Source organism: Parasteatoda tepidariorum, chromosome 4 (assembly GCF_982258835.1).
Source record: "Parasteatoda tepidariorum strain Cologne lab strain chromosome 4, Ptep-v5.0, whole genome shotgun sequence".
NCBI classification, from domain to species: domain Eukaryota; kingdom Metazoa; phylum Arthropoda; class Arachnida; order Araneae; family Theridiidae; genus Parasteatoda; species Parasteatoda tepidariorum.
The window spans coordinates 11,627,144-11,771,322 of NC_141758.1; the positions used below are offsets into that span (position 1 = coordinate 11,627,144).

The 144,179-nt window shown below is 30.2% G+C and overlaps 7 protein-coding genes and 1 long non-coding RNA gene across 14 annotated transcripts; 5 read left to right on the forward strand and 3 right to left on the reverse strand.

Annotated features, from left to right (window-relative positions):
• Positions 1 to 1,887: 1,887 nt before the first annotated feature.
• On the reverse strand, positions 1,888 to 3,337 carry LOC147810695 (uncharacterized). The gene is made up of 2 exons (XR_015432943.1): positions 3,054 to 3,337; positions 1,888 to 2,671 (listed from the first exon to the last, which is right to left on the reverse strand). It is a non-coding gene; the product is annotated as an uncharacterized LOC147810695 (long non-coding RNA).
• Positions 3,338 to 13,049: 9,712 nt separating this feature from the next.
• Positions 13,050 to 17,666, reverse strand: LOC107442384 (uncharacterized). Its single transcript, XM_043049727.3, has one exon. It carries the CDS (start codon positions 15,505 to 15,507, stop codon positions 14,074 to 14,076), a length of 1,434 nt encoding a protein of 477 aa, XP_042905661.2. The 5' UTR covers positions 15,508 to 17,666; the 3' UTR covers positions 13,050 to 14,073.
• Positions 17,667 to 19,952: 2,286 nt separating this feature from the next.
• Positions 19,953 to 47,228, forward strand: Usp14 (ubiquitin specific protease 14). Its single transcript, XM_087160672.1, has 17 exons — positions 19,953 to 20,151; positions 22,034 to 22,179; positions 23,752 to 23,784; positions 24,604 to 24,708; positions 27,660 to 27,763; positions 28,862 to 28,920; positions 31,091 to 31,221; positions 33,530 to 33,675; positions 35,041 to 35,123; positions 35,630 to 35,661; positions 35,767 to 35,832; positions 36,489 to 36,581; positions 38,342 to 38,467; positions 43,698 to 43,773; positions 44,992 to 45,099; positions 45,693 to 45,767; positions 46,856 to 47,228. Exons 1-17 carry the CDS (start codon positions 20,136 to 20,138, stop codon positions 46,933 to 46,935), a joined length of 1,479 nt encoding a protein of 492 aa, XP_087016798.1. The 5' UTR covers positions 19,953 to 20,135; the 3' UTR covers positions 46,936 to 47,228.
• Positions 47,229 to 55,251: 8,023 nt separating this feature from the next.
• Positions 55,252 to 78,309, forward strand: LOC139425877 (uncharacterized). 2 transcript variants are annotated; one of them, XM_087160679.1, is made up of 2 exons: positions 55,252 to 55,384; positions 75,777 to 78,309. In XM_087160679.1, exon 2 carries the CDS (start codon positions 76,441 to 76,443, stop codon positions 77,755 to 77,757), a length of 1,317 nt encoding a protein of 438 aa, XP_087016805.1. In that variant the 5' UTR covers positions 55,252 to 55,384; positions 75,777 to 76,440; the 3' UTR covers positions 77,758 to 78,309. The 2 variants fall into 2 exon arrangements, with proteins under 2 accessions (XP_087016805.1, XP_071038078.2); XM_071181977.2 differs by lacking the exon at positions 55,252 to 55,384 and adding an exon at positions 68,911 to 71,802.
• On the forward strand, positions 55,319 to 87,497 carry LOC107442383 (uncharacterized). Of its 2 annotated transcripts, XM_087160677.1 has the most exons (3): positions 55,319 to 55,460; positions 59,668 to 60,027; positions 83,050 to 87,497. In XM_087160677.1, exon 3 carries the CDS (start codon positions 83,380 to 83,382, stop codon positions 84,700 to 84,702), a length of 1,323 nt encoding a protein of 440 aa, XP_087016803.1. In that variant the 5' UTR covers positions 55,319 to 55,460; positions 59,668 to 60,027; positions 83,050 to 83,379; the 3' UTR covers positions 84,703 to 87,497. The 2 variants fall into 2 exon arrangements, with proteins under 2 accessions (XP_087016803.1, XP_087016804.1); XM_087160678.1 differs by lacking the exon at positions 59,668 to 60,027.
• Positions 73,530 to 74,396, reverse strand: LOC147810696 (uncharacterized). Its single transcript, XM_087160481.1, has one exon. It carries the CDS (start codon positions 74,394 to 74,396, stop codon positions 73,530 to 73,532), a length of 867 nt encoding a protein of 288 aa, XP_087016607.1.
• A 9,644-nt stretch (positions 87,498 to 97,141) lies between the features above and the next one.
• Positions 97,142 to 129,738, forward strand: LOC147810697 (uncharacterized). Of its 2 annotated transcripts, none has more exons than XM_087160681.1 (2): positions 97,142 to 97,564; positions 105,262 to 105,920. In XM_087160681.1, the coding sequence occupies exons 1-2, from the start codon at positions 97,173 to 97,175 to the stop codon at positions 105,701 to 105,703; spliced, it is 834 nt and encodes a 277-aa protein (XP_087016807.1). In that variant the 5' UTR covers positions 97,142 to 97,172; the 3' UTR covers positions 105,704 to 105,920. The 2 variants fall into 2 exon arrangements, with proteins under 2 accessions (XP_087016807.1, XP_087016806.1); XM_087160680.1 differs by lacking the exon at positions 105,262 to 105,920 and adding an exon at positions 126,682 to 129,738 and having other exon boundaries at positions 97,493 to 97,564.
• On the forward strand, positions 112,118 to 121,673 carry LOC107447171 (uncharacterized). 4 transcript variants are annotated; one of them, XM_087160674.1, is made up of 4 exons: positions 112,473 to 112,693; positions 113,686 to 113,786; positions 114,829 to 114,943; positions 120,056 to 121,673. In XM_087160674.1, exon 4 carries the CDS (start codon positions 120,156 to 120,158, stop codon positions 121,518 to 121,520), a length of 1,365 nt encoding a protein of 454 aa, XP_087016800.1. In that variant the 5' UTR covers positions 112,473 to 112,693; positions 113,686 to 113,786; positions 114,829 to 114,943; positions 120,056 to 120,155; the 3' UTR covers positions 121,521 to 121,673. The 4 variants fall into 4 exon arrangements, with proteins under 4 accessions (XP_087016802.1, XP_087016800.1, XP_087016801.1 ...); XM_087160676.1 differs by lacking the exons at positions 112,473 to 112,693; positions 113,686 to 113,786 and adding an exon at positions 112,118 to 112,456; XM_087160675.1 differs by lacking the exon at positions 113,686 to 113,786 and having other exon boundaries at positions 112,473 to 112,723.
• Positions 129,739 to 144,179: the final 14,441 nt, after the last annotated feature.

The window sequence follows — 144,179 nt, forward strand, 5'->3', positions numbered from 1 at the left end:
AATTCTTAATAGTCTATGGTGCATGCTGAACACTATTTTGAATTGCAAAGTTACACCATTTTCCCTCTTAGTTTAAAAAAATAATATCAATGTTTTAAAAAAAATATGCGTGTCTAAAATGAATATCCAATTTTTAAATTTCGCATACAACAAAAAATACTCTGAATAATTACTGATTGGAAAAACAGAAATTCGCTCTAATTTCTGCAAATAATTTTATGATAACCATATGTAAGATCTTTGATTTAAATATATCAGAGAGAAAAAAGAAGACATTGCACACATAATGATGTCAAGTATTTATTTGCATTAAAGATTTTAAAAAAAAGAGAGAGATTAGCTTGACAGACATTCAACTAACGTCAGAGAATCAACCGAAAAGTAAAGTATGGTTTGATTTTCATATAGATCTGTCTATCTGTTAGATAATAAAGTAGCACAGGTGCAGATAGATAATATATAAAAAGTCATTAGAGCTCCTTTATAATAAATAGCATCCACTTCCACTTAAGGCTTGATATCTTTGTAGAATTTTCGGGTCCTTCTAATAAATTATATATCAGAAAATTAGAAGATTCTGCAAAAATATGTGTGGTGATTTAAAAGACAAAATATCTGTGACCACCCAAATACTCAGTCTTATATTTCTCTCCTAATTTCTAAATTTTAATAAACCATCAAATTATATCAATATTAAGATTTTTGATAGAATAGTCTAACTCGTTTCCTCAAACACGAAAAGACCAATAAACTTGTTTAACTAGAAGGTCGAAATTATCAAATATAAAAGCTACGAAGAACAAAAAGTCACTTTTATATGTTCACAAGTAGAAGGAAACGTTTAAGCTCAGGTTTTGAAACCTAATCAAAATCTTTGTTTTCTCTCCCTCTAAGAAAAAAAAAATTCCCTTTTATTTACTTGTTATAAAGAACACCTTTTGTTTGCTATAAAATTCATGTGTTGATAAAACTTATACATAAATGCAATACTTAAAAAATTAACCAAATATGGGATTCACAAACATTTGTGAAGAAAATATGGGTTGGAATAAAAGATTAAAGAAAATAAAAAAAAATTTCAAAGCAAAGAAGATGTGTACATAACAACGGCCGCCATTTGCCAAAAAATTCATTTGCTATCGAACCAATACCTCCTAGATTGAAGAAAGCCAAAGGACGGAAAACGATGACTCATACAGTTAGGCCCAGATTTGCTGATCACTTCTGACGAAGCTTCTCTTTTTCCCTTCTGTTTCTCGACACTTTTTCGTTACTCTTCTACTAATTTTTTACTTTCTACAAATTATTATTATTATTTTTTTTGTCTAGATTAAATGTTCTTAAATTGTGTAAAAATGCTTAATATATTTATTTGTTTTCAGAAATGATTAACAATAAATCAATTCTAACAAAAATAACTGTTGTGTGAATGAAAAAAAATATATTTTTAAGCATTAAATATCAGTTTTATTTTATAAATTGGAAAATTTTATCTAACTTTTTGTTATAAAATGTATGGATTAAAAACAAAGAAATATATTTTTAAAGGGATTTTACACATTTATTATTATTATAGTTTTGACATAAAACTAAGAAAGGGGTCTAATTTTTATAATATGATACTTACATTTTTAGTAGATGATTATTTTGGATTTTAATGATTATGTTTTGCATGTTATTAGAACTAGAGCATACGAAATAAAATAGAAATTGTTTATAAACAATGACATAAAATGAGCTTAAAAAAATTTAGAAAATCAAATGCAGTCTTCAAACAAGGTTTAGATAGTAAAAAAAAACATATCAAAAGCATGATTATAATTTGTATTTTTTTCCTGTGGAAGTGTGATTGTTAGAAGTGATAAACTAAAATTAAAGTAAGCAACCTTAGATAACAAATATTTTATTAAATAGCAAATTCAAAAAACGATAAATAAAATGTAAACACAAATTTTACTGAAATATGTTAAAACTTTCAGTAACATTTAAAAAAGTATAATTTTTACCATCACACTGATAAACTAAAATAAAGTAAGCAACCGTAGATAACAAATATTTTATTAAATAGCAAATTCAAAAAACGATAAATAAAATGTAAACACAAATTTTACTGAAATATGTTAAAACTTTCAGTAACATTTAAAAAAGTATAATTTTTACCATCACACTGATAAACTAAAATAAAGTAAGCAACCGTAGATAACAAATATTTTATTAAATAGCAAATTCAAAAAACGATAAATAAAATGTAAACACAAATTTTACTGAAATATGTTAAAACTTTCAGTAACATTTAAAAAAGTATAATTTTTACCATCACACTGATAAACTAAAATAAAGTAAGCAACCTTAGATAACAAATATTTTATTAAATAGCAAATTCAAAAAACGATAAATAAAATGTAAACACAAATTTTACTGAAATATGTTAAACTTTCAGTAACATTTAAAAAAGTATAATTTTTACCCGTCACACTGATAAACTAAAATAAAGTAAGCAACCTTAGATAATAAATATTTTATTAAATAGCAAATTCAAAAAATGATAAATAAAATGTAAACATAAATTTTACTGATATATGTTTAACTTTCAGTAGCATTTAAAAATAATTCTAATGTCATTTAATATCTCTTTTCTAATGTCATTTTCCTTGAAATGCATCTCACATACCTATAACAAAATGAATACAATATTTAAATGTGCATTTAAAATAAATAGTACATACTATATTCATGTATGAAAAATTAATAGATTTTTGTAGAAAAATTAATAGATTTAAATTTCATAATCAAATAAATTACAATATATTATGGTCAAACAAAAATGTTTAAAGTTTGAGCAAAAATTTAATAAAATACTAAAATTATTAATATTTTTATAAAATAAAACTCTATAAAAATAACTATATATTACAATAGTTTGCGATATGATTGATAAGAACAACTTAATTATTATAAATAATTTATCCACAATTTAAAATAATTTACTCTTAGTAAAAATATAATAAAGAAGCATAATTAAATTTTTAAAAATAAGAACAAATATTACTCACTTTAGAATTCTTTGCAACTTCAAAATCTCTTGGCATGGCGGCAAGCCATTTCTTACGTATTGGGAAATCCAAAATTTAATGCTTTTGTACCATCAACTTTGTAAAATCCTCTGCAGTTTGGTACACAGCACTCATTGGCAATTATCCATAACACTAAGAATTAAATTAATGCTGACATTTACAACATTTGTTGAATAAATATAAATTTTACGAAGAACGTTGACACCAGAACACACACGGTTGTTTACAAATTCAAATCAAAAATATTCGCCAATTGGCTGAATGCCGACACAGGTTATAATACTTGAGAATATCGCCAATGGCTCGTTTGATCAGATTCGGAGTTTTTCGTAAAAATAGCTACCCTGACTGGTTTCCCTCTGGGCCTAACTCTACTACGTCATCATCGCCTATAGTAACCCGTCGTGAGGCTTGATTCCTTTCTAGGAGGTATTGATCGAACACGCATTATATTATACAGTTCTGCCGATAACAAGACAGTAGCCTGTAAGAAACTATTTAAAATAAAAACAGAAGGTGACTAACTCTTAGTCAACCCTGCGGAACCTTTTAAAATCAGATATCATCAACCGCAATCGAATTTCGCCAATTAATAATAGCAACTATCTCTCACTCCTTCTTCAGCAACAGTATTTTCACGCAATGTGATTGTTTTACCTAACCTTGATCGTCCAACTGAGTTTCGACTTAATTACATTCAAATATAAATGAGAAACGCAAAAAAGAGAAGAAAAAATAAATAAATAAAAACCACAACGGAAAAATTGATCATTTTTCCTTTAACAGCAGATTTGATCGGTTAACACAAAAAAGAGCTTGCATTTTAATAATTTCTTAACAGCAGTTTAACAGACATTGTAATGCTTAAGAGCTTATTCTACTTAGAAATAAATTGAATTGATTTATTTTCTAATTTTAAATAAACCATTGAATTAGAAATTTCAACTTTGAGTATGCAGAGCCAACAAGGGTTGAGAAAGTGGGCCTCTGCCCAAATGCTCTAAGAAGCTTTATGCTGGTGATATAAAAAAATTCAATTTTTAGCAGAATTGATAATTTAAAAACTTTTTTTTGTTTTATAATAACGATGAAGTGGAAAAGAAGGTAATAATATTCTGATGTCTAGGGAAAAAAAAACTTTGCAGGCTGGTCGTCACAGACATGTTTCGCGCTTTTCTTAAAATAGCAGAGCTTATAAATTTATTCAGCTGCCTCTTTTGGCGAAATGTTGGTGAAAAAGTACGCGTTGTAGTAGTTAGAGTTCTAAAATGATGACTCATTTAGAAAGACGCACCCCGGACAAGCCACTACTTTAAATTTTAAAATTTTCTACGTGTACAAAAATCATTTGATTCTTGGCGATGGTAATTGGTGTGAAGAGGTACAGATGTAGCTTAGAGAAATTTTAAGTTCATAATATTAATTGTCTTTGAGAATTAAGTATTTTTTTCTAGCATAGGAAACAATTTAATTTCGGATTCATTAATGGATGTATTAATTAATACAACCAACTGCCTTTGCGACGACACTTGGATCGAATATGTACCTGTACTGATGTAGCGCAGAACTATTTAAAGCTTTAATCGTCAGTTATCTTAGTGAATAAAGAATTTATGTCTTGCAAAATAACAATTTAATTTTGATCTTTTAATACATCAAACGTAAAAACTTAATATTTCATTAATAATTTATATAATAATTCATTACTAGTTTATTATTATTAATTAATAATGGTGCAATTTTTTTTATAAAAAAAATTTTCTTTCAGAAAAATAGATGTCCATCCCGGAAAAAATTAACTGAACCAAGGAGAAAATATGTAGCCATAAGGCCATATCACACATAGCGAAAATTCGTTCAATTCAACCATCAAATCAACCCCAACTTCAACTCCGAGGACAATTAGGTATTATTTACGAGAAATGGGTCTCAGTGTTAAGAAGATGTTGGGAAGATTCGAATATTTAAACTGTATTAGACACATAAATTTGAATTCTTTTACTCATGAAGAAAGCTCATGTCTTATTAAATTTAGATATATTCTAATAAAAGATATAGATACTTAAGTAGTTTATATAAATTATAGCAACAAATATTAGAGGGAAAAACTTATACCCTAATTAGAGATCGTTTCGAATGAAATTGCATTTTTATAGTCAGTTTTGACTATCATAAGTTGGTAATAAGAACTAGCATCATACAAATAATGCTGAATATTGTTAATCATTATTTTTAATGGCATGTGTACTTTTGAAAACGTATTTTGCTTAACCTATTAACGTAAAGGCAACGGGGAGGGCAATAAATGATAATTATAAGAAGTAAATGTAGAATTTGAAAATATTTATTATTAAAAACTAAGTTAAAAATAACAATTTACTACAAATCTAAAAATTTTATAAAATTTGTCGGTATTTTTGCATGAGTTCGTAGTATAATACCGATTTATTGTCTTAACTTTTTTTTTGTCCCATACGTAAAACGGGTATTTAGCACTTAGTTAAAAAGTGAAAGAATAGATAAATAAGTAATTGAATAAATTAATGAAAATGGATGGGAAAGTAAACGAATCAATGAATAAACGAATCGATAAATACCTTAATTAGTGAGTCGGTGTATCAGTGAACTGACTATTGAATCGGCTAATCTACCCGAAGCAAAATATTAGTTAATAGCCGAGTCAATGAATTGAACAGGTGAATCCGCGATTCAGAATATTACAAAATAGACGAATCAGTGAATAGACGATTTAGAGAACGCGTGAACTAGTTAAATAGCGAATAAATTTATAAATAAATAAAAATATTTTTTCATTTATAGTTTGCGGCATGGCAGTAAATTATCACAATTTTTTTGAAACACTATTTTGTGCTTGATTTCGTAACCTAATAGCTAATATTAATAAATTAACACAATCATTGTTGGTTCCACGCATTGAAATTATTATACGCAGGGGTTTAAAAATAAAATCAGAAGTTAGCGAGTTGGACTTGTCTTAATTTAGTAATTTTAGTAGCCTTTTAATAATAGAAGTACTCGTGTACTTATTAGCTTTAATTTTAATCATTAAAAAAACCTACATAATGTATTTTAACAGTCTAGTCCTAACTGTAACTTTATATATCTAATTAAAAGCGGTTCTTCTATAAATCAACATCCAATATTTATTAATACAATGAAGCACTCATGTCTATAAAGGAAAATTCTCTAACAGAATACAAATTGAGCCAAAAAGAATTTTGAAAATATAATTATACTGATTTTACGGAAGTCTATTTATAACAAGTTCAGTAATTTTGCTCTCATAATAGAGCATAAATTTTTCCCCGCTTCTTTCAAATGCTCATAAATAACAATTAAGATCATAGTTCAAATATTAAATGAGTTCAGGTTGGAACAAAATAAACGAATAAAATTTTCCAAGATCGCATGCGACCCTAACCTTGGCGTGTTTGTTGCCTAGGCATCCATTCATTCTTTTTGACGTCAAAATCGAATCATTGATTTGAATATACAACACGTCATCGTGTTTATTTTAGAATGAATTTTTTACACCTCCCAAAAGTGTGAGTGTCTCCAAAGTATTCTTTAGAATTAATTAGAGTGGATTCAGTTTCAGAAGCTCTTTAATTTCAAAGAATACTTCATCTCAACATAGTATGCGGAATACATATATCTTAACATTTAAAATCAGATTTCAGAAACGTTTCATTTAAAAATAAATAATTTTTTAAATTTATTTATTTAAGTTCTCGAATAACTTAATGTTTAAAATCTAAAAATTAGAAAGGTTAAATAATAACAATAGTATTACTAGTTAAAAAAAAACTATACCTCGTTGAAATTAATTAACGTTTTGCAATCTTGCTTGCAAAAAATGGAAAGACATAGTTTGAAACAATTAAAAAGTTAATGTTTTAATTAGATTTATAAAAACACATTTCAAATACGTAACTATAAGCACATGGTTCCAGACAGCTTTCAAAATACTAATTCTATTTTGTCTTCCTCGAATTCCATTCATGCCAACATTACTTGTGTGACGCAAAAATAAAAAAAATCTAAGATCAATGATTATTTAAGAACTTGCTATAAGCCTCACACTCTAACTCATCTTTGGATAAATAGAGCAGTAAGCTAGAAAATATTAATAATAATATTTTTTTAAATTTTTAGTAAGAAAAATTATCTGCAAAATAGCAACAATGTTAATCCTATGAAAAAAATTTACTGCTCACGGTTTCCCTCCCTAAGCCAACAACTTTTAAGGCTGGGGCTGAAATCGCCCCTTTCTAACACAGTCTAACTTTCAGGATTCTTACAAATTCTTCCTTTTGCTATTATATATAATTAATAGAATAGATTCAAAGTTTGTACAGATTACTACAAAATTATAGCCTCAGTACGCCACAGAAGGTTTTTAAAATTGTTAGGTTGTTCTCTGTTTTTGATATAGCTCAAAATGCGTATTCAAAAAAATAGACACAACTCAAAAGTCTTATTTAAGAAAATGGGAACAACTAAACAGGCGTATTTAAAAATTTAAGAAAATGGTCACAACTGAAAATGCGTGTTTGAAAATTTAAGAAAATGGTCACAACTGAAAATGCGTATTTAAAAATTTAAGAAAATGGTCGTAACTGAAAATGCGTATTTAAGAATTTAAGGAAATGGGCACAATTGAATATGCGTATTTAAGAAAATGGGCACAACTAAAATTGCTTTTTTAAGAAATTGGGCACAACCGAAAATTCGTATTTAGAAATTTAAGAAAATGGGCAGAACTAAAATTGCGCATTAATGAAAATGGACACCACTCTAAATTGAATCGTATTTGTGAAAATAAGATGGGCCTTTTCATTGTTAATCCAAATTTTTAACAACTTAACTAGGAATTTTGTTTTTAAATACTAAACTTAATCATTACGGAGCATTATCCTAAACTTCAAGGTCCGAGAGTCCAAGTATATTCAAAATGTAAATTTTCCGACAATGGCAATGAGTAACAAATTGAGAGACAATCAGGGTCCGTTTCAGAAAATATCTTTATTTTAAAAAAAATTCCGGTGTCTGAAAGATCATTCCCAAAGAAATGTAACAATCTCCAAGACATTAAAAAATTATTGCCTCACCAATACCACATATTTTACAAAAGCTCTTCCAGCGAAAAAAGAAATCTAAATTAGATCTTGCAAATTTTACAAAATGATGACAAAAATGGAACAAGCGTAGATATTTTAACATATTTTTGATCACTAACGCTTACTATTTGCGAAGGAAATATATCTGTATAAATGAGGGCTGGGTTCAATCCCATTGGTGGCTTTAATCCACTTAACTTCATATCGATGAGTACCAACTTGTCTGGGAATCAAATGCTGCACTATGCATCGTGCTGACCACATTGTCTTCAAAATTGTGGAGTCTTAATCTTCATGACATATCTGACAGTCAATGGGCTGTGGCGAGAAGGATTTAAATAATTTATATCTATAATATTCTTCATACTGCTATCTACAAACTATGAAATACTGTTTAAAAAATGAAATTTCTACATACCTTTATAGACCGCCCTACCCCTTTATAGGTCCATATTTTTCTCGTAATATTGTATTAAAATAGTTTTGAGAACGAAATCGATTAAAAAGAAATTCTTTTAGCTTATTAACGAATATAATTTTGATTGATGCGACCATTTTTTAAAATGGTTAGTAGACGAGTGTGATTTTAAAACCTTTTACCTTCTGTAAAGAATTGAATCTTAACTTGCACTCAATTATAACCGAATTTTTAAATTCCGTGTTTATGCCTACAAATAAACTCGATGAGAAGTGATCAAATGGATGAAAGCAAAAGACGAAAAAATATCCCCAGTGGTCTCGCAGTGGACTCATCCAGTGTTTTCATCATAGAAAAAAAATGGGTGAGAATTTCCCACCCTTTCTCAAAAACAGGGTGAGGTCTCAAAAAGTTAAGTGAGATTTCTAAAAACTAAAAAAACACAAACTCTTGAAAAAAAAATCATTTCTTTAATTATAATAGATTTTAACGTCTTCTATTTTTTAAAGCATTGAATATTTTTGGTGCATCATCATAGAAGATTTTGCCTTTACAAGGTATTTGTCCATCTTACATAAGTGCATAAAAAATTTGAACGTCTTACATGAAGAAACCTTACCTACGGTAAACACGTGGTTGCAGAGAAATGTGTTCTGAAAGGGGTTCCGTGGTTGTGTTCTGTTGTTCGAAAAGTTTCTGAACAATACTGGTAAATAGGGAGGCTAGATAATGGGGCAGATGTTGAAAATAATGTAAGATCCAGGAAGAAAAGTGAAACGGATTTTATTCTAAATGGCGTAATTCGAAGCTTTTTCCAAAATGCGAGAAATTGGCGAATTTTGAAATTGATTTATAGAATGCGCGAATTTCTCGCGGTAATAATTTTTCATTGCGAGAAAAGAAAAAAAATGCGAGATTCTCGCGTTCTCGCGCTGCAGTGAAAACACTGACTCATCGTTAAGACACGGTTCCCAGCAGGTCACCGAAGTCAAGCATCACTGGCTGCGGTCAGTGTGCGGGTGGGTGACCACTTGGATCAGTCTGCGTAGGGACCGAGGGTGTGCGGTATGGGTCCGCGTTAAGCTGTTCTACCGTAAAGTGCTCGACTTCGCGTGCAGATCGTCGGGCTATCAAAGCAGGGGAGCCACCCCCTCTGCAGAGGATCAAAATTGTGATGGCATGTCTTCGGATCATCCTGAGGGATGTTTCCCAGACCGTCGCCAATAGCCCACTGTGCAGCTCCAGTGCGACGTAAATGAACTACAACAAAAGATCCGCAGTGTTCGTAACTCTTCCTAACATCACGCAAACCGTTGCTGTCACCCACATTTATGTAAACAAAACCCTTTATTTTTTTTTACTGTGTTTTCTGAAAAATAGATTCCCAGAAACATTTAAAAATAAATGACGTTGGTGGGAAGTATGCTTACTACTACCTTATAAAGTGTTAACGTATATTTACCACCACAATCATAAAGATACAAACCCTGTGAAAAACGTAGATCTTTAAAGGCTGTCGAAGGCTAATATTTTAAAAATGTATTCAATGATTTATTAAAAAGGACAGATATACGTTACGAATTTATTTGGATTCACTCGTTAATTCTTTAAATTAAAAAGAAGTATTAAAACTACAAGAAGTTTCAAAAAACGAATGAAATGCTTCTTCATATGAAAGGAAACAAAGCAATCATGCAACCCGGACTCATGGTACAAGTGCAAAAGGCCAGTTGCTCTTTTCTGACAAACCGTAAAATCAGCATCCCAAAAGTATTTGTCCGAGGTATGTGACTTTTCGAAATCCACTCATGATATTTTAAAAATGTATTTAAAAAAATCTTCAATGCAGACAATCCGTAATTGTTGACTCTCATTACATCTTAAATCAGGGTACACAACACATATTTGATCCAAAACAGCAGACTGACTTTTTTGATAAATTTTATGCTAGACATCTGACCGAGAAATATATCCTGAATCACATGACTCCAGTTTAAATTCTCCTCTCTCTCTGAGATCACCTTCTCATTTGGCAATGTTAAAGTCGGCCATCAAACAGATCGAGTAAATATACCCTGGCCAGGATGAAATAAGCTCAAAAGTGCTTTAGAGGTGTTGAAGATAGGCCATATTTCGTATCTTACCCTTCCTTATGAATACATTGAGGTTGCTGGTCCAAATTACCTCTGAATGGAAAGCTGCATTGATCCTTTCATTAGTCAAACCTGAGAAGCCAAGATATCTTATTTTCTCATGTAGACCGATAGCACTAACTAGCGTACAACCATGGATGCAAAACCATGAAGAGAACGGGGTTTGGGCGATTAGCCTTACGCCAAGAACCTTCACGGTTTCTTATCTCGTCGGAGATGTGACATTCTGCTATCCATCATCTTCGGCTAACCGCCTTTTTACAGTAAGTGATCGACATCACCCAGGCATACACTGTTAAAAATTTCTTTCCAACATTACGGTAAAATGAACGGCAGCAGTCTGTCCATCCGATTAACCGTAAAGTTTACGGTTGAGAAAATTTCTTTACCTTTACGAATGTAAAACCGTTTACAACAAACACGGTTAAAATATCATGGTAACACTACTAAACGGTTGTCCTACTGTATACACCTAATACAGTTAATTAACCATGTCTAAAGAATTTAATTGCTTTATAACCGTATAGTTTAGTAACCGTAAATATAAAAGTCTATGGTTTGGAAACTATGTACAACATCTCGGGCTAAAGAGATAACAAGCATTTATAACAATAATATAGAATAATTGTCTCATATGGAATGTAACTGTAAACGTATGGAATCTTTACGATTTATTATCTAATTGGAACTAATACAGGTAAAAAAAAAGTAACATTATTAAGCTGATTTTAAATTTATGAGACTAAAACAATGAATTACGATCAGAAGATGCAAACAGCTTATTAAAACTGTTTAGTAAATTGTAAACTCTATAACATTTGTGGTCAAGATTTCAGAAAGCAGATTAGGCGCTAAAATAGGTTCAATTTTTAAAATAAATATGAAAATAGTTTGTAGCTGTAAAATTACACTGGTGGAGTAACTTAATAAATTTAATGGTAACCTAAGGCCTGTTGAGTGACCATTTTCTTAACAATGCTTGTCTACTTGAATAGGAACTATATAACAACAGGGTCCTTATTGCTCGTTTGGCATAAGGCCAGCAAGAATGAAATTTTCAACAGGTTAAATACTGAACTTCAAGATATATCATTTAATGTATAAGAAAACAGAATATAAATGATAATTAGAACAATTAATACCACAATTTTTGAAAATTAAGTTATTCTCAACATCTAAACTAGGTAATTCTAACACCATCTGTTCCAATTTTTTAAGTAACACAAAGTTTTTTATTAAAACTTCATAAACATGTTGATAAATTACAGATAATGAAAAGGAAACAATTTTACCATTCATAAGAGTTACCTATAATTTACAAATGCTTACTGGTTGTGAACCAAACACAAATTTTAAAAAATTAATATCAGTATGTTTTAATTTAGCCTGTGCACATCACATATCTATTTTTGCACATTAAGTCAACCTGTCCTTCTTTCATCATAAATAAACTTCAAAATGAGTAATTTTTTGAAGAAAAAAAAAACTCTAAAATTATCCTTTAACATGATTCAAAGTACTTTATTTTCAAATGAATACTATTTTAAATTGAACAAAAATCTCGAACTTAATTTAGTAAAAATATATATTTCCACATTTTAGTTGATTCCTCAAACGTGCTTCTGGCTTTTACAAATAACAAATAGACATAAGAAAACTTTTTATTTTCTAGATAAAAAATTTAAAATAACTATGAAAAAATATGAAAATAACAAATAAAAAAAAATGCCGTTTTGTCACTTTTTCGTAACAAAATATACTGGTTTTTGGAAATTTCGAACTTTTCTATACTCCTGTACTACATATAAGGTGTATTCAGTCGATTAACCATAATGTATGTTTATTTATTTAAAAAATGGTCATCATGACCTACTTCGAAGACGCCCGCTAGATAAAACTTTTCGTTTGTGTAAGAATTCATATTTCTTATATCCATGCTAGATGAGTGAACGTTCATTCTCTATTAAGTCGCATAAGTATCATTATTACTATCACGCTCTGTTACAGAAACTATTTAATAACTAGAAAATATGATGTTAATGTTTTAAAACTGTCAGTTCATTCCAAATTAAACACTTTAAAATATAAATCAAAATTTTTAAACTATTTCTTTGATGTAAATTCTCATCGGTACATTAAAACTCTATGAATAACTCTTATTTATGAAAAGACTATAACTCAATACTACTAATCATTATTCAGAAAAGTAAAATTTTTAACTAATTAAATCTATGAATAAATTTATTTTATTTTTGAGACTGGATTTTTGGTTTCGAATAAAATTGCATTTAACAGATATTTTGAAGTTAGTTAAACTTAGATGTAATCATATTATGAGAGACTTTGAATCAGTAGGTAAGTACTCAATAGATTTTAAAATTGGTTAAATATTATTGATCTTTTTTGTGAGAAATATGTATCCCGGTAGCATAAGTGTTATATACAAGTGTTTTCATGTATTGATCCAAATTGACTTGGAAATCATATTTAATAACTACTTTTCGCTAATCTGCAAAAATTTATTTTATTTTAAAAATACATTTACCCAACAATAAAAGACAGACAACTTCTGAATCTTATTTACCTAATATAACTTGAATTTTTTCTCAATTAGTGAAATTTTCTTTACAAATATTAATACCAAAAGTAATTTTAGATGTTAATTTGGGTTTTTCACCACTTGTCTTTTTTTTAAAGGAAAAAAAAAACATTTAGTAATAAAATTACAAGAGCTACTTTTATAGAAGTAATTATACAACATGTGTTAGAAAAGATTTATTAAATAAAGATGTTACAAATGATTTTAATTAAAAGTTGCCAGAAGTCTTTTTCTTTCTCATTGAAAAAAACATATTAACTTGAACTCAGGATTCTAATGCTAAGAAAATTAGTAACAATTTATATTTTAGTCAAACATAACTGGTTGCAAATAAAGTAATATAATCCAGTAATCAAGGTACATTAAAACCAATATGAACATGAATGCAAACCTTTCGATCCCTATTATTTAAAAAACTATTTTATCACATACTTCATAAATATGGTGTCACTAGTATCAACAATACTGCATTTAGTCAGATGACATTTCTGAGAAAAATTCTTTATTCCATTATTATACTACAACAAAAAGGGTTCTCACCAGCGAAAACACAAACAGTAAAGACAGCTTTTAAAAAATGAAAAACTCCTTTTTTTTAAAAAAATATATTAAAAGTATGAGATTTTTCACCAGTTTGAATAAAACTGCCATAAATTAGGTGGACTTAGGTGGAAAAAAAAGAAAACTTTTAACATAAACATTCTGATAAACTCTTATTACATATACTACAAGAATAAAACTTCTCACCAGTATGAACACGACTGTGTCTGATCAGACAACCTTTTTGTGAAAAACTTTTTTTACATATACTACAAAAATAAGGTTTCTCACCAGTATGAACACGACTGTGTTCATTCAGAATCCCTTTATCTGAAAAACTCTTATTACATATACTACAAGAATAAGGTTTCTCACCTGTATGAATACGACTGTGTTTTATCAGACTACATTTTTGTGAAAAACTTTTATTACATATACTACAAGAATAAGGTCTCTCACCAGAATGAACACGACTGTGTTTTTTTAGACAACCTTTTTGTGAAAAACTTTTATTACATATATTACAAGAATAAGGTTTCTCACCAGTATGAACACGACTGTGTTCATTCAGAATCCATTTATCTGAAAAAGTCTTATTACATATACTACAAGGATAAGGCTTCTCACCTGTATGAATACGACTGTGTTTTATGAGACTAAATTTCAGTGAAAAACTTTTATTACATATACTACAAGAATAAGGTTTCTCACCAGTATGAACACAACTGCGTTCATTCAGAGTCCCTTTATCTGAAAAACTCTTATTACATATACTACAAGAATAAGGCTTCTCCTCAGTATGAATACGGTAATGTTTATTTAGAGTCCCTTTGTCTGAGAAACTCTTATTACATATACTACAAGAATAAGGCTTCTCACCAGTATGAACATGACTGTGTCTGATAAGACTACTTTTGAGTGAAAAACTTTTATTACATATACTACAAGAATAAGGTTTCTCCCCAGTATGAACACGATGGTGCTTAATCAGAGTCCCGCTGGTTGAAAAACTCTTATTACATATACTACAAGAATAAGGCTTCTCCTCAGTATGAATACGGTAATGTTTATTTAGAGTCCCTTTGTCTGAGAAACTCTTATTACATATACTACAAGAATAAGGCTTCTCCTCAGTATGAATACGGTAATGTTTATTTAGAGTCCCTTTCTCTGAGAAACTCTTATTACATATACTACAAGAATAAGGCTTCTCACCAGTATGAACATGACTGTGTCTGATAAGACTACTTTTTAGTGAAAAACTTTTATTACATATACTACAAGAATAAGGTTTCTCCCCAGTATGAACACGACAGTGCTTAATCAGATTCCCTCTGGTTGAAAAACTCTTATTACATATACTACAAGAATAAGGTTTCTCACCAGTATGAATACAACTGTGTTCATTCAGAGTCCCTTTATCTGAAAAACTCTTATTACATATATTACAAGAATAAGGCGCTTCACCAGTATGAACACAAATGTGTGTAGTGAGATTACTGCTTTGTGAACAAATTTTATTACATATACTACAAGAATAAGGTTTCTCACTAGTATTCTGAGCACAACTGTGTGTAGTCATATTACTTTTTTCTGAAAAACTCTTATTACATATACTACAAGAAGAAGGTTTCTATCCAGTATGAACACAACTGTGATTATTCAGAAGCTCACTTTGAGAAAAACTTTTATTACATATATTACAAGAAAAAGGCTTCTCACCAGCATGAACAAGACATTGTTTTGTTTGATTACTTTTTTGTGAAAATCCCTTATTTTATATACTACAAGAATAAGAGTTTTCACCAGTGTGAATTTTAGTGTTTAATCGCACTTTTTCCTGAAAAACTCTTGTTAGAATAACGAGAATAAGGTTTACTTACAGAGTGATACTTATTCTGAATTAAATTAGGCCTTTAATAATATATGATACAAATAAAGAGCATGCTGAATCAAGTTACTTACTTTGACTAAATTTTTAATTAAGTAAAATATAATACTGAAGAAATATGATCACCTTACAGCAGGCATATGATTTATTTAATAGATGCAGCTGTGAAAACATTAATTTAAGTTATATTGAGATGTAAATATTTTCTATTTTTCACAAAACTACTTTAATAATATTTCTTTTTTGTTGAATATACCAAGATACAAATCTAAATTATTTCACTTTATGTTTTTTTTTATCACAAAAAAATCTGCAGAAACAATGTACAACTTCATGTATTGGATTTAATTGGATACATTAAGAATGAGTGCAGTTTTAGATATAATGTAAAATTGTTGTTATTTGTTATTAGGAAGACATATTATAAAAATGAACAGGAACAAACAATAATGATATTAACTGTTTTGAACATGAAATTATCAAATTTGATTTCATTAGTAATTTATTCACATAAACACTGCAGAAATATAGTTCATTATAAATTAAGAAAAGCAAAAAAAAAAAAAAAATTTTTTTTCACTATCACAAACTTATAAGGTTTAACATTATCTATTAAAATATTTAAAAAAAAACTTAATTGCCAATTTTTATATCAATGTTCTATCATGCACAAGAAAAGCAAGCTCCTATTCATTACCATAAATATGAGAATATCAAAAAAGTTTAATTTTATTTTTGAGTATTAAATTGCCCTAACAGAAAACATTTTCTCAGTGTGAACAAGAAAATCACTATTAAAATTTCTTGTGTATGAATATCAAATCATATGTGTTTTATGAAAGGGACAGACAGCTTAATTATCTGCAACTGTAATCAGTAATTTTAATCTATTTGTAACCTTTCAATACTACACTGCATCAAAAGTTCATTTAGAGTGTTATTTAAACCAAATTATTATTTTTTTCTTGATTAATCAATCACAATGACTGCTTAAATAAATTATTTCCATATTATGAACTCTAAAAAATTAAATGAAACTAATTCTTTTTGTACACTTTTTAGAACAGAAGTAAAATGTTTTACAGTAAAAAAGTATAATAATGAACTACACTTGGAAACTTATAAACAAACTACATGCATTAAATTTCTATATGTATAAATATTTTTCTGTCATTGCACAGATAGTATTTGCTGTTAGTATTGCAACATAGAATGTTACTGCCAACTTAGAATGAGATTGCCTTTAATAATAATGCTTCCTTTTGCCAGAAAGAAGTTACACACGCTTAATGAATAGTTTAATTATATAAATCATACAGAAAACACAATCTGCAAAAAAAAAAAAAAAAAATATGTACGCACAATATGAAATTTATTTACTGTCAGCAAGAAGATATTTTATCATTCGCATCGATTTTTTCTCCGTATAAAGAAGATAACATATGAATTAAGTCTGCAAGGAAATAACTTTTTAAAGCGCGATCTATATTGTTTCGATTACTGCGATGGTAATTCACTTTATATTTGTATGATTATGGATACGCAGGCTTATAAATTTAATCCAAGTAGGGGCAAATCAAAAACACAAATAGGGTTAGTTAAAGTCGTCTTCGGTATAAGTAAGAAAGTATGTTTTAACATAGTTTATCTCAGCAAAGAATTTTTCAACAATTAAGTACATATTAGCGGTGAGAGTTGGTTACGGGTTGCCTACTTCAACACACCTGATGTCCAGAATCTGGGACAGTTTTTAAAAAGTAGAGGAGGCTAGAATATCAGCTTATCCTTTTCTTAAAAGAGTATTCATACTGCATTGTAAAAAACCGCATATGCGATTCCAACGATACCATTGAGAGAATGATTGGGAGATTTATTGCGAGTAGGGTATTTCACTAATGAAGTCTCGTTTGCATCTCAGAATTCACACATGAGTTTTCAGCATGCACTATTTTTGAGTCTTTAAGACCCATTATCGTAGTTTACATTTAACACACCTCAGATTGAGGAAGAATGACAGCCTAAATTGACAATCCTTTTTTCACGACGATGATTGGAAGTGTGTTGGATTGTTCTGTGTCAACACTCCTTAAATTAGAACATATTTGTATATAAATTAGAATTTTTTATAGAATATTTTATTATATATTATTATATATTTTATTATTATATGTAGCTATAGAATATCTTTTTTATAGAATATTTTCTGTAGAATATTTTAAGATATCCATCTTTCATATGAAGTTAATTCTGATTCAGTAAAGTTAATTCTGATTTATCAATTTCGACGTAGGTGTTTAAGTTGAATTGAAACGATATTTCCCCCGTCTTACGACAGTCGATGTTGCAGTTGAATTCCACCCTTTTACACTTTATTTATGTTGTGATATTAATTTTCCTAAATTAATTAAATTTGTTTTAGACCTACTAGAATATGAAAATTACAGAAAACTCTTATGACTGGTAAAATTATGCTTAAATTTAAATAGGTAGGCTGGTCGGTACTTAAATTTACGTCTTACTAGAGCTGCTTAATGGGCTATTGGTGAAGGTTTGGGAAACATCCCTGAGGATGATCCGAAGACATGCCATCGCAATTTTGATATTCTGCAGAGGAAGTGGTTCCTCTACTTTAGAAATCCGATGACCTGCCGGTGAAGTCAAGTGCTTTACGATAGAAAAGTTTAACGAGGACCGATCCCGCACACCCTTGGTCCCTACGCAGGCTGAATCAAAATGGTCACCCACCTGCTTACTGACCACAACCAGTAAAGCTTGACATAGGTGTTCTACTGGGAACTGGGTCTTTACGGTCCTCTGCGGGACAAATTTAATTGCAAATCCCAATACTTAAACTTCCTAGAATATCAAGCCTGTTCACATATCGCCTCCAAAGCATAACATAAGCGGAGGGATGCAACGGAAGGTTTCTAATTTTTTTTCGGATTTAAAGGCTATGATTTAGGAAGCTTGTTATTGTTTGCATTTAGTCAATCCTTCATAAAATACCTACTTATAGTTTGTCTACGGAGAGAACCCCCCGGCCACAAAATCTGAGGCCATCTGCTGGCTGCTATGGAAATAAGAATAGCGAATTTTAGGCATGGTAGCTTCTCTTCATTCGAGGGCTATCACAATAGACAGAAGAAAAAGATTCCCTTTTCTCTAGCCAACCCGAGCAAAAACATATCTTAAATAGTAATCCCACACCCTAACTTTTTTATTTTTTTATTTCCAATGAGCTGCATTATCGGTCTTGCCGATGAGCAGAACTAGTGCGTTCTCCAGAGGTGGTATCCACTCTTTCAGGACCACCACAATGGGTGAGATACCGTTGGTCATGTTAATTTGGACGTCTAGTTTCTGCCACACTAGATGGCAGCACCGAGACTCTATTTGGATGCTAAAGTGCACTAGGCATTTAATTTTGCCGGAAATGCCAAGAGCCAATAAGGCACTCCAGGGATCTTTTACATGCCGCATAATCAAAAGACATGGCCGCTGAGGATCTTCTGCATCCCGAAAATCCGGTGTCTGGGCCGGGGATCGAACCCGCAGACTTGGGCTCAGAAGGCTGAAGTTAGGAGTTGAAGAAGTTAGGAGTTGAAGGCTGAAGTGAGGAGTTCTCCAATTTCGATCTCCAATTCCAGAAATGAAATTGGATCGATCTCAAATTCCGGAGGTAAAATTGGAAATTGGAGATCGAATGGTGATCTCCAGTTTTTTTATTTTTTATCTGTCCCGCAGTGGACTGATCGTTAAGACACGGTTCCCAGCAGATCACCGAAGTCAGGCATCACTGACTAAGGTCAGTGTGCGGGTGGGTGACCACTTGGATCAGTCTGCGTAGGGACCGAGGGTGTGCGGTATTGTTCCTCGCTAAACTGTGCTACCGTAAAGTGCTCGACTTTGCGCGCAGGTCGTCGGGCTACCGAAGCAGGGGTGCCATCCCCTCCGCAGAGGATCAAAATTGTGATGGCATGTCTTCGGATCATCCTCCGGGATGTTTCCCTGACCGTCGCCAATAGCCCATTGTGCAGCTCTAGTGCGACGCAAATTAACAACAGCAACAACAATGACTATTTTTATCTCTCTTAATCCATGAAAGCTACAAGCGTATTTATGAAGCACTATGCTCCAAAACGGATCGCCAGATTAAAAGATTACTACTGCTACTACTATTGCCGACGATGGAGTAGTTATGAATGTGTTGTAATTATTAAAAAATATTTATTTAACGAACAGTTTAATAAAGACATCTTTCTTAACTAAAACAAGTTTTGTATTATCTATTACATACATATTCGTAGTACCATATTAATATGCCTTCTTATAAAGGTAAAGAACTAGCCCTTTTTAAATATTGCAAGTCATTTCCTATTAAATGTTAATTTGTTATCCAAGTAATTAGTTTTTCTTAACATTTTAAACTTTTTAATTAATTTTCGTTAATAGTATATTTCCTATCACTATTCCGTATGTTTTAAAAGAAATATCTTACCTCGATACCGAATTTATTTTGAGTTTTAAAGCTAATCAACTGATTCTGTTGTTTACCTACTGAAGTAATAATTCGTTCATATTTAACCCATCAACTAGTATGTAAATTGTTGCTTTTTACTCTAAAATATAGAATTCAGATAATAGTAACTAGAATTTTCGATGTGGTATTCATAACAAAGGATTGCATTATATTTTTATTTGTGCTTTTATTAACTATTATTTGTAACATTTAATGATGCATAATCTCTTTGTCAGGATATTTTTTTATGAATTTCTAATTTGAAATATCTCATGAACCATTTGTCTAAATATTACTTTATTATTCATGCAATTTTAGCTTTCCTTACTAGGGCCATCTTTACTAACTTTAAAAATTCGAAAAACTAGCAGTAAAACTTTTTCATTTCTTTGAGAAGTAAATTATTTACAACTATAACTTCATTTTCTTAATTATGACATAGACATATTTCTTTGCAAAATTACCCAGGAATAAATAATTTTTATAAATTGAAATAAGTAACTTTCATAGAAGCAATGTAACTGTCAATAATTTGTTATAATCTTGTGTAATGTATTCTTTCATGAAAAAAAAGTTGGAAAAGCAATGGTTTTATTCTAATTTTTTTCTCTCATTGTTGGATAAGTTATAACTATATATTAGGGGCCGTTCAAAAAGTACGTACACAAAAATGGAGAAATTTTAAACCCCTCCCCCCCTTCGTACATTACTGTACATAAGGTCTTACTCCCCCCCCCCTTAGAGTACGTACATTTTATTAGTCTACCCCCCTTTTTCATAAAAATTAAAATAATTATGTTTTAAATAAAATTAAATATTTACTTAAGGAGGGTGTAGGATAAAGTCAAATTTAAATTTGGTGTATGTTTATAAAGTACGTACTTTGTATAATACCTCCCCCCCTCCCCATCGTACAAAACCGTACATAATAGCAAATCCCCTCCCTCCCTTCGGGTTTTTTGTACTTTTTGAACGGCCCCTTATATGTATATTCATAACACCTAGATGTAAATGAACAGTGTAAATTCTTAAATTACTTTTACAGCTCAGAGCTCAAACTCCAAAAAAAAAAAAAAAAACTGTTTTGTTTAAAAACCCTAGATGGAATTCAAAAGTGTGTTTTTTAAAAAAAGAAAAAATCACTTTAAATTCTAAACATTTTAAATGGCTCTTTCTTAAAGTCCCAGACATCAAAAACTGCCCATTCACAAAACTTATTTCTTATAATCATGAAAATAATGCATTATTAAACAAATAATTCAAAAACCCTTTGAACAAATCAGTCACTTGTCAGTTTTCCAACAACCAACAATAGAGGTTTTTTTTAACATTTAAATGTTTATATATTTTACATAAATGTGTATTTTTTGTAAAATTATATATTTTGTAGCAATTAGTGGTTAACTAATAATTTTCACAAAATACCAAAAACAGTATCTTGGCAGAAAAACCTGGTTCGACCCTGAGTTAATTTGGTTAATATGCTCATTTTTAAAATACATAATTGTATTTTAATATTTCATACTTCTTGGTTATATTCATTAACTGTGTTTTTCTAAATTAATATATCTTAAAAATTTACTAAAAAAAGTATTCATTTAATTTCTTTATTCGATTTTGTAAAAATAAATGCTTATTCATTATATTTATTGCTGCACTTTAAGATTATTTTTAACATTTATTAAATATATATTTTAGTTAAGGTGAAATGGGGTAAGGAGCTGTATGATGATGTGGAAGTTAACACTGATGATGATCCCATTGTTTTTAAAGCCCAGTTATTCACCATCACAGGAGTTCCACCTGATCGCCAAAAAGTTATGATAAAAGGAACCACATTGAAGGTTGTGTTATAGTTGGCTTATTAAAAATTCCTTTTTTAAATTTGATATTTAATGTGTCTTTTCAGATGATGTCTTGTGAAATTGGCAGATTATCTTATCTTACCATATTAATTCCAAAAGAAGAAAAAAATTTGTTCCATTGTATTTAATTATTGTGGCTCTTTATCATACATTAAAAAAACAAACTGTGAAGTAAGAAATATTTTAAAGAGTGATGCAGCTAAAGTATATAAAATGCACTGAAAAATATTAGAAAATTTTTTAATTGGATTTTTGTAGTGTAAAAAATATAGGTACTTTGGGATAATCCCGAATAACATATTCGTACTTTGGCATTTTCCCATGGACCATTTTCGCCAAACTCTATATTAGGTACAAAAAAATTCGACAAAAGGTAGCTTCTGCACCAATAACCACAAATTTTATCGTATTTACTTTGTAATCCTTGTACACAAGTTTTCTTTAGCATATTTAAATGAATTATGTGGCAGCAACTGCTCAAAAATAATGATTTGTTTGTTTGCGCTTTAAAAGCTATTGAGGATTTTTGGCCGCCAAAATAAATTATAATATATATAATCAAGAATAATTTAATGTGTAATTGTAAAAAATAGAGTTTTTACTTTGTCTTGATTCTTTTTATTACACTATTTTATTATGTATTTTTGCGCTTCCATTTTTTTGCCTTTATTATTTTAGTATTATTATTATTTGATAAATTTAATGTGTTTAGAATATTTATTTTAGAAAATGCTTTTTGTTATGATGGCGCCAAAGGATTTGTGCATTTTCACGAGTGTCAAGAGGATAATTCAATTGTACCAAAGTATATTCAGTTGTTGAATGTGACAACCATTGTAAAATGCTCCAGAACACATAAATATATATTCTTTATTATGTTTACTGTCTTTAACTTAAAATTTTAGTTTTTAAATTTATTAATATAACTGATAAAGTTCAACAATTCTAATTCATAATATTGGTTTTCGATAGTCATATGTTTTAAGTTGCAGCTTTTTTAAACCTTTTTTAAAAGATTAATTCTTTTAATTCTAAATTTTTTGAAAAAATATATAGAATTTATATTTTTGTGTTAGGTGTATATAGGATAAAATATCAAACTCTGAATTAATAGTGTTTAAAGTTGAAAGAAAGAGTAAAAAGTGGGCCAGAAATGTTTTGTCAGTCATTTATCAATCGAAATATGTATTGCCACTTTAGTAGTACATCATCATTTAAAGCTTGTTTTTAAACAAGCTTTGAATGGGAAAAATCATATGTAATATCTCAACATTTTTGATAACCTTCCTTATTTTTTTTTTTTTTTTTGAAACAAAATTTTTTATTTTTCCTAATACATTTATTAAAATTAAGTGTGTTAATTTATAGTTTTAAAATATTACAAAGTAAATTTAAGATTTTATTAGTATTTTGTGTTAATTTTATTCTAATAAAATATTGTAAAAGTTATTTATATATTATCTATTTGCTTTTTGAAATTTTTTTCAATATTTGTGTAATTCATTCTTAACTTCATTTACATTTACTAAGATAAATTTTCTTTTAATGCAGGATGAAGTTTGGGGAACAATAAAATTAAGAGATGTAAGTATACAATTCTTACTAAAATTTCAGTGATTTCAAAGTATTCTTAAATCTTCCAGTGATTTTAAAGTATTCGTAAGTATTCTTACTAAAATTTCAGTGATTTCAAAACTATTTAGGTTTTATAGCGTTTCTGGTTTAATCACTTGCGTAAGTTTTGTAATTTTTAAATTCTTAATGATACTCCAATAGTTGAAAAATTATTAATTTTTTGAATTTTTTAATTATTTATTTGTTTATAAATCCTCAAACTCTTTTGGTTGCTTTTCCAAATGATTTGATTAATATTCCTGTTAAGTAGCTACCTTTTGAAAATATGTGAATTTTTATATGATCTTCAGAGCAATTAAATGTAGCGTACTTTTCATTTTGACTCAAGCCAATGTACTCTTTCTATTCTGTTATTGAATTTGATGATATTAAAGTTTGTTTTTCTGAAAATATGTAATGTAATTTTCTATATATTTGCCGAATATTCTTTAAAAAATATGCTGCTGCTCTAAATCATGTTTTGTTCCAAAGTGAGCTGTTTATTGACAAAATGACCCTAGTAAATATGCTAAAGTTTGTATTTATTGTATCAATATTAGTGTACTGTATAATATTAGTGTACATCTCTTACTGTCTTGCTACCACAAGAGATGTAGACACCAGAATTGTATGGTGGCACTTAAAGTAATCTTTCTTACATTACACTCATAAACATTAACACTCATAAATTTATGAGATAGTATTATTTGGTCATTAATTTCAGAATTTAATTTCTTTTATTTTTTAATAATTGATTCTTAAAAAGCTTATTAATGAAATATATTATAGGGTGCTACTGTCCTTATGATGGGTACTAAAGAAGAACTTCCTAAGGAACCTGTTGAAAAAGTTCTTTTTATGGAGGATATGTCTGATAATGAATTAGCTACTGCGGTATGTTTCTTACAAATTACATTCTTTTCACATTGTTCTACTCTGTCATTTCAATGGAATGTGTTATTTTTGAAATGCATATAGGTTATACTCCTAAAATGTGATTTTACATTTCTAAATTTTCAACTTTTCACAAAGGGTTCCAGTTTTTCTTTTTGAAAGGCATATGCATATATATATATATATATATATATATATATATATATATATATATATATATATATATATATATATACACACACATTCATGTATGCATGAATATTTATATATATTTATACAGTCGAACCTGTTTATCTCAAATCTCACAGGAAAGGCGAAAAGTTCGAGATAAAGAGGTTTCAAGTTATACAGGTACTCTAAAAAAATCAAATTTAATTAAGAAATTCTCTTAAAAGTGCTTTAATTGTTTCAAGTAGAAAAATATAGACATTTCTTTAAATTAATTATACCAAATAAATCTATTTACATAGCAGTTTTTTAACATACATTTAACACTGAAAAAAATTTTTACAAGATTTTTGACGTAGAATTTTATTTATTTCGATTATTCTTTTTAGGTTAGAAAGATCGCAATTTTCTCATAGCCAACATTTTCCTGGGATTCCAGAGTAATTTATAAGAATTCTACAGCTTTTTTTACTTTTGCATTCACTTTGGATTCATCAATATGATCTTCAGCTTCTTCCTCTTCATCTGATATTCCTTTGACATTACCTATGATTTCCACATTTGTCAATGTTCCGCATGTTGCCAGGCAGTTGTTCACTTGTAAAAATTTTCAAAATTAAGGTCAACATTAAATCCAGATTTTACTGCATTCCATTCTGGCAAATCTGGCTATGCATTTTTTGGCAAATCTGGCAATGCATTTTCAGTGTTAATATTTTCTTCTTCTTTGCTGATGTCTTCAATCTCTTATTCATCATCTTCACAGCTATTCTTAAAACCAGCTTTTAAAACCATTTTGGATAGTTTTTAGAGAAACATTTCTCCAGGCAAAACTGTAATTCTGATAGCGTCTAACTTTTTTCATCTATGACATCTACAAGTTTGATACCAACTGTTTTTTATAGTTCACTTTAAAACTCTTAATTATCCATTGATCAATTGGTTGCAATTTTGAGGTCAAAATGAATTTCTATTCTTAGCTTTTTTATCTATGTTGAAAAGTTAACCCCTGATGGTCACTACTTATTAACCCCTCACTTACTGCCAGAATCATTGTATTCCTTTCCAGTTAAGGAAGTGCAGGGATAGTGATTGAAATTCCAAGAAAAAACCCCAACCTGTTCATCCCTACTTCCTGTGGATTCACGAAATTCATCTCTGTCTTCGAATTCTACTGATAAAAAAGTTTTGTCATTTGTGCTCTATTATTAGAAATTCGAGAAACGATGGTTTTGAAGAAAAAAATTTCGACATAAACATGGAAAATACATTGATTTTAGATAGTAAAAGTAGAGAATTTTAGAAATTTCGAGATAAAGAGGTTCGAGATAACCAGGTTCAACTGTATATATATATATATATATATATATATATATATATATATATATATATATATATATATATATATATATATATATATATATATATATATATACAGAGTTCTTCCTAGGAATAAAAAAGGGCATTATAATACCTGAAGCGGCATCTTTTTTTCTAGATTAATGGACGAGGTTACGCGGGGAACCAGAAGATTATTCTTCTGATTCAAATGAATATGCACCAATTGATGTGTTTTGGAAAAACTATTTTGTGAAGAAAGATAATTTGGGAAATGTCAAATATCCTCTTTTAACAAAGCTTTTTAAAGTTCTTTTGTGCATACCACATAGGAATGCTGATGTTGAAAGAGGTTTTAGTGTGAACAAAAAGCTACTTGATAATAGGGCAAGTTAAAATTCGCATAGTGTTAATGGTTTGAGACAAGTTGTGTCACATGTCAACAAAATAAGTGATTTAAATAACTTTGAAGTTAACAAAGATATGATTAAAGTGGCTCGTGCAGCATTTAAAAATTATTCTGCTCGATTAGAGGTTGAGAAAAAAGAAAGCGAAAAGAATGTGAAAACATTGAAACGGAGAAAAGCTGCTGAAATTGATTTGCAAAAAAAAAAAAAAAAAAAAAAAGAGAATTGATGGCTTCTCAAGATCTCTTAGCTACAGCTGAAAAAAAATATTAAAGATGGGTTAAATAATCATGTATAACAGCAATATTTAACATCATTGGAAGATACCGAAAAGAAACTTATTTTGTTTACCTTCAAATAAATGTAAAAAATAAGATATGTTATTAATGAACAAAATTAAAAATTCTTGTTATAATTCTTTTTATTAAATATGCTCCAAATCTTTGTTTTGCTGCTCCAAAATTGCTTTTTTGTTGCTCCAAAGCCATGTTTTGTCACTTGCACCACTGATAAAAGCACTAAGAAAGCAAGGAAAGAAACAGAAAAATTGGATTTTTAAAAGGAAGAAAAATTATTAAAATGAGAAAATTTGACCACAAAAGGATATCTTATCAGCTCACATGATTAAATCTATGAAAATAGTGCTTTCTAATATTGCATTAATAAAACTAAGCAAAATATTTGAATATTATAGTGTGTGGAGCATCAGAGAGAGACTGATATGTAAATAAAATTTTATCAAGAAAAAATATCAAAAAGATTAAAATAAATAAATAAATAAAACTCAAAGGGAACATATAAAGTGAGGCAAGAGGAAAGATGTCATTTACTTATGAATAAATTGCAAAAACAATATAAAAATATTTTTATTACTGTTTAGTGTTAATCTCCAGATTTTCCAGGTTTTCTATTAGGATCCTTAGATTTTAAAGCGCTCTTGTGTTCTTCAAACTCCATTTAGTGTCATCTATGATTAATGTGTATTTCAAGTTATTTAATTGGATATTTTCATTAAATTCTATTTTTTTCCATTTGTAGTTGGAACTGCCTCCTGGATTGACAAATCTAGGCAACACTTGCTATATGAATGCAACTATTCAGTGTCTTAAAACTGTGCCTGAGTTGAGAGAAGCCCTCAAAAAGTAATTTTTCAATAACTATACAATCAGGTTAAGCAAATTGATTTTAACTGCATTTTAGATTTATTCTACTTTATTCTAAAGTATGAATAACTATAATTTTTTTTAATAGATAAGGTATAATATGATTAGTTTTAGGAAAAAATTATAAGATATAAATTGTTTTAGAAAACAATTATTGGTTTTCTATTCAGTGAAAAGTGTAAAAAGATACAGAAGATTAACTGCAATTTTTGTTTGCTGTAGAAAATAAATAAAAGAAAATATTTTTATTTTATTTATTTATTAATTTTCTGTTTTAGAAAAAAATAACCAAACGATCGAATTAATATGTAGCCCATTATCGTAGAAGGTTAAATTTCGAAGTCAATGGGATATAAATTCTGAAAAACAATGCTAGACCATATTAATTGATCAAGAAATAAGTTAAGTCTTTAAATCTTTTTAAAGTGGCACCTCTGCTTATGCGTGATTTAAAGGATTTAGAACGCTTTTAATTTCCTCCCTTGATTCGATGTTTATTTGCTGTTTTTAATGTGTATATCCTCTTTTACTTCAGTTTTCACAAGAATTCTGAAAATGTATATTAATGACAGAAATTATGGAAGTGCACTTTTATTTGAATCTGATTATATATTTCAGTTAAAATTGATTTTTATATCTAATTTATGAAAAACTGAAATTGTATATGAATAACTGATTTAAAATATATAAGAGACAAAGTAAACAATTGACTCTCAGATCGTTGCTACATTTGATGTTTTTATTATTATTATTTAATTAGATTTAAAATGTTTGATACTTAGCAGAGTTAGTAAAGATAGGCGTAGAAGCATTTTTAAAGTATTTTATATTTTAACCATAAATTTATTAACCCATCTTATCCAGGGAATTAAATCAATAAAAATAATGACCACTAACAAGAAGCAACTGTAATCTTTAATGTATAGTTTAGTATTTATGCACCTGTTTAAATGTAAGAATGCTTTATAATTATATATCTATTAGAAGATAAGAAATTGCTACTTCGAAAAATGAATCATAGATATGTGCCTTTTAAAATTAAAATAACTAGAAATGTAATCATTGTCTCCCTTTCAGATTTACTGGAGGATTGGCATCTGGTAACACAATTGTTCCTGCTCAATCAATTACTGCTGGTAAGTAAAATTCTTAATTATTGTGAGAAATCATCTTCAGTGTTTTCATCATAGAAAAAAAATGGGTGACAATTTCTCACCCTTTCTCAAAAACAGGGTGAGATTTCAGAAAGTTAAGTGAGATTTCTAAAAACTGAAAAAATACAAATAGATTTGGAAAAAAAATCATTTCTTTTATTATAATAAATTTTTAACGTCTTCTATTTTTTAAAGCATTGAATATTTTTGCTGCATCATCATAGAAGATTTTGCCTTTACTAGGCATTTGTCCATCTTACATTAGTGCATAAAAAAATTTGAACGTCTTATATGAAAAACCATACCTACAGTAAACATGTGGTTGCAGAGAAATGTGTTCTGAAAGGGGTTCCGTGGTTCGGAGGGGTTGTGTTCTTTTGTTTGAAAAGGTTCTGAACAATACCTACTGGTAAATAGGGAAGCTAGATAACAGGGCAAGTGTTGAAAATAATGAAGATCCAGGAAGAAAAGTGAAATTGATTTTATTCTAAATGACGTAATTCGAAGCTTTTTGCAAAATGCGAGAATTTCGCGAATTTTGAAATTGATTTATAGAGTGCGCAAATTTCTCGCGGTAATCATTTTTTAATGCAAGAAAAGAAAAAAACATGCGAGATTCTCGCGTTCTCGCGCTGTAGTGAAAACACTGATCTTTTACTTTTAGTACTTTATTAAAATAAGTTTTTTCTTACTCTTCGAAGTCTAAGCTTTTGTATTAAATAAAAAGAGAAAATAATAATTTAGTCAGGCTTTATTATTTTTTAATAAATATTTGTTTTACTTAATTATTTTTTAGTTTCTGTGAATTACTTGATTATTGTAATCTCAATACTAAAATGTTTAGTACAAAATAATTGAATAAATACAGGGTTGCCGCAGGCGACTATTTGCAACTATCTTCTACCTAGGGCGAATATGGGAACTTTTTTTTCCCTGAAAAGGCTAAAAAAGCAACTATTTTTAGGAAAATATAACTATTTGGTGACTTTTCTGTGCTCCTAGCTATGTTTTGTAGCATGAATTGGGTTGACAACCTGTGGCCTGCGTGAGCTTCTGAAAACAATGAATTTTTGTTTATATACATATATGTGTGTGTGTGTATTTGAAATTCTAGTGATTAAAAGTATTTAATTTTCTGCAAATAAAATTTTTGTGATATAAAAATTTAATGCTAGAACACTAATGTTTATATGTATAAAAATCATCATATTTGCAACCAACTTGACTAAATCTATCGTGGTATATGACCATTAAATAATTTAACAAAATGATAGTTATATTGAAAATTTTTTGTTTTTATTTAGGCAGCTATTTTCATGCTTTTGGCTACTAAAAGCAAATAATTTTGTTTATTTTTTTCTATGGTAATATGGCTATTTTAATAAGAAAAAAATTAATCTTTTACTTATTGCCCAATATGTAAATTTCTTAATTATGGTTATGATTTTAGGTAATGGATACAGCTCCCAAAATTCTTATGTGCATTATTCAAATTTCAAGTTCTATCTATGTTTTTAGGCAACTTTCTTAGAGCAAAGTTTCCATTCAGGACATGTTTTGCTTTTTCAAGTACAACATAATATGACATAAGTAAAACATGCCGCCATTTCCTGATAACTTGAATTTCATAAAATCAGTAAAAGTTCAATTTTCTGTTAGTTTAATTGGTTAGCAACTTTTAAATAATAATTATTGAGTACTTAAACTAATATTTATTAACTACAGATCTCCTTTTCTGTGCTGATGTAACCACTTAAAAAACCTATTACATTTGGTGAAAAGTACATATTTTCCTTTTTTTTTTTTTTTTTTTTTGATAAAGAGTTCATATTGTTTAAGGGTATTTCTCTTCCTTACATCGCGTAAAGAATCGTTTTGGAATGAGGAATTATTCATATTGAAAGTTCAATAAGATATTTGTAACAATTACCAAAAATTATATGACATTATTTATAGTGAAATTAATTAATATGTTACTAAAAATATTTATATTCTATTTAATATATTAATTGCTTTAAATAGTAACTTTTATTTTAGTTTAATATCAATTAATGATGTTCAATCTATGATTTGGAAAGCATATGTCTGAAATATTATGTTCAGATTGTTTTTAATAACTGGAGCAAATCTAATAACAGTTTATATATTACAGCATTGAGAGATTTATATGATGCTATGGATGCCTGTGGGGCAGAGTATCAACCTTTAATTCTACTACAAGTATTGCACATGGCATTTCCTCGTTTTGCAGAAAAGAATGATCATGGTACATACATGCAACAGGTTAGTGTTTTGTCTAGCATTTGCAGCAGAACTTTGATTGATTGTTATTCGAGGAACCAATTGTTGTGAATGATAGATGTGGGAAAACAACTAATGAGAATCAACATAAAATGCCAAATGATGACTTTAAAAGTAATAAATAAGAAAGGGATTTGAAAATTAATACATTTACTATAGTTGTAGAAAAAAAATATCTAAAAAATTACTTACCTAATGCTTAAATACTTACTTCATAGAAGGGAAATGAAAGTTCATTATTTCTCAGTGCAAATAATGAATTTTCAGCATTTGTAATATACCTCTCACCATTACTTTCAATAACACTGACAAAAACACAGGTTTCAACACTTTTATCAATTAATACATAGGCATCAAACCTGTTTGAGTTTTTTTTCCCCAAACAAGAATAAATCCTCATTTTCTTCATTATTAGCATTAAAAGTTACTGTTTTTCTTCGCAGAACAAAAAATGGAAATTTTGAAAAAAAAAAATTTCAGTAGTATTTCTGAACGATAGATGTGGGGAATCTAATAGCTTTAAAAATGATGTTAACGGGTACTGTTAACATTATACGAGGGTTGCTATTTATATTTCTGGCCTTGGCAACAGTAAGTGTTGCTAGGCGACCGCAAATGATTTTATTTGAAAGTTTGATATTTTTAAACATAAATTCAGCAGACGATTTACCATTATAGCTTCATTTGTGTTGTTGACAGTCAATTGAAAAGTTTGTCTCTTTCAAAAAATGGAATTGAATCGTGAACATTTTCGTGCCATTATTTTTCATAACTTTTGACGTGGATTGTCAAGACGAGTGCTTCGATGAACTTAATTCTTTATTCAGCGATCAAGCGCCATCCTACAGCACTGTAAAAAATTGGTATAACAAATTTAATCGTGGTCGATGTTCGATCCAGGACGAATCCCGTGCAAGTCGTCCAAAATCCGTTGTTGTGCCAGAAAAGATCGATGCTGTGCGTGAACTGATAAAGCAAGATCGTCATGTGACATACCGTGAGATAGAGGCGTCTTTGGACATTAGTATGACTAGCATCAATAAAATATTGCATGAACATTTGAGCGTAAAAAAAAATTTGTTCGCATTGGATCCCGCATAATTTGACAAACGCTCAAAAAAAGGCTCTCGTGTCGATTGGTGCAAGGAAATGTTGGAAAAATACGTTCAAGGTACATCAAAGGCCATGTATAACATTTACAGAGGTGACGAATCATGGATCTATGCATATGAGCCGGAAACAAAACAGCAACCAACTGTATGGGTCTTCCAAGACGAGGCAAAACCAACAAAAGTTGTTCGACAAGAAGCACATCAAAACAAATGATTGCCTGTTTCTTCGGCATTAACGGTCATGTGGCAACAGTGGCGTTAGACCAACGCAGGACGGTCAATTCTGAATGGTACACGACCATTTGTTTGCCAGAAGTCATCGGAGAAATTCAAAAAAAAGCAGAAGAACAGGCGAATCATTCTTCATCAAGACAATTCGAGATCTCACACATCGACTCAAACAAAGGCATTTCTGACAGAGCGAAAGATCGAACTGATGGGTCATCCGCCGTACAGCCCTGATTTGGCACCCAATGCCTTCTTCTTATTCGCACACATCAAAAATAAATTACTTGGACAACGATTTTCGACCCCCGAAGAAGCGGTTGATGCATTCAAAACGCATGTTTTGGAGTTACCTCAATCGGACTGGAAAAAGTGCTTTGAAAATTGGTTCAAACGCACACAAAAGTGTATTGATTATCATGGAGAATATTTTGAAAAACAATAAAACCAATTTCGTTCCTACATATTTGTTTTTTCATTATTTGGCCAGAAATATAAATAGCAACCCTCGTATCAGGGTTCCCAACTACTACACTTTTCATAAAATATTTTATTGAGTGGTAGCTATTAAAAACTTCAGCTTACAGAATTGTTGGTAATTTTGCCAATCTTTTAAAAGCCTCACCACGAGAGGATTGGAATAAAGGGCTTTTAATATAAGCTTTCAAATCATTTGCAAGCAATGGTATGAAAAATAACTTTAAATCAAATTTATAAGAAAAAAGTAATGCATTAGCCTAGCTACCATCAGAAGAAATTTTTCCGAGAAGCAATAAAAGTTGGAGGGGCTTTGTAAGAATAGCATTTGTGACGGTACTGCTAAAACAAGGCAATGCATACAGAAAACAAAAGATGCAGTATTGGTGAATCGAGGATCAACTGCATAGTCAAATTTATAAATTTTGTTTATTTCTGTAAGTATTTGATATTTTATTGAACAATTTTTATTTAAGGATGCGAATGAATGCTGGACTGAAGTGATGAGGATGTTGCAGCAGAAATTGCCATCTGCTCCCAACAAAGACCTGTCAGACCAAGCTTCAGCCTCCAAATATACTAGTTTTATTGATCAGTATTTTGGTGGAACATTTGATTCTACGTATCCTTAACAATTGCATGATCTTGTTTGCTTTATGATGTTTAATATTTTAAATATCAACATTATTATTATAAATCACTTATTATTATTATAAATTATTATTATAATTATAAACACACATTATTATTATAAATTATTATTATTATAATAATAAGTGATAAAAATATATTCTTTAAATTTAGGGGGGGGGGGACTCTTAATTTACATCCAAAGTAAAAATTGTTTCAATTTTAGTTCTAGAAGCATATTTTATGAACTTATTGAAACTTGTATTATTATTATTTTATGAAGATCTTCTTCACTTTAATCAGAAAATGAAATTGTATTGATACTTTGAAGCAAAAATTGTTTTTCGTTATTGGAATATAAGGGTACCAGAGGTTTTTTTTTCCTTCTGAAAGTAGGAAAATTTCAGTTATACATAGTTTTTGATTTAGTAAGTTTGATTTAAAGTGATTTTGTTCACAAATGAATAATCCAAATGTGCTTGCAAAATAGTTATCTTATAAATTTTTTTAAGTGTTTCTTTTTGAATACAAAATTTATGTTTTTAATTTTCTACCACTTTAATCAATTTTTTTTTACCAAGAAACAGGAGTTGCAGACATGAATTTTTTCCACAGACCTCCATGTTTCATGCTTTTTTTTATTTTTTAAAAATCTTTTTTCCCTGTTCTTTATCCTTCTCTTGCTATATTTCTTAGAGTGTTTAAATATAACCACCTTACAAATTTTCAATGTTATTTGTTTGGGAGTTGTTCACTAAGCAGTTTTTGTTAAAAGTGTTTTATGGAAATTAAACTTAGATTTCTCCGTTTTGCTGTCTTTTCTATTTATTTGTTTTCGTATAGTAATTTATTCATAATTAAAATTTTGACATTTATAATAAATGTACTAGAATGATGTTTTTGCTAGGTTTTTAATTTTTATGATACTGTTAGTTAAGAGCCTTAGTTTCTCATGTGAATATCTCTTCCTATACTAAAAATTACTGTACTAAATTTTGTAGGAAAAAAATTTCCGCTAGATTTCTTAATTAAAGTGATAGGGCATTATTTTTGTTGTGCTTTTAAACATAGTATTAATTTTATTTGTAACAAAACATAAGTATAGCTGACAAGCAATCAACATCAATGTGTATCAAAGTTAGAATTAAAAAGTCTGAATTTTAGAGTTAAAAAGTCTGAATTTTAGAGTTGCATTGTATTAATAAAGTGAATTTAGATTTTATGTAAGCAAAAACAGGCAGACAGTTTATATACTTTGGTAGTAGATAATATATATATAAGCAATTTTTTACTATTCTGCCAATTAATTTTTTATTTTTTATTGCACTGTATGTATGATCTTTAATTATTATTCAAGATTAAAATGTATTGAATCAGAGGATGAACCAGAAACACATCTTAAAGAAAATTTTCTCCAAATAAGTTGTTTTATATCGACAGGTAATTCTTTTTCCTTTAACATATATATTTACAAGTATATTTTGTAAATTGCCACCTTATCTGTAGTTAATCTGTCATAATCAAATGCAGGCATTAATCTGCAGTTGATTATTTCTGCCTCTTAAAATATGTTTTTCCACCTAATTTTCCTAAATTTATAAAAGATTGTTACCTATCTAATAGTATGAAATAATTTGGTGATTTCCACAGTTGAGTTAAAGGGGTTGGCGGAAAAAATGTGACTATGTTAACCTATCGTTCATCTGCAAGGTTCCCGTTTTAGGAAAAGGCTATAAAAATAAAACTTTTTATTTCAGTGCAAATCTTTTATTTTGCTTTTTGTTTGTGCACATCACATTATTAAGTGCAGTAGCTCTAAAATATTAAAAAAAAAACAAAAAAAACATTGTCATTTGGCATAGACTAATGATTTCTTTGATAGGTCAATTGTATTTTATTTTAATTTATGAAATTCTCATTATCTATATTTACATATTCTTTTTTAGATGTTAAGTTTATGCTGACTGGATTAAAGCAGGTAAATCTTATTTTAAAATTGTGTGTTAAAATCGTTCTAAATTAGGATGCTGAAATGTCTCTTTTTGTTATTATTTGATTTTAAAGTATTTTTGCTTGTTTTTAGCGTATGGAAGAGACACTCACAAAATTTTCATCTACTCTAGGAAGAGACGCTCAATATAAAAAATCTGTAAGTTTATATATTTATTTTCTAGCATTTTTTCCTTGATAAATTGCAAGCTTTTAAATCTCATCATAATTTATTTGATAAAAATGAATACTTTGCTGAACTTTACATTTCCTTCTATTTCATATCGGTAATATATTATGTTTCATAACAGATAGTTAGTTTGATAATTAGTTTTGAAACTATAATAATCTTTAAAATCTATTATAATTTACTATAAGTTTTTATTCTTCATGTCATATATTGCATATTTTAATACTCTTCTTTAATGGATTTGAAACATATTTTATTAATATTATCTTAGTAACAAACTTTAAGAAAAAAATTCAGTAGACATACTTTTTATTTAAATAATGTATTTATTTATGAACATAGGAAAAAATTTAACTGTAGCATTTTTACTAAAAAATAATATCAAAAGTAAGCTAATACAGTATTCTAGAGTTACGTAACTCTTTCAGTTAAGTGTCTCTTGAAAAAATTTTGGCAATACAAATTATTAAACTAAGTTTTACTTAATTAAACCTTATCTTAAAAAATATCTTTATCTTAATAACAAACATTTCTTGTAAAATATTTTATTAACTTGTTTTGTGGCTTACTTACTTTTTTAATTCCTTTAAACTGCAAACTAAATTGTTTTTCTCATATCTTTTTAGAGTAAAATTAGCCGTTTACCGATGTATTTAACTGTACAGTTTGTTAGGTTTTATTATAAAGAAAAGGAATCCATAAATGCTAAAATTTTAAAGGTAAGTCAATCTTGATATTTGCAATTTACTGTCCTCCACTCAACTTCTTACTTGTTGATATTCTTTAAAATGTAATTTAAGAGCTTACTAGTAGCCGGCTCTGAGTGGCATTTTTCCGTATTCAGAAACATCAGCTTTAGACATTGCAGCTGCAGGAAGCTTTCTAGTTTAATGACCTGACAAAAAATTTCTAAGCATAAATTTGATAACAGGTTTTTTAGTGAAGATTTCATGTTTTTTTTTTTAATGCCACTTGGTGCCTTCCTATACTAAACTTTCAATTATTTTTTATGTACATTTTAAAAGTATTATACTGGTTGTTGAGAAAGTATGAAGCAGTATAAAATCTTAATAAATATGCATTAGATCTTAAATTTAGAAATACATGTGTGTAATGTATTTAGAAATACATTTGAAAATATTTTCAAAATACACATTCAGGGTATCTGACTCATTATTTTATTTTTGATATATTTGAAGTTGAGGTTATTCCAAGTAAATGAGTTTAGTGCCATTTTTTTCTTGTTATTCTTTTTTTTTTATTAAATGTTATATCTGAACAACCTATACCTATTTTACTAGTTGTAAAAATTATGTTGGGTTAAACGGAAACAATTTACACGCTAGCTTCTCTTTTGCACTGTTCTTTGCTTGAATACAGTCTGCAGATTTTGAAAAACTTCTGGATTACCAGAAGTTTCTCAACTTACTTATTTAGTCAGACTTACTCACCAATAATCAATAGTTGTTATATTTGTTTATTGTTAATAGTTTAAATCAGGGGTCTGTCCAGACATTTTGCGAAAGGTCCTGTTTTTATGAAATTGTGAAAAAACTATTCATACTTTGTGAATATAAAATAAGCGTTAAGTCACATTCTTTCCCCCAGGGTCCTGTTATTGCAAAAATTGCTAAAAACCTTTTCAAGAGGTTTTTAAATCGTAAATAGATACAAAATTCTGCTCAGCAATTGCTGCTACTAAATTAGAGGTACAACATACAAATATTTGGTATTTAGCCTCTACTGCTCAACACAGAATATTCATTTCGGACGAATTATGGGAACAAAATCACTCACATTTTTAATAATTTCAATTGACATATTTTAAACAACACAACTAAGTAATGTATCACTTTTAATGTGTTACGCATTAAGTAAACTTAAACAATTCTTAAATTTATAATATTTTATTTAAAAAATTGTCAGAAATAAATTTTTATTTACATAATATTCTATAAATTAATTTTATGCATAAATATAAATTGATCAATTATTTATTTTAAAAAAAAATATGATTTAATATTAATAAGAATGCGCTCGTGATGTTTGTAAAAGTATAAATATTTTCTTAGAATTTAAACTTTGTCTCTAGCCGTCTTTCTCTCCCCCACCCCCCAAGAAGGGTTTATTCGATTAACAAACCAATAATGAAGATAAACAAATTTGTGAAGGGTCCGTTTTTATGATAAGATATTTTGTGAAGGGTCTGTTAACGGACCCAAGTTTCTTCTAAACAGACCCCTGGAAATAATCCTGTTATTTAATAAAATAATGCTTCTGAAATCGACACCTTTGAAACAATATTTCCAATCTGAAAAATCACAAATAAAATAAGTCGTTGACCTCTTTTTAGTGTAATAATGCAATTTTTTGTTCTTTTTTTAAAGGAAAGAGTTGCTGCTCACTTCGGAATTTTATAAAAAAATTTATTGTTAAAATTAGTCAAGTTGCTGCATATTTATTATTTACTGATTTTCAGGATGTTAAGTTTTCGTTAGAGTTAGATGTTTTTGAATTGTGTAATGAAGAATTGCAGGCTAAACTTACTCCTATGCGAGCGAAGTTTAAAGAAGTAGAAGATAAAAAAGTGGAAGAAGCGCAAAAGGTAATAATGATCACTTTTAGATTAGAAAATTAGTTTTAGTTTTCTTTTTTTACTTTAATATATTGTTTCAACACTTGTTTTCTTTTTGTACATAGTTTGTAACACTGTTTGATTTCATTATATTTTGTACAAAATTGCATTTGGCTTGGTATAACCACTGCTTTGTCTCTTGTACCGATAAACAAATGAGAATTTAGTGTTGTATTCTAACATAATAATCAAACTATATTAACCCCTTCATTATCTCAGTCCTCATAAGTGGACCTTTGCTTCTTAGCTTCGAAAATTACACTATAAGAAAATTTATAATTTTTTTCTTACTGAAACATTCATGGATGTTTAAGCTTTCTGGGAATTCCAAGAGATGCAGAAAATGTAAGTTATTGGGGTAAAATTCCACAGAAACAAAAGTGATTTTCGAAAAAAAAAAACACACAATCCATGTGCTCAAAAATTATAGTAATTTTAAATATTACATAATTTAGTTACTCTGAAAATAATCTTTTTTGTTGAACTTAGTAGTTCTGTGATTTGTATGAAGCTTTTAAATTTATATTTACTTAATATTTAAAAAAAAATCAGTCTAGAACTTGCAAGTCCATTTATGTGTATCTCTGTATCGTGTGGCGAAATTTATGACAGCGTAGTAGTTAAGATAAATGTCATAGTATTTCGAAATCTATATAAGATATATCTATTTCGAAAGATATCGCTTTAGTAATATTTGTATGTGTATTTTAATTAACTGTTTTATAAAAAGGTACAATGCTCAAAATAAAAAAAGATATCACCCTGAATAACTTTTGTTCTAATAATCGGATTTTCAAGTACTAAGTGTCAATCATAATGGCTCCTGAAGGTAACTTTAAATATGCTATATAATTAGTGCTAACTAATAATTAAGTTGCAAAATCAGACACAAAAAAAAACTTTTTCTTAATAAATATGTATATTTTTTACATAAATAGATTTCTGATCCTAAACACTTAGTCACTAAGGTGGTTGGAAGTTGTGTCCCCTTAATGTTAAGTTTGCGTTTTTGGTCATATCTTTCAGATAGCAGAATTTAAAAATAATAAATAAATAAATTGCACATGCTCTTGACACTTATTTACTCAAAGATAATTTCATGCAAAAAATATTTTTTTTATAATTTATCATTTTTTATTATTTAACCTATTACTGAATGAAAAAGTTTTACATTTGAATTATGAGCCATAAATCTTTTTATACCATATTTATTTATTATTTTTACAATCTAAGATGCTATGCCATTATCTTGTGTAAAACTTATTTTAATATCGTTTGAAGTAATTTAATATACTGTGTTATTAAATGAATAATCCCAAGAAACTGAAAGGAAAAAAACTTCATTTATTTTAAAAAATATAAGAAGATGATAATAAAAGTAGAAATGTTTTGAGCAACCAAAAATTAACATCAATTCATTCACGCCTGGTGAATCTTGAGAATGGGCATCTATTTTTGAACGCTTGAAGCACATCGACTTTTATTTCCATATATTTTTAAGGCAATCAAGATTTTATCATCAATTATACTGTTTTACATTTGGGTCTTGATCATAATTTTATTCTCGTAATAGTAAACATATGTATTTTAATATTTTAACAAGATTCATGTGGTCCTTTAAAAAAGCAAAAGAACTGTATCTTCAATATTGTTGAAATTTAAATTTTGAAACCAAATATTTGGAGTTAATGAAATTTAACATTTTATTTTTAAGTTTTGTTGCCACCATTTCATTGTCTTAAGGACCTTACAAACTCTTTTTAAAAGGAGAGTACCATATCAGATATATCTAGTGATGATGAGAAGCATAAAATAAGTTTGTAAATGAATGATGAAATTCAAAGAAATTGCAGTAGCGGTATTTGGTGATAAATGTATCTAATTGTAATTGAAGACCATATTGAGCGAAATTTTTTGGTGAATTTGAAAAAATAAGTTTTTGAATATGTATTGAAATATCACGATGCTATTAGCAAATCTTCTTTTCCATGTAACTTAAAATTTGGCAGAATAAAGTGATTTTCTAAACCACGAATACTACAATATACAACAAATTATCACAACATGTTATTTCTAACATATTTCAATATTTTATGACTCATTTCAATATTTTAAAAATGCTACTTAACGTAGACCAATTTCTTCAGTTATAGAAAGAAAGAAAAATCGTAAATTACATAAAAATAAATATCGTAAATTATATAAAAAATTTGAGAATGGTCTTTATAATTACTATACCCTCTAAAAACATTTCCGGCACTTTTTTCGTTTCTTTAAATTTCCTTGCCTAGAAAACTTGATCAAAGCTTTAAAAATGATTATCCCTAAAACTTTGTATATAATTGTAAGTTATGTAAATTTGATTTTAGTATTAAATCCTCTTATAAATGGAGTCATTACAAGTTCAACTATTTAAATTTCAAAAGCTTGTACAGTCTTAAATAATTTATGAATCTATTCAAGAAAATTTTTTCAAAGGATATCAAAAAAAAAGAAATCTTTGCTTTTTGTTCAGAAATCAGCTCAAAAAATGTCTACTACCCAGACACTTCAAGGTATTTTTCTATTAACTGTTAATAAATAAACCTCTCCAAGAAATCACAGAGCTGGAATTTTTTCATTTTTGCTTTTTAACTGTATGAACTTAGATCTTGGTTGCTTACCAATGGAGTAAAATTAAGTATTGCTCTCTTGAAGAAGTCTATGGTTATCTTAAATAACTCATTTACGTCAGTCACTTAGATTGGCTGCTTTTTTTTTTGTTTATTTTTTAACTATTGCCAAATATATATAGCTCCCTCTGCCATTCATAATTCTCCAATTTTTTCGAAATTTTGTTTACCCCTTATTTTGAGAATCAAGAATCCAAATATGTAAAAAAAAAAGAGTGTTTATTCAAAGAAAATATGTTTTTGAGCCTAATTTTGTAATTTAATTCATAGATAGCACTAATTAATTAACATATTTGAAGTCACCCTCAAGAACCATTAAGATTGTCACTTAGTACACGAAAATCTGAACATTAGAATGAAATTTATTTAGTGTGATATCTTTTTCATTTTGCACACCATAGTTCCATATATATTTAATAACTTTAACTTATGGTGATTTTTCCCCCTTCATAATTTTACCTCTAAGAATTAAATATTTTTTATCATTAACATTAAATTCTTTTTAATACTTATTAATTTTGTGTGGTATGCATAATTAAAATAGTTTCGAAACTGATATTAAAAGCAGTATTGCAATGTGCTGACAAAAATGTCAAAAAATCTTTTGTGATTTCTTTTTCTAAGTTTCATGTATCATCATTGTATTTAAATAGACAATACTATAACAATATGCATGTTTGTTTCTACTTAAGGTAAAATTTTACATTTTAAATATTTCTATTCTTTTACTTAAGACCTGAGGCTCACGTATGTGTACACAAAGGGATTAGCCCCTTGGCTGTATAATTCATATATCTTTATCTTATGGCAGTAAAATAAAAATTTGGAACTGCTCAGTTGTGAAGAGGTTATTGTACACTGCTCAAAACAATTAAAGGATATTGAGGTTGTGGATTGATCTTGCATCTGGAGAATTGTTTGAATGATTGATACATTATCGACAGACGTATTAATAGGCTATATGAGATAAAAATTACATTTGTTTGGCAGAAAAAAATGCATTTTATTGAGCATTTGAGTACAAACAAACAAAATTTGTGCATATGAGAAAAATAAATAAAAAGTGGTGTTTCTTTAAAAGAAAATCGCTTTTAGTAGGGGGTGTGGTTTCCCGGGACGGTCAGCAACATTGAACAGCTTTGAGGCATCGAGTCAATTAATGAAGGGCTGGAATATCTCACTACTCCAGAAGCCCTCTTTCCAGTTCTTGGGGAGTTTGTGGGAGTGGTAGGCGTCCAATAATTCATCTGCCTAGATTGTCCCGAACATGTTCAATTGGGTTCATGTCTGGAGAACACGCTGGCCAATCCATTCTTATGATTCCTTCCTCCAAAAGGTAATCATTTACCAAGTTAGCATGATATGGCCCTTAACATGAAGTCATCTCCAATTGCTGCAATGTGAGGGACTACAATAGGTCTCAGAATCTCATCCCTATATCGACGACTGGTCAGAGCTCCATTTCAAATGATATGGAGATTGGCGCATCCATCAAAGGAAATGTCAGAATTGATCATCACTCCCCTACTGCCATATCTTACACTTTCATGAGCAAACGCAGTGTTGTTTCTAGTGCCACGTTCCCTTCAGGTGAAAATACGCCTATTATCAGAAGGGACAGAAAAACGGGACTCGTCAGAGAAAATAATATTGCGCCATTCATTTCATCTCCAGTTCACATGTTCTATTGCCCACTTCCTGTGGGCATGACAGTGCCTTGCTGTTAACGTAACACACACCATTGGCCGACATACAAACAAACGTACATCGTAAAGGCAGTTTCAGACAGTTTGTGTCAAAACTGTAGTGTCAGTAGTCGAGCAAAGGTGTTGTTTAAGAAGGACGGCATTCATATTGCTGTTAGTCAAGCTGTTAGCGTTAAATAACGGTTTTCATTGGGCATTGTTGCTCTTCTGTGCCTTTGCTGTGATCTTCGGCCTGCATTTTCAGTCTCGGAGAAACTGCTCCAGATCCTGGAAATCACTCTTTATGAAATCCAATGGCTTCTGCTTCTTCGTTTTGCGTTAGCCTCTCTTTAACCAGCCAACAACTCTCCAAGCTTCTGATACAGTTAAATGATTGCATTGAGACATTGCACTCATAAAAAAAAACTTGCTTACTGCATGTCGATCATTCTTTTCTGCTTTGTCTTACATTAAATTTGAAGCCAAATCAAATTCACTGCTGCTAAAGCGTCATCTTCAACATCAATCCCAAAATTTGTACTCTTCGAAGTTAGAAAATAAGAAATATTTGCATTTGTGACTCTTTTTTCCCATTTTATGAAAAAAAATTGCTTATATACCATTATTATATACAAGATGTACAATAACCTCTAATCCTTCAATTTTTTTGAGCAGTGTATTTGGAAATTATGAAAACTTGTTCTCTTTAACAAAAACGTAAGGAACTCAATTGCAGGAGCTGGGGTTTGAGGAGATAGAAAATATAAGAGCAAATCGTGGGGATATTTTTTCTAACATAAATATTGATTTTGCTTAAAAGTAAAATGAGCTTTTTTTTTTCAGGCTAAGCTAGCTCCTCAAGAGCCTCCCCTGAAAGAAGCAAAAAAAACTAAAGCAATGTCTCATTGGTTTGATGATGGTAAGTTGAATCATATCTAAATTGTTTGTAAAGCATTTGTTTTCTATTTGTTTTACTGTGCCCTTTGCAAATTATTTCCACGTGTTCCATCTTTTTTTTTTTTTTTTTTTTTTTTTTTTTTTTTAGACTTTTATATTATAAATTTCTAACTTTTTTAGGGGTAATCATAGTGCAAATCAGTGACATTGTAACAGTAATGAATGAGGCAATTTTCATTGAACTCTGCAAATAGAACTATAGTAACAAAAAGAAATATTTTTTAAAATTTTATTTCCAATTGCATATTAGAAGACAACTATAGACAGAAAAACAAACAATATAATTAGAACAAGAAACAAAGATAACAGTAACAGAACTGAAACTTCAGTGCGTTTATAAATTGTTCATCTTGTGCCGAGCTATCCAGTATTTCTCCCACGAGTGTCCAGAGCAGGGTAATGACTCAAATGGTTTTGCGTCCATCTCTCAGGAATGTTGCACAATTGGCACTTAGGATTTGAGGAATTTTTATACAATATAAATGTTTGGAAAGGCATTCTTACCATATAGCGATGCGAAAAGTAGCGAGAGATTTGTCTCTTGGCCATAACAGAATATCAATTTCTAGTTTTTATTTGCCTCCTTTACCAAAGGTTCTCTCTAATAGATTTTTCACTTAGCCTTTTGGCAGCATAGAAAAGAATTAGTTTATCTGTTATTTGAGCAATTTTGGTTGCCTTCTTTTTTCCAGGGAATCAGCTGTTTTATTTCCCTGGAGTCCACAGTGGTCTGGCACCCACTATAATGCAATCTCTCTATGGGTTTCAATTATATCACAAAGGGCCAGCCGAATATTTAAAATATCAGCTGATGCCGGAGCCTCTTATGAAACAATGGTGAGGAAGGCAGTCCTAGAATCATTTTGAGAGCAGCACATGATGCCAGAATTGTAGATCAATAGGATCATTGTAGATCACGAGAAGGTTGATCTACTTTTTATCCCAGAATAGGAAATAATATGCATACTTTAAATAAAACATTTTTATTGCTTGCAACATTATTTTAAGAAGGGCACTCTATGAATGGTAAAAAGATCTTATATCCATCATATGTTATCATAATATGTTACCATCCATGCTTGAAATGCTAGATCAAATACATGAAATTAATATATCTTTTAGTTTAATTTATTTTGTTCTCTTTAATTCTTAATAAATTTAAATTTTTTTTTCTTCTTAGATATTGGTTCAAATAACAGTGGTTATTATGAGTTGATGGCTGTTCTTACTCATAAAGGAAGATCAAGTTCTAGTGGTCATTACGTTGCTTGGGTGAAAAGAAAAAAAGGTAAACTACTAATGTTAAGCTTTTTTTTTTTAAAAAAACAACATGAAATTACTTGTTATTTGTTTAAAATAATGCTTTTTGTACTTTTTTGGAAACATTTTTTTGTACCTATTTTTTTTGTCACTTCTCTTAATATTTTTTATTTAGTATGCAAAATACAGTATGCAGTTATTATTATGTGCCACTTATTTTTAATGTTTTATTTTATTTATTTGTATTCATAATATTGTAAAATATTTTTTTTCAAATATTAAAAGTTAAAAAATGTATATATATTTTATTTAAGAGAACTTTTTAAAAATAACTATACTTAATCAAAAAATTTATGTAATTAATTTCAATTGGGAATAAATTTTCCTTCTAATTATTGCATACATTTGACAGTAAGCAATTTTTCAACTTTGAAATTAGAAAAAAAAATGTGTGAAATACGTAATAAAAATTATAAATTCCAAACATTATTTTTGTTGATTTTATTAAAAAATTGTTTATCTTAGACTTTTGCTATTAAATATGTTCATGATTACTTTTTTAATTAAATGGCAATGAATGTGTGCAAACATAATTGAATTTGATAAATTTACTCTTTGCAGATGAATGGTTTAAATGTGATGACGACACTGTTTCTATGGTACCATCAGAAGAAATTTTAAAACTATCCGGAGGAGGTAGTCAAGTTCTTTATTATCTTCTTTCTATTCTTTTTTATTTATTATTTACTTATGTTAAATATCTTACAAATCTCAGTATGTATTATTAAAATACATATAATCCGTTTTACACCTCATTTTGCATTGTGTCCTAATACTTGAGGAAAAGTAAAGGATGAAACTTATCAAAAGTAAAATAGTTATTTGCATTTTTTATTTTCATTACTTGCTTTACTGATCCTAAGACAAGAGTAGGAAAGTTAAAACTGCAAAATCTAGAGTATTCAATTCTCCATAACTGTATAAGCTATTAAAGAATAATTCTTAACTTCAGAAAAAAGTTATTGTATCTATATTAAAATTTTATATATATTGAAATTTCCATTATTGATTGTAAACCCTATTTAAAGCTACATAAAAATTGACATCAAGGAAAATTTTCATAATTTTCTTTTAGTGAATTTACCTTTATTATAGTTTCTTATTCATGAATCCTCACAAGAGCTGAAAGATTCACATTATTATTTTAGGAATGAATTACATTTGATGAAAAGTTTTAACTAGCTTATAGTAACGTGGTATTTTTGAAAACTGGGTATTTTATATGTAGCAATTAATTATCAATAAATTTTATATTTTATTGAAAGTATTTGCATTCAATATATGCTTTTCTTTCATGTTCACAAAATTACTTATATTATGTTTCCATTTTAGTTATTTTTTAACTCTAGATCTATAAAAAAAAAAAATTATCTCAATTTAGATGTCTTGAGTTTTTATAACAACCAAAAAAATAAAACGTTACTATGTTTTTTTTTTAATGATAAGTTACTATCATTAAAATGGTTTTAAAAAATTTTTAATGCTATTTTTTATTAATTTGTAACCACAAATTAGTGACAGTATTAATATGGGAAATTTTTATATCCAAAGATTATTAATAAAGCATTTTTAATTTCATTAAAATTATTTAAAAAAGAGGTAGCTTTACATACTTTCCTTATGTTTTTGAAACTCAAAGTAGAAAATATTGAAATGTTACGTTGACAAAATAAAATAAAATTATGTTCAAAGTTTTTTTTTTAAAAAAATTTCGTCTATTTTAGGGGACTGGCATTGTGCATACTTGCTTCTTTATGGCCCACGTATACTGGAAGTAGAAGATGAATCAGGAACTTCTTCATGAACATTTCACTGAAAAATCATTAGTATAAAGTCTAAATCCTCACATTGTAACTAACTGGCTGGCTTTTGGGCCCTGTGAAAACACTTCACCTGTACTTTAATCATTCTGTTCAGTCTGTTTAAATAATATTAAGAAGCCTCATTTAAAGTCAGCATTAGAAAATTCTTTTGTAAAAAAAAAGAACAAAAAAAAATGATGCAAAACCTAAGTTTGTAATTCCTTTTTTGTTGCTATTGCTTTTATATAACTTTCGTATGTTGTTATAATATTTTGAATTAAATTATGCAAATAAGGCTCTTGTATTTTTTATTACTTATATTACCTAATTTTTGTATAATTCTCTTAATGTATTCCTTATATTCCAAAATTAGTTAGGTTTCTACTCAAAGAATGGTGCCACTAAAAAGCTTGACTGCAATGGAAGGGTTGAACTAGATCTGTAGACTTGACAGGGGCGGATTAAGCGTACCCGGGGCCCTAGGCCATTAAAATTTTTGGGGCCCTTAGGTTAAATTTTTTCCTCATATATTTTTTATTTATTCAAATATGAAAGTATTTATGTATCTTTTCATTTGAGAAAGCATATTTAAAATAATAATAAATAAAATTTTACTTTATTTTGTTAAATTAGAACTAAAAAAATTATCATATTTTATTAATATATATTTAAAATTGATTTTTTTTAAAAATCATTGCTTTTCTTAATTTTTTTAAATTTATTTTCACAAAATTTTTTTTAAGGGGGCCCCTAATCATTGGGGACCCCAGGCCATGGCCTAGTCTGTCCTAATGGGTAATCCGCCCTGAGACTTGGCGTTTTTATTATAAATTTGTGGGATAAAAAAAAATTAATAAAATTCCTGCAACAGCCTGTTGTGGGTAGGTAGCTCATAGAAGTTAAGGCTATACAATTTAGAGACCAACAGCATGATTATCGCAGAAGATGTGGCACTGCACACAGGCTGATATTACTTTGCAGACAAGATGGTACCAATTGTTCTGAAGCTGGATAGGCTTCAAGCTGACACCTGGGATTGAACTCCAGCTCTTCATAATAACAGTTCAGTGCCTTAACCCCTGAGCCATTACGGCAAATTTGTGGTATATTGGTTATTAAAAAAACAATTAGAAATTTAGTGGTTGGACATTTTTCTTTCAGGTTGGCATTTACTTAAGATTTTCTGAAGAAAACTAAACATTCCTCACATTTTATAGTTTTAATTCTTCTTAAATAATTTATATGGATCCAAATATTTTTAATAATTTTTATTTGTTTCAACATGTTAAAATACATGATCAGGGTTCCCACGGTCCTTGAGAGTCCTTGAAAGTCCTTGAATTTTTTTGTGCTAAATTTAGGTCCTTGAAAGTGCTTGAAAAACGTCTTAGGTCCTTGAAAAACTTGATAGGTCCTTGAATTTGTCCAATACTGCCGGCGGCCCTTTTTGTAAAACACCCGCGGATCTTTCTCGTTCTTTCTGTTTTGTTCCCGAGCTCTCCCACATAGTTTTTAATGCCACCGTTTCTAACCGGGCCTAGCGTCTTGGTGTCTGCCAAGCGCGCGGAGCACAGCAGACAATCAATGCGTTCGGGGCGAGACTCCACTTCATCTTCTGTCGCATATGCTTAGATCTTCTTTTTTCTTATCGAAACTGGAATACTCACGAATTTTGTAACAATATGTACCTTGTAGTTTTCAATAAATTTGCCGTTTTACCATCCGCACTTGTCCTTACGTTTGCGTCATTTCAAAACTTTATTGTTTAGCGTATTTGCAAAGGCACGGCTTGTCAAATGTTGTCAAATGTCTTTTGTGTCATGTAGTTTAGACTAGTTATGCCTGGGAAGTGCTATTTTAATCCCCAATGGATGGATAATCAAGCTTATAAAGAATGGATTTTATTGATGCCCAAAAAGAAGTTCAGAGCCTAGTGCCGATTATGCATGAAGGAGATCGATATCGCAAAAATGGAAGAATCTGCTCTGAAATCACACATGAAAGAATGGTAAAACAAAAAAGCAGTCTCATACCCCGAGTTCTCTTTTTCCAAAGACATCATCATCTAATTCATCTGGTGTAAATACTCCTTCAACATCGTGTGCCCCAAGTGAAACAGAAACTTTAGTGGCCGAGGTAACATTGTCTTCTTATCTGGTCAAAAGGAATGTGCTTGATGCTGAAATTCTCTGGAGTCTGAAGTGCATCACTAGTAATTATTCATGTAACTCCTGTGAAGGGATTAGTAAATTGTTCTCCAAAATGTTTGCTGATAGCTGTATAGCGAGACAATTTTTTTGTAGTGCCACAAAGTGAGCCTATTTGGGCTCCTTTGGATTGGCATTATACTTCAAAGGGATTCTTATAAATGAGCTGAAGAATGTTGATTGCTACACTGTACTCTTTGATGAGACGTTAAATCAGTCTCTACAATCTAAGATGGACATTATGGTAAGGAATTGATAATAAAGTTTGCGCTAAGTATCTTACCTCCCAATTTATGGGTCATGGAACTGCAGAAAATATTTTGTCCTCTTTTTACAAATGCATGGATGATGGTTAAAAGCTCTCTAAATTACTTCAATTATCCATGGATGGACCCTGTGCCAATTGGAAATTCTATTAGAAGCTTCAGTGTGAATTAAAAGAGAAATATTCCCCCCAGGTCATATTCATTGGCAGTTGTGGATTACACATAACGAATAATGCTTTTAAACATGGTGAAAATGGGATATGTTCCTTCTAATTTTTATTTTCAGAAAGAATTGTTGCTGCATAACATTTAGAGAAGGTTGTGTAAATTATGGATGAAAAATTTCAGAAACGATGTTTAATAGAGGAGGGGGTTATGGAATAGTCATGGAATACCTAAGATTTAGCTGTCTTTCATGAAGCCTTCACATGGAAATACACAGGATTAAAGGATTTCACCATTAACACCTCATTACCATTAGTTATAGATTGTGCTGAAAATGATTTTGTGAATTAATATGTAAAACCAGTAGGGTTGTTTTTAAAAAAATATAAATTTTTGTCCATAATACATATACTCTCTTCTCTCTATATAGGCAAAGCATTTAGGTGTTATATTTGAAATTAATTATTGTCACAACAAGCATTGTTGCTTCTAGTAAAATAGAAGAGAATAATTTTTAAAATTGGTCTTAGATTAAGGTCCTTGAAAATTTTGTTGAGGTCCTTGGAAAGTCCTTGAATTTCAATCTCATTATAGAGTGGGAACCCTGACATGGGATTCAACGCAACTATTCAGCCTGACTCACACACTTTTTTCTAAAGGAAAAATTACGGATCTCTTAATTTTGAACGTTAGTCCCCAGTTCTTTCATGCTTTCAAATAGATTTTCCTGTATCAAAAAATATTTAAAGCCTTTATTGAAACGTTCACGTATTTTTATTGCGAAAATGGAGTTGACATCAAATTATCAACTCGGACTCTCAAATTATCTTACATAAATCTGTCTATCTTATTTTAAAACTTGTAAATTTGTTTCCATTCAGAGTGCACTAAATAAATAACCAAACGTTAGATGCAATGACCAGGCATGGATAGTATTCAGATAGCTGTTATGATTTTCTTAAATAAGCAGGGTTTCCACTCTGTATTTGAAACAAAACAGGAAAAACATGGAAAATGCAGGAGATTTAAAAATCACCTAAAGTAACAGAAAATGCAGGAGATTTAAAAATCACCTAAAGTAACAGAAAATGCAGGGAATTTTGAGCTTTTTCTATCAAACTGGTAAAATACAGGGAATTTAATTTCCTATTTTCGTCTTTTAAAGGGGTGACCACTTAAGCGCAATCGATGGGATATTTCAGCTATACTAAACTATTCCACTTACTATACCATTATTTGTTTTAAGTATGTTAAGCAGTTCCTTATTTCTTTAAGTTTTTCCAACAATTAAAACTAGTATAGTTAGCCTTATCTAGCTTACTCAAGAGCACAATGATTAAGTATTTCCTCTTAATATATTGTGTATAATATCAGGGTGGCCACCCACCTTGAAAACCTGGAATTATCAAGGAATTTTTTTTATACTGGAAAAGTCAGGGAAATTTGGAAAAATCAGGGAATTTCAAAGAAAAGCAGGAATTTTTCTCTTAATCTAAATTATTTTACCATCCGTTATATCCACTTTTATTTAGACATAAATTGATCATGAAAAAGTTGAAATGTCATCAGCTCAGCAATTCTTTTCTTGCATTAAAATTCTCTTCATTATTACCCTGTTTAACTAGAATGCCATTTCAAACTCTTCCATGTTGAGAAATGAACGGAGAAATCTTTGATCTCTTTGGAGAATATGGGACTAAGCAGTTTAGGAAAGGCAAAAATGTGGTGGATGTGGAAGAAAGGATTAGGATATTTGCTTCTGTTCATAAAGTCGAATTTTTTTTAAAAATCTTCTTTTAGTCCGTGGGCTGAATTAATTAATTGTTCAAGTTTATCCCAATGCTTTAGGGATATTTTTTTCTTTTAACAAAATTATTCAAAATGCTTTAGTATATTTAACTTTATAAAATTCTCCAAAAAATTATTGGTTATAATTTAGAGATTTTATCTTGCACCCTTTTTCTGAAAACTTTTGTACTCATATGCATTATTTTTCTCAGCAAAGCCAACCAATCGCTACTAGCAAAATGTTACAATTGTTGCATTGATGCTGATTTTCTGGATTTCATGATAACTTTTATTTTGATATTTCCGAAACTGTTTCTCCTTTTGTGTGGAAAACATGTTAAATGCGAAATTTTTTATTTATTTATATTTGTTTGTTGGAAAGAAGGAAAACAAAACTTTGTTTTTCTGTTCTGCACTGTACACGAACAGGTTTCAAGCTGGGCAACCAGATGGATAAACTTATAATTCTTAATATATTCTAATTTCAATTTTTTCTATAGAATATGCAGCAAGAAATTTGACAATTTTTCCTTTACGAATACTGAATATCTCTTAAAATAATAGTGCTAATTTGAAACAAACAACATTATTTAAACATTTTACTTATGATATTGGTTCAAAGAAAATTATTTCAATGAATTTTATAAAGAGCACTGTTTGAATAAAATAAATGACTCTATATTGAATTGCAAATAAATATAAAAATTTAATTGGTTTCTAATCATCTGGAAATATTTTCTTTTGCTTAATAAAAATATATTAAACAGGACTTATCCAAGGTTGTTTTGGGTCATTGATATTTGGTACATTTTGTGCAAAAACTATTTAACACTTAAAAAAATTTTTTTTTCATTAAAAGCATTATTTTCTGCAAGTTTAACATATTGTTTCCTCCACATCTATTCAAGATGATACATTAAAAAAATAACATTTAAATGAAATACTACACTATTATATTGACTAATACACTAATATTGACACTTTTCTTGTACTATACTACACTTTAGCAGAGAAAAAAAAATACGCTGACCTGGAAATTTTTAGATTTTTACTGGAAAACCTGGAAAAATCAGGGAAATTTGAAACTTCATTTGAGTGGCCACCCTGAATATGTACAAGGGAATTTTTTTTCTCCTGATTTGAGTGGCAACCCTGATAACTGACATCCTTTAATCACTTTTGCTCGTATTCTGCATTTTTGCCAAAAGAAAAAAAAAATTTAATGATGTCCCCAGACGGAGCTATTTAAAAATGTTGCATTGTGCTCCAGGGGATACAGAGATAGCAGAAACCTTACAAAGAAATGCCTTCATTTGCCACACATTGCAGGAACAACTTCTATTATAAAGAAAAACCAGTTGCATATATTTCACATTGACAAATAGAAATTTCAATTCCCTTTTGTAATAAAATAAAATATAGGTGAATTGAACGATTACAATAAGCAATCATGCAGGTGAATCTCCATAACAAGTGATGAAATTCTCCTAAGAGTAGCCTAAACAATCTGACAGAGGCTTGATCATGGGTCGTGGTGCTGATTTAAAAAAATCACGAAACAAAATGCATTTAATGTATCCACTGTCATGTTTGATAAACTCCCCAGAAAGGACTCTATCCATGGGCGATGTGACCTGGGAGAAGTACTTTTGTAAGGTTAAGTGTCCGAAATAGGTTTAAGTTCTATTGCTCTCGGTATTGCTAATATTTTTCTTAATGTACCCTAATCAATTGTTCAATAACAAACTTGTAAAGTAAAATTTGTTTCATACAAAAATTTATTTAATAATGAAAAGATTATTTTTCTTTGACGCCAACTGCAACATTTTATTCTAACAAATGAAAAAGAAACACTACTTTTTTTATATTTATGCACTTTTAAAAGATATTTAATAGAATCATCAACTAAAATTTAAACTATTTTTCAAACAAGTATTATATTTAATAAAAGGAATGTTGCGAATTGATGGAGCGCAAACAAATAGCGAGAGCTAATTGATGGTTCCATCTGTTTAAATAAAATTAGAAATTGTTTGCGCAGTTTTATAATAAAATTTCAAACACATACTTTTTCTCAATAAAATGTATGCCTTTAATTTACCTTTACACAAAAAAATTAATGATGCACTCTCAAGTTCATGCTTAGCTGTTACTGATGTTTATAAAGTAACACCGTCGATATGACGTAATGGGTTGTTAGTTGACTTGGCTATCTGCTCTCTAAGCATAGCCAAATATCTTGGTGACTATAATAGGATAAGTAATTACTTTATTTACGTTGTACTGGAGCTGCATAATAGTGATAGGCGAGGGGCTGGGATAGCCTGGTTGGTAAGAGTTCGTGGGTTCGATCCCCGCCAACCGAAGACTCCCCGTGTAGTAAATGGTGACTGATGCACGTTAAATCTGTCGAGTCGCAAAGTCATCCATGTTCCCCAAACAAATCAATACCTTTGGGGGTACTGATCCATTAGTTTCATCGTCTTCTGGACTATTAAAACACGGTTCCCAGCAGATCACCGAAGTCAAGCATCACTGGCTACGGTCAGTGTGCGGGTGGGTGACCACTTGGATCAGCCTGCGTAGGGACAGAGGGTGTGCGGTAATGGTCCTCGTTTAACTGTTCTACCGTAAAGTGCTCGACTTCGCGTCGAGATCGTCGGGCTACCAAAGCGGGGGTCAGTACCGTCTTTACGCATGGGCACACCCGGGCAGTGCCCGAGGGTCCTGAGAGTCTTACTTTTTATAAATTTAATTAAAAAAAAAATAAGACTGAGCAAAATTACCTTATATATATTTTTAAAATAAATATATTATATTCTAGAAAGTGTGTATTTTGTTTTTCTTTCTACAAACAGTGATTGATTATCTTGCAAACAACAATAATTTGAATCAACCGAAATCAATTTATATACGTTCCAATGAAATTTTTATGTGAATTCAGCTTTTTTGGGTTTACTAAAAACAAATTTAAATTCATTTAAATCAAAATATATTTAAACTTGTTCAAAATATTGCATATGTTAAAAATGCTTTATTTTATGAATGTGAAGTTCTTTAGTTCGATTTTAAGCAGTATGACGTGTTATACAGGCCCAAAACATTTCTTTGCCCGGGGGTCCGGCATGCTATTAAGACGGCCCCGCCGGGGGTGCCATCCCCTCTGCAGAGGATCAAAATTGTGATGGCATGTCTTCGGATCATCTTCAGGGATGTTTCCCAGGCCGTTGCCACTAGCCCATTGTTCAGCTCTAGTGCGACGTAAATGAACAACAACAATCTTCTGGATTGGTTCAAAATTACAAGGCTACGGAGTTGAACATTAGAAGTTCTGTTCAACGACGGATATAAAATATAAAAAATAGTTATTGGTGACGGTCAGAGAAATATCCCTAAGGATGATCCAAAGACATGTCATCACAATTTTAAGTAGCTCGACGACCTGAGAGCACGTTACGGTAGTACAGTTAAACGAAGACCGATAGCACCCACCCTCGGTTCGTACGCAGGATGATCAAAGCAGTCAGTGATTCTAGACTTCGTTGTTTTACTGGGAACCGTTTCATTATTATTAGTTCAACGGGGGACTTTTAAATGAGGGAAATCAACTAAATATACCCGTTTTTACGAAGGTCGGCGAGAGAAGTATCAAAGTGACCCTCTCAAAAATACTTTCATTCTTGTTTCCTATCAAACATTACCAGCAGGAGGCTGAAATAGTTCCGAAAAGAGCATTCACACTGGATGCATTACTTTCGTATGCAGACGAGCACCTGATTGGGGGAAAATATTTACCTGCGAAAAACCCGTCAATCAATTCCTCGTTCATATTTCTGAGACATTAACTTTAATCGTAACCGTTTTATATCAGTATTGTTTACCAACAAAAAGAGTTGGAGAAATCGCGCTTTTTCGCTTTTCTGTCTTGTGCTTCAACAAATATATTTATTAACATCTAATTTTAATGACTAGTAAAATTTTTTCGTTAAATGAAGAATGTAAAACTGTCACTTTACTTCAGAAGTGTATGTGTTGTATGCTTTTTTCCTTCTTATTTTGTGGTTATTCAATCATTCAGAAGCGTTACTAATAATATATTTGGTATGTATACATGCTTAAAATAATATTAATGTATGAAAAAGTGTGCAGTATGAAAAAGTGTGCATTTATTGTTAATTATATTAAAAGAATATCCACTTTTAGAAGTTGTGCTTATAATTTTAGAGTTTTAATATAGCAGAAATATTTAGAAGCTCAGCTTTTAAGTATGCAGTATAATGACACTTAACACAAAGTAATAGACCCCATTCACAACATTTGATTAATTATAGGATAAGTATTGGCTTGGTGCGTGGGATAAACTGTCACTAGTTCAGCCCGGGCGTATTGCCCGCTCACAAGCCCGTTTTCTGATTGCACAGTTTATGAACGGTGTTGTTCATCAACAACTATCTTTTTCAGTGGAGTGAGACAATCATATGGATTATTTTGTTTTGTTTAGAAAACATGCAGAAACTTTATGGAGCGTTTTTTGACAGCATAATTAAGGTGGTAATATTTAAATTATAATTAATTTAAAATAAGGTGCATGTTCCCCATATAATTTAAATTCGTTATATAATTTTTAGTAAATTTAATTTGTAAACGATTATGACAAAATACAAAAACTATAACAAAAAATTCATTTTAATACATTAGTATACATTTATAAACGATAATCAAGAGACTTTACAATTAATAAAAATTGTAAAATTTCTTAAATAAGGGTATTTTATCACAAAACAAGTAGAAGTAAATAATTTCTCCGCTGGCTCTTCCACCGCAAACTTCTGGGCAAAAAAGTGTCACAAAACGGGACCAACTCAAAGGACATAACTCGTAGCCACCCCAGGCGAATATAGACTTTTTTTAAAATTTTTTTTTTAAGGAATTCGTTCCTGTTGAAAATTAGTTTGGCACCTTGGCGATCGTAGTTGATGTGGCAGATCACGTTTTGGAAATATTCTGTAATATATTCAGAAGAGCAGTTATGTTATATATTGATTTTTTTTTATTTGTAATTAATTCATCTGAAATTTGCACTAAAAATTAACTAGAATATTCTCTTGCTCCACAAATATCTTTAAAAGATATCCCTATTAATACCTGTGCTGGCCAGATGGCCAAGCATTCAATGTGCTTGACTCTGAGGTCAATAGTTTGTAGTTCGAATCCCACTCGGGGCATGGGTGTTTCTCTCTGTGTGTTGTTTCCTGTGGTGTGAATGTGGCCCATTTATGAACAGTTATCTGTGGCGTGAGTAATGTTGCTAGCCTCGGTGATGGTTCACAAGTGTCTACTGGGTAACGCTAAATGAGCAACACTTCCGGGGTGAAGAACGTAAGTTCAGTATCTGCTGTTAAAATGTTTTTTTTTTAAAAAAAAATAATAAGTAAATAATTATTAGTTCCTGCACCAAAAGTAGTTGACAAGTTTTTTTGGCAACTTCCAAATTTGCAATTTCTTTTTCGCATGTAGTGTTAATGGCTCTTCTTAACTACCTTATATTATTAATGTATATTTTAAATAATTTTTGAATTTTTTAATTGTAGTACTTAATGATGACTGTTTTCATAAGATTGTAAAATTGTTATAATTTTAAAAACTGGACAAATTTTGAGAAGTATCCTTTTTTTAATGACTATCCACAAAATAGATCTGCAACAATTTCTTAGGTGTAGCGGCAATTTGTAGTCACTACACTTGGATCTTCCATCTGGGGAGATAAACTAGTTTCCATGTCAGCATCCCCCTCATCTTTTCTACTCTTCAGTATCTTGCAAATCTTGAAAGAATATTAAGGACAAATGTATTAGCTAATGCCTAACATTTCTCTATAAATCAAGCACAATGATAAACATGAAACTAAAGAATCATTCAACTGATACACTTGAAAAATTGAACATTTGGGATACATATGTTCGTTTACCTTCAACATGCTGAATTAAACACCTAAATCTATTAGCAAAATCATGAATTTTTTTTTTTTGCATACTTGTTGTAAATTAAAACACTAATAAATTGTATTGTTGCTGTGTGTAATAATATTTAAAAGCAATATAATATTATATTTAATGCACTTATATTTCTAATTCTAATGGTTAAAATCATTAATTAATATTAAACTAATTACATAAATGAAATCATATATATATTTATTCAACACTATCATCAATTTGTTTAAATAAAGACCAAATGTTTCACTGAAAGAATAAACTTATATAGGTCAAAATTAAATCAGATTTTAATTTTATCTTGGTAGTACCGTTCTTTCAAGATAAATACAGTGAAACCTCCTGTTATGGACACTCCTGCAAAACGGACGCCTCTCAATACGGACATATTTTCAGTTCCCCAGGAATTTTCTGTGAATAAACCATTAGGTATGTTCTCCGCAAAGTGGACACTCCCGTAACCAGACGCGGACACTCATTTTTGCCCTGAAATGTTATTTTCTATCTCTTCAAACCGGGCACTACTTTTTTCTAAGTTTGAAAAAAAGCTATTTCTGTTTTAAATTGCAAGGGAAAAAATGCAACTTTTCACCATTTTGAAAACATGTAAATTTTTTGCCTTAATCATAACTAAAAATATTGTTAAGCTATTTCAATACTGAAGAGTTAGTCTTTCTCCTGTCACCTTTGTAAACAAAGGAGTAAAAATGATACTGCTCTCTTGAAATAATTCGGACAGCAGCATCTTTTAATCTTTTCACCTGGACCACGCAGGCTATGTGTCTCCTCAGTTGAAATGACATCTTAAATGCTCTCAATGCTTCTTCCCCATTGAAATATTTTTTAATTTTGTAATCAATTTGAAGACTATATTTAACACAGCTGGGGTAAAAAAGAGAGCAGAAATATAATCTTCGATATGTTCATATAAATGAAACACTTATTTAGGCACTTGATAGCTGATCAATTGTGAATAATCAGCTCCATAGGTCCTAATGACTTAACTGTGAATCATGGGAGGTTTACTTTCAGGAAGGTATTAACCATGTTCCCTATCTAATGAAAGGTTGGTGTAAGGGGATGTAAACCTAATAATTGAAATCGACTGAGGACTGAAAGCTCCAATTCGGTATCATATGTCTGAATTGAGTATCTATGCTAATAGGAAAATTGTATTCATTTATCTGTAGCTACATCTAGAATTATGTATTTATATCAAACTTCTCAATATATATATAAATATTAATATAATATTTTTTATCTTTCTTAAAGTTTAAATAAATATGCTTGTGGTTAGTTATTGTAAATTATTTAATTATTTTGACATCTTTGAAAATATTCTAAAAACAACAGTGTTAAACTTCGTTATTAGGGCACCCTTCCCGTAAGCGGACAACTCTCATAAACGGACAATTTTTTTGGTCCCTTGAATGTCCATTTAACGGAGGTTTTACTGTACAACTAAATGAGTATAGTTGAAATTTATTTATTAAATGACAAATTATTTTATTTTCATAATGAAATATTATGATTTGAAAGTTTCACAAATTTTTTTTAGGACATTAATTCCCTGTCTCTTTTTTTTATTTATTAGTCTGTTTTAACCATCAAATAGTAATTTACATACCTTCATTATTTCTTATTAATGACTCTAAGAAGGAAATTGCATCTTAAAAACTATATAAATTATGTTAAAAATATTATTGTAAATAATGCTAAAAATATGATGACATTATTCAATGAGATCTATAAATAAAAATCAGGTTAAATTAAATCACTGAAATTTTTACGAAAATAAAGCGATTTAATTGATGCTAATCCTTATTTTAATATTGAAAAAATTAGAACAGCTACTAATTTATCCATTGTTTGTAGTTAAAAAAATTACTGAATTTCCTTCTTATACAAGTTTTTCTGCTCTCTTTGAATGTATATTTATTAATACGTTACACTTTGTGAGAGGATGGTTTTCAAAGCTAAGAACTTTGTCCATATTAGGTGGTTTAGAATTTTGTGAAGAATCTTTTTTTAAAGGCTCGAATTTTCATGCAGGTTCGTTTTTAAGATTTAGAAATTTGCAAGGAATTCTTAAATAACTCTTAAGCTCTTTCTAGATTCTCGTCTGACTTCAGACCTTCTTATTTATTAGAGAGTATGAGGTGTTTCTTTTATTGAGGTGTCGTTAATGTTCTAAATAAATTGTTAAAACCTGTGTTATATCTTATTTTTATTTGACTTGCTTTCAACATTTCTTTTTCTCTTTGTGTTTTTTTACTCTAGTTTTGTTTCAAATATTTTCTTTTCTTTCTTTTTAGAGCCTATTCAATTTGGGATGTGACAAATTCTTGGACAGGCTTAGAGCTTTGAAACATAAATTTTCTTTAAAATTGCTTTTTGCTTAATCTTCTCCAATGCAAAACTCCATTTCACTGGCCATCTCCATTACGAAACTCTGATTTAACTGCGAAAATTAGCTTCTTCCTGACTTAATAGTGCAATGAAAATATCACAGCTTATTAATTTGGACATTCATTAATGTATTTGATGTGTATTTTAAGTATGCACACTTGCAATTTTCGTCAGAATTTATTACAAGCTTCTTAAATTGTCAAAGGACTAAATGTGTCGGACTTTGTAGTGTGGATCTTGTGTACAATTCTTCATATATTCAAAAGGTATAGATTTAATGTTTTTTCTACTATATTTTAAAGACAAAACATTTAATCTTTCCTCAGTTTTAAGCTTCATCTTGATATTGGTTATCCAACAGATCTTTATTGCTAGCATTTGCTGATACTGAACTTTAAGTGTAGCTCATTGATTACGCTTAAAGAGAGTTTTTTCAGAATGGAAAAAAAACCTGTGCCAAAAACTTACGCAGCCTTTCTGTGCACTGCTGACGTTGGAGGAAAGCCTTGTAATAAGAGTTTTAAGTTCAGGAGTGAGTTTATTACTCACTCCCGTGTTCACACTGGAGAAAAACCTTATTCTTGCAGTGTGTGTTACCAAAGATTTACTGTGAGAAAGAGTTTAACTCAACACAATCGAACTGTTCATGGTAATGATAAACCTTACTCTTGCCCCCTATGTAACAGAAGCTTTTCGCAAAAATGTAATTTAATAACTCACGGTAATGTTCATACGAAGGAAAAACCATTTTCTTGTACAATGTGCGATAAGAGTTTTGCACAAAGGGGTAGCTTACAAACTCATATCCAGATTCATACTAAGATCAAACCCTATACTTGTGCTGTATGTAATAAGAGTTTTTCTCGCAAAACTACCTTATATATCCATATGCGTATTCATACTAAGGAAAAACCCTACTCTTGCAATATATGTAATAAGAGTTTTACGGCACGAGCTGGTTTGGTTCGTCACAGTCGCACTCATACCGGTGAAAGACCTTATTCTTGTAAATTGTGCAATAAACGTTTTTCCGTAAAACATACTTTAGTTAAACATGTTCGCAGTGTTCATACAGATGAAGGCTTGTCGTCAATCTAATAAAATCTTTGGCAATCTTCCCAAATAGAAAAGTGATTCTGTTTCTTTTTATATTAGTCAATGAAGAATTATATGAACACAATGTTCTTGTTTTTTAAGTTACTATATAGTACTGCTGAATATTCTTTCTTTCATTTTATTCATCTAAAGGTGTTCTCATTCATACAATTAAGTGATTCTCTATCCTTCATATTGTAATAATGCTATGAATATTTTTTTCTTACATTTTATTCATCTAAACAGGTTTTCCTCTTACAGATAAGTGATTCTATTTCCTTCATATTACATGAACACAATGAATATTTTTTCTCTGATTTTATTCATTGAAATGTGTTCCCCCTTCTGTGCAGATTAGTGATTCTATTTCTTTCATATTACCAACCTATGGAGGAATATATAAATGCAATTTCTTTGTGTTTTTAGTTTCCAAATAATCTTTCTATATATTTTTCCTTTCATTTTATTCATTGAAATGTTTTCTCCTCTATACAGATAAAAGATATTATTTCCTTCATGAATAATTATATAAATGCAATTTACTTATTTTTTTGTTTCCAAATAATATTTCTGAATATTTTTTCTTTCATTTTATCCAGAGAAATTGGTTTCTCTCTACACAGATAAGTGATTCCATTCCCTTCGTATTACCTATGGAGAATTATATGAATACAATTTTCTTATTTTGTTTATAACTAGAAAATATATTTTAATATTTTTTTAATCTTATTTATTAAAATGTATTGAATGAATTTAATTCAATAGTTGTAATTATTTTTAAAACTGCTTCAGATTCATTGAAGTTTTAAAAATTTTTTAATATAACTTTCCTTAAAGTTTAGTTAACTAGATTCAATAGAATACATTTTAAGGAACAAAACGAAATAAAAATATCTAAAATTATTTATTACTTAATAAATAGAAAACAGTATTTATATGATTCTCCATAAGTTAATGCAGTATACTCTTGATGTCACAAAGTTGAAGGGACGCTAAAAAATATTTCGAGAGAGCGAGTTCTCGAGATAACATGTTTAGAACTAAATATGTTCTAAAAAGTAGAAAAATATACTCTAAAAAGTAAACTTATGAAACATAAGAATAATTACTTTTAAATATGTATGTAATGATAGTTGACTATAAGTCTAAATACAACAATGATAATTTTATTTTTAAAGGTAAAACAAAAATAATTATGCATTGAATAGAAAACAATTTTACTTTGTGATTTTTCCTAACAAATTTAATTGCTATTAGGAAAAAATGTAACTTAACAGGGTTTTGAGAGGAAACTCTTCGGAGAGTATATAATGCCTTGAGGAAAAATATTTTTTTGGTGTAACAAGATAAGGTTTTCGAAATATTGAGAGTGTACTGTATAATTCAAGTTAATAAGCTGTTTTTTGCTTGAAAAGAACTCTTAAATGCTTACATTCTTGCAAAGAAAAAGCCATTTAAAATAATCAATAAGAATTACAGGGGCAAAAAAAGAAAAATTAAACCTTCTTCCCAACATGTTCAGAAAAGGTGAAATTCTTCAACACTTTTTTTTTCTTTTCTTAATTATAATTTTTTACTTCCCAAATTATTCTTCCAATTAGTGTTACATTTCAAATGCAACAAGGGGTCATTTATGTTGATGCAAAATTTTTACACTTGGAAAATGTCCATATTTAAACTGTAAAAATTTATTTACTACAACATTTAAATGTTGCAAAGTGATGTAACTATCACTTGATTGAATATCCAGAATTATAACTTAAACTAGAGTTAAAAATTAAATTTTTTTTTAAAAACTTAGGTGTTTAATTTGTCGTCTTATCAATATGTAGGTACATTATATCATTTTATGAAGCAAGCACAGATTACATTTGAATTTTAATTTCTCATGGTTTCAAGATTTTAATTGTGTTTTTATCTCCCAAATATATTTGCAATATTAAAGTTTAAGTGTAAATAAATCTTACAAGTTTTTCACTCTAGTTTATATGAGCAGAGAGTTTGCCCTTTATGTGAAATATAATAGTTAAGAACAAATTCTGTACTTCAGTTACTGCTATTTATTTAGAGATGTGTTATTTGACTGTATTGGTTTGTATGACAAATAAAGAAAAATTACTCTTATTTTGCCTCTTTGTGTTCTCAAAATTCAAATTTTGAATAGCATTATTTGATGATAAATATTCAAAGAAATTTTCGTTTTTGAACTTTCAAATTTATTTCGCTTTTTAATTTTCAAATTTATTTATTTTATTGAGATTTTTTTTATCGTATTACCGTCATTCGGGCTACTTTGTGCAGCGGGGGCTACTTTGTGCAAAATCGAATTTGGCATTTTTCAAGTGCTGCTATTCAGTATTATGTTCATTTTACGTTAAAAATGTGTGGAATTTGAAGATAGAAGTCTCTTCTATTACTACAAACATTTTTTCGAATTTTAAAACAATCTCAGAGTGTGTTTCGTTCATCCAATGCCAACACCTTTCCGACGACGTCGGATGTCGAAAAGTGTGCGTGGAAACTTTAGCTGTGAAATGCAAAGACGTTGATAAAAAATTGTCGTAAGTGCAAAATTTTTTATTTATACATTAATAAACAATTATATCATGTTAGCGTTAAAAAAATTTGAAAATTGATAACAAATAAATGGAAAATGAAAAAAAAATGCATTTTGGGGCTACTTTGTGCAAAGTTTCATTCGTTTTTTTTTCGACAGAAAAATGGTCAGACGTTATAAAAAAATACCTGGAACGAGAAACTACCGTGATTACACTTTAGAAAAGGTGCAACAATGTTTGCAAGCAGTTATTGGTGGTATGTCGATTGCAGAAGCTTCTCGGAAGTACAAAATCCACAGAAATACTATCTCTAATAAAATTCACAAGAAACACGTGAAAATTTCTGGTGAACTATTATTTTTCTTCTACAAAGATTTTTCTAATGACTTAATCAAACGATTTAAAACATAAAAATATATTTTATAGGACATCGGGTAATTTTGACAGAAACTGAAGAACAAATTCTGTCATGTTCATTCAAGGATGTTATGTTCAAATTTAACAATATTATAAATGCTAGAGAATATGTAATAATTATTATTTTTAAAATTTCATCCATTTCAATGTTTAAAAATGTATATGGTTTTCTTTTGTTTAAACTCAAATGTTTTGAAATAAACATTCTTTTAAAGAAAAAATTCTTCAAAAAAAAAAGATTTTTTAATGCTGAAAATTATTTTCAAACTAATATCTTTACATATCTTGATGTTTTTGTCCTTAAAAATGTCAACAATTAACTTTTTTAACAATTTTACATCAATATTTTACTAAAAACAGATTATTAAACTGAATTCCTATCGCTGCACAAAGTAGCCCAGTTTGGGGGCTACTTTGTGCAAGGTATGTTTTGACTTATTACTCGTAAATATTACATACAAATAATGCCAATATTTATCAAATTCACTCGTCTGAGTCCAGTTATGAATATAATATCGATAAATTTTACTAAAGTTTGAATTAACATAGTTTTTTTACATGTCAAAGTTCAAAAACTGCGAAATCCTGCACAAAGTAGCCCCGAATGACGGTACATAAGAATAATATCATAAAAATAGTTTTCAAGGTCAAACTTTAAGCAAGAATTAAGCAATAAATAAATATATAATCTAGACTCTAGCAGTGATTCTCAACCACTGTGCCGCGGCACTTTTGTGTGCCGCCAAATTCTTAAAATGTGCCGCCAAACATTAGAAATGATACAATAAAAATTATAATGCTTTTTTTTAATTATGAGTAAAGTTTAAATTAAAGAAAAGTGTATATATATAATACTTTTTATAATTTTCCACGCTTTACCGCGTGAACATCTTAGGCGGCGATTGTATTGTCTCTGACAATCTTAAGATAAGATGGAAGTGTTTAAATTGTATATGACACAGAATTTTAAAAAATGTTGTAAGAGCTAATCATTAAAGTAAGCTATACAATTAATAACAAATTAACAAAGGATAACTAAAATAACAAATATATAAAAAGCAAATTCACAAAGGATAACTAACAAAAATTAAGCTAACAATTAATAATTAGCAAAAAAAACTAGTGAACAAGAAATCACAAAAAAATAACAGTTAATAACTATAGAAAACAAGCTAACAATTAATAACTAGCAAAAAAATAAATAACTGTTACTAACTTATAAAAAATTGGGTCCAAAGAAATAATGAATCCCTTAATAAATGTGCTTTTGTAGTACATATTATTTTATTTCACATTCAAAATTATGATCACAAACTATTTAACACAGTGTAAAATAGGTAATTAGCCAACTTTTAATCTAATTTTTTTCATTGTGTGCCGTCAAATTTCGAAATCGTTAAAAGTGTGCCGCAACAAAAAAAAGGTTGAGAATCACTGCTTTAGAGGAATAAATTTGATTTAGTAGTTTTTAAGGGCCGGGTCAGTAGGGCTCTGGGCCCATGTCCGAGAGTTCGTGGGTTCGAACCCTGCTGGTCGCAGACTACCCGTGTAGTAAATGGTGACTGATGCACGTTAAATTTCTGAAGAGTCCTAAAGTCCTCCATGTTCCCATAACAAATCAATACCTCTGAGGGTACTGGATTGGAGATAGATGGTTCTCTGATTCAGATCAAGTATGAATGGGTCCGCTCTATAAACGTGTGTGGCAGAAGTCGGAATTCTCGGCCATAGATGGCGCAGTGGAAAACAAGAACAATCGTACCCCTTTGCCTTAACAGGCATACGAAGCAAGCAAGTAGTTTTTAAGGTAGTTGGGATTTAGTTTCTCAATTTCTTAGAAGTTTGTTTTTATAGTAGTGAGACTTCTGATCTGTTATAAATATTCAAACAAGTTTTCTTCATAAGTTTCGGTTTTTAGATTTATTTCTTGTGTTCAGAATTTTATATCGTCCCACATTCGAATTATAAAATAGCTTTCGATATCAAAATTTGATAGCTTTGAATATCAAAATTTAATTAGGAATTTAGCAATAAATAAAGATATTATCTAGACGAACAAATTTAATTTAGTAGTGTCTGAGGGAATTCGCATTTTGTGTCTGAATTTTTAGAAATTCGTATTTATTAATAGGGAGACATTTTATCTGGGATAATTATTCAAATACGCTTTTGTCATTTTCGATTTTCCAATTTATTTCTTGTGTTGATTATTTTGTATCGTACTTCATGAGAACTATTACATGAAAATATCTTTGAATATGAAAAGTTAATTAAAAATTAAGGAATAAATAAATAAAAATTGTATTAATAAGAAAATCCACTTTTTCAGTCAATTTAAAATTTTAGAATTTATTTATATAAGATGCATAAATTTAAATTTTATTGTAGATATTGCTGTTTGAACTATTACATGTTCTTACTATTTTAAAGATTTTTTACTACAGTTTGATATCTTAAAATTTACTGAGTGATAATATATGTCTCATCATTTCTCCTCATTCGTTTTAATTTCCTCACGACATTAAATGTTGTTGGTAGCATTTATCTTACTTGCTTTGTTCTGGTAAAGTAGTGTTAACACATTTTCTCCTCTGGGAACATTACATCCAAACATGCCAACTTACTTGATTTGTAGGTCGTCCTCGCCTGGTGCCCTCCTCTTTTTTTAAGGGGAGAGTAAATAACTAGCTAGAGCACACAAATTTTAAATGAACCCCTATGCTGGATTGCGATACCATTTGCTATCATTTCCGTACTGTTACAGGCAAAATTTATCACGAAATTATTGCCAAAGGAAATTTAACGCCTGTCAAAGTTTCGATCACTTTCTGATTAGCTTGAGTGCCTGCATTGTAAAGTTACCTCCGTACTTTACAAGTATCAATCATTTACTAATACAATCAGAATTTATCACCATATTGTAGCAAAGTTATCACTGTTAAAAATTTCGATGGTTTTTCACATTTTATTTGTGTATAATAAATACTTTGAACAATTAAGATTAATTTTAAAGGAAATAAAGACATATAATTTTGAGATTTCGTTAAATAAAAACACCTAGTTGATCACTCTGTGCTAAGTCTATGAGAAAAAGTTTGACTATCAACCAATCGAAGAATGTTACCATTATATCGTAACTATCTTACGAAATTAAATAGCAAGAACTCTAGCTGATACTAAGGCAAAACCTTATTTGGGTCATACGTAAGTTCTATTAATACCTGTAACTTATATTCGAACTGTCGAATTGGTATTAAAAGAAAAACTTTTTTTTGTATGTCTATTTATGTAATTCGCGATCACAGCTCTCGAATTCGCCGTCTGGTGAGAAAACCGGTTTCATTGTTTGACCCTCGCCCTTTCCCTCTCCTCCTTTTCTCAATTGTGTAGGAATGTACTACGATATTTTCCCCTTTCATAATATTTTTCGTATTTAATTGCCACAAGCATTTTTTTTTTAAATTTTCCATGATGCTTTCTTTTAGAACTTCGTTAATTATAGTTTTCAGTTCCATATAGTTTCCTAACTTGAAAGTTTTTAATCTATTTGAAAATCAAGATGAAAAGTGGCGTACTTCCTTCTCCTATGACTCTCCAGACGCTAATGGTGAAAGCATGCGAAGTGTTGCTATAGATAGAGAGTTCTGCTCTACGCCACCTGCAGCCCATTTTGATCGGCAATTCGAACTTTTATCAGAAAATTCATTTAGTTACTCAAAGATGAGTTAAGTAATTCCTGGTACTTCATGTTGCTCACTACAGGTTTCTTGATTGATTGATACGTAAGAATAACCTCATTCAAGTTCAAGCAACATATCAAATAGGGGTATTTTAGAGAAAGTTCACTAGGTGCGTAAATGGCGCTGGAGGTTAAAATATGTCGTAAGACTTCCGGGTTACTGCTTCCGACTGATTTTTACGCCTAATCTTTAAAAAAAAAGCACCATCCAATATAGTTATATTTGTAGTGTTTTCAATATAACGTTTTTCAACCTAACTTTCAACGAAACAAACAACAAATAAATTCGGAAACCTCCGCAAGCTTGTTATGATGCTACCCAAAGAATAACAAACGGTGCTATTTTACACAAATATAGCCACTCAAGACATGGCTAACCTTACGCTTTCTTTATGCTGTGATATTAATTTTGTTACATTTGTTTTAGGTTTGCGACCTATTAGAATTTATGAATTACCTAAAACTTTTATGAATTTTAAAATTACGCGTAAATTTAAACACGAATCACAATTATAAATCTTCATAGAATATTAAGCCTGTTCACACATGGTCTCGTAAGCACAGCATAAGCGGAGGGATACACTGGAAGTTTTCTAACTTTCTTCCGGTTTTAAGAAGTTTGTTATTGTTTACATTCAGTCAATCATCCATACTAAGCTGGATTCAATGGGAAGGATTCTTACATTCTCTTGTGCAGGAGATTCTCAATAGATGGGGTTAGTCTTACTCTGTGATCGAAAATAGCGTACTACAAGTAATAAAACTATTATAGTCGCGATATTTTTTTCGAAGTTTGTAGTGCAGTGTGCTGCTTTTTAAAAAAAGTAGTGTAGTGAGTAAAGCGATACATAAAAACAGTAGTTTGTAGTGATTCCTGGCAACTAATATTAACGTTAGTTTGGAAAAGTAACACGGCTCTAACGCAACTAAATTTTCGTTTTCGATAAGTACAAATCTTCGCTGGTCCTTGTCAATGTATGCAATGAAAATGACCCTGCAGCTGCATTTGAGTGTTAACAGGAATTACGCATTTAAACACACGTGTAACTAATATTTAAACTAACCATTACAAAAAATAGATAATTAATCCTTTTGGTCCCTCTTTCACATGCGAATGCACACTTGTGAAACATGGATGTTATTTCAAAGGAGGGGAGCGATTTTCGATGTACTTAATTTCTTAGATGAAATAGTAGAGCATTAAACAATTAAAAAAGTATTTAATAATACCGCATTTCTTAAATTAATTATTCGCTGTCGTAAAAGGCGTAAAAAGTTGAAGGTTGAAAAAACAAATTTAAAAAAAATAATAATAATTTTTTTTTGGATGACAAATTGTTTTATGTAAACATGAATAAATATAAATATTTCTTAATTCTTCCCTTACATTTAATGTAAGCCAATTTCTCATTCAAAACTATTTTGAACATAGGGGTCAATCAAGTTCCCCTGCAAATTGCGTCTCCTTAAAGTATTATGGATGGTGTGTAAAGCTGAGCACAGATGGCGCTAGGGGTTAAAATTCGTCGTAAGACTTCCGGGTTAGTACTTCCGATTGATTTTTACACCTAAGATTGGAAAATCACGCATTCATATATTATTATATTTGTAGTGTTAACAAAATAACGTGTTCTTTCAATTTAATCTTCAACGAAACAAATGTGTTCAGAAAACTCCGCAAGCATGCTATGATGCAACCCAAAAAATCACAAACGGTGATATTTTGCACAACTCTAGCCAAATAAGGAATAACACTCAAAACATGGCAATCCTTACACTATTTATGTTTTGTTATTAATTTTCTTAAATTTGTTTTGGACTCACGACCAGTTAGAATTTGTAAATTACGGGGAACTCTTATGAATGGTAAAATTACGCGTAAATTTAAACACAAATTACAATTATGAAACTTCCTATAGAATATTAATCCTGTTTACACATCGCCTCGTAAGTATATCATAAGCGGAGTGATACGCCGGAAGTCTTCTGAATTTCTTCCGGTTTTAGGAAACCCGTTATTGTTTACATTCAGTCAACCATCCATAGTTACTACAATTCCAAAGTTTGCAGTGACTACATAAAAAAAAAAGTAGTTGTATTAAACTACAAAAATAATGTAGTTTTTCTGACCACTGGTCCTACGTCAACGACACCCCCATCCAAGCATTCTATAAGGAAGCGAAGTTCAACATGGTGTTTCCTGTTTAAACTGAAGTGATATATGTTTTTCATTTAATTTTAATAATATCAAATTAGTTTACTTAAATATATTAAGGTTCTGATTTGGATAGGAAATAATATGCTTCATTTAATAGCCACGTTCATTTTTAGTTTAAGCCTTGTTAAATTGTAAAAAATGAAAAGTTAATTACGAGTGTTGCTTTATTATGTGTTCGGCTACGACAGATGGATATATATAGTATATATATTAACCTTCAACGTACCACGGTCTGTCAAACCGGCGGAATACTGAATAACAATTGTCTAGTTCCAGCTTAAAGATTATTAAAATAACCAATATTTTGCAATGGTGTCTCACAAATTATATGTAACTTTTTTTTTTCTATTCATGATGCGAAAAGATAAATTCATACAATCTTTGTTTTGAGAATTGGTAATGTTTCACAATTTGAATTTCAGCCAAGCCTAACGCAATACCGTTTGAATATATTGTCAAATAAGAGTTGCTAAGTGAAATTGCTTTGTGTAAATTATTGACGCTGAAGTAGAATGACTTCATCCGCAATCAGCCATAAAACTGTATATTTGATCGCAAACCTGCGAATTTCGTTGTGTTTCTGAAAATAGAAATTTGAGGTAGCCAATGAGTTACAATGATCTCGAGGCACCATTCGTCCGAAGAAGTGCGATGGAGATCTATTGGAAGATTAGAGGCAGGACAAAATTCTCAGACTTAGGCAATTATTACTAACCACAGGTTCGACCAATTGTTACGACGTGTTGTTACCATATTTATCGTTATAAGCAAGAAGAAATAGAACATCAATTCCGAGTACTATCAGTCTAGTATCCTTTGGAAGTGCATCCATTGAACATGATTTGTTTGCTTGGCGACCAGCCACTCACTCTCGTCACGTCATTCATGGTTGGCTAAAGGTAAACAATAACAAGCTTCCTAAAACCAGAAGACATTTAGGAAACTTCCGGTGTATCCCTCCGCTTATGTTACGCTTACGAGACGATCTGTGAACAGGCTTAATATTCTAGGAAGTTTTATTATTGTGATTTGTGTTTAAATTTCGGCATTGTGCGTTTTACCATTCATGAGAGTTTTTTACAAATTGAAAATTCTAACAGGTCCTGAGCCTGAAACAAATTTAATAAAATTAATATCACTGCTTAAATTAAGTGTGTTTTATCCTTTATTCTGCAATATTTGTGTAAAACAGCACCTTTTGTTATATTTTGGGAAACATCATAACAATCTGGCAGAGTCTTCCGAATTCAATTTTTTTTTTATTCATTTCCATGAAAATTATATTGAAGGAACACGTTACATTGAGAACCCTACAAGTATAATAATTTTAGATGGTGAGTTTTTCTTAGTTTAGGCGTAGAAATCAGTCGGAAGTAGTACGACAAAATTTAACTCCAGCTCCATCTGCATTTACCTTTAGACGGTCAACCATCCATAGAAGGGAATGTTAAAGGCGGGTGCCACATGTCCACTTGACGACTGCCCACTGTGAGCCCAAGTCTAGCCCCCAAAGCGATACTAGTAGGCGCTGTTTGATATTTTGGAGACAATCTGGAACCTGATATCATCCGTCAAACATCCGTGAAAGAGATGCATATCAAGGAGGTGCGTGTGAAGTGGTATCACATTGTGTGGGCTCGACATCTGCATCTACTTCCACGCAGAACCGGGAATACTCATGTGCATAGAGAAGTCATCATTGATGCTGGTGCAATAGGTGATGATTACGTACTATAAGAAAAAAAACACAACGCCGCACAAGGCTCGCACTGCGGATTTTGATTTACAGTAGCAAGCAATTCAGCGCATGGAGTGGCCAGCTCGATCACCGTACTTGAATCTTATTGAGCATGTTAGAGATGCTTTAGGAAGAAGTCTAGCTGCTCTCAATCACTCCTCTTCTGCCTTTTGCAACGCTTGCAACTCCTTTGCAAGAACAATGGCTCGCACTTCTAACGGAACTGATAGACAGTACGATTGAAAGCTTCACCAGTGATGATACTCCAGATTGAAGGTACTTATATTCCAAATTGACACATCTGATTTATTCATTTCATACATATGCTAATTTCTGTAATACCAGGACTTTTTGGTTAATTCTTTTTATTTTATGCATTGTGCAATATGATGTGTGCCCGTTTCATTAAATTCTATTCGTAAATTTTTGAGTTATGGCCGATTTTGTTGTTTTTCTTTATTTTCTGATAAACAGTGTATTTATAAATAAATTAAATAGTTCTGATAAACGCTTACCTCAAACGGATTTATAGTGGAATTTTTTCATGGGAAGTAATTTTTTTTTAAATTTTGAATCTCTGAAATAAATTTTTAATTAAATCATAATTAGTGACTGGACTTTTTATTTTTATTTTATAACTGTCGTTGAACAGCCGACCCAATTTTTTGGGTTTAGGACTACTAATGTTCAACTCCGGAGCCTTGCAATTTTGAACCCAATCCAGAGGACGAGCGAACTCCTGGATCAAGTATTGGAAGAAATTTGCCTTCATGGTGGACTTTTTGATGGCACTAACCAGAATTTACGTTACATGGAGAGGAAAACCATGAAAATATCCAACGGTTAGTCTTATGACAAGGGGACTCAAACCCATGATTCGTCTACAACTGAGGATATCTTTACGTTATCACTGTGTGATCTGTGCAAGTTGGGTGCGGAATTCGAATCGACCAGCCATCGCTTGGATTCAAACCCGGTTTACCTCATTGAAAGGCGAATTCTCTATCACCTGAGCTATCACGGCTCAGTAACTGCACTTTAAGAATAATAAATTAGAGATGTTAAATAAAAATTAATTCGACGTTGTAAAATAATGTGCGGGGAACAATTTCTCACCCTTCGGTCTTCCGGTTGATATTACTAGCAGAGTTAAAATAAGTTTTATTTATGTTTAATTAGGTTTATAATCTCAACATATTTTTCACTGTTGAGAGTATGTGAGTGATTAAAAACAAACTGGTCCAAAAATCGTTAAATTGGGTACTTGCACTTCAAGAAGAGAGTCACAGTTACCCACGCATATGACCTATGACGTCAGCTCCAGTTGATCGTTTATGAACTAAATGGGCGTGTTAAAGTTTAGTTGATAGACGAAGGTTGACATGCATACTCCCTCCCTTAGTACTGCTATAGCTCAATAATGATAAGAAGATCGTGGGAACCGCGATGGCTCAGGAGATAGAGCGTTCTCCTTCCAATGAGGTTGTTGTGTCACAACAACCAGAAATAAGACGTGAGTTGTACCAAACAATTTATTTAAACATTCACACGAAAAATCACAAAATAGTACCCAAAGACATATCTCTTCTTAGAAAAAACTCTCTTTTCAACTACACAAAAAAAAAAAGAACATCACTTCTCGTTTGTGTCTCTCAAGCAACATCATTTTAGCATTACCTCTCGAGGAATTGATGCTTTTAGCTCAGTTGTCACACACTGTTACGTTACAAGGTGAACAGGGGTTCGATCCCGGTGATGGCTAGTCGATACGAATTCCGCATCCTGCTTGCACCAACCACAGTGCAGACGTGAAATATCATCAGTGGTTGACGGATCATGGGTTAGAGTCCCTTTACCGTCAGACTAACCGTGGGAGGTTCTCGTGTTCTTTCTCTCCGTGTAACGCAAATGCGGGTTAGTTCCATCAAAAAGTCCTCCAAGAAGACAAATTTCTTCCAATACTTGATTCAGGAGTTCCTTTGTCTTCTGGATTGGGTTCAAAATTACAAAATTACATTGTACATTTCAGGTTTTACAAATCTCCTAGGAATTAAATCAACGGTTGCGCCAGTGTCTCGTAGTATTGAAATGCCAACGCCATTTACCACGCCAATGCTCGTATATGGTGTCATTATATCAGGAAACCTTGGTTCCGAAACGTGAAGCGAAGCCACAGTTTCTGAATTTGTTTTCGCCTTGGGACATTGAGGGCGTAGATGATCATAAGATCCGCATTCATAACATCTAAGCTGTGTTCTTCTTTCAAATTCTCTTTCGCGAACATTTTCTGTAACATTATTTTTCTGCCAAGTCAACTTTTCTTTAGTTCTGGTATCACTTTGGTTCAGAGATCGCCAAGAATCATTTTGGTTACTTCGATTATAAGACACAGACTTTTCCTTGAAACTGTTTTTTAAACTTTCATAGTCGTCCAATTTTCCGGCTAATTTGGAATAAGAATTCAATTCCATCCAATCTTCAAGAAAATGATCTCTTATGTCATTAGATACATGACGTTTCATTTGCTCGGTGACCATCAAACTCTTAAGATCATCGAAAGTGGTAATTTTTGCTTCAGAAACCCATTCGCTAAAATAGCAATTTAATTCTTGTGCAAAATTTCGCCAAGATTTTTCAGGTGATTTAAAATGTCGATAAAAATTTTGTTTGAGTTCCTCTGCATTAAGCTTATATTGTTTAAGAATCAATTGTTTTACAAAGTCGTAGTTATTGGCATCATTAGGAGACTCTCTCGCCAACATATTTGAAATGTCGGGTGGTACTACGCTCAATAGGTAAGGCACCCATTCATCTTTAGGAATTTGTGCAATTTCTGCTCGACGTTCAAAATTTATCAGATATAACGACATTTCATCTTTACCTTCATTAAATTTTGGTGTTATTTGTAAAATCTGTATTTTATGATTTGTTTCACCTGATACCGGTCTGTTTTGGTGCTGAATTTGAGAATTTGCTTCTAATTCGAGTTTACGCAATTCCAATTGATGTTGCCGTTCAAGTTCTTCTCGCCGTTCTTGTCTTTCAAGTTCTTCTCGCCGTTCTTGTCTTTCTCTTTCAAGTTCTTCTCGCCGTTCTTGTCTTTCAAGTTGTCTTTCAAGTTCTTCTCGCCGTTCTTGTTTTTCAAGTTCTTCTCGCCTAATTCTCTCATCCGTTATACGAGTCAAACACATCTTTACATCCTCAACCTCATAATGTTTACTAGTTTGAATTATTTTTTTAATTTCACAAACATTTGCTTGAGGTGGAACAGATTCACCTAATTCGTCGGCCAATTCTATCAAATCCACTTTTTTCGCTTTATTAAGAAAAGCCATAATTTACAACTGATAAAAAACTAAATATACAATCACTGACTACCTTAAATCAACTACTCTTACTATATCCCGCCGCTGCCACCAGTAAAATTCTGTTGTGTCACAACAACCAGAAATAAGACGTGAGTTGTACCAAACAATTTATTTAAACATTCACACGAAAAATCACAAAATATTACCCAAAGACATATCTCTTCTTAGAAAAAACTCTCTTTTTAACTACACAAAAAAAAAGAACATCACTTCTCGTGTGTTTCTCTCAAGCAACATCATTTTAGCATTACCTCTCGAGGAATTGATGCTTTTAGCTCAGTTGTCACACACTGTTACGTTACAAGGTGAACAGGGGTTCGATCCCGGTGATGGCTAGTCGATACGAATTCCGCATCCTGCTTGCACCAACCACAGTGCAGACGTGAAATATCATCAGTGGTTGACGGATCATGGGTTAGAGTCCCTTTACCGTCAGACTAACCGTGGGAGGTTCTCGTGTTCTTTCTCTCCGTGTAACGCAAATGCGGGTTATTTCCATCAAAAAGTCCTCCAAGAAGACAAATTTCTTCCAATACTTGATTCAGGAGTTCCTTTGTCTTCTGGATTGGGTTCAAAATTACAAGGCTATGGAGTTAAGCATAATAGTCGTATATCCAAAAATTGGGTCGGCTGTTCAACGACGGATATAAAACAAGAGCATGGACTTGTAATTCTAGCGATATTCTGGAATGTTTTATTAGAAGCAAATGATTCGGGGATTGGGAAGGAAGGAAAAAAAGACCCTTATACTTAGTTTTCTTTTTTCAAGTTACATCTTATATTCGTTTTTTTTTTTTTTTTTTAAGTGTACATTTTCTTGAGTACGTTGTAACTTTTTGTGTCTGTGTTTTGTTTTCAACCTTTTCTTTTTCTTTGTTTTAGATCCTAATCCTTGTAGGCTCCAAATTTCAGCCCAATCATAAAGCTCAGCCACATCACTACTCACCTGTCAACCACCATTTTGATCTCACTTTAGTGTAAATTTTTTTGTGAATTCGTAAACTATCGTATATTATATTAAATATCGTATTCGTATATTTTTCGCCAAAAAAAAAGTTATTTGAATTGAATTATTTGCTGTGTTTGATAGTTTGTGTGAAATTGAAATCTTTTCATTGGTCCTAGAATTTTGTATCGAAGTATAGTAGTACTATATTGTCGCTTGAAACATGTGTGTACAAATCTGAGAGATATAGTACACTTTTCACTGAATATATGATCCCAAACTGTGAGAAGTCTTCAATTTATCATTTCCTATTATTCAAACTCTTATTTGTTATTCGAATTTTTTTAAAACAATAATTATTGAACTTATTTTTGTTTGTTTTTGTGTGCTTGTAGATAACTAGCATATTTAAAATTAGGAAAGTGCTTTCTTGGAGCGATTATATAAAGAGATTTCTCTGAGACTTGTTCTGACCAATTTGCTTGATTGTCTCATCCGAAAAAACAAACAGTGTTACTGTAAATCTTACAGCACGTTCAAGCAATATTGTTTACTGAATCAGTTCTTACCTATAATACTTTAGGTATTTTCATTTTCGGCATGAGTAAAAGAAATTCTTTGCGGAAAACTCGTGCAACTTTCTGTTGTCCAGTTAAAATCGATGGGAAGGTTTGCAATAAAAGTTTTCCGCATAAATATCGGTTAGTTATTCACAATCGCGTTCATACGGGTGAAAAACCTTATTCTTGCAGTGAGTGCAATCAGAGCTTTTCAACGGGAAGTGGTTTAACTATACACGCACTTGTTCATACAAAAGAAAAAAATTTTAACTGTTCCATATGCAACAAGCATTTTGGAACTAAAGGTAATTTGGATAGTCATATTCGCCTTCATAGTGGCGAAAAGCGTTTCTCTTGCACTCGATGCAATAAGAGCTATTCGCGAAAATATTCCCTAATTTGTCACATTAGGTCTCATACTGGGGAAAAACCATATTTTTGCACCATATGTAATAAGAGATTTCCAAACTTACATAATTTATCTCGTCACAATCGTGTTCACACAAAGGAAAAACCTTATGTGTGCAGTATTTGCTGTAAGAGTTATACTCAAGTAGGCGGTTTAAACGAACATAATCGCGTTCATACGGGCGAAAAACCTTATTCTTGCAAACTGTGTGGTAGGAGCTTTTCTCTGAAAGGTAGCCTAGTCAAACACAATCGTAATGTCCATACTCTGGAAAGACCTTTTTCTTGCAGCACGTGTCATAAGAGTTTTGCACATCGAAGTAATTTAAATGTTCACATTCGTGTTCATACAGAAGAAAAACTTTATTCCTGCACTCTTTGTAGCAAAAGATTTAAATCAAAAGATGGTTTATTGTGTCACAATCGCAGCCACACTGGTGAAAAGCCTTTCTCATGTAGCTCATGTAACGAGCGCTTTTCAAATCGACCTACTTTGCGAAATCATTTACTTGTTTTTCATACTGACGGAATTCCTTTTTCCTGCAGTCAGTGTGATAAAAGTTTTAGGACAAAATGTGGTTTAACCCAGCACTCGCGTCTTCACACTGGAAAAAACCTTCATCCGTGCGACATATGCAATAAGATATTCTTGTGGAAAAGAAAACTAAACATCCACTATCGCTTGCATACTAAGGAGAAACCTTTTTCGTGCAATGAATGCAATATGGGTTTTGCGCAGAAAGGAGGTTTAGTGATTCACAGCCGTGTCCACACTAAAGAAAAACCATATTCTTGTAACTTATGCAATATTAGTTTTGCACAAAAAGGAGCTCTTAACAATCACACTCGAATTCATACTAAGGAAAAACCTTTTTCCTGCACTACATGTGGTAAGAGCTTTACGAGAAAGTATGCTTTAACTCAACATTATTTTCTTCATGATAATTAAAAAAAAAAAATTCCTGTGTATGCCATGAAAATTTTTTTCCCTATATAAAATTAAAATCTTATGAGACATTTTAGATATAATTATATTTGCTTGAATATGATTTCTCTAATTCTGTCGTTGCCAAGGCAACTGGAACACACCAGAACTTAATGTGTTAAGTAACGTAAATGATAAGTTTTCGTTTGCATCCTCCTATATCACTAGAGTTGTGATGTTGCTTATTTTACAGATTTTAATTTAGGTAGTGAGGAAGCTTGTCTACAGAGTTACAATAAAGTTCAGCCTTAGCTCGACACGCACCATTAACCTTTTTTAAACTATTAGAAGAATAAATTATCTTTTTCAACAAATAGAAGAATTTTTTTTATTGTGTGAAATTACGTGTGATAATAGTCTCTTTGATTTTATTTTTTGGCATGTCTAACTTAGTTCGTTCAAAAGATTATAATTATTTTTCATCAACCTATGTGTGGTTAATTTAACTCATGTAAATTAACAATGTTTTGTAGCACTGGTTTTGTTATAAAAATAAAATATACTTTTTCATTCTGATTCTATCTGTATTTCATGCTTTTTTTTATTGGTCCCAGTGATTTATTCTGTTTTGTTTTCTGTAGTTGAGACACATACATACGAAACCTACATACATGAAAAACATGCATACATAATTCCTCTTATTTCATGGTAAGACCAACTTCTAATTATTTCAAAGTTTGCATCCCTGTAGTAAATATAGTTAAAATTTTTAATAAGTATAGTATACGTGAGACAATAAACAACTAGTTAACTTTTCATTTAGTGACGTAGCTCAATTAATTGTTTACGGAGCTTAAAGTCAAAACTTATAATATTTCCCTCATGCAGGCCTCATCTTTCTGAATATAAACAAACACTGGTTTTGAAGCATGTGAAGAGGTTTCTCAAACATGCAGAAATCAGAGCTCGTTATAGTGCGACTTTCAGAAGAACTCCTCCAGACATCCATCTCGCGTCGTGGCGGTTACTATGGTAACGAAGAAAAGTCACTTCGAATAGGGGTGTAAAGTGAATAGTTTTGTCTTGAAGTCGGCGTGACTAAATCAATCGACGCCTTCTTTCCTCCATTTCACCCCCAATAGAGATGTGCTCTCGCTTGTTATCATAGCAACAGACAACCACAGACTACCAGTCTGAAGGAGTATTCCTCAAGGCCACACTATACGTAATAGAGCCGGTTGATACTCACTGTGAGACAAATATAAACATTGAAAACGAAACAATTAAGCTAATAGTCCGCTCTATTCCCATCGTGCATTATCATTCTAATACCAAATTATAAAACAACACATAAGATATATATATATATATATATATATATATATATATATATATATATATATATATATATATATATATATATATATATATATATATATATATATATATATATATATATATATATATATATATACCCACACACTCGTTACCCTGCAATAATGGAAGAGACACTTTCAGTTTTTGAAATTTATAAAGAATTACTTGAAGGAATATTTTACTGGATTTTGGAGATGTTTATAGCTCATGTGATTTTTCATACTTAGCAAAAAGATTTAAAACTTTCGAGAAAAGATTTTAAAAAGAAAGAAAACGAAGGATTTTTGATCACCTTATGCCATAAAAGCAGTAAGCTTGTAACTTGTATCAATTACTTTACTTGTTATTTTTAAGTAACTGCGTAAACCTAGAGTAAATATTAATGGATATGTGGATATTTTTATAAAAAATTATCTTACGGTTTTTTGCTAAAACTTTATAAATATTGAGTGGAATTAAACTTTTGGAACAATTTAAATTAATTTAAAAAAGTTTAGATTTGAAATTTTAAAAAAATTGTGCAAGCTTTAAATATCTAAGGTAAAAGCTATATAATATTTTAAGGTATTTAAATATTTAATGTATATTGCGCATGCGTAAAAAAAAAAAAAGTTTATAATTTTGCAGGGAATTGTATTTTGCAACTAATGAAAAAAGTTTGATTTGAATGTCTTGAAAATTTCAAGCAATTTAAGTAGTTTTTGTACTTTTTAAAAATAAGTTAAAAACGATCAGGGATTTTCCACAAATTTTATTTTGTGTCATAATACAAACATTTGATAACAAATGATAATACTTTGTAATAATTATCTGGAAACCGAAATGTGATGGTAATAGGAAAAAAAGTACAAAATGAAATTTATGGAAAACCCCTTATCGTTTTCATCTTTCTTTTACAAAATACAAAAACTACTCAGAAAATTGCTTGAAAGTTTTAAAATTTTAAGATATTCTAATCAAACTTTTTCATTAATAGCCAATTACAATTCACTACAAAATTATGATTATTTTTGAATATTATCTGCGCATGCGTAGCATAAAAGAATTACTTTAAATACTCATATCTTGCACTGTTTTTAACGAATTTTTTTTAAATCAATAATTTTTTTAATTAATTTTAAATTACTCCTAAAATTTTGTATAATTCCGTTGAATGTTTTTAAAGTTATAGCATAAAAAAAAAAATTCATATCTTTATAAATATTTAAGCTGGGCTTATGAAATTTTATGCACTTAATAAAAACAATTTTAGTAATCTATACAAATTACCAGTTTATTGCTTGATTTCCTGGCAAAGTGTGTTTAAAAATACTTGCTTTCTTTCCTAATTTTTTGTAGGTTTTCCGCCGAACTTCTGAAAGTTTAAAATCTTATTCCTAAATATGAAAGATTGCGTAAACTAAACACCTCTGAAGTTACGAAATAATTCTTTAAGTATTTCTAGAGAAATTGAAAAAAAAAAAAAAAAATGTTGGAAGTTGAAAGTGCCTCTTCTATTATTGTAAGGCAATGTATATCTATGACTGAAGGATTTGCACGTTGTAGATTGAGAGTTGCACCTATATTATATAGTTTGTCTAAATAAAGAACCTCCCTAGCCATTCGTCTGAACCCGTGGCGGTGACTATGGTAACGAGGTATCAAGTAGGGGTGTGGGGATCTTGTTTAGGACAGGTTTTGGCTCGGATCGACGAGAGAATATTTTTCTTCGGTCTATTGTGTTAGCCCTAGAGTGAAACGAAGCTACCCTCCCTGAAATGAGCTATTCTTATTTCCGTAGCAGCGGACGGCCTCAGACTTCGCCTTCTTTTCAAAATCCACACAGCTAAGGAGGTGGGACGGGCTGGCTGCACTGGAGAAACATTTGTTGCAGGTGGGATAGACCTTTCGCTGCTGTTCATACCTCATGCACTTTATTTGACCATTGATGAATCTAGTGAACGCGGTCTGATCACCCTTTATTACCTCTGAAGGCCAAAGAACGACCCGGCTTATCCCCAGAGTACCAGAAATGTACTGGGGAAGTATTCCAGACTAGCTGGACACCTTTCTTTCTAATGGGGTGAATTTCTGAAGATGTGAGTGCCACACTTTCCGGCAGAGGTTCATTTGTGCCAAGTTTTGCCAGCGAGTCAGCGATCTCATTCCCGCATAGTCCAGCGTGGGACGGAATCCACTGCAAATAAATATCCCGCTTCACGGAAAGTTTACTGAGAAGTTGTAAGATTGCCGTTCCAGCCCTATCGCCCACTCTGGGCCATGCACTCAAATATTGGATTGAGCTTCTACTATCTGTTAGGATCCAGATAGGGTCTAGCAGCGAATCCTCTTCAATTGCGTGCAGTCCTGCCTCAATAGCAAGAAGCTCTGATCGGAAAACAGAACAAGAATCCGGGTTTCTCGTTTTAATGTTGATATCGCCATCAGGTCTCTTGATGTAGACTCCACTTCCAGTACGACTCCGGTCGTCCCTGCTACCATCTGTATAAACTGTTTATGACCGTTGTGTAGTTGTAGAGATTTTCTCTCTCTCTTATTATAAATAAATAAAGCTAGATAACCCTTATTATCATCTAACAACCTAAGTGGGTTTCATTAAAATTCCATTGTCCACTAGTATACTTTTGTTTTTTGTCGAACACTCTTGTGTTATCGAACTGTAAGAAGATTTATGTAACCTGATTCTATAGATTTTTAGCAATAAAAATTACGTGTAAAAAAAATTTTGTGATCCGAAATTTTTATTGATTTTTTTTAATAAAATGATAGAGATTCTAAAAACACATATTAAAAAGCTATCTTTAAGAAATACTCTGTTTAGTACGATAAAGAGTTTATGTGTCAAATTCTCGACTCCTCCTAAACTTACAAAGTTTGATTTTGAAGTATGCTTAAGATACTAAGAGTGCTTCTGTGATTAAGCGCTTTTATCTCCTTTATGTTTTTCAAATAGTTTTTTTCTCTCTATTTAATTTAACGTTCTTCAATTTTGTTTGTATCACCACATAAAAACAGCTTTTTTTTCTCTATTTAATTTAACGTTCTTCGATTTTATTTGTATCACCGCATAAAAACAGTTTTTTTTTTCTCTATTTAATTTAACGTTCTTCAATTTTATTTGTATCACCGCATAAAAACAGTTTTTTTTTTCACAATTTAATTTAACGTTCTTCAATTTTGTTTGTATCACCACATAAAAACAGTTTTTTTCTTCAATTTTATTTGTATCACCACATAAAAACAAAGAATCAAATCATGTCATTTTTATACCTATTTTTCAAATATAAAATCAATGAGTTGTTAATGTTAAGATAGAAATATTTAAATTGACATTACTTCACTTATTTGCCTTCTGAAAATTCACTAATAATCAATCAGATACTGATACCAACCAATAGGAATATGTTTCTATTAGTATCGGAATAAAACTCCTCCAATGAGAATGAAGTAGAGTCTCGATAATTAGAGGTGAACAGGACTGAGCCCAGGACCTCGAACTTTCGAAAGTTACAATATTCATTATATTACTACATTAGGTTAATTGTTCTTTAAAATAATTGTCTAATGTTTTTTTGTTTAAACACACAGTTCGCATGTTTCGGTGTTGAATACACAAATTTTTTTTTCAACATTCAGCCGTAAAACCAATCGTAGTAATCGTTCCACGTGTTGTGTGCGCATTGGTCACTGTTTGGGAACAAGACTGATTTTTTTGTCACTAGCTCGGATTTATGGGAAATTCGAACAATCGAGACTCTACTGTTGTGTAAACAACTGTTTGCCATTCACAACCACAAAATTATGATAATTAATTGAATTATGCTAGCCAAATGATATAGTTCTGCCATTGGCTTGTACATCTCTTAGTTTGTATTCCGATTTGTAATCTTTGGTTAACATCTTTGTTTTATTTTCATCTTTCTCTTTCTTTCGTTTTAGATTCCTATCCTTATGCGCTGCAGTATAATCTAGACCCAAACACAAAGCTCTGGAGTTTTCTTTCAAGCAGCATTTCCATCACAGTTTGATGAACGTTCTAGTCAATGGAACAGCACATTTGTTTCAATATCTGTTGTGAAGGAAAAAGGTTATGTATTTTGTGTACTTGTGTGAGTGCGTTTGGATTCTATCTCAAAAATACACTTACAAATTTGATTGATAGCTTTGTTTGAAAGAACATTTTGGTTACTGTGAACAAAAGGCAATTTTCAAATACTTAAAAATCCAATACTTCTCTCAAATACTTGAAGATAATTTTTTTGTATCAACATGAGTGAAGAAATTTCTTTGGAAGAAACTCGCCCAACCTCTTCTCAACAAAAAATAGAAGAAAAGCCTTCCAATATGAGTTTTAAAAATGAAACTCAATTAGTTAATCACAATGGTGTTAACGCCGAAGGAAAATCTTTTTCATGCAATGAGTGCAATCAAAGCTTTTCGGCGAAAAGCAGTTTAACCAAACATACTCTTCTTCATACTAAAGACAAAACGTTTACGTGCACCGTATGTAATAAGTTTTTCTCGTGCAAAAACAATTTAGTTGTTCATAGCCGTATTCATACTGGGAAAAGGCCTTACACGTGCACCATATGTAATAAAAGCTTTTTGCAAAAGTTTACTCTTACTAAACACAATCGTACTCATACACAAGAAAAACCTTATTCTTGCACCATATGTAATATGAGTTTTGTTTCGAGTGGTTCGTTAGCTAGCCACAGAAGCGTTCATACTAACGATAAGCCTTACTCTTGCAGTATATGCGGCAAGAGCTATAAGAGAAAAAATGCTTTACATAGCCATAATCGGGTTCATACGGGCGAAAAACCTTATTTGTGCGATTTGTGTGGTCGTGGCTTTTCTCTGAACGGTAGCCTACTTAAACACTATCGCAATGTCCATACTCTCGAAAGACCTTTTTCTTGCAGTGTATGCAATAAGAGTTTTGCACATAGAAGTAATTTAAATACCCACATTCGTGTACATACTAAGGAAAAACCCTTTTCTTGCACCCTCTGCGGCAAAAGTTTCGCCTCAAAGGGTAATTTATCTGAACATAGTCGAGTTCATACAGAAGAAAAACCTTTCTCGTGTGGTATATGCAATGAGAGTTTTTCAAATAAAAGTACTTTGAATACCCATTGCTATGTTGTTCATACTAAAGAAGTGCCATATGCATGTACTCAATGTGATAAAACTTTTCTGACGAAGAAAAGTTATAACTTGCACTCACGTGTGCACACTGGTGATAATCTTCACCCATGTAACATATGCAATAAAACATTTCTGTTAAGAGCTAAATTAAACGTTCACATGCGTGTGCACACTAAGGAAAAACCTTATTCCTGTAGTATCTGCAAGAAAAGCTTTGTACAGAAAGGTAGTATAAGCATCCATATGCGCGCTGTTCATACTAACGAAAAACCCTTTTCTTGTAACATTTGTGAGAAGGCATTTCCAAGAAAATTTTCTTTGATTCAACACAGTCGTGTCCACTCTGGAGAAAAGCCATATTCATGTAGTGAATGTAATCGAAGTTTTTCAATCAAACATAATTTAAAGAAGCACATTCTTCTCCATAAAGTAAAAACTTAGTAAAGCAATATCTGTGACAACAGTTCAAGCAGAGAATATATAGTGTGGCTTTCAGGAGAACTCCAGACATCCGTTTCTCGTCTTGGCGGTTACTATGGTGACGAGAAAAAGTCACTTCGAATAGGGGTGTAAGGTGAATAGTCGTGTCTTAAAGTCGGCGTGAGTAAACCAATCGACGCCTTCTTTGCTTCATTTCACCCCCATTAGAGATGTGCTATCGCTTGTTTCTATAGCAGCAGGCAACCCCAAACTTTTAATCTGGAGGAGTTCTCCTCAGACGTAGGGGAACTATACGTAGGGGAAGAAGTCTAGCTTCCATTGACATAATGTAAACCAGTCATTTAAAATTAGGTGCGGCACAAAGTTCTTTTCTTCTCCTCTTCTTAACCAATACTGGGGTTAGGGTGAAGAAGAAAAGTTTCCTCTTTTTTATCGTTCGTTTGTTCTGTAGTTTTACACTATTGATAAACATTACTGTACTATTAATTAAGATATTTCCTTAAGAATAAATTTAAATCCGCTTACACATTTTGACATAAAATAAAGCAGGCAGCGTACTCAACCATGCATGGTCTGCAACCGATTTACAGGTAACGTAACTTCCTGACTGTCTCTTTGCTTCTTATGAGCATGCACCGGATCTTGGTTCAAATGACGCTCTGTGTGTGTTGCTCACCCTGTAACTTGTTTTATGGTATACCCCACATTACTTTTTATATTCTTTGATTCAAGTCTGTTACTGCAATATTACAGTCGCGTTTACATCGGTGGAAAACCTTACTCCTGTAATAAATTGTTGTTCAAAGATACATATTGAGTTTTTTCTTTTCTTTAAAATTTATGCTTTAAACAGTTCTATTAAAATGGTTTGAAGAAATTGCTCTTTTAAATCTATCAGTTAAACTTTAGTTTGTAACAAGCATGAAAATAAGTTTTTTTGTTACAAAAGGTTAAAAAAATTGTTGCAATTAATTTTCTTGTTACTAGCAAATAGTAAAACTTCAGTAACTATTATCTAGTAATACTTCAGAAGAAAGGGTTTCTTTTTTTTGCTAAGAGAAATTTTAGTTTTATTTCTTAAATTTTAGGCTTTACGTTTTTTTTCCTCCACATTTTTGTACATCTGTCTAAGGATTTGTTTGTAATTTCTCAGTTTTTTGTTGATTCCAAAAAAGCGGATTTTAAGTGTGTGTGAAATCTTGTAGATTCTATTTGATGTGTTAAAACTCATAATGTTATCCTTTTTAAAGGTAAAAAAAAAAATCTACCATTTTTTATCGACATAGATTGTGATTCTAAGTTAAAATTAGTTTGATGCAGAAACAAATAAGTTTTATTTTACTTAACATAGTTGAAGCGAAATTCTGTTCGTATTATTCAACTGAGAATCATATAATATCTACTTATCATAGATTAAATCCTACTTATCATAGATTAATCCGTAAAATTATTACATTACTACTGATCAAAATAATAGGCCAATCACTTAATTAGAATTGAAGAAGTATCAACAATTTCAAATTCAAAAGCTTGCTGAATTTTAAAAAAAAAAAATAATAACAACAATATCACGTATGGGTTTTTCTGTACCATCGCATCCATATTAGCGACATAACATACTAGCCGAAAAAAAAAAAAAAAAAAATCGCGGTTAGCTAACTCTAATAAGTAATAATACAACTGTACATAATAATATTAAGTGAATGGCTGAAAAAAATGAAGTAAAATAATACAAATGAAAAATTATAATTTAAGTAAAATAATAAATTATGAAAAGTAAAAAAGCGATTGTGTTAACTGGATAAATGTTGCATTCATTTGAAGTAATCTCAGTTACGTTTTGTCTGAAAATATACAGATGTAGATTGTAAAATAGAATAAAAACAATCTTTTTCTTGATCCTGTCGCCAAAGCACATTTATGACTAAAAGAAAAAAGCGGGAAAGTGTTTGGAAAGGAAAAGCTTATGGTTTCTACTTTGGCGTTTTTCGGGTTACCAGTTTATCGCCGCGTTATCACCAAAATTGGCGTGGTATGCGATAGTATGTAAATAACCACATATATTTTCTTATATGTTAACATATTTCTTAGATCTACGATTGAGCACTTGTATTCTTTTCTTATGCAAGATCTAAGGATATTGATTAACTGAATGTAGAGTATGTATTGCCTATATTGCATAATAACATATTTCTTCAGTCTACAATTAAGCTCTTAATCTTATGATATTCGTAAAAACTCGGGTTCTTAAGTAATTGCAAGTAAGTTTTGTAAATTTATATGCTGTAATACATTTACACATTTCTTAGCTGTACAATTATGTACTTGTATGCTAATGGTATGTACGAATTGTGGTTTTTGAATGACTATTAGGATTCTGTTATAAGTTAAATTTCGTAGATCTACTATTAGATAATTGAATGCTACAAAATAAGAGATTTACAGTTGTGTTTATACAAAAGAAAAACCCACTTTCTTGTAATTTATGAAATAAAAGGTTTTCTCAAAAAATTTATTTAGTTCTCCATATATTTTTACAAATGACATATTTTTGCTGTGTACATGTGGTTTTAAGCTTTATTTTAATTATTGTGTTGTTGAGTTGAGTAAAAATACCTTTCTTTCTTGCAGCAAAATCATAATAGGAATGGTTTTTAAAAGAGATTTTAACAATTTATGATGTGCATTCATTTTACTTCCATCAGTTCATTAGAAATTTTATTGTCATCTATGCATATAAATATTGTAAATTGGTAATTGTGTTTCGTTTATATGAAATAAAATATTACTCTCAATTTGATTTCTTATTTTTTTATAGTTATTTCTTTTTAATATTTCAAATTTCTGACATGATTTTTTTTTTTTTGTGAGTGGGGGTTAGAATATAAGTTCACATAAATATTGTTATTGTTTACATTTAGTCAGCCCAGTGGCGGATCCAGCGGTATAACCCCTCCCAAATTGAAAAAAAGGGAATTTTTTTTTTTTTAATAGTTTACAAAAGAAATAAAATATTTTGAAAATTATTTAAGGGGGCATATACACCTAGGTAGGTCGGAAAAATCGATTTTTTTTCCCATTTAATTATGTTCTTCACTGTTTTAAGAATCATAATCCAAAAGATTAAAACGAAATTCGTCATAGTTTCATTGTAAACATTAATAATGTTAAAGCTCTCCAAGCGCGTTTCAACAGGTTTAACCAAAAATTGCATAAAGGTGAAGATGGGAAACTTGCGAAACTCGTAACTAAAAAACGTATTACATTTATTATTTAAAGATTTTGAATGCTTGAATTATTTATGTATTGTGCTTATTATAAAAACAATAAACGAGAAGACTAGCATTAAAAACCCCAGTTTATTTTTTTTTTTTCAAAAAATTTTTGAAAAAAAAATATTTTTTTAAGAAAAAAATATTAATTGTGGGGGGGGGGGGGGATCTGAGTCTATGGGTGACCTCGTCACGTCTGTTTTTGTTTGGAAGACACAGGTCGTTGCATCGAGAGTTGCAAGAGATCAACCTCGCTAATAAAGAAATAGCGTTTATGTTTGAAAGAAATAACAATTTGTGTTTGGCACGGCTTAGCCGTTTCTGTACACGTTCCGTAAATTGTCTTATTTAACTGACCAATTAGAATGTGAAAAGGCAATTGCTTTCTTTTATCTTTGTTTTTATTACTTTCAGTAAAAAAAATTTGATGCAAAAGAAAAACTAAATACAATTTCCTATTAAATGGATATTCAATTATTTCAATAGCTCTTTATAACATTTAACAATGTTTTAAACTTTTTTTTAAGAATTGGGTATCAATGTTGACAATGAATTTTTGCTTGCTTCTTTGAAATGAACTATTGTTACAATTAATAATTTCAGTTGAGATTCCTCAAAATTGTCAGGAAATCGCATGAACAAAAGCGAGGATTTTTATTTTGTGCGATCTAGAAAACTAATTATTAGAAGAGAAATTTACACTGAATGTATTACTGAAATTTATTTGTAATTGAACTAAATATTACAGTTTTATTATTTTACGTAAACTAAATGAAAAACAAATTAGTTACAGAACTTTTAAAATTGGATATGATGAATTTGAAAACTGATGATATGAAAACAATATTCGACGAGCGTTATTTATGTTAATTGATGATAAAAACAACAAACACAGAAACAATAATCTTAACGCCAAAAGAGTTCTAATGATATTGTCTATCAAAGAAAAAAAAGTAAAAGAAACTATTAAGGATATAGGCCATCAAATAAAACAAAAATATTTTGATTCAGATTATTATTATTATCCAGTATACAAAAAGCCAGGTATGATGGAATAAACAAGTCAGACGCTGAAAATTGTATTTCGAAGGTTTTATAACATTAAAAAATGGATTTTAATATAAAATTAAGACTTTGATGAAAGTATATCTCTGTCTATATATAATATGGTTAACATATGACATGAGATAAAATGATATAGCAAAATTAAAAAATAATAATAACATTTGGAGCTGATTCATAAAGTTATTACTTATTTTTTAACTTAATTTTTCAGACAATTTTAGTAAATATCTGTTATGTTATATTGATTTTAAAGTTTATAAAACTGGCGCATGTATCACTTGCAATGGAAGATTCTAACTTAAAATTAAATAAAGTAATCATAAAAAAGTCTTAAATAAAGTATCACTAGTCAACAAGTTAATTATAATGCAAGTCATGAAGTATCAATTTAAAAAAAAACTTCTTGAATCTGTTTAATAAATTGTAATAAGAAATTAAATCACTTATTGGTTTCAAATCGAAAATTTTCAACACATGTTATAGAAATTGGATGAAATTTTCTGGTTTTATGTGTCACATATGCTCTCCTTTTTAAAAGTCATCTTTAAAAAATATTCGGCCGTTATATCTTTAACATCGAGGTAAAAATTAAGTTGCGTTACTCCAGTGTGTACAGGGTCCTAAAAATAAAGCTATATTTTAAAAAAGAATCATTTTTGAATATTATTGAAACTTCTGATCAGAATTACATGTATCTGATCAGAATATATATATATATATATATATATATTCACGACGTCATGCAATTATATATGACTAAACAATCATGACACAGGACTATTTATTTATTTGAAATTCCAAAGCAAATATCATACCAAAGAAAAACGTCTTACAACTTTTTTTCCTAAATAAAAAAACTCCTTTTAATGACTTGTTTTGATAATGAACTTTATTTGCTTCAGATTTTTAAAGAGAAAAATAAAACTAAAAAAAAATGTGGAAAAATATATAAAATTTAAGCAGTTTTATGTGTAGTTTTTTTCCCCACCTTGTTCCAGTTAAATTTATCTGGATTTAAATCGAAATTGGAAACAGAAAATAAAAATATTTTATTGATAGAAATAAATATTCATATTTTATTGATAGAAAGAAATATTCATATTTTTAAGAAATGATAAGTTACAATAATGTTGATCGGATTAAATTTTTTGTCCTCCATAAATAGCTATTATGATTTCGGCATAAAATCTTTTAAAAATTAACCTTGGTTAATTAACCTTGAATTCAGAAAAAAATATTCATGAAAAAAGTTTTCACAAAGTTAATTAACACAATTTGACCATCCTATAAAATTATGATGAACTACAGAAATTACGCTGAAATTTTTTTCTCTCCAATGTTACGGAAACAAATTGCCCCATTATTAAAAAGATGTGTTTTGTTTAATTAAAGTTTTTATTACTGAGAATAATAAAATATTATAAAAAATTTTAATGAAACTTTTTTTAAGAATAATTTATTGACATTTTTATTGTAAAAGATGTAAATGGTAGTTAATTTTTTGTATTAAGATAAAAATTATCATTATTTATACAAATTATTGTTGGTTTATAAAGGTTTTTTCAAATGGTTTATTTGACATGAGAGAGGGAAAGAGAGAAAGTAAATGGGTAACGGATTTGGTGTTTGAGTTCTGCTATCATATATAATGGTAATCATATAAGATAAAAATAAAATGGTAAATTCAAAAAAATGGAAAAAGGAAAAACAAACACCTTTCGTAGTTGATATAATGCATTCTCCATTTTGTTATTTTCCTGTTTTTAGAATTGACAGTTTTTCGGCCATGTATAATTTTTTTAAAGTATATTAAAATACAATTTACTTCACTTTTGTGCAATAAAAGCAAAAGATTTGAAATTAATTTCGATAAAATAAAGACAATGATGATCTTAAAAAACCGATATTACCTTAACCTAAAAGTCGAAAGAATGATCGAAAATACAAAATCAAATTTTTTATTTCAACGTACTTTATTTATTATTTATTTTATTGATTGGGATTTTTTAAAGAAAATTAGAGGTTGAATTTCATTTTTGAATCAAAACAAACTTGTTTACAATTAAAAGCAAAAAGAGTTCTAAACGTTACTTTACAATTTAAAAAAAAAATAAAATGAATTCGTAATATAAACTAATAACAAAATCCATACAGGAACAATCAACGGTAAAATCAAGACCTTATGAACTATATAACCTTGTCATCAGGCTAACCGCTGGAGGTTCTCGTGGTCTTCTTCTCCTTGTAACGCAAATGCGGGTTAGTTCCATCAAAAAATCCTCCACGAAGGCAAATTTTTCCCAATACTTGATCCAGGAATTCCCTTGTCTTCTGGATTGGATTCAAAATTACAAGGCTATGGAGTTGAACATTAGTAGTCGTAAACCCGAAAATTGGTCGGCTATTCAACGACGATTATAAAATAAGAAAATAAAATAAAGTCATTTAAGTTTAAGCTCCTTCGATCCAGTTAAGTTTCTTTCAATATATTTGAGCTTAAGGATTACTATGGAAATAATTTTATTAAAATGACAATATTATCACCACAGATCATTACTTTTACAATAATTTTATTATTACAAATGTCTTGTCTGCAAGCATTTAACTGCGTTGAATAGGCAAGTGTCGAAAGGCAGACTCCGAAATTTGTACGTTAGCTTTAAAGATTTTAACTCGTGGTTATTTTTTTGAGAAAGTAGGCATAATTATCCTTATTTTATAAGTTTCATTATTTAATTCACTACCATTTTATTAAATATTTTCCAGAAAACGGAGCAGATGGCATCCCTTTTTCAATGTATAGAATAAATATTTTCAAAATGATTAGAAATTTTGCCTGTGTTTTTTTTTTCCAGTTCTAAAATGGTATCTGAGAAAAAAAATATTCATTTTTCTAAAAATTTTTTTTTTTCAATGCCCGCCTGGGAATTAATCGGTTATTAATATAACCTTCCAGTAATCATAAAAATGTATATTTTATTTAAAATATTAATGGATAAAATTTTAGTTTAAGCCCAATTGATCTGACTTATGAATCAAGGCGTGTTAAGAATTCAAAAAGTGTATTGCTGTGAGTCTTTCATTGCTTTGTTATTTTGACATTTATTCAAGCAAAAGAATGATTTTCAAAACAGAATGAGGGGTGGTAGAAATGAGTGTTTTCTTCTTTTCACTGTGACAATCAAGAAATATTACTACTTTGTTGGTAACTGATAAATGAATGAGTTGACAGGTGCGATTGCAAAGCTTACTTTTTTGATATTCTAACATAAGAGAGATCAATACTGATAAGATTATAGTACTTTCAGGGAGGTATGGCACTTAGAGTCATTCCAGAATGATAGAACTGTTATCAAATGGGTTCACTGCAATTATATTGAATATCATACTTGGAATAATTTTCCCTTCCTGATTCTAGGGATTGGTGCAGAGGCAAGCAATACTTGATATAACCACCTGACAACAAAAAACTTTAACTTTTATTTCTCATCCACAAATTCTAATTCCTCATAACAAAGTGAGAAGCAATGACCAGAAATGGTAGCGAAAATTTTTGAACGATACTTTAAATAAGATTGGAGTTGCAATCAGGATTTTATATTGTCAATTATTTTGAACTGCATATTCAAGTATTTCTCTTATTACATGTTTTTACATTAAATATTTATACAGTTATCATATTGTATAAGTGACACCAACTCTAAACTATAATAGTTTAGTTTCAGAAAAAACGAAGTTTTAAGAGCTTTTTTGTTCACTTCTACTTTTGACAAGCTACTACAATTCTAGTGGTAAGGCGAAATTTAGCCTTATGGTTTAAAAATATTCTGTGTTGTTGACGCATGCAAAATCAGTTATGGAATCGAATGAGATCTACAGTTTAGAATGATTGTGATTTTCGTAGTCAATATATTTAGACGCTAATTAAGTGTAAAGAAGTAAGTGAAATTATCAATACTTGGAAATATTGCACTCAATTTTAAATATCACATATTGAATGATACTATATATTTAAATATATAGTTAATCTTACTTTTAGTGAGTTGAATTTCTAACTCGTATTACAATAAATATAATACAGTTAACCCCGCCTAAAGGAATACCATCTGTTCCAGCCAAATATATGCAATTAAGCTGGTTATTCGATTAAAAGAGGAGTGCAATATTCAATCTAAAATTCTAAATTTTTGCGAAATTTTACTTTCTAATGGTATTTAATGCATAGTTGCAGTGCTTTGATCAAATAAAGTTAGTTTTATGTTCGATAAACAATTATAATTAAAACTGTCTGTGTTAGTTGTATCATAAAATATAAATGTCATTTAAATAAATCAATGTTAGTGAAAAGTAAAATATAGGTGCTAAAATATTATTTGATCCCTTCTTAAAAAGTCTATAATTGAAGACTGTCTTTATACCTGTTTAATTCGTCAATTTATCATAATTAGATTTTCTCTTTCAGTCTCTACTAAAACTTTCATGACTTGCGTATTCGTTTCAACTATAGTCAGAATTTCTGTTTTTTGCTTTTTCTTATTTATTTTTTCTAATTCTCGAAACTCGGGAAATTCCAAATTAATGCGCTATTTTACAATAGTCAGAGATTTTTTTTTGAAATTTTTAGTTTCCAAGATTCATTCTTTGATTAGTTCAAATTATTCCTTTTCGCACATAACTTGGAACAATTATTCACTGGATTAAGCAATGGTTATTCCACTTAATAGAAAGACGCATTGTACATACAATAGTGCTAGGTTTTTTAAACTTTTTTTTTCAAAGCTCATAGCGCACCAGGCCACAAAACCTTTTGTACTTTTTTTTTTTGCATTCTAAATGATGTGTGAGTGAAGTAAGTCAAAGATGGGTACTTCAATGTATAACAAGCAGCAAGATTTGATTAATTTTTCACATTTACCCTCTAACGCCTCTTTACACCAACTAATGAACAGGAAGACCCTATTGAAATGATCACCTATTGTTTCCTTATCTTAATTGAAAAACGGAAATTCCATTTTAGCTGGTGAAACAATTCTCAAAAATAAAAATTCTTTTCAGTGCCTCTATTTTATGCAATTAGGTGGGGACAGAAAACAACAAATATCCGTTTAAACGGGTTATTCGATTATCCGATATGCGATTAAGTGAGACCGACTGTAGTAGTAAACCGATACGGATTATACAACAAATATAAAAAAATATGGTTATGTATATATGTGTAGTAAGGTGATATTAAGAAAGTTATCCGTTTTGGAAGGAGGTAAAAAACCTTTTATTCCTGCATAATACTAGTATAATTTTATACCAGTTTCCATAAAGCTTCACTGGAATAAATAATATTGATTATGGATAATAATTAGTTTGGCTACGACCTTCGAAATAAGTATCAATATCTGTTCGTTTGCTAAACAGTTTCGCTACTAATTATTTTGAGAATAAAATAATTTTGGTTATTAGTAACAGAAAGAAGTTATGTATTGAAAAATAAGTTAATGAAAAAAAAAGGAGAGAACCGAAAAAATTATCATATTGTTAATGACGCCAATATTGCACAATTAATTTCAGTTTTAGGTACAAATTGAGAAGGAAAGTACATATTACAATATAAAAAACTATGTACAAAAAGTAAAATTAACAGAAAGAAGGTTTTTATTTGTTTAAAAGAACTCCAAAAAGTCGTTATATTATGGACGCCAAATAAATTTTAGAGATATGCATTAATTGAAATAAAAAAATATGCCTACTAAAGAATGAAGAAAATGGAAAAATCAACTATTTTTTTTTAGGAGAGAATTAGTTTCAAAATCGCCATATTAATATGGACACAGATTACGCTTAATTAATTTTGTTGCAATTAATTATGCGTCATTTGTGTAACTTCATGTCTTATCGTAATTTGTGCGGTTTTAATAAGGAGTTCCTTAGAGCAGCGAAGATAGTGTATTAATATTTTCATGAATTAGAATTATACTAAATTTTGTTCATCACTTCCTATAAATATTTTAAACAACATGAAGGTTTAGATAGAAAAATGTTCTTTAATCCTTCGATCCAAGATCTTAGTTTCTTGCCTCTTATAAGAATGTATTTCAAACAAAACCTAAATGACATCCTTGAAAGCAAAACGTTACGGCTACAAAGCATTAGATTGGAGTCTTAGTGGCTCAGGGGATAAAGTATTTCGCCTTACAATGAAGTGAACTGGAATCGAATCACAGCGATGGCTAGCTGATAAAAATTTCGCACCCGGCTCGCACCGACCACAGTGTTGACGTAAAATATCTTCAGTAGTAAACGGATCCTGGTCGTCTTACCGTCAGTCTAGCTGTGAGAGGTTTTCATGATTTTCCTCTCTATGTAACGCAATTGCGGGTTAATCCCATCGAAGTGTCCTCCACAAAGACAGATTTATCCCCTATACTTGATCCGAGAGTTCCCTTGTCATCAGAATTGGGTTCAAAGTTACAAGGTTATTGAATTGATCATCAGCAATTGTTAACCCAAAAATTGGGTCGGTTGTTCAACGACGGTTATAAAATAAAATAAAACCTTTAGATTGAAAAAAAAAAAAAAAAAAAAAAAAAACTAAACGTTAAAAACAAAATTAGGTGCTGTTTGAGTAGGAGTGCACCCATAGTATTTTTTAACGGCGCGAATACCAGAATTCGACAAACTTAAGTATAATATTCGAACACTCTTGTGTTTTTTACAAACACTATGCAAAGTTTCATAACTTCTGTGAGTTTGAAACAGTTATTCAGTACTGTTAGTTTAAGTTTAATCAATATTTAGTCAGCGCGTTCATGCTAATAGGGAGCCACAGTTCTATGAAAATGATAAAAGCATGTCTGTTAAAACTTTTTGGAATATTTTAAAAAGTTACAGTAATGCCCAGTCATTTTGGTCCGTGGGTTAAGGGAAAAAACAGCAAAAAAAATCTAAGAAATTTTCTTTGGAAAGTGATTTAATTTAAGTTTATTTTCGTACACAAAATTACAATAATATTTACTTGCCAATGAAACTTAAAAAATTCTTATTTAAGTAAAACATTGCTTTATTAAAATTGTTCAAGACTGTTTTGGCCTTAAATTAATGTTTAATATATTTCTATGATGTCGCGGCAGAACTGCCTTACATAAGACCTGAAAATAACCACTCGTCAATTCAATAAAGCAAATCGGCGCATTAAGTTAAGTAAACAACCGGTCATTTTTCTAAGATGTAAAAGTACATCAATGCAAAAAAGGTCTCTAAAGAAGAGAATTTTGATTGAAATGTCTAAAATCTCTAGTAAAAATATTGATCCTTTAAGAATACATCAATTTGATATGGAAAGATGCAAGTAAAAGGAGTGTACTTTAACGAATCGCATATTTCAATGTTGCAACGTATAAATTAAATGCACTTTGCTTCCCAAAATATTTTTAAATGATGTTTTTTTTTTTTTCTTCTTCAAATTCAGTATATTTAACTGAATTTTGTCTCATATTCATATTATTTTTTTATATATTAAATTTTAAAGCCGCAAGTTTATTTGTCTCACATATATTTTTAAAAGAAACTACTTGACCTAATTTCATATAACAGTGATATAAATATAAAAAAAGTTTGCAAAAAATGACCAACCAATATGTCACAGACTCATTAGGTTATTGTGTCACACATTTTGAATTTCTCACTTTCTATTTTTTTTCAATTACAGTTAATTAGTTTACAAATCTAAGTAACCAATAATTTCGTTATGATTAATCATAATCATATTAATCTTGCTGTTTCATATATAAAACTATTATAATTTTGTGTGTTAGGAGGAAAATAAACTCTTTCTTTTCTCTTTAAATCAATTATTATTTATTTATTTTTTTCTTGTTGAAAAATTAAGACTTTTTTTGGGAAAAAAAGAAAATGTACAAATCACGTGGGTTGTAAGTCAAGCGTACTGTGGGAGGAGTATCCTAGTCTTTAGAGAAGGGGACGGCATACATGCGTACTTTAACAAATGACGTGCGTATGACGTTCAATCTTATTGGCCAGTTCAAAATGTACAATGCGCATGCGTACTAGTAGGCATAAGGGTTCAACTAGTTTAATAATTTTGAATCTATTATTACTATTAGACTTTTCAGAGTTCTCGCAATGGCTGAATTCTTTTCTTTAGACAACCTAGACAAGCTTATTGCTAAATCTCCAGATAAATATTTTACCGTTGACGAAAAACGCTTTCTTCTTTCATATAGAGATAAAGCTAATAACATTAGAGATACTACTCTTAATGGCATATTGCATCATATGTACTTAAATGTCGTATATTGTGAAGGTGAGACTGTTGATATAGTCCTAAAAGTGATTAAGGAACTTAAATTGGATCTCTGGACTATGTTCAAGAACAAACTTCCATTAGACGACTTCGACATTTCTCACAATTGTCTCACAGTCAATCCCAAAGCATTCATCAGTATAACAGAAGCAGGAGCCTCTAACGGAATATTTCTAAACGAAAACTTTTATGGTTGCTCCGACTTTAAATTGTAAGTTTTTATTTCGTTTACTTTTCTGCTTAATTTTTTTTAAATCTTGTTTATGTTTTACCCTTTGCGAAAATAATTAGTGTCATTCAATTTAGTTTTATGATTTTAAGATTCATAACGCTGAATACTAAAAAATATTTTTTTCTACTTTTAAGACCAATAGTAGATTGAATTTCAAATATTTTTAAAGCTATAGTTAATGAAAATTGCGCTGAACTCTTTACATTTAAATAATTTGAAAACTCCCCCACACAAACTACAAGTGCTTGCTTTTGCTCATAATTCATTTTTAGTCTCTTAAACATCACGAATTTCAACTTTGTAGATAAATGTGAGAAATCACGTGATCAAAACACCTCAATAGTTACAAAATAATCCTCTAAGTATTTCTTGAAAATGTGAAGAAAAAAATGTCCTAAACTGAAATTCTCTCTTTCTTCATTTTCGGGGAAAAAAAAGAATTTTTCAGAAATGAAAAATTCTTTTGACGGAGGTATTACCAAATTATTATCCGGTAAGAAAACTTACGTTATCATTTCATTCGATATTATTAACCTAGATTACCGATAGACAATTCTTAAGGTAAGGGGTTTTATTTCATAGAGTTGATATAGTAGGTATGGTCCCAGTATTTCAACTCTATGTTTTATTTATTATACTGGATATATAGCCTATGTTCAATTACTATATACACTGAACCGTCTAGAGGTAAAAAGAGATCCTGAATTTCAATATCTATTTTTTGGTACGTAGAAATATCGATATTAGTTTTAAAAAATTTCATTCATGCATATAGACATTTTAATCTATGAATTAAACTACTATTTTTTTTAAAGAATTTAAATTCTAATTTTGTTGAAGAATTTTAATTTTAAAAATTATTAAACTAAATTAAAAATTAAAATGTTTCTATGCCTATGAATGCAATTTATAATAAAAATTTTTACCTGAATGCAACGTTGACCAGAAAAAAGTTTTAATATATTTTACAAAAAACAGCAATTACAACTTTTGTATTTTAAAAGATGCGAAATTTAATTTTAACATGAAGTCATTATTTTAATCAAAAAGAAGTTTATCTTACATAACGCAACAAAATATTAGTACTAATATTTTATTTAGCTTTAATTACTTATATTAAATTAATACAAAATATTAGTAGTATACTAACGTTTCTGCGATTTGATTAAATTATAACAAATTCTGCCTTAATATTTTTTTTTGTTTCATTATTTCAAGTTCTTTTTTTATAAATTAATTACAACCAATCAATTGAAATTTTAGAAATAAGATAAAATTCATCAATTTGTCCAGAAATGAATGTTTCGCAAGCAGTTCTATTTTCGATATGATTTCTGGAAACGCATTTATTAACTTATTATAAGTTTATCTACTAATATTAGTCATATTTATCGCAAGAAAATTGATACATTGTTTTGAAAGATCTTTCGAAGTTAATGTTGGGAAAAAAAGTTATGTCTTGAAGTATTTTGTCATATAATCTTATAAGGTTTGAAAAATTAAAGCCACCCTTCTCTTCAGAAGAAAGTGTATTCTAAATATTCAGGCTGACAAACCTTCATAATAATTACATTTTTTCCCAACAGTTTTTGTTTTTATATAAATCTCTGACAGTAACCAGACCGAGATTTCATCTTGCAATTGTCAGATTAAAAACTTATTTTCCCCTCGTAACTATTAGACAGGGACTAATATAGAGACCTTTATATCTATGTTATTAGACTATAAACCTTCGACACATTTTAATCAGGCCTTGCAAATTTTATTTCGTCGCACCTTCACACTGATTCTGGATTTCGGAGTTCTATGGTGTAAAGATTTATACCATTAAACTATTTTTTAAAAAGATTGAGCAAAAACATGCAAAATTCTTATGCTGATTTCCCTCTTGCAATTACCCACAAGAGTTGTTTATCAATGGCTTAATATTGGCTTCGTACACGAATTTTACCAAGTTAATGCAAAAAACACTTGTGTTTCCCATATCAGGTTGAAGCGCAAAACAGATTTCACTGCATATGCTCGCATATATATTTCATACCAGGTAAAGTATCTTAAGTATGATTTTATCGGGTAGTTAGAATATGATTTGAACACTACAAATTTTTGGAACTTATCTCTCCTTGAACTCTTCTTCCTTTCCCTCATCTTCTAACAGTATTACTTATATGAATTGAAGATTTTTTGTAGGTGTACTATTTTGTATAAATTAAGTTTCATTCTTATTTTTACTTCATTACTATATATATATATATATATATATATATATATATATATATATATATATATATATATATATATATATATATGTATATGCCACGCAGATAGCAGTTGGAAGGCGAAAATACTTTATTTAGCTTCAAACAGTATATTCAAAACATTTTCTATGAAAGACGGAGCTCAAATTCGCCCTCCAAAATTGTGTGCTTAAGTTTTTATTCTAGGAAAAGTAGCAAATGAATTTCCCTCTATTTTGTTATATTTTAGGGAAAGGGGGAAATCTTAGTAATTACAAATGGTTTGTTAAATAGGTCGTGTAAGTATGCATACTTGAGCCAAAAATAGATTTAAGAGCAGGATGTGGCTTTAAAAGTGTGAGAAAGCATTTCGATTCGAATAATTAATTAGGATAACATAAAAAGATTAATAGAAGCTTTTTATGTTGCATATATATATATATATATATATATATATATATATATATATATATATATATATATATATATATATATATATATATATATATATATATATATATATATATATATATATATATATATATATATATATATATATATATATATATATATATATATATATATATATATATATATATATATATATATATATATATATATATATATATATATATATATATATATAAAACAAATATAACAATTTAATAGAAATAAAAGGATGGAAGGATATAACAGTGACATGTTTGGTGAGAGCTGCCTTCTCGCAGGATCGCCAGAATGGATGTGAATAAGAAATTAGATTGTTCTATGGTATAAAGACTTAATTATAAATTCGGGACTTCCCCTTCTGGACTGGATGGCGCCTCTCAATGTCAAGAGGATGATGCAACTTCTTTTAATATTACAAGATGGTGAATGACGTAATGTTCGCAGTTATTACACTATAATACTGTAACAACAGCTCCAAACTCTACAGAATCGGCCATACTGACAAGAAAATGTCCTCATTTCTTGAACACCAGAACAACTACCAGAACAGCTACCAGACGCAGTTACCTGAAAAAAAGAAAAGAACGAGAAAGCAAAGTATAAAAATATGAAGCAATTTTTTAATTTACTGACCACGGTTTCACGTGGTCAGCTGAAGATGAAGTGTTTATTGGTCCATCGTGATTCCCGACTTTTAGCACATCGTATCTATCATTCTTCTTCACTTTTGTGATTTGGCATGGACCGAAGAACTTGGATCTTAATTTGAGACCAGATCCAAACTGAGTTCTCTAGATTGCAACTAAATCTCCCTCTCGATATTCGTTGGCTTTCTTTCTTCTTTTATTGTACTGCCTGCGGTTCTGTTCTTGGATCTTCAAAATAATCTTTTTGGCTTCATCATTAATGTTCTCTCTATTTTGGATAAATGATTCTATGTTTTCTTTCTCCAACATTTGCAGAATTTGTAAGTCCTCTTTGGTTTTCATTTTCACTCCAGTCAACAGCTGGAAAGGTGTAATCTGAGTGCTCCGAGAAACTGTAGAATTAATGGTACGCTGTATTGTTGGAACAAATTTGTACCACTTAGTAGGATCTTTTATTGATAGTTTTGCCAGTATCGGTATGAGGATCTTATGCATTATTTCCACTTGTCCATTACCACTAGGAATACCTGTTGTTATTTTCACATGTTCGATATCTTCATCTTGGCAATAAGTCTCAAAATCTGTTGAAGTAAACGCAGTACTTCGATCAGTAATTATTCGTGAAGGATTCCCAAAAGTTATCTGTTGAGTTTTTAACTTATCTATTGCCTCTTGACTTGACGTTGATTTGGTTGGGTAGAACCAAACAAATTTGGTGAACGCATCTACCACGGTGAAAATATGTTTATAATTCTTTTTGGTCGAAGGCATGGGACCAATGAAATCAATATGGTAAGTATCTAAGGAAATATTATTTTTAGGAATCGGGTTCAAAAACCCTTCTCTTTTTCCTGCTTTCCTATTTACTAATATGCACTCTACACATTTTCAACAATTTTTTCATATCTGAAAAATAATAGTTTTGTTTAAGTACATCAACAGTTTCAGTTATACCAAAATGACCATTAGCATGTGTTGATTTGATAATGTCAGTTTGCATTTGTTGTGGGACCACAAGTAAATAATTATCATTCTCAAGTTTATGTAAAACATTATTTTTTACCACAAAATCGTCAATTGATTTATTTTCCAAAAGTTGTTTAATAGAGTTAATATATTCATCATTTTTCTGGTTAGTAACAATTTTAGAGGTTAATTCGTCACAAGTAATATGCATAATAGGATATCTACTTAGACAATCAACATGTTTCATTTGTTTACCTGGGCGATGTACAATTTCATAGTCAAAGTCTTCCAAAAATAATGCCCACCTAGCAACTTTAGGAGTTAATTGTTTTTTACTCATAGTCTTTTGGAAAGCTGAACAGTCTGTTACTAGTTTAAATTTATTTCCCACCAAATAATTTCGAAATTTTTTTAAAGCCTCAATTATAGCCAATACTTCAAGTTCATAACTTGAATAATTCTCCTCTTGAGGAGCCGTTTTTTTACTCATATAGTGCAGGGGTGGCGAACCTTTGTACACAAACGTGCAATTTTTCCTAAAAAATTGTTTGATGACGTCATAGACGTGCCGTCAAATAATTTTAACTTCGTGATTATTGGGAAAATAATAATACTAAATACTACCAACACAAACTCTTTATTTACATTGAAATTTTTTTTCTCCAATGTCTCAGTTATACGCGTAATTCAACTTAAAGTAACATCAGTGTGACTTCTGTTGTTGCAGATTAGATGACAAATAACTTATATTAGGTTGTAAGATGTTAGTTTAAGCAGGGCTGTTAATTTTTTTGCTAGTGATTTATTGTTAGCTTGTTTTTTTATGGTTATTAATTGTTTTATTTAGCATTATTTCTTAATTTTTTATTAATTATAGTTTATTATTTTGTATGTTTTTTGTGAATTTTAATTTATCTGTTACATATGCTTCATAGTGTAATACCATTTGTGTATTAACAAATGTGATCGGTGACGTGCCCGAAATATTGTGTCGGGTGCCATAAATCGCACGCGTGCCATTGGTTCGCCATCCCTGATATAGTGTATTGGGTGTAATTTGTTATCATCAGATTGTTGAAAAAGAATAGCACCATACCCAAATTTACTTGCATCGGTATGCAACTCAAGCTTTGTTTAAAAGCTCCTTGTTTAAAAATGTGTAGTACTGGATTTTCAGAAAGTTTTTGCTTGAAATGCTGTTTGTTGTTCTGGGGCAAAAGAAAATACACAATTATCCCGAAGTAAATCACTTAATGGTTTAGCAATTAAAGCATAATTAAGAATAAACTTCCTAAAATATCCGGTTAACCCAAGGAAACTCTGCACCTGTTTAGTAGATTTAGGTACAGGAAAATTTTGAACAGCTAATGTTTTTTCGGAAGAGGGTTTAATGGTACCGTTCTCAATAATATAACCCAAAAAGTTAATTTTAGACATCAAAAATTGGCATTTATTTAAGTTAAGTTCTAGTCCATATTCGGATGTAGTTTGCAATACTTTCGTTAACCTGTTCAGTGCGTCTATTTCACTTTCTGCGGGTATAAAAATATCATCCATAAAAAATTAAAACAACACCTTCTCTGAGAAGATCACGGGACACATAATTGATGTACCTCTGGAATGTACTAGGGCTATTACACAACCCAAATGGCACTTTATTAAACTCATACTGCCCATCAGGTGTCACAAATGAGGTGTATTTTTTACTATCCTCGTCCACGTCTATGTGGAAAAAATTGTTACGTAAATGAAGTTTACTATATACTTTACCACTCTGCAACTTGTCTAACACATCTTCAATTTGAGGTAATGGGTATTTATCTTTAATTGTTTTTGAATTTAATTTCCGGTAATCTATGCATAATCTTAAACTATTATCTTTCTTTTTGCAAAGAACTATTGGGGAACAATAATCAGAACAACTCTCTCTAATTATATCTGTTTTTAACCACTCTGATATCTGATAATTTACTTTTTGTTTCTCAGAAAAAGATAAACGTTTAGCTCTTTGACATACTGGGATTTCATCTTTCAAAATAATTTTCATCGTTAACTTAGCGTCTTTAATTTTGTTTGGTTTGTAATCGTTAATCAACGCTGACAGTTCATTTCTGATACAAGAGTCATTAACGTGTGTTAAATCAAGTTCACCATTACTATACACCTTGTAGATGTTAAATAAGAAACATTCGCAAGACAAAGAGTTATTAATATTAAAACAAGAACATTTATAAAAATCATCACTCTTAGAAGTTACGATTTGAGTATTTACACTTGAAGAAAGCCGACCTCTAGTGTCATTAATTGGTTATATGTAGTAGGCGTTATTATTGCATCACAAGTTAAATAACTGAATGGTTTAAAGGCCAAACATTAAATAAACTAACTAATACTGCTAACTATTAGTTAAGTTTCAGAATCAGACACAAAAGTATTTTTTTCTCTAGATATTACTCCCCAAAAGTCACAAATGCCAGACATTTATGACTTCCGGGACCGGTACCCCCTGATGACGTCAGCTTTCGCTGTCATCATATTTCCAATTTTCTTCACAATTTTCACTGTTTTATTCTTTAAATTTTACTTTTGGTAAATATATTGTTTAGATTGTGGCTACATCTCATATTTTGAGAGTCAGAGATTTAAATTCGTCGAAAAAAACGGTATATTTATTCTGATGAAGTAGGTTTACGTGTCTGATTCTCTAATTAAGATAATTCGTACGTATTAGCATATTGGAGGTCTACTCTTTAAATTATTATGATTAGTATTGAGTTCGAGGAAAAAGGATCCCTATAACGAAAGTATTAATGTTGTTATCCTGACAGTAAAGAAAAGTAATCCCCCTGAATTACTTTTGGGTAAAATGAGGGTTATTAAATAAGTGGAATACTAACAATATTTTTCTTAGTTGTACTACAAGATCAGATCAGGCTTCTGAATAAAAATACTTTTATTTCAGATTTGGATTTTTTACTTAGAAACACAGTGAGTAGCTTTCATCTGAAATATTTTGTCCTAATAGTTCAGTCGTTGAAATATCACATTTTTAGATTTTTATTCTATATCTAGAAATTGTTTAAGATTTTAAGAAATTTTTGTTATTTTATTCTATTTCTAAAAATTGATTTGGAGGCAGTCCTGTCGAAACTATTGGGGCCATATTTTAGGAATTCCTTTCCACTCTGACTATTCTTACTTTAATTAAGAATTCAGATCCCCATACTATAGAACCAGCTATAATTTCGTATTGGCAATCACTTTTAAAATGTATTGAAACAAAGTAACGTTTCTCACAAGCGTTTCAAAAATTGAATTAGAGTAATTATTAGTTAGAGTAGAGTATTTATTTTAAAAAAAATTTCTTCTTTTTTAGGTATTTGGATGATGAAGGCTACCTTAAGTGGGCCAAAAATTGGAATGGTATTTCTAGAAATCCTCTCAACTTCCGTGCGATTCAGGTTCTGGATCTTCATAGTCAGTTTGATAAATCTGCAGTGTTTGAAATGGCCGTGCGAGTACTCTGGAGCTCTATTCCAGATGCCCTTCTGACCAAGACCGATATTTTCAAACTTTTTGAGGGGATCAATCCTAAAAACTATCCGAAGATAAATGACATATGGCAATGGTACTGCAATCTAGTGAATTATGAGGAAACTTCTGATAAGCGTCCGAGATCTTTGAAACACCTTTCAAGATGCATCATCAGAAACAGATTAAGAGACAACTTTAAGTTGCCCGAAGGAGTGGAGGAACTGAGCGTTCCCAAACATGTCCAGAAGTATTTACTTCTGAAAGATTTCTACACGATAGATTGAATACTTTAACTTGGAATCATTTATTCAAAGTATTTCATGAAAGATATTAAGGACTAATCTCGAAAGGATTTGAATGTTTTAATTATGATTTCTCCATATGTTATTGTTTCCTAAGAACACACTCTTTGCGCTATTAGTTTCACTGTTGAACGTGGAATATTTTTTCTACATATTAATAAACAGTGTACGATTGGTTTTTGTTTGAGACTTTCAAAAACAGTTTTTCTTGTTGTTTTTTCTTTTCCTTTTAGTTTTTTTGAAATATCTATCTACATTTATAAGTTTCCGATGAAACGAAGCAGACAGAAAGACCACAGAGCCAAATGTGCACCTTGATGGAAGCATATCAAGTATCAAAGCAGATGCATCCAAACATAAAAATTGGCAAATCTAAGTTTGCTGTTCTACGACCTATCGATAGTTTATGAGTTCGTAAAACACCATATAAAATGTGTAGGTACTATTCACGAAAATTTAAATTTACTATTAAAATCACAGTGGTTTGCCTAATAATTACATAGAATTACTAAATATGGCGACTTGAGCTAATTAACTTTTTTATTTTATAACCATCGTTGAACAGCCGACCCAAATTAGAGTTTATGGCTACTCCGTAGTATTGTAATTTTGAACCCAATCCAAGAGACAAGGAAACTCTTAGATTAGTACCCCCAGAGGTTTCGATTTGTTTTGGAAATTTGGAGGACTTTGTGACCCGACAGATTTCATGTAAACCAGTCGCCATTTAAAACACTGGGATTCTTTTGATGTTGCAATATATAGTTTTGCAAGTATAAAAAGTTCTAGAGAAAAATTGGGTAGTTAATTTTGCTACCCAAGAAACTGAAGTTAAGAAAGAAAGAAACAATGCACATGTTTTTTTTAAACACGGTCTGGTAAAATCATATAAACTTATAACTAAAGCTACAAGGATGTAGCACTGGTTTAAATTATAGCAGGGCTGCCAACTCCTACTTTAAATAACCCAAGAGTCACTTTTAGCAGTGATATTTCCCTTTAACTTTTTGTCAAATTTGTAAGACGTCCTCTCTGCTACGATGCATTATTTGGGATTAAAAAAATATATATTTGCTATTTTAAAAGTGTTATAATAATTTATTTTACCTGGAAATGTGATAATTTAAAAAAAGAAATTACAGATAATGTTTAGGGTTGTCCAAATCACAGAATTTAGCTTAAATAACAGTGCATGTCAAAAATGGGGGATTTTATCTGTCCCCTCTGTTACAAGTACTGTTAATTAACTTTTAGTTTAATTTTTGAGGTTCTATTATTATTTTATACCAATTAATTAAACATTGCGCCCTAAAGTAGTATATTCTAGTAGAATTTTTGATTTCCAAAGTATTTAATGTATTTTTTAGCATAAAATACTTGCGTGATTTCCCTTCTGTTATGCTTGGAATTCAACAAATACTTTTACCTAAATATTAATTTGAGGCAATAAAATACATATTATTTTTAAAAGAGACGGTGAACCGTATTTTCTAACATTCAAACATATTTTCAGAACACCTTTTAAAAGACGATATACACTTACACTACACAAAACAGATTTTGAATTCATAAACACTAGAAATAATTAAAATTGCAATTGGAATACACCTTTATCTTGTAAATTATTACTTATTTTATAAATCTTAGCCATAAAAAAAAATCTGAAAAGAAAGTAAGATAAAAATCAAAACACTATCCAGTGTTACACTATCATGCTACATATATTTTCCGCTGAATAAAAAAGCTAAATTTTTATATATTAAAACTATTGCGGCACTTGTTATAAAAGTAACTTTAAACATACATTATCACATGCGCTCTTAATTTTAATTGCTACTGATAAAGTCCGTTAATTTTGTCTGAGTTTTTCGTTTGAAAAGTGTTTTTTTTTCCTTATAATAGAGAAGTCTCGCATTTTTCTAATGCGCCAAAAACTCCTTCAGGCACTTTCGCTTCGACAGCCGCAAGAATAGCAACGAGCAGCACTCTGATCAGCAATCTAAAAACAGCAGGCGACTTCAAAGAACGGGGATCTGCCAAAGAATATACAGGGGAGAAGAAGTAAAGCTAGGGAGAAATCGTAACTCTGTGAAAGCCTCTTCTACCACCTCTTCTCAATCTTCTTGCACGAAGAAGCATTCACTAAAAAGATGCTAGAGCGTTTCGGGGATGCTACCAAAACATCACGCATTCCGGTGAAGAAAGCAAATCTGAAGGTTGAATATGAACTTCCGAATGCTGATCGGATGATAAAGATCAAGAAGGCCAATCCTCTTAGTAGTCACATTCCATATAGATCAGCAGTAGGTAGCTTGCTTTATTTAGCGATGGGGACCCGACCTGACATTGCTTCTGCAGTAAGTTTAGTATCTCGTAAATTGGACAATCCCACAGAAACTGATTGGGAAATTGTGCAGACAACATTCAGGTACCATCGTACTACCGCTGCACATGGCATTGTATGTAAATGTAGCAGTACAGATGATAGAAGCCTTATGTTGCTTAGTGATGCAGATAACAACAGTAGTGTTGAAACTCGAAGATCTCGCACAGGTGTGATATCTTTCTACGGCGGAGGTGCAATTACTTGGAGAAGTAAATTTCAGGAGGCTGTATCTAATTCAACAACAGAAGCAGAGTTCATGGCAGCAGCGGATGCAACCAAAGACCTGATATGGTTAAAGCGCCTGTTTGCCAAGATAGCCAACGACGTCTCATTACCAATCCTCCAGATTGATAATCAAAGTACCATCAAGTACATCAAAAATCCGATGTTTCACGCTCGCACTAAGCACATCGATCAAAGATACAAGTTTGTCCAAGATGAGTTTTCGAAAGGACATTTTGAATTAGGTTACGTCAGAAGTGATGAGCAGCGAGCAGACATTCTGACGAAGGCACTTCCAGCACCTCAGTTCCATGCTCAAAAGACATTACTTGGTGTGAGAGCAGTTCTTTGAGTGACAATATTGACTACTGACTGTTTTCATGCTCGAAGGAGGCTGTTATAAATCGAGCATGCTATCAGCGAGCCTCACGCTATTTTTGTTTATCTTGTAGAGTTGTACTTTGGTAATCTGGATACTTCTATTTCTTATATATTCTGAGTTTATTTTTTCTAATCGTTCTTTTTCTTTTTACTTCTAAGTTCATATTAAATATTATTTAAAATAGCTGCCACCTTTATTTTGCTAATATTTACAACACACACGGTTTCTTATGAGTAGTCTGCGCAGATTATTTAAAAAACGAACCACTTTTACTCACTCAACTCACTTTTTAATATACATTAAATTCTAAATTAGTTATGACGATAAAAAGTTTCCCCATGGTATAGCGCCCTTTAAAAAAGCGAGTAGAAGTGACCTATCGGCCGGTCCCCATTTCTCTGATAATACTACCTGGGGTTAACAATCTTCTTGTCATATTCAAATTGAACTCTCCGGTTAATTAAACCATCAACACTGAACCACATCATGGTGGTCGACACTAAGAATATAGTCAAGCGCAACTGAAATGTTAAAATACTCCGAGTTGTGCTATATGTTTGGTTATCGTCTTTCTTATGAACGTGACAAGAATATTAACACAACTCCTAACTGCAGTGGCGTAGCTAGAGGAGGGTGGCAAAATTACTGATTATCAACAACTTCTACATTCCTTATAATTTGCTTTAAAATTTAGTACAAATTTGGGGACATCAAAATCATTATGATTAATCTCTTTTTCCTGGTATATTTTGATGAACTATATAAATATATAAGCATTTTTTATTGATCGATTATATTCAGGGACACAAAAAGATTCTAAAGTCATTTCTTCTACTTTTTGTTAAGTATTAGGTAGAGCGGAAAAATTGCTAATATCAACAACTCATATCAATATCAGCAAACATTTTTTCCATTAAGTATTCTTTTAATTAAATACAAATTACGGGATGCCAAATAAATGTAATAAACAACGTTAAAGCATATTTCTATATTAAGTAAAAAGTTTTATTAACTTTCAAAATATAATTTTTTTTTTATCCATGTCTTTTATTATATTGTTACATTCTATATCAGAGCTTTTACAACTAAGCACTTACTATAAAAAAATGGTGATAAAAATATTTTTTACGCCAATAATAAGATTGTTGTTGTTGTTGTTAATTTACGTCGCACTAGAGCTGCACAATGGGCTATTGGCGACGGTCTGGGAAACATCCCGGAGGATGATCCGAAGACATGCCATCACAATTTTGATCCTTTTGTGGAGGGGATGGCACCCCCGCTTCGGTAGCCCGACGACCTGCGCGCGAAGTCGAGCACTTTACGGTAGCACAGTTTAACGAGGACCAATACCGCACACCCTCGGTCCCTACGCAGACTGATCCAAGTGGTCACCCACCCGCACACTGACCGCAGCCAGTGATGCTTGACTTCGGTGATCTGCTGGGAACCGTGTCTTAACGATCAGTCCACTGCGGGACCCAATAATAAGACAAACCACTAAAAAGGTACCCCTAAATCCAGGGTTTGTTTTGTTGCCCACGGGAAAATAAGAACTTCAATTCCTCTTATGGGCTCCTTATTCGCGATCGCAACGCTCGAGTACGCCGTCTAGCGGGAGCCTGTAAATATCAGACATTAATTTATCACGTTTTCATTTAGTTCCATCGAAATCATTGACAGAATCAGACGCCATTCTTTAGCAGCAAATAAGAAACGAAATTTCCCTAAGGAAAAGGCCGAAGAACTTGAAAAAAATCTCCAGAATATTAGTAAATCTTTCAGGAACAGAACACGCCAAACATTTGAAGAAAAATTCCTCAATAATTTTTAATTTCTATTATCAACAAACTTGCAACTGATGACTTCCGATTTCGGATACTGTTACAGATGTGTGTATTAAGGTAAAATGCATTTCTTCTGTCTTCAATTCATTACGAATTAAAGTGAAGTCAACATTGCTTTCGTCATTCCAGTGAATAAATATGAATTCAGAACATACAGAATTGTAATAGTTATAGCATATTCTTCTTCGTTATGGAATAGTATATATTTCTGTATCCATATAATTCGGAAAACAACAATAAAAATTATCCAAGTTACTTGAAATAGTGCCATTTGTGCTGATTCTTAATTTATTTTAATCGTTTTCTTGGTAAGTATTTTTTAGTTTTGAAAGAATAAGTTCAACTAGAATTCAGCTATTCTGTTTTTAGCTACATATTTAAATTCATATCAATTATAAAATTTTGCTGTGTAGTATGTTATCTAAAAGTAATGAAGGGATAAACTATGTATCTTTTATTTGAGAATAAAGTTTTCAAACAAGGAACTCATCATTTTGGAATTCTCCGGGAATTATAAATCAGATAAGTGCAATGATTTTTACAATAAAAAATGTGCTTGTAAATATTTTTTTTTCATTTGATGATGGTTCTCTACAGAATGGTTTTTTACGTCTGATTAAGAACTATAAGAATAATAAAAAAAGAAACAATATGAAAGTTTTTATTTCAATGTAAAGAATTCTTGAAATCGTTTTTTTATCCTAAGAATTCTTTATTTTCCGTTTTTTAGTTTATAATTTTTTGATAAAAATTGTTCTCAAAATACTTTTTTTGAAAAATTAAATGGCATAACATTATGTGTTTATGTATACTTCTTGTATATTCCAATGTTTGAAGTAATATGATTCAGAAAAGTATGGAATAAAAATTCGGTACTTACTTATTAACGCCACCGCCACTACAGATTTGGCGGTTTTTAAGTGCCACCAATCTACACTTAAAATTGTTGCGACAATTCATAAAATAAAACACTTTATTTAAAATTGAAATAGTCAATTGGATTTCGGTGAAAAATGAGCCGATATAGAGTTTAGCATAGATTCCAAACAATCATATCGCCATATGAACTCTGATAAATAAGATTTCAAATGATTTACAATGAATACATTTCCAAAACGTACGTTTACCAAGATAAAGTTTTATGTTGTGGAAATTGGTACATTTTCGTTTTTTCGGTAAAATACTTCCCTCCTGAAAAAATAAAATTGCATCTTGTTTTGTTTTTGGCAAATCCCAAAGACGAATTTTTTGTAGCACTAAAAATGGCGACAAAAAAGAATTGTTTTTTTGTTTTTGTTTCGTCAGCATTCTTTATTTTACGTTTCTTAGTTTCTAAATAATGATTTTTATTGTCAAAAAACTTTGTTTACAAAATTAAATTTCATAAAATTATGAGGCTTATGTATACTTTTTGTTCATTTTAATTTTTGAAGTAATATGATTCTTAAAACTATAGAATGTAAAGTTTAAATGGGTCTTTCATGTTATATCATTAAATTTAGTAAAACTATTTCTCGGGCATTAGGTTTTAACTCTTATAAGAATATACATATTTTTTTCTGTTAATGTACAAATATTTTTCCGATGTGTTTTGGATATTCCTTCTCTAATAAAAAGAGATACCATTATGTTTTCATTTGCATAAGAAAGAGTATCAAGCATTTTTCTTTTTTAAATTTAATTAGCCACAATAAAGAAGGAACGTTGCAATGCTACGTGCTACATTAACGACGTCTCCAGAGTAACTGAATGACTATTCATATAGAAATCGCAGGTATTAGTCTCATACAACAACGCCCCCTATAGTTCGTTGCGATCGCGAATATCTATTAAGCATATATTTCAAATTTATAGTTTCAGCGGTTTCCGAGGCACTTTAACTAGTCGTAACCGCTTATGTATGTATTTCAATTGTTTATTTTTCAATAGAAGCTAAAGATTCTAAAGAAATCGCGTCGATTTTGAATTTATTTCAGTGCTTTAGTAAAAATGGACTTTTATTTTCTTAATTTGACGAATGCCCAAAATTGTCACAATATTAATCTGCATTATAGCTGTAACATTTAGAGTCTTCGTATTGCTCTCTTCTTTCGTTTTTATTTTCGCTTTAAGAAAAATCACTGACGATTTATTTTGTATGTTTACATTTTTGAAATGTTCTAAATGTATGAAATTTTTTTTTTTTATTGTCAATTGTGTTTAACTAACCATTTATAAAAAGTATGCGTATGGTTCAAGAGCTTCGACATCTCTAGTTTAGAAAAAAAGCATTGATTGTTCGTAATACTAAGTGAAAGTGTGCATTCTCAAACAAATATCAATGTATGGAAATCGACTTTAAAATTGATAAAAGTTTTATATGCGAATAAGGGATATTTATAGAATCTTAAAATTATAGATTATGTAAGGATGAGCTAATAATTCAACATCTAAAGTAATTTTCATTTCAACATCTAAATAATAAAAAATCATATAATAAAAAAAAAATCATTCATAATTAAAAAAAGATAATTTGGCGTTTGCTGGACAGGATAAAAACCACTTATGTGAATGTTTTAACATTCAGACTTAAAGATTTAGCTTTTGTTACTCGTTTAGTGCATAAAGTTATTATTTTGTTGTTAGATCCAAAATTTTTTGTTCTCTGTTTAACTTAAAAGCAATTTTGATACAACATGATTTGGAAATTAGGTTTTACTGAAATATTTCTTTAGTTGAATAAATATTTTTAGTCAAAAATTTCAATGTGTGAACTTTTTAGTGATGTTTGTGTCAACTATCAATGCTTTCATTGTAAAAAAAAAAAAATCAATTAAAAGCATATTCAGTTTATTTTACACATGTATCTAAATTGTTATCTTTTGAATTAATCTCATAATCTTTTTATTCTGTTTCTTTGATGAAATGGATTTATTTCAGTGTTTTCACTACAGCACGAGAATCTCGCATATTTTTTTCTTTTCTCGCAATAAAAATTATTAATGTGAGAAGTTCGCGCACTCTATTAATCAATTTTAAAATGTGCGAATTTTGGAAAAAAATTCGTCTTTTGCCATTTTGAATTAAATCCGTTTCACTTTTCTTCCTTGATCTTTCATTATTTTGAACATCGGTCCTTTTTATCTAGCTTCCCTATTTACCAGTACCGGTGCGAAAAGCAGAACACCCCCCCTGAACCACGAAACTCCTTTCAGAACACATTTCTCTTCAGCCACATCTTCACCGTAGGTAAGGTTTCTTCATGTAAGACGTTTAACATTTTCTGTGCATGAATGTAAGATGGACAAATACCTTGTTAAGGCAACATCTTCTACTCCGTAACGGACAAATGAAAATGAAACAAATGTCGGTAGAAACGGTCAAGACGAAACAAATACGGATATTTTTCAGCCAAATAAATATAATAGCTGATGAAAAAGTAGATATAGAACATTTTCCATATGATGTTGCAGAGAAAATATTCAATTGGAAGATGTTAAAAATGTATTATAATTAAAGAAAATTTTTTTTTTCCAAGTCTATTCGTGTTTTTTTAATTTTTGCAAATCTCACTTAATTTTTTGAAATCTCACCCTGTTTTTGAGAAAGGGTGAGAAATTCGCTCGCATTCTTTTTCTGTAATGAAAACACTGTATTTTATCTGAAGAATTCTGATTCCACCGATAATTTGGTTTAACTTAGGTGTATGAGTAAATTGATTCCCAGTGGCTGAGTGGTTGTCTTAGCTTTTAATTTTTTCAGTGTGCTGATAAAATGAGTGCAAAGCATGCTTAGGGACTAAACACTGTGTGTTCTGTGTTTGGCTTTCCAACAAACCTACTTCTATCTCAGCTCAGAACTCAAGGTTAAGAAGATCAAGGTGGGCGCAGTAGCTCTTAGTCCTCCAAAGGCGGTCGTTTCTCTAAGTTTTTTTTTTGTTTTTGTATGAGTAGTATTCAAAAGATAAATAGTAATATAATAATAACTTTTTTAAAGCAGTGTATAATAAAAGGTTCTGTGATTTGAGTTTTTCAACTAATGCATTCTTATATGGAGAGCTTGACACAAGCATGCATGGCAATACTTTTACTTGCAGTAAAATCAAAAAATATGTACTTTTTCTTGTAATTCGTTATTTTTCAAAATTTAGTACTTTTACTCGTTTTTTCGTTACTGATTTTGGAAAAAGTACAAGTATTTGTATTGAGAATATCAAAGGAAATCATTACTTTTTTCAGGAATTATTTTTTTTTTAATATATAAATTTAATGAATTATATATTCTTTAACAGCTATCTTCTTTTTTCCTAACACCCTTGTTGATTGCAATTTTCTAAAAGGGAGAAGGCGGCTACGCAAAGGGAACGTGAAGCCTCTACCCTGGCCAGAAAAGATATAGCAATTTTGGTAAGGAACCTTTTAGATCATATTGGATTTTTTTTATTTTTTAATATATGGCCACAAATATCTCTAAACAATCCTGATTAAATTTTATAATTTATTTTTTATGCCTTTGGTTGGTTGTTTCATGTTAAAATAAAAATTTTACTCTTTTTTTTTTTAATAATTCTTTTTCACGATATTACCCAGCAAAAAGATACTTTTTTTATATACAGTAGGGAACCGATTATCTGGAACGGTTGGGACAATCGCTATTCCGGATAACTGATTTTTCCGGTTTTCTGAATCGCTACAAAAAGCCGTTTTTTTTATTGTTCAGTCCAACTAAAAAAAAAAACATTTGGAAATAATCTTAAAAATAAGAAAAAACGATGAAGTAATACACTAATGATTATTTCCAAAATGATGGTAAGGTAAACATCTTTAAAAAAAGAAAGAAAAATCGTAAAATCTTATGAGGAAAAAAATTTAAAAAAAAAATGGCAGGAAAATGTATCGAATTTCGTTCCGGTTTTTTGGTTTTCCGGTTTTCTGATTTTTGGATAATGGGTTCTGTACTGTATGTTATTCTTCAACATATTTCCCAGTAAGATATTTGCCAGTTAAGCAGCACAAGAAGACGCCATCATTAATGTAATCCTTTCTTAAAAATAAATTCTACTGAAATGTTTAATGATACACTTAGTCTTTGCATTGAAATTGCCAGCTATGATTAGTTTTTGAAATATAACGATGATTAGTAGTAAATTAAAATGTACTTCGTGTATATCAGTCACATTTGACTCTTTTCATCATACAAAATGCATTTACAAAAGAGATAATGACGTTTGAAATATCAATTTAATTTTATCTTATTCATTTCTTTTTGTTAATCTCCTTGATATTTTGTACCGTTATAGTAGCAAAATCATGAGTATTTATTTAGTTCGATCCATGTTACGGTAGGAGAAACGTTCAAATTTTTTCAACTTTCTTTAAAAAGAAATTCATTTTATAGGGAGGATTACCAATAAACCTTTGTATCTTTTGATCTATTCATTTAAAAAAGAAGTTTCAATTATTAAGGATGAAATTAAAAACATCTTCTATAAAATAATTCCAAGTTTGTGTTTCTACAACCTCCTATTCAGGTTTTATAGCCAAAAATGTCCAATATTTTGAGAAAAATTTTAAACATTTTGCTGCTCCTTGTATCCATAAATATTCTACTTATAAAAACCTTATGTAATTGTTGCATACAGTTGGGGTGTTCAAACCTTTTTGAGCAAACGGTCACTTGCACGACAGGTAGATTAATGGAGGGCCACACGCATATTTAGTCATGTTAGTGGCAAACATGATAATTTTTATGTAAACATTAGTGTTCTATGCACTTAAGCCCCGTGGCAGAATATTTTTGGGCTTTCTGCGACGAACCTCTCTAGCACTAATATCTTTCTGCAAGATACTATTAATAATAATTAATATACACCTTATTCATAAAATTTTTAAATTCAAAGTAACAGAAACGTATTTACAAAAATGTCTATCTGGATATAATAAAATTCTAGGTATTTTTTTTAAAAATGATTTTGTAATATTTTTTTATTCTAATATCACTGGCAATATTCTCCTATTTTGAAAGAGGAAAACCCACTAATTATTTCTTTTTTCGCATTTCGTAAACCCTTATCACATAAAAAAAAAAAAAAAAATTTATCGCAAAATCCGCAAAGGAAAAAAAGAAGCAATTTTTTTTATTTTTCCCAAATAAGAATTTAAGATATAACGAGCATTTCTTTCACTTTGATGCGTGAAAAAATCATCTATTGAATATAATTGTGGAGGGAAAAAATCATTCAAACATTTCTGCATTAAAGAAATTTTTTGAATCAATATTCTTTTTTTTTTTTCATTTTTCTCAAATAAGAATCGAAAAATTTTGAACATTTCTTTCCCCTCGGATGTGCAAAAAAGGCTTCTTTTAGAGAAAAAAAATTTCGAAAATTTTTGCAGAAACGAAAACCAAAATTTTTTACTTTCTAAGGGAAAATTTTTTCTGCAAGAACTCTGTAATGTTCTGCGACAATGTCGCCGTGTCGCCGCAATTCTGCCATGGGGCACTTAAGTATTTTTATTAGTTTCAATTTATTTAAAACTAAAAAAATAGATATTTTTTATTAAAAAAAAACTTTTTCCATTTTTCACAATAACTAATTTACCATTATATACAAAAAAAAAAAAAGTGTTAGCAGAATGAAAGTACGAAAGATAACGCATTTCATAGAGTGATGTAAATTTGAATTTAATATTATTATTATAGAAAATTTATAATGTTTAAACAAAAACCAAATTAAAGTAAACTTTTTTATTGCGTTTGGAAGCTCCCGCGGGCCACACATCAACAGTCTACGGGCCGCAGGTTGTGCACCCCTATGTATCGTAACCAAAGTAAGTCAAGATGAATAATTATAAATTTATTGCTACATTTTCTACAAGGTGTTCAAAAACATTTTTTTCTCTCATAATTTAGTGCCAGCTTAGCAAACCTTATAAAACTTTAACTTTTAATGATAAGTATGCAAATTTGCATGACCCAAGCCCCTTTGCAGTTATAAAATAACTCTAAGTGGTTTTTGAAAAAGTTAAAAATAAATTCAAGAATTTAAAGTCCCTCATCAAATATTGTTAGGTAGTGTATAGATTGGAAAAAATTTACACATGTTTATACTTAAAAATATTAAAAAAAAATTATGTAGAAAAAGTGGTTAAAATATTTTTTCTTTGCTTAAAAGGTGCTTATTTTTTATTATCTATCTATCTATATATATATATATATCTATCTATATATATATATATATATATATATATATATATATATATATATATATATATATATATATATAAAGCAACATTAAAAACATAAATAAAAGTAAAAACTTGTTGGAATTAAGATTTCTCTACAGGTATATTATTGTAATGATTGCATTATTACCTTTGTTTTTTTCTTACATAAAAATAGTAATGGTTAGAGGAATAAAGAAGAACAAGCTAACTTTGTTTTATAAAATCTTTCTTATATTCAAAACTTAAGGGGTTGTTTTAATGCAGAGCTTTTTCTAGGCAGCACCCTGCTGCCCTTTTAGTCAAAAGAATCCACCCTGTTGCCCCTGAAGTAAATTAGTGCCCTGATGTAATAGACTCCATACCCTTTTTACTGTTTCTTTCCTCAACCCTTCTTTATTTTCAACTCTTTTTATTTAGTTTGTCATTGCTGTCAATACATAGATTTATATGGGAAAGGAAAAATAGCCATCACATCCCCTTGTTGCACTTGTTTTTGAAAGTTTGCAGTAACTTCTATCATTAAATCATAATTATTATTAATCATTTTAATTATTAAATCATAACTACAGACACTTAAAAACATACATTTATTATTTTATTAATATATGCATGCATTTTAAATTAAATTACTAAGCTAATTAGCTCATTAACTTGATATATATATATGTGTTAATTTATTAATAAAAATTAGTAATTAATATGATTGCTTTGGTACTTTTAGTAAAGTAGAAAAAAAAATTGACAATGTTTTTTAATAGAAAGTGTAAAGCCCATAGAAAGAAATTATTGCCTTTTTAGAATAATAATGCCCTTTTTTTAAAACTTTTGCACCCTGCCCTTTTTTCTGCCTAGAATGAGCTCTGTTTAATGCTTTCCTGATAAGATATTTACGTGTCTCGGGTATGTCTGAAAATATAGTTTTTGTCAGGGTTGGAGTTTTGGACCTCCTATACTGGTTTTGGACAGGGCACATTTGTTTTACTGTCCTAAACTATCTTAAAGTGTCCAAATCTTGAACATTGGTAAAAGATAAAAATTTTATACATGTAACTGTTGTACACATAATAATTACATACATTAATAAATATTTGATACTTTTTATACAATTTACTCTCAACTATTAAAGGAAAATAATATGATATAATAGAACAAGATCAGGGGTCTATCTAGGTTTTTCTGAGAGGTAGCTATTTTGTGAAAATTTAGACATTATGTGTGAAAAATAAATAATGAAAATAAAAAATCAACTCAAAAATATGGATTTATCATTTCTTAAGGGATGCAAAAATAAAATTTTAAGAAAAAGTATTTTGTGAAACTACCGTTTTTCCTAAAGTTGAATTTGTGAAACTACTGCTAAATGGTAGTAAATTCGGCCTGGACAGACCCCTGAAGATTAATAATATTTGAAGCTGCACAATTCATTGAATAACAAAAGTGAATACCTTATCCTTTAAATATGAATAAATATGCTTTTAATAATGATAAATTATGTTTTTGCATAAGGATAAGTAATAAAATTTTAAAAATAATAATAAACTTTTTTAATAATACAAAAACATATTCATTTTGTTTCTTGGCCAAAAACTAACCTTTTATTTTGCAGAATATTTTTTTAAATTGTGACATAATTTGATTAAAAGAGTTTTGGATAGTTTAAAACAGTTTTGGAGAGGACAATTTAATCCTTGGATTAATCCATTCTGTCTTTAACCTTACTTATACTTTCTACCTTTATTGTTCTAGTTTTATTTATGGTGGGAAAAGTGTACTGTAAGATTGTCTTCTTTGTTTTGATTAGAACATTTTCTCTCTCTCTTTTTCTTTTATGTCCTGTATCTTATTGGCTAGAACAGAGTCAAAGCACTGAAAAACAGCATTTTACAGTTGATGAACTTTTATTTTAATTGTGGTTTTAAAAGCATTCTCATTTTATTATCTATCTTTGTCAATTACTATTTTGTATGCTTGATGTATTGTTTTTCTGAATTTTCTTAAATTGTGAATATCATTTACTTGTGTAGGTTTGTATTTTTAGAAGTCAGAGATCATGCCATTGGTGTACATATTGCAAAATTTGTTTATTACATAGTTATTAGTTTCTTGCATATATTTTGTAAGAAGATCATGTAATTAGTGTAAAAATCTTCAAATTTTCTTATTGCGCGAATTTTATTTACTGCTACTTTTAAAGCAAGGAAGCCCCATTTATAGTGTACATATTTTCCAAATTTCCAAATTAGTGTGAGAAGATCTTATAGAGTATTTAACAAACTGATTTTTCATCCGCAGGTTTCACTTCAAGAGTTTTTGTCAGAATGAGCAGTGACAATTTTTCTTGCGGTAGTGATTTATAATTCGGAATCGCGAAGATAAATCATATTCTTGCATTATGTGTCATAAGAGCAGTTTGTTTAAAAGTAATTTAATTGGACACAGTTGTGTTAACATTCAGGAAAAACCTTATTCTTGCACTTTATGTAACAGAAAGTTTTCGCATAAAGGGTACTTGGTTAATCACGGCAAAGTCCATAATAAAAAAACTTCTTACTCTTGCACTATATGCTCTGTGAGCTATTCACTAAAACGTAGTTTAGTTCGTCACAATGAAGTTCATTCGGGAGAAACTGTGAAAAATCATGTGTGCAACTATTGCAATAAGAGCTTTTCCAGCCCATTTCATTTAAGTAGACATACAAAAGCCGTTCACACGAAGGAAAGACCTTTTGTGTGTAATATTTGTGATAAGAGTTATAAGTCATCAAGTGCTCTAAGTAGCCATAATCTTGTTCATACGGGTGAAAAACCTTATTTGTGTGATTTATGTAATCGTGGCTTTTCTCTGAATGGTAGCCTACGTAAACATTATCGTAATGTCCATACTCTCGAAAGACCTTTCTCATGCAGTACATGTAATAAGAGTTTTGCTCATAGAAGTAATTTAAATTCTCACATTCGTGTTCATACAGAAGAAAAACCTTTTTCTTGCACCCTATGCAACAAGAGATTTACCTCAACCGGTGGTTTATTCTACCATGGTCGAACTCATACTAAAGAGAAACCATTTTCGTGTAGTGTATGTAATGAGAAGTTTACAAATAAAAAAAGTTTAGATACACATTGCCGTGTCGTTCATACTAAAGAAATACCTTTCGCCTGTAATTTATGTGATAAAACTTTCCTTACTAAGTCCAGTTTAACTGAGCACAAACGTATTCATACCGGAGAAAATATTCATCCATTCAACATATGTAATAAAATATTTTTGAGAAAAAATAAATTGAATGTCCATTTGCGTGTTCATACAAAGGAGAAACCATATTCTTGCAGTATCTGCAAAACAAGATTTGTACAGAAAGGTAGTGTGCGCACTCATATGCGTACTGTTCATAATAAGGAAAAACCCTATTCTAGTGATCTCTGTGATAAAAGATTTGGGCATAAATCTGTTTATTTGATGCATTGCCGCACACATACTGATGAAAAACCCTATTCTTGCAATATCTGTGGAAAAGCATTTTCAAGGGAGTTTATTTTAACTCAACACAGTTATATTCACACTGGAGAGAAACCTCATTCTTGCAGTATTTGTGATAAGACATTTGTAAACAGAAGTAACTTAAGAAAGCATATCCTTAGCCATACTGCAAAAGTTTATTCATGCGATATTTGCAACAAAAGTTATTCACGAAAAATTCATTTGGCTGCTCACACAAAGACTCACGCTAAACAAAAACTTTTGTCCTGCCAGACATGAGATCAGAGTTTTTCTACCAATAATGATTTAACTGCTCACATGTGTGTCCATATCAAAGAAAAACCTATTGAATAGTTTTTTTGTTTGTTTGTTTTATGTTATGATGTTGTAGTACATGTTGCATGAGATCATTAAATTATCCATAATCATGTACTATTTTGACAGCTCTTATAAAAAAAAAAAGAAAAGAAACATCCTGAACAAGCAGTGTTTTATCTTTCTAAAAAATTTTAAAGTTTGGTGAATTTCAATGCTTTTATGTTTTTTTTTTTTATGGCAAAACGCTTTAAATAGGTTTACTAAAATTATATGGATATAATAATTGATTAGGTTTGCTGTAGTTGAGGGAAAAATATTTTTTGTTAGAGTATAATATATGTAAAGTAATATCACTATTGGTAAGGTAGTTTAGTACTGGTAAAAGTAGCTGTGGAATATTTAAACAAAAAAGATTTAAATCTTCTGGGGAATTAAAATTTTTAAGCTGATACTTTCATCAAATTCCTCTTTTGTTCCTCAATAGAATTTTTTTTCCTCTTCTTCATTTTAGAAATTCTGTATTTTTTGTTTTCTTCTTGTATATATATAAGCGATAAATGAAATTTCTTTATTTTGACTCTCGAAATTAACTTTTCATAAAGTAAATGTATTTATTAAGAACTTGAGAGTTCCATCAGACAACATTAACTTCTTTACAATTGTAAAAAAGAAGTTTTAAACATGCTAAATCAACATAAATTGGGAAACGGTCTCTAATTACACATTAGATGATTAAAGAAAAACATTAATATTTGGCCTTAAGTTGTTAATTTTAATTTATTGCATTTTTGAAATTTAGTAAGTAATTATATCACAGATTAGTCCATTTTTCTTTGATTTATTGTAATAAAACTTCTGAATGCAACTGATATGTAATTAATCTCTTGAGTAGCTGCGAGAAGGAAAAATCTGCAGCCTAGGAGCCAGCATCACATAGTTTATCACATAAATATTTTCTACATATTTCACAGGGTTGACATGGTTTAGATCACTTCTATTTATTTTTTAAAAAAAGTCATTAATTTAAAGTAATTCTGATTTTTTTCATAAAAAAATATTGTTATTGACCAACTGAATTTTTTTAAAAAAAACCTATACTAATTTTGAATCTTAAAACAGAATTCTAAATAGTTATCAACTATTATCATTGAATATCTAATTACCAATTGTGACTTCCTGTCTTTAAAATTCCTTAAAATGTTAAGCTTGAACTGAAATAACTATATTGTTATTAATTCAGTGATTAGTCTGTAATAATCAAATAACAATTTTAACCATTTTAGTAAGAGGTATGTATGTATTTTAGCTATAATTTTGTTTTTAATGGAGTATTATAATTGTATTTTATCTAATGCGTTCGTTGATTAATGTAAAAAAAAAAAAAAAAAACTATGATTTAAATCAAATTAGGGTGACCTGGGGTAATTTCTGATCAAAAAATGCAAACATTTATTTTGTAAAAAAAAACTTTTCTTGATAGAATTTTAATATTTACTGGAAGTTTGAAGCTATATGAAATGAGTCCTATGCTACCTTCTTTTGTTTGAAAATTTATTTAGAATTTAAAAGATTTAAAATTTTTAGTGATCAAGAATTACCCCTTCTCTTGATCATTTCTGGGGTAATTCCTCACCACTTCTGGGGTAATTACTGATCAGCAGTTTTTATAGTATAGGGGATGTTTAAAAATAATTATACAATGGTAATTAACAAATAATACATCAAGATCAAACAAATAAACCAAAAATATATGTTTAAGCAGCTACTAAAACAATTTATTTAAAAAGCAAGAATAAAGATTAACACTGTAAATTTTCCAAAAGTCTTTGCATTGTGTCATACATTTTAGGCAAGCAGCAAACTCATTCTCATGTTCTGCTGGAATATAAGAAAGAGTTCCCACATAGGTTACTTTTGCTGGATTTTGTAATTTCATTAAGTGAGAGTGTAAAGTTAAGTAAGGTATGTCAACAGCTCTGGCAGCAGCTCTCACACTGAAATTTTCATTTTCTATCATTAAAAGAAATTCGCTAATTTTGCTTTCTAAAAGCTTAATATCCTTTTTAGGCTTATAATTTCTCACCATATTTATATTAGGCTAATTTATCAACTTAAAAATTATGCTAACAATGTACACACATAAAATTAAGATCGAAACAAGGTAAGACAAACCAGAACACATTTGTCTTGTATACTGTTAAAAACACATTTTGTGATTACAGTTAAAATATATTTTATAGTTGTTCCACTTAATAAATATGAACTGTTATTTAAGAAAAAACAATTAGCTATTTTTAGTACTATTTATAAAAAGAAATGACACTGATCAGGAATTACCCCAGTGATCAATAATGACCCCATCTGTAGGGGGCAACATTTGATATAGTTTCCTATAATCAATTATAATGTTTACAGTAGATGTGAAACAATTAAACAAAGGCTTACACTACTTTCATATAAAAAAAAGAAAGTAACTCAAAATATTTGTTATTAAGAAAAGGCGGGGGATCTTTGCAAAAATGTGCACATTTTGAAACCCATCTTTGAAATGGAAAATTCAGAAAGCAGTTTAAAAGATACTTATTTTGTTAGATTAAACAAAAAACTATTATTAAGTAAATGTAGTTATACTTTAGTAAAGTGTACAAGCATTCTTGTCCATGCCTAAAATTTAAAAAAATTATTTTTTTTTTAAATAAAACTTAGGTGATCATTATTTACCCCAGAAACAGAGTGATTGTGAATTAACCCAGGTCACCCTAATCCAATTTTTGCCTACTCTAATATATATAATCTGTATTGATTTCCTAAAGTTAAGGAATTTTTTCAGATAATTCACGAAATAGTAAACTAAATCTAATAGTAAACTAAATCTAATAGTAAACTAAATCTAATAGTAAACTAAATCTAAGTAATCAAACGCCATGTTGGCAAGAATCTCAAAACACAATGATCATGTTGTGAGCCAAATGGCTTTAAAATTCATCGTAAACAGTAACCATCGTAAGTATGGGCGGTATGGAGCTTGCAGCTTTTCCTAGAGTAGAAAACACCATCAATTGACTATATTGCTATGATCAATTGATGGTGTTCCCTAGAGTATTCATGAGCCTAACATCATGTCATTTGGTTTTCTTTAATTATCTTAAAAAATTGATTCTTTTCAGTTAGCTGTGTGCATGAAAATTCAATTATTTTTTTATTTAATATAATTTTTTTATTTAATTTTAATTTACTTATTTTCGTTCTTGACATCTCTGCATATATACATGCTAAAGGAAGAATGACTAGCATCAATGGAAATCAAGTGAAAATGCATGTTTTTGAATACTTCATAGCTATATTTTAATATGAAATTTTTGTTAATTTGGTTCACTATTTCTTGAATTATATGAAAAATTTTTTTCCTTTAGCTTTCGAACACTTGTGTATTTCTACGTGCTAAAATAGAATGATTTACTCTTTGACAATTGTGCTTTCAGAGTTAATGTAGAAGTTTAAGCATTTTTAATCTTTGCTAAATGTAGTGCAAATGCATGACTGATCTTCCACTGAAGATTTTTCCCTAAGGTGGCAAAAATTATGTTTCAATGTTGTTGGACTTATAAATTTTAATTTTTTTAAAAATATTTTATTTACTTTGTCATAAAAAATAATTTAAATCTGTGAAAAAACTTATAATCATGTTATAGGTGTTTTTAAGTTGTATAAAAAGTAAAAATTTAAATGAGGAGCTCATTTAAGTTGTTACTTGAAAAATTTTATTATCACTTGAGTGGAAGAAAATCTATAGCAGACTTGTTTTTATTTTATTTTTTAATGAAAAGACTAATTTAGTTGCTTAGTGCAAGAACCAGGTATGTGTAAAGTTTTTTAGTACATTTTTGACAGAGATGATCCAGACTCAACCCAAATCTCCGGACTCTTTTTCTAAAAGACATCTTCAGTATTCCTTTGTTTGTTATTATCCCTGCAGGCAAATCACTAATTTACAATCTCCTGATAGGAAGAAAAAGAAGCAGTAAGGTCATTCTCCTTAGAAGCGATTCTTCTTTTGTGGATTGAATGTGGTATGACATGTAAGATTTGCTCAAAAGCAGAATTTTGCTAATTACAATTTCATAGCAAAGATAAACCTTCTGTGAAGTTTGTTCACCTTATGTTAAACCTAACAGCATATGTAATAATATTTTTTAAATTATTTTTTTTAACTAGTCTTATAATATGTTCATATTATTTCCATTAGTATTGTTAGATTTCCTTTATTGTGATTTATGTAAATAGATTTTATGTAGCTATAATTGTATTTCTTTCATAGAAAATAAAAGATTATTCTCAATTTGACTTCTTGTTTTCACAGATCTCAAGTTTTTAATACGGTTATACTTTTTTATTTATTATTATTATTTTTTCTTTTTGAGGAGGGGGCTTTCAATGAGATCACTTTGAGGCGATAGGACTGATGGCTTAGAAGTTATAAAGGCTTTTTTTTTTTAAAAAAAGTACGTTTGATTTACGCGTCTGGTATATATATATATATTTATATATCTGTTTATTGAAGTATCGTTCCTTATATATATATTTTTTACTCTAAAATTAAGACCACACTCTAATTTGTGGGACTAATAGATCAGAAAGCAAGGGTCCTTTTTTTCTTATCTCTTTTTTCTTTTCTTTGATTTAATCTTAAAACTTTTCACCACAGATGTTTATTCCATCTACTCGGATTTGGTCGCATTTAATTTAGCATAAAAAATACAAAAAAAAAGCAGTGTCAAGAACTTTTTTATAATATTAAGTTGCTTGGGTTTTATGTTTTAAAGGAACTATTTTTGATTTGTACTTATTTTTATATTTGAGATTGTTATTTAGACAAATAAGGTTATGTTTTCTGCATACTTTTTGTTAGCTGAATCAAATGCGGCTTAGGTTCGTGTTAGAAGGTTCGTGTATAAATTTAACTTTAAATATTCTCATAAAATTAGATTCTATTTTCAATTCATTTTATCTGTCTCATAGTCAAGCTAATTTGTTGTTCAACTTAAATTTTTTTTAATATATCATAATATATAATATAATTTTTTTTAATTTTATCATATATTTTATATTTTTCTCTTTATAGATGTCTGTAATTCAATTTGGAACATCCATAATTTAAGGTCAAGTGAATAGATATGAAATCAGAAAGTGACCACAGATGAAACCTGGATGTCTCCATTGACTTTCAATCTGATATTACAGTGAAATAACTGGCAGATGTTTGTCCATTCAAGTAACCATAAAGTTTATGAGAGTTAGAAGAAACATTTTGTTTTTAACTTTATAGTTTTGAAAGCGACTATTTGACATTTGATTGAGATTTACCACAAAATGTGAAATTTGTTTTGGAATAATGAATATTAAATATGTTTAAGTTAACCTTTATTTTGTGTATTTATCAGAATATTTTATTCCATATTTTTTAATATGATCTCAAGCCTCACTTTTAACCGTCATCAAGGTTTTTTTAAAAAATTTAATATGATCTCAAGCCCCACTTTTAACCATCATCAAGGCTTTTTTTTGAAAATTTAATATGATCTCAAGCCCCACTTTTAACCATCATCAAGGTTTTTTTAAAAAATTTAATATGATCTCAAGCCCCGCTTTTAACCATCATCAAGGTTTTTTTTTAAAAATTTAATATGATCCCAAGCTCCACTTTTAGCCATCATCAAGGTTTTTTTTTTTAAAATTTGTGTGAATGATTTATGAAAAGTATTGAACAATTTTGTATTTGATTGGTTTGATGTACTGAATTACAAAAGATTTTTTTTTTTTATCTAATTGGCTCAATACGCCATAGTCAATAAAAAATATTAGTATTGGCTTTAAAAAAAGCCTGAGTGCAATAAATAGTATTATTCAGTTATTCTTATAACCAAGCCAATATTTTTCCGTGCAATATTTGTGCAAATATTTTTCCTTGTTAAAAAACGTTACTTTTTAAATCAAACTAAAGAAAGAAATCTTTATTGTTGAATAAATCTTTCTAGTCTACTAACATGTTTTGAAACACCCATATTTAAATTTCATTTAATTGTATGCAAATTATTTACTTGAATATTTAGTATTAGAAGATCTTGTCATTTGGAGAGCAAATTGTCAAATTAATGTGCATGCATATTACTTACTTTATATTTAGTTTATATATGTTACATCATCGGTGCACATCTTTAAGTTTGCCTACTACATGTTATTTACTTGTACATTTAGTGTGAGAAGGCCACTTTGTTAGTTTATATATTTTTAAAATTGCCTCTTTTGCCTATTAATTATTTACTTGTATATTTAGTATAAATTTATCATGTCATCGCAATGCATTTTGTCAAACTCGCAACATGTATGCAACATTTGTAACAAGAGCTTTGCCAGCTCATTTTCTTTAAGTAAGCATAATGTTGTTCATACAATGGAAAGGCCTTATGTGTGTAGTATTTGTGACAAGAGTTATACGTCATCATCTGCTCTAATTTTACATAATCGTGTTCACACGGGCGAAAAACCTTATTCATGCACACTGTGTAATAAGAGCTTTTCTATGAAAGATTGCTTATCTAAACACTATCGTAACATCCACACTCGTGAAAGACCATTTTCTTGCAGTACCTGTAATAAGAGTTTTGCATTTAAAAGTAATTTAAATGTTCATAGTCGTGTTCATACTAAAGAAAAACCTTATTCTTGCACTCTATGCAACAAAAGCTTTGGCACAACAGGTGAGTTGTTTAAGCATGGCTTAACTCATACTGGAGAAAAACCTTTTTCATGTGAAATTTGTAATGAGAGGTTTTTAACTAAACTAAGTCTTAATACTCATTGTCGTGTTGTTCACTCTAAAGAAATACCTTTTGCCTGTAGTTTATGTGATAAAACTTTTCGTTTTAAGTATAGTTTAGATGTACACAAACGTATTCATACTGGAGAAAATATTCATCACTGCCCCATATGTAATAAAAAATTTCAAAGAAGAGATAAACTGAATATTCATTTGCGTGTTCATACGAAGGAAAAACCTTATTCTTGCAGTATCTGTAATAAGAGTTTTTCGCAGAAAGGTAGTATAAGTCTTCATATGCTTATTCATACTAATGAAAGACCATATTCTTGTAATCAATGTGATAAAAGTTTCAAGCAGAAAGGTGACTATATACATCATTATCGAATTCATACTAAAGAAAAACCTTTTTCTTGCAATATATGTAACAAGAAATTTACAAGAAGATATATTTTAAATCAACACAGTTTTATTCACACTGGAGGAAAACCTTATTCTTGCAGTATATGTGATAAGAGTTTTGCGTTCAATTGTTATTTGAAATTGCACATGCGTGTTCACAAAGTAAAAAAGCTTTATTCATGCGATGTGTGTGACAAAATTTATTCCCGGAAAAATCATTTCACTGCTCACACTAAGACACACAATAAGGAAAAACTTGAAGATTTGTAATGAGAGTTTTTTTTAGCAATAGTAATTTAACTACTCATAACTGTGTCCGTGTTGATGAAAAAACTTTTTTTATGATGAACCTTTTTTTAACATGTTGAACAATTATATATTTCATTATGTTCAAAACATGTTTCTTCAATATTATTTTTCTGAATGTTTAGTATGTTACTAAATATGAGTGCCAAATAAAAGTAAATATATATTTTTATATTTTGTTCCTTACTCTCTTATAAATATTATCATTCAGTCTTCTTTTTTAAAAGAGGCTTTCAAACTAGAGTTAGTTTTAAAAAAATTCTGGAATAACTTTCCTCTTTTTTTAATAATTACTATACAATTTCAAATCTCATCATTCATCAAAATCATTTCAACAATATCTTAAAAGTATTCAATATTAAATAACTTTTGAGAACTTACACTAGGCTCGGATTTACATAATTTTTATTCAGTAAATCTTTCAATTTTTGTAAAATTTCACACTTGTCCCACTTCAATTGCAACCATTAGAGCATTTTCAAAAATCAGTGTTTTAAAAATAAGCTTCTGAGTTAAGAAACTTGTTAAATTTCTATCTAATTTATAGGATGCTTTATCCAAATGAATTCTGTTTAACTATTTTTTATTGTTTATGTATTTTTATGTTTATGTATATGTATTTTTATTGGTCAGTAAATTAATCATTCAGTGTGTTACCTGATTATTCTTGGTTTTAACTATAAATAATCTTCCAAAGTTTTCTTTTTAAACTTAAAATGGTCCTCCAAAGTCCTTTTTTCGAACTACAAATGCTCCTTTTTTACCATTTTCTTTGATTGAAATGTGTGGGAAGCCCTGATATTCCGAGAAACTAATTTGAAACTTCTTTTCTTATAAAAAAGCAAAAGAATATTGAAAACTCAAATCTGTAACTTTTCGAGCTTAGTTGTTTAAATGCAGAATGGGAAAAGGCTATTTCTAATTTAACAAAAACTAGAACATTGATTCCAAGTAATCAATTCAACGTTATCATTTTATAATGAAGTGTGAAGATTCAACGTTGCATAATTTATAATTTAGCACCTTTATCTAAATGTTTCTTTTTTAAATAGTAAATTCGTGCATAATATTAATAATTTATACCCTATATAGAATTAAATTGTATATATACTTTGAAATAGCTCTAATAGTTTCGTAAATGCTAACTGAATATGTTTCTCTTTTATTGTACTTCTGATTATTGATGGCTACTTTGAAAACTTGTCAACTCTATTTTATGAGTTCAAACAATACCAGTTATAATACGCTTTTTGGTTACGAAACTCTGGACTTGTAGTTGTCCTGTTTTGACCGACACAAAATATTTTTTTTTTTTTTTTTTTTTTGCTTTTTGTTTTATTCCTGTGATATTTGGGTACGTTTAAAGCATCTAAAAACTTGTGTGGTTTTTAAAAATAATTGATTTGACGAATCGGAAGATTATCGAATCAATTCAATTGAAAGATTCTTAATCATTCTGATGAAGCATCTTGATGAAGTAAAATTTACAAAATTAGATAGTTCTAACTTAGGAACCATCCACTATTTGCATACACAGTTCAGGTATAAAGCCTTAATTGCAGAATTTCTTTTTTCAAATATAGTTATTTTAGGCGGTAGGCAGGTAGGTAGGTACTAAATTTATGTTGCATTAGAGCTGCGCAATGGGCTATTGGCGACGGTCTGAGAGGCAACTCTGAGGATGATCCAAAGACATGCCATCGCAATTTTAATCATCTGCAGAGGGGACCTGCACGTGAAATCGAACATACGCTGGAACAGTTTAACGAGGACCGATACCGTGCACCCTCAGTCCCTACTCAAAGTGGTCACTCACCTGCTTACTGACCACAGCCAGTGATGCTTGGTTTCCTTCGGTGTTCTACTCGGAACCGTGTCTTTAAGATCAGTGTGCGGTACAAGTTATTTTAAGAAAGAGAAACTCAATGAACAGTATTTAATTTTATGGTGATAAACTCAGTAAAATGCGACAACAAATATTGAGGTGTTTAGAGGGAAGTTTCAAAATGATTGATTCGTCTCGTTTTTCTCTGTGAACTGATCATAAGATACGATTCTCAGTAAATCACCGAAGCCAAGTATCACTCGCTGCGGTCAAGAATGGAGGGGGGGGGGACCACTTTGATCAGCCTGAAAAGGAATCGAGGCTGCGCGATATCAGCCCTTGTTAAACTATTCAACCGTATAGTGCTGGACTTCGCGTGCAGGGTCCTCGGGCTATCTGAGCGGAGGAGCCGTCCCTCCTGCAGAATATTGGGATGGCATGTCTTTGTATCATCCTCTTAGGGTTGCTTCCCAGATCGTTACCAATATCCCAATGTGCAGCTCTAGTAAGACAAAGTACTACCAATAGTGACTCTTTTTTTCCCATCTGATATTAAAAATGATAGAATCAAACAAAATCGAGAATTCGCCTTGAATGATTGCTGGATGAGCAACAATAGATGGAGAATCGTATACAGCTTAGTACATCGTAAGACTGCCAGTTTACTAATTTTAATTAATTTTTACGCCTAGGCATTGAAAAGCATGCCATCTAACATTATTAATCTTGCAGTGTTTACAGTATTACGCGGTATTTTACTATAATTTTCAACGAAGCAAAGATCCATGGTGACTCAAAGAAGACAATCGGTGGTTCAGGCGATAAAGAGCTTGCTTTCCAACGAGGATCAAGCGCGTTCTTCCTTCGGGTTACCGCACCCGGCTCGAACTGACCACAGGATCGATGAAAAATATCCTCGGTGGTTGACGGATCATAGGTTAGAGTCCCCTTGCCGTTTGGCTAACCGTGGTGGATTTTCCATTCCTTGCAACTCAAATGCTGATAAGTTCCATCAAAATGTCCTCCACGATGACTTGAAGTATTTTACCTTTTGATTTCAACTTCACAATCAATATTTGAAGTACCTTTTCTCGACTGCAAGGATCTACCAAACTGACCTTTGAGGGTGTCGAGTCGAGTTTTTTTTTTTAGCTATTTTGTTAGCTGACAATTCTGAACACATTAAAACAATTGCCTTTTTCTGCCCAAAACACATTTAGTGCGAGTTTTGCAGAGCTTTGAAAGGTGTCAAACTCAGAAAATGACATTAATTATTCTTTAAAACTTTTGTTCTTGTCCCCAATTAAGTGTTTCAGTATGAAAACAGTTTTACTATTGGACGATTTGGTTGTTGTTGTTAATTTACGTCGCACTAGAGCTGCACAATGGGCTATTGGCGACGGTCTGAGAGGCAACTCTGAGGATGATCCGAAGACATGCCATCACAATTTTAATCCTCTACGGAGGGGATGGCACCCCCGCTTCGGCAGCCCAACGACCTGCGCGCTAAGTCGAGCACTTTACGGTAGCACAGTTTAGCGAGAACCAATACCGCACACCCTCGGCCCCTCAGCAGACTGATCCAAGTGGTCCCCCACCCGCACACTGACCGCGGCCAGTGATGCTTGACTTCGATGATCTGCTGGGAACCGTGTCTTAACGATCAGTCCACTGCGGGACCGGACGATTTGGAACAAAACACTCACGAATGGTTTATTTTCTTTTTTTCAGTAGTTCCCGAGAATAAATCATTAGTAGAGGGTTGCGCAAAATGTTGAGATCTCACTTTTTGCTAACGATTTTCACAGTATATATAATGACAGGCCTATAGATTCCAGCGCTCTCAGATATGATACAAATAGTGATTGAAAATATTTATAAGAAACTTTGTAATCACGTTATAAATGTTTTCAAGAATTAAACTAAACTCAGGGGTGTGACAGCCCATAGAGGGCCAAGGCCTATTCTGCCCACCCCAGTTTTCTTGACCCTGGGCTCTGGAGTGCAGGAGCAGATGTTCCGGTTAGGTGGTCAGCAGAACGCGAAACCCTCAGTGTTTAGTTCCCAAGGGATGAAAGGCTGAATTAACCTTGCCCGGCCCGAGGATCGAACCAACACCTCCTACAATGAAGGAATGCCTCATTGTAGGAGGTGTCAATTCACGGATGCCACGGATCAATTTAGTAGTCTAATGTGACGAAGTTAACTGCGCAGTTGATGAAAAATAAGAAAGATGTCATTACGTTCGGGGTACTAAACTGCGCAGTGGTTGAAAATACGAAATATGTCATTACGTTTGGACTACTAAAGGATATTTATGGTAACCCATGTTGAGGCCTGCTCTTTTCTAAGAGGTGTGGCACGGGAGCGCGAAGCGCTACCACTCAGACATCGGGCGTCGTTTTCTAGTACTATAGAAAGTAAAAAAATCGTTATTTAAATTGTTATTTGAAAACTTACTACAACTGGGGTTAAATCTTCTGCTGAAAGTGTTTTAATAGAAAGACTTTGCCATCCAGTCTTTTTGAATCCCATAACATACCTGATTTATGGAAAAGATAAACTCATCAGCTTAGTGCACAAATCAGCTATATCTAAGTTTTTCGACTGTTCGCAATAGGGATGAGACTGTTTCAGCCTAAACATGGGTTAATTTTCTGAAACATCTGCGTGCTATTTACGGGTCATTTTCACCGCAGGCTATTAATGCACGAAGAATGAGTACATACGGGAAAAATGAGCATCTTATTGGTGGAATATATTCTCTCACGAAAAACTCACCATTTGGGTCCCCTCTCGACAGTGGTCGGACATGCTTGAGTCGCATGCTGTGAGAACAGTATGGAAGAAAATTACTTAAATTTCTTTTCTTAAATTTCAAGTACAGACAGTTGACTGAATGTGAACAATAACAAGCTACTTAAAACCGGAAGAAATTTAGAAAACTTCCAGTGTATCGCCCCGCTTATGTTATGTGTGAACAGGTTTAATATTCGAAGAATTTTTACTATTGAAATTTTACCATTCATAAGTGTTTTCTGTAATTTGTAAATTCTCACAGGTCGTCAGCTTAAAACGAAGTTATGAAAATTAATGTCACAACGTAAATAAAGTGCAAGGAGTGCCATGTTTTGAATGTTATATCTTATTTTGGAATATTTGTGTAAAATAGCGCTATCTGCGCTTAGCTTTGCTCGGTCGCGACTTTCCCCATTGTCGACTCCCGGGCACCTCTTTGGCACTGTATTTTGATATTCGCCAATGTTGCATTCGCTAAGTCGGGTCTCATATTTTCTCGCGAAAAATCTTCGAACACTAATTCGTGCATGCTTCGCTTGCAACATACGATTTAAAAAACGCCTTAGTGAACATGAGGTGTGAATAAATTTAGTCATTAAAAGAAATTATTAAAAGAAGTACAAAATGTGGCTTTATTGTCAATTTGCAACAGAAATTTTATTTTCTTCAAAAAATTAAATTTCATATTGGAAATATTTTTTTTCTTTCTTAAATAAAAGTAATATCTTCAATTCCAACAGGTAAACAAAAAAACAAGAGATATCCTACTTCATCAAATTTTCTTAAAATGCACTTATTTTATTTTTCTTTAGGAAGTTTAGTTGTTTAAAGCAGGGGTGGTCAACACTGAGCATCTTGTGCACCACTTTTAGTGTAAAAAATCTTGAACATGGCAATTATTAATATAAATTTTATGTCAAGTCAATAAGTGCTACCGTGTTGATGTTGTTCATTGAATTATTACACGTACAGTAACTTTTTTTTTCTAGATCAAATTAAGCTATAAGTTAGCAAATATCACAGATATTATCTTTAAAATCTTAAAAAATAGAATTGTTTCTTGAGAAATTTAAACAATGGCTAACATTTGAACAATCACAATTTTTTGCTCTTCATTTTTATATATTTAAATGAGCAAGAAAATAATAAACAGAAAATTACATTTAATGATTATTTTTTTTAAAAATGAAGCAATTTTACAATTACAAATAATAAAGGAGAAAACTTACAAGGATACAAACACTAATGTGGTTTCTGTACTGTTTTAATTTTAACTAATTCTTTTTTATTGAAATTTTTTTTAAAAAATAGTTTTTTTAAAAATTTAAATTGACTTTGTGTGCCACACAAAATGCCACCTCTGGTTTAAAGTAACTTTATTTTTTATATCTCAAATATAACACACGAATCTGAATTATTTAGTGTTAAAAGTCATGTTTCTCTATTTAGATATTACCTTAAATTTTACATTACATTATGGGAAAGTACCAATTTTATTTTAAATTACGCTTGAAATTTAAAGAATAAGAATACTGTACATATTAGATAAAAAAATTATTTTAGGAAAAATTTTAAGAAATATATACAGAAAAGTTCTTTTTGTTGAGATTATAGATATTTTTAAACTCAAAATTTCAGGAAAGGGATAACATGGGCCTTTGGCTACATCACTGAGTAGAAACAAATATAGCCCATGTTTAAAAATTTTTTTTTTTTAAAAAATAGTGTAGAGTTTTATTCTGTAATAATTCCGGGTAATGTTTGCGTACAGATCTTTATATTAAGAACTTTTATTTCCTTTTTAACTTTTTTTCTTAAAAAGGAATTGTTCATATTAATCAGCGATGATTGAATCAGCATAAGTAAAAATATTAGAAAAGAAATAAGTTCCGGTTGCACCGGAATTTGCGGACCATTACGTCTGCAAGCAAAAGTAAGCTCCGCCTACAGATAAGGTGATATTCACCTTATCTGTAGTTGTTTACATGATCTGTAGTTATTTATCTGTAGTTGTTACTATGATCAGTTACTATGATCACTACCTTATTTGTGGTTGTATGACGTGGGCGACGATACTTCACCTCCGTGGCTTAGCCATAGGTACTCACTGGGTAACGATAAGAGAGTAGCAATTCTGGCATTTTTGACGCCAATGGGAAATAGACCCAAGCCAGACATTAACCAAAAAAAAAAAATAATTTTTTCCCCCGTTTGTTTTGGAAAAAAGTAATATCGATTATTCTGTGCATTACAAACTAACATAATTTATCGCATCGTAAACGTATGATCCCCTTCTTCCTACCACTTTCTACGTAGCAGAGGTGTGGGAACTCTTAGTAGGCACACAAATGAAATTTAAAAAAAATTCTGGATAGAAATATATTGTTAAATTGCATAAAAACTGTGCAGATTGAAACAGATTGCGAAATCAGCAACGAAAAAATATCTATAATTCCGGTCAAAACTCTAATGCATTAGAAAAAGAAAAAATTGCAATTCATTAAAGCGTGAATAGGCAACGCCTCCACACGGTTTTTTATAGGTAATCCGATCAGACCACTGTGAAGGTTGTGAAGGATATCCACTTACCGAACGAGTCATTTCTTACAGAATCTAATTCAAATAAGAAAGTGGTAGCAAATTCATGACTAAAAATTTTTTTTATTAACGTATATTATTGGTTTGCCTTATTCACTTGTCAACCACTACAAATTCAATTCTCAAATATATAAGATAAATTTCTCTCAATTACTTTTATAAAAGGTTTTGGGTTCATGCGCACAACTGGTTCACTTTTTAAACAGTCTGCGCGGACTACTTATAAAAGACCGTGTGGAGGCTTCTTGATGTAGGAGGTGATGGAATAGGCGCACCTTTTGCATGTCTGAAAATGATACGCGTCTTTTCGAGAACAGAACTTTCAGACAGATCTAATTATCTATACTTGTGTTTATAATTGTTGAGAATTCTGTTCAAGAGCGATAAGAGAACAGAAGAAATTTTCAGATCTAAAAGAATACTTATCAAACAATCTTCTGAACTCTGTAAAAGACCTTTTTGTTTATTAATAACTATCGCAACTTAGAAATTTTTTTTTTCCAAACCAATCTCCTTTTCTTTAATTTCAGTATCCACTAGCTAAATGTATTTCTTGCAGATACTTTTATTAGATGCTCTAATAATAATCATACACTAAATTGCTTAGAAAGATTAAAGCATTTATTAAATATATTTTATTTTCTAAAGTGGTAGTTTCTGAAATTTGAACAACCTCATTTCCATCTCAACATGTGTCGCGTGAAAGGAAGCAGTATTTTTTTGCTTATTTAAAATTGCATTTCTTAAAATGATTTAATAATTCATTTACCTTAAAATTCAAAATTTTTTTGAAACGTTTTCAAAAATATAATAATGAATTATAAATAACTCTTCAATAATAATTATAAAAATGTTTTGATGAGCTTGAAAATTCATCGAGATATTGCGAAACACAAAAAAAGTAAATTAAAAATTAAGAGAACTAAACTTTTGATCGCTCTCCAGACCATACTATGGGAATTGGGCAGGATTCGAATTTGACGGAAAAGAAACTGTTAAAAATGTGAGGTTATATGACTTATGTTTCTTAAAATATTGTCTGATGCACTAACTAATGAGTGCAATTAATTAATGCAAATTCAAGTTTTTATCCTTGAATCATTAAGATCGGTTCTGAAGTCTATTTCCGATCATTAGTTCATACGTTAATCAGAGTTTTTATTCTTTTGGAACAAAAACAAAATACAAATAAGATAAAAATTAAAACTAAACACTTTATGCATTAAATGCTAATTATGAGCCTGTTATAAATCATTATTTATTACAAGATATGCTTTTTTTTTTTTTTTAAATAGTAGGCATTTGCAGGTTTGCCACGGATGATTAAAACAGCAAAAAGTCGTGACGATTAAAATTTAGAATTTTAAAAAAAGGGGACTAAAATTTTCAAATTTTATAGCATATTTTTTTAGATTACCAGAAATGCCAACATCCTCTGCTTTGTAAAAAAATATCTTCCATTAATATCAAAATTAAAGTTATTTTTAGCTAGGTTTTTTTTTCTTCATTTTTTTGTAATTTTAAGTATTGAAAATATAAAATATCATAAGAAATGCAATATTATTATTGCTGTCTCGTGGCGACACTTTTAAAGAGTGGGCGTAACTTTCCTAACTCAGCATGGTTTAACTCTTCAATTCACTACTAATTTATTAGAATTTTGCAGAGAGCGGAGTAATTTTTATTACTAGTTTACTATTAAAAGTGGATTCCGAGATTGATTATTCTTAAATTTTCAACAAGAAGAATTTTAAATTTAACTCATAGTGTTATTAAATTAACAACAAATAAATAAAATTTCTACCACTTTTTACATTTTAGTTGCCTGTGAAGACGCTGCATATCTTTTGTGAGGAACACGACTTCAGCGTGATAAATGGTATCTATGAATTAATAATATTTGCTTGTTATGGAAAAAAGTAATATCACTTTTTGTATTACAAACTAACATAATTTATCTCATCGTAAACGTATATGTATTATCTCATTCTTTCTACCACTTTCTACGTAGCAGAGAAGTGGGAACTCTTAGTAGGCACACAAATGAAATTTAAAAAAATTCTGGATTGAAGTATATTATTAAATTGCATAAAAACTGTATGTTGTAGAGTGAAACCAATTGCGAATTCGAAATCAGCGACGAAAAAATATCCAAAATTCCGGTCGAAAATCTAGTGCATTAGAAAATGAAATAAAAAAATTGCAATTCATTGCAGCGTAAATAAATTCACCTTTTGCATATCTGAAAATGATACTTGTGATCAGTGGCGTACGCAAGGGAGGGGTTTAGGGGTTTGAACACCCCCCTTTAGCTCAGACAAAATGGCAAAAATAAAAATTTTAGTAGAAATTATGCGGGTATTATTTTTTAAGACTATATATTTTTATTTGCCATATGCCTACCTTTTTTTCTCACGGTATTTCTCAGAATACTGAAAAAAAATTTGCTCTAATAGGGTTGTACTTTTGAAACCAAATTCACGTGATACTGTTATGGACTGGTTTCTTTCTGTTCTGCCAGTCGCGATAGTTTTCGAGACTGGCTTTCATTCGCGAGGTCTTTACGCGATGATTCTGGAATCTTAGACGTTCTGTCGTCTTTGAGACAATTCGAGAATTTTGGAGATGCGGTGAAAAATTATATAAAAGGGGGAACGGAGTACAATTTAAGTTTTTCTGTTGTACAAAATGTGATACTTCCGTTGAAGAAAACGTTTCTAGCATAACAAAATCTGATGAATGTGAAAGTGGCCCTCAAAGTGTTACTTTCCACCCATATGACATTGGACTTTTTTTCAGAAGATATTACATGCTAGAAGATATTTCATTATGTTCTTAAACTAAAAAAATCAAATCAAAATTTAACTAAACAATGTTGTCTAAATAAAAAGTCAAAACTGTCTAAATTAGGGAAATAATAGTTTTTTATTACATACTCGAATTTCTTTTAGTAGCTTCAGAAAACTATGAACACCCCCCTTGAAAAAATTCTGCGTACGCCACTGCTTGTGATAATAAAAAATTTGTGAAATTATACGCTTTGTCGCGAACAGAACTTTCAGACACACCTAATTATCTATACAGTAAAACCTTTTTTTGTGTGGAGGATAGGGACCTTAAAAAGAAATCGTACAAAAAAAATATTCGAAAATTTTATAAATTCTTACATATAATAACAACTTTGTACGATATACAACCTAAAATTTTTTTTATGCGATGGATAGGGACCGCATAAAAAAAGTCGGACTCAGAAAATACATCAATGATTCATGAAATAGATGAGAGAATGCTTTCAATTGAATTAAATAATTAAATTGGACCTAAAGAAATTGTAAAAATATTTAATTCTTCATTGTACATATATAGGGAGAAGTTTTCAAATTAGACATTAAAAAGTTTGCTGCTACTCGTCGTAATCCAAAACGCGCATCTTCTTGTGATGAATTGGCTGAAAATCGCTTTCGTCGCTTGAAGATAGGATTTCAATTGACTTGTTTTTTGATACCATAATGTCAGTGATCAGTTTTTGTGACGACGGTCGACTGGTCAATTGCTTGTAAACGTCACGATAGTGAGACATGCATGATCTCACCGCTTTTTGGAATTTTAAGCGTCTTTCCGCATTGGTATCTATTTTAAGAAAATGCGTTTCCAATTTTTTCGAAATATGGAAACCTGCATATATTTTACCTGCTGTAATAGATTCCGGTACTTCTTGTCCATTTAAGGGAGTATTTATTAAAAAATTAAATAAAAATCATAAAAACTACATATAAATAGAAACAAAGGTAATTAATTTATTTACCTTTAATCTCACTATAAAATGAATCCTTAATCACATGAATCGTGTATAAAACTCTGAATACGAAGCGTATAGTATTTGAGATACGAGCAGACGAGAATTTACAAAATAAAAATAATGGTTTAATTTTAAAATACAAAGTATTTTAACACAGCAGACGATTTTCTACTGACTTACTTCAACTTGCTTAGCGTAGAATAAATTTTAAACAGAAGAGGAAATGGTGTTGATAATAAATGAACTAATGAAAATAAATAAACAGAGCATCGCGAAGTCCAGATACATCGTTGTCAAGGAGACCACGCAATTAGAGTTCGTCCACAACATATATATGCACATTGATTGGAAACATTAAACTGGTGCTAACGCCGCTTAGATTCATATACCGCAAAAAAATAAATCGCACAAAAAAATCGCTCAAAAATAAAATCGCACAAAACCAATCGCACAAAAACAAAATCGCATAAAAAAGGACCGCACAAAAACAGGTTTCACTGTATTTGTGTTTATCATTGATCCACTTTTTAATTGTTGAGAAGCCTATTCAGGAGCGATACGAGAACTGATGAAATTTTCTGATCTAAAAGAAGAGTACTTATCGCCCAATCTTTTGAACTCACAAAAAGTCCCTTTTACTACAAATAACATCTTTAAAAATATTAAAAGAATTAACTTTTTCTGTCCATTTCAACGAAATAGACTGCTTTCAGAAAAATTATCTTTATTTATTTTCAGTATCTAACAGCAAAATGTATTGCCATCAGATACCCTATACTAGATTTTAATACCAAGACCAAGTTCTATGATAGTAATTTTACCAAAAGTTAAATTTATATTAAATATATTTTATTTTCTGAAACGGTAGATTTTAAAATTTGAATCACCTCATTTCTATCTCAACATTTGTCACGTAAAAAGATGCAGTATTTTTTATATATATTTAAAGTTACAGTCCGCAAAAAAAAAAAAAAGATATCACCCTGAATAACTTTCGTTCTAATGATCGGATTTTCACGAACTGAAAGTCAATCTTTACGGTTCCCGGGGGTGACCTCAAATATGCTAATTAATTAGTGCTAACTATTAATTAATTTACAAAATCAGACACAAAAACGTACTTTCTCTGATAAAACATATATTTTTTTTTACATATTTGGAATCTAGACACCTGAATTAGGGGGAGTAGGCAAAATTTTGAAAAAATTGGGTAGTAAATTGGGTAGCAATAAAGGTTTATATATTTGGCGAGAGTCCAGGAAACCGCCAAAAAAAGTCGCTAGCGCAAATGAATATTTTAAGATAACCCATTGATTAATTCAAAAGCTTAATGCTTAATTTTACTAGGTTTCTAGGCAACCTAGTAAAAGAACTCTGAATGTAAAAAAAAAAATGAAATAATGTTCTGTGATTGCTGGGAGAGGTTTAATTAATTGTTAATAGAAATTATCTCGAAGTTTCTAGGCAATAGACAATTTTTAAGCTGATTTCTGTCCAAAAAGCAAAAAAAAAAAGATTTTTTTTTTAAATCTCCTTTGAAAAGAAAATTTGAATTGATTTATAAATTATTTAAGACTAGGAGGTTCCGCCCCCTGCTCGCTAACGCTCGCCAACCCGCGAGAATTGCTACGCAATCCTATGTGATTCACGCCGTGACCTATGGCTCGCTGCGCTCGCTCGCCAATGAACACAATGTTCTAACACAAAGACATAATATATTATCATCAAAGACATAGTATTTTATCTTCAAAGACATAGTATTTTATCATCAAAGACATAGTATTGTACTTATGTAGATGAATTCTACCAATGTTCTTATTGGCGTTTAAAAAAGTATATTAGCTATTTAGATTGTACTTGGTGAAAAAATCAAAACATTAGCTAAATAAGAAACATATTAGCAAAATAAATTATCAAATATTGCTTCACTAATATTCTGCATTTTAAAGCGTGAAAATTCAATGCATTCAATACAAACACTTAAACGTTTTTAAGACGTTTAGGTATCTCCCAGTAGAAAAATATCAATTCAACAGCGGCCTTTTAAAGCATTCTCACTTCAATTAATTAATTAATTCCTAATTGAGTTTAAATTAAATATTGTCATGTTTTTAGTGCATGAATCTGAATTGAAAAACCTGATAATGCTCACTCTGGTTATTGTTATCTGGTTGCTCACTACGTGCTCTTGCGCGCCGAATCCAATCTATTAAAAATGAAAACTGTTGCCAGCGCGAGAAAAGAAATATCATCGGTTTTATTGATACATACATACATACGTACGTATTAGCGTTTTATATAATATAGATTCTTTAAGTTTTTAGAATTTAAATACATGAACTTTTTATCCGATATTATTTTGATATATGTTGTTTTTGCTATATTTATTCGAGGATTTCTTACTAAAATCAAATTGTCATAACTTATTATAGCTATATACAAAAGGGATAATCATTTTTACAGAGATAATCATTTTAGGGATAATCATTTTTACAGATTTAATCGAGTCTTCTAGGCAAGAAAGTTTGAAGAAACAAAAAGTGTTAGAAAAATAAAATGTAGATTGTATAGTAATTCTAATACACATTCACAAGGTTTTCTATAATTTACGATATTTCTTTTTTCTATAACTCAAGGAATTTCTGAATGTTTAGTGGCATTTTAAAAACATTGAAACATGTTATATTTAAGAATAAGATATTGAAATAATATGTTGCATATTGTATGATTCATTGCTTAAAAATTCGCTTCATTCTGCTAGATATTTAGGTTACATGGTTTTCTTTGGATAAAGATGATTAGCAAATAGCATCCTCATGTTTCGATACATTCTGAAACTCACGTTCGCAAATTCACCATAAAATGTCGCACAGCATATTCTTCAATTACGATAAGCTACATTTACCCCCAAATACTGCTACTATGATTATTTTTGTTTTCTTATATATATCTGATACTCTCTTTTTAAGCAGAGCTCGTAAGATCCTTAAGATACTGAAATGGGGGCACAAAAACTTAAAAAATAAAATATTTTATTTCATTAACTCAAAATATCTGGTCTCAAAATTTTAATTTTTAAGTTAAATATAACTTTTACAATATTGATGCTATTACGTTTTTAAAGACCACATAAATCCTGTTAAAATATAGAAATGCTTATGTTTACTTCAACGAGTTCAAATGTAAAACGGTATAATTGATGATAAAAACTCACCTGGCCTCAAAAAATATGAAGAGGGAAGTAAAAGTCGACATGTTTCGAGCGTTCAAATATAATCGCCCATTCTCAAAACTTGTCAAGCTTGAATAACTTGTAACTTTTATTATTGGACACTCAAAACATGTCTATTTTTATTATCATCTATTATTTTTTAAATCAATGAAATTTTTATATTTTCGATTCAGTTTCTTAGGATTATCTATTTAGTTACACAACATATTAAATTATTTCACTCGATATTAAAATAAGCTTTACATAAGCCATAGGCACAGGTTCTTTGATTGAAAAAAAAAATAATTTACCACTTTGTAAAAAAATCAATGCATTTTTTTTTTTTTTTGCTGCAAGCCTTAAATTTCAAAAGTCGAATGTAAAAATGGAATGTCCCCTAGCACCAGGAATCGAAATTAAATAGTTTCAAGGACAACTATTTTAAAAAAGTTTGCGTTTCCGTCCTATTCGAAGTTGTTTGAAAAGGTATTTTTTATATATCGATTCCAAAGTTTATTCTACATATATTTTAGGGTATACTTTCGGAGTATTTTGATCGAGTTTATTTTTACACCCTTATTTGCTTAAAATTATTAAATAATTTGCTTAAAATAAAATATTCAAGCTACTTGATTTAATGCATTTATAGTATAATAGTAAACGGGGCTTCCATCGCATATCCTTAACCTTGATACCGCTATCATTAAATAAATCGAATAAGCTTAGATAAATAATAAAATTAATTGTTTTTTCATTTTAATTTTCAAGGAAATATGTTTCGATCAAACAGATTTCATTCTGGAAATAGCGAAATTATTGAGTGGGTCCCTTGGAGAAATATCATTCTTATCCTCTTTTGACGA

Coding starts and splice junctions, on each gene's coding strand:
- LOC107442384 (XM_043049727.3), bottom strand. CDS start 15,507: ATGACTACACACAGTTGTGCTCAGAATACTAGTGAGAAACCTTATTCT.
- Usp14 (XM_087160672.1), top strand. Junction 35,662..35,766: donor TGCTGACTGGATTAAAGCAG/GTAAATCTTATT, acceptor GCTTGTTTTTAG/CGTATGGAAGAGACACTCAC. Junction 36,582..38,341: donor TAAATGCTAAAATTTTAAAG/GTAAGTCAATCT, acceptor ACTGATTTTCAG/GATGTTAAGTTTTCGTTAGA.
- LOC147810696 (XM_087160481.1), bottom strand. CDS start 74,396: ATGTCGTTATATCTGATAAATTTTGAACGTCGAGCAGAAATTGCACAA.
- LOC139425877 (XM_087160679.1), top strand. CDS start 76,441: ATGAGTAAAAGAAATTCTTTGCGGAAAACTCGTGCAACTTTCTGTTGT.
- LOC107442383 (XM_087160677.1), top strand. CDS start 83,380: ATGAGTGAAGAAATTTCTTTGGAAGAAACTCGCCCAACCTCTTCTCAA.
- LOC107447171 (XM_087160676.1), top strand. CDS start 120,156: ATGTGTCATAAGAGCAGTTTGTTTAAAAGTAATTTAATTGGACACAGT.
- LOC147810697 (XM_087160680.1), top strand. CDS start 127,906: ATGTCATCGCAATGCATTTTGTCAAACTCGCAACATGTATGCAACATT.